Source organism: Pteronotus mesoamericanus, unplaced genomic scaffold, assembly GCF_021234165.1.
Source record: "Pteronotus mesoamericanus isolate MK-2021 breed Mesoamerican mustached bat unplaced genomic scaffold, CSHL_Meso_final scaffold_651, whole genome shotgun sequence".
Lineage (NCBI taxonomy): Eukaryota > Metazoa > Chordata > Mammalia > Chiroptera > Mormoopidae > Pteronotus > Pteronotus mesoamericanus.
The window spans coordinates 32,588,601-32,690,534 of NW_026555325.1; the positions used below are offsets into that span (position 1 = coordinate 32,588,601).

At 37.3% G+C, this 101,934-nt stretch overlaps 1 protein-coding gene and 1 pseudogene across 3 annotated transcripts; both read right to left on the reverse strand.

The window, feature by feature from the left end:
- Positions 1-1,923: 1,923 nt before the first annotated feature.
- On the reverse strand, positions 1,924-85,454 carry SLC25A12 (solute carrier family 25 member 12). Of its 3 annotated transcripts, XM_054562672.1 has the most exons (18): positions 85,310-85,454; positions 84,306-84,359; positions 67,528-67,670; positions 57,741-57,856; positions 49,543-49,682; positions 40,854-41,000; positions 38,682-38,820; positions 37,906-37,999; positions 34,518-34,602; positions 26,542-26,623; positions 24,554-24,712; positions 21,388-21,440; positions 21,063-21,143; positions 8,799-8,939; positions 6,938-7,076; positions 4,160-4,318; positions 3,953-4,043; positions 1,924-2,651 (listed from the first exon to the last, which is right to left on the reverse strand). In XM_054562672.1, exons 1-18 carry the CDS (start codon positions 85,319-85,321, stop codon positions 2,453-2,455), a joined length of 2,034 nt encoding a protein of 677 aa, XP_054418647.1. In that variant the 5' UTR covers positions 85,322-85,454; the 3' UTR covers positions 1,924-2,452. The 3 variants fall into 3 exon arrangements, with proteins under 3 accessions (XP_054418647.1, XP_054418646.1, XP_054418645.1); XM_054562671.1 differs by lacking the exons at positions 67,528-67,670; positions 84,306-84,359; positions 85,310-85,454 and adding an exon at positions 53,078-53,181 and having other exon boundaries at positions 57,741-57,818; XM_054562670.1 differs by lacking the exons at positions 57,741-57,856; positions 67,528-67,670; positions 84,306-84,359; positions 85,310-85,454 and adding an exon at positions 53,078-53,353.
- Positions 85,455-87,177: 1,723 nt separating this feature from the next.
- LOC129061673 (eukaryotic translation initiation factor 1-like) lies at positions 87,178-87,519 on the reverse strand (annotated as a pseudogene).
- Between the last annotated feature and the right edge of the window lie 14,415 nt (positions 87,520-101,934).

Sequence of the window (101,934 nt, forward strand, 5' to 3'; positions counted from 1 at the left end):
TCACTTTATGACTATTTGTTTAAAATATATATGTGCGTGTGTGTGTATGCATATATATGTGTTTAATATACTTTATATATTCCACAAGAAAACATATAAAGACCAGCAACTATGAAGATATTCAACCTCACCAGCAATTAGAAAAAAATTAAAATGACAGTAATCAACTATCATGATTTGACTAACATGTAAAAGATTGTTAATATCCATTTTTGCTGAGGTTGCAAAGAAACAGGCATTCTCATATACTGTTGGTAGGAAAGTATATTTTTAAAAGAATAACGTGGAAATATACAGAGTCCGGCACAAATAACACCCCTTTTTTATTACAAAATCTTTCATTACAAAATCATAGGCATGTAATTCTGTAACAACAATATCACATTCAAGCACACCATATGACATTTTAGGTGAAATGTTCCAATTAAAACTATAAATTATTACATCCACATTACACCCTACCAACCACACTCAAACAGGTCTTACTTCTGCCGGACCCTGTATATACGATATAAACCTATACATCTTGTGAATTACCAATTCCAATTTTAAATGTCTATCCTAATGAAATATTAGCACATGTATTCAAAATATGTGTACAAAGAGGTTTACCATTCACTACAGTATTGCTTGCAATAGTGAAAAAAATGAATAAATGTCAACAAGGAGTAATTTATGGAAAGTATTATAACTCATACAATGCAATGCTATGCAACTATTAGAAATTAGATAAGTCTTTGTGAGCTGACATGGAAAGATCTCAAAGGCATTAAATAAACAAAACTGAGTTAGAGAACAACACATACACAAATTTAAAAACAGTCCTGTTTTTAACATATAACTATGTACATATAAATATTTCTACGTATATATAGATGAAAAACAGACTACAAATTTACACTCAAACCTGTTAGCAGTGATACTCTGGAGCAGGGAGGGCACTTTTTCATCTTACTCTACAAACATACATATTATTATATGAATCTTTCGTAAGAACTTACCCGTGGACTAGTTGCATATTTTTAACAGGTGGTAACAGCAAAACATTGTCATTGCATTGTCATTTATTCCATTCCAATGAGAACTGAACACTTTGCTTTCAAAGCTAATTCTTGTGTTCCTGCAGGGCTCCGAGAGCCGGGCGATGCCTGGCGAGCGCTGCGCAGGCCCCTGAAAATACCTGCCTACAGTCCCATGGCCCAGCTCACTGGCGATAGCAATGATGTTTTCCCAAAGCTAAAGTAAATAAATTCTGATGCTACACATCAAATCACAACCATACCAAAGTGTAGATGTGGCTGTCAAGATGCATGTTGAGTTCTAAATTAGGAATCACACCCTTGGTGAGTGACTTTTGGAATAAGTAATTTGCATTTGGATTCATGAGGAAGAACCTAGACCCCACTAAATCACAAGATAGAGATTTTCTCCCCTCGTTCCACCATAGCCCTTTCTAAATCAAACTCTTTCCTGTAAAAGTGTAAGAGAGGGAAACCTGATCATGAGTTGTTTGGAATCAGCAGTGAATCAAAACAAAAGGCACTATCAGTATATTTACGAAGGAAAATTCAACTACATGCATACATTTTGGTGTGTATTTTATTTTTGATTGGAATCATATCCATATGAAGGAAAATTGCTAAATATCCTTTACTCTTTTGAAAGCTAGACCCTTGCCGTGCTGTGTCAGAGGAAGGCAAAACTAAGCCAGTAATGCTGGAGGCGTCCCTCTTTCCATACGCACGCTGACAGGAGAGGAGCTGTCTGGGAAAAGCCTTTTGATGGATGAACAGAGGAGGATCTACACACGTTAAATACAATTGAAACACATCAGCACACGCAAGCCATTAGCCTGGTCCTCTGGCATCCCGGGCATGCATCTTTTCCAAAGGATCTCTTATTCAGTGGTGTCAGCACTTGGTCTTGTTATACCTCTTTATCAGCAAATATCTTTTTATTCCAGAATGGAAAACAAGCTAGAAATTAAATACATCCAATACTGATGCTTCATTTCTCTAAGTCACCAATAAGAGAATAAATTTAATTGTAATACATTTATTTTCATGTAATTCTTAATAAAACACTTTCAAAACAGTCTGTACATTTCAGGCCACTAAGAACTGCATTACATTCTATAAATGTGATTTGTTGGGATGAGGTGCCAAGATGTCTCTGTACAAAGATGTACAATATGTACAGTCACTCACTCTAAGGGCAAGCTGTGCAAAGCAGTCTAGGACACTAATTCATGCCAAAGCTTAGAAAACATTTCAACACGTAAGACTAAAGCTTGAAACTGCGTTGTGTTTTTTTTTCTTTTTCCTGGGCAAATGATTATAAACAAATATATGTATATGTCATAGAGACTCCTCAGCCCAGCCAGCACCACGTGGCTGCCCTCCTAGGCCCCTCTCTTCAGGAGGCCAATTTGCCACACTCAACGGTCAGCTCATCACTGAGCTGCTACCACTGCCTTTGACTGAACCACAGGAACACTAGGAGATTTAAATTTGGGGAGATAAAGGCCAAACTTGTTTTCAATGCCAGCAAAAGTGGCTGTGGCGAGTCTGTATCCACCGATGTGATGGGGATTGGCAGGAGGAAGGTCTGCAATGCGTGACTTAGGTGTCGGTTCTGAGCCAGAGGGTTTGCTGTTGATGGGAAAAAACAAACAGTTAGTATGCTCAAGACTGATGAGGACGGCATGCGACTGAACATTTTTCGTCCGCCCTGTGCGCCACAAAGAAGGGTATAGTTTGTCCAACTATTTCCTTGTCATCTGTGCTACAGTCATGATTTATAGGGGCTTTGAAAGCAACACATTTACATTTGACTTAGAAGACAATGACCTCAATTTCAATGTTTATATACTTACATAAATAGATCCACAGAAATAGATCAGAAGAAAATACACTCAAATACTAACTTTCTGGGAAGCAGGATTGTGAATAATTTTTTGTATTTTGTACTTTCCTGTTTTCCAAATTTCCTATACTAGCATAAATTAATCAAAAATAGTTTACATTTTTCCTTTATTTTGATCATTTAAAAAGCTGACTTTTAAAACAGTAGAGTCATGAAGGTTATCACTAAAATTGTTTTAAAAAGAAATATAATTCTTTTATAGAATGTGAAAACGTAGAAAAGCCTGATATTAATGGTATGACTGCTCTTCATCCTTTGTATTAGTCCTTCTGTGTGGTTCAACAGCTAATTCTTAACTTGGCCTTTGAGCAGAAAAAGGGTTTATAGGTTTACAAGGTGAAACTTGGATGCAGGATTTGATTTTATGCCGACACGCTGGTAATTGCTTGCCCTGGGTATAGCCTTCCGCACCCAGCAGACTCAGCCAGTGCTCCCTCCTCTCTCCAGCGCAGGCTTTAAGCACAAAGCCTCAAGAGGCCCAATTTCTCGCCTAGCTCTCACCGGTGGTCATGTCCGTGGACATAAGCTCTCTTTGAACCTTTCTTGTTTTGCTATAAATGAGTTCTAAGAACATCTATTCCTATTCTAATAATAAATTATGGTGAATAATGAAATCTCAGAGATGTGAAGGGCTTGAGTCTTTGAAATAAAGCTCACAAGTGTATCTAATACAAATTTACATTACTTCTGGGGAAAAGGCCATATAATAAAGCCTAAATAATAGGAACCAAAACCCATGAAGCTCATGTGGCTCTCACTAAAGCAACTACCCTCATAACGTTATAATTTGCCGCTTGCTTTCATTTTCCCCAAGCAGCTGCTTCACACTGTGTATGTCGTCACCCTGTCAAGACCGCCATCCCTAACCCTGAAGCTTCTCAAGTCCCCGGCTTGACTTAAATGTACTGGTCCTGTCGGATTCTCTGTCCTGCCGTTTTCTAGGAGTCCCAAAACTGCCTCTGTAGGCTGAACAAAGCGTGTTTGGTTTGGTGCTTTCTTCACAAAGGTGTTAAACAGCTGCACTTACAGGCCTCCAAAATCAATGTAAAACCACCGCTGAAGAAGTTCATAGGTGACCAAGGTAACGCCAAACTGGGGAGAGGACCGGAACACTCGAGCTGCAAAAGAGGGACGGGAATGGAGGGCACTTAGCACCGCGACGCCTGTGGCAAAGGCGACCAGGGGAAACCGGAATTAACACCGGCCAGCGGTTCTACAGGGGCCTGGCGCCCACCTGCAGTCCCCTTCCAAAAGGCGGAGGGCCCTTCTTCCCGGAGTATCTTCCTGAAACAGTCGATGACACCGCTGTATGTCGTCTGGCCAGCACGGGCAGCCACTTGCAGTCTTGTCTTGATGACGTCCGCAGGGGTTACCAGAGAGGCCGCGGGCACACCTTTCAGGAGAAAGGCACATGTAATTCATCCAAAGTACCTTATGAAGGACAGAAATACTGCTAACATCTAACAACACAATTAGCAACTTCAACTGCTTTAACTCAAAGCCTCTCAAGGAGATCCCTGAGCACTAATGGGAAAAGGATATAAATGTCTAACAGTTGTTTCAGTGTGGTCAGGAGAAATTTTTTTTCCCTTCTGAATTAGGAAAATCATAGTATACTGCATGATCCCAAAGAACTGTGAGAGGGGAAACAAAGGCAGCAATATCACTAGGATCATTCCCAAGAGTTCTCCTTTAGGTTTCAAATATTTTACCTCCTTTTATTTCCTAATAAGATACAAGTATTTTCATGTATAATAAGCAATGAGGATAATGTCAAGTAATTGAGCTCCTAAAGGTTTCTGACATCAAATTGTAGTGTTTTATGCCAATTCTTGTCACCTTAATGTGTAAGGTGAATATCAATACTCATACCCACTCACCTGCTTGAGGGGCTAACTTGAGAGCTGACTGTGAGTCCTTTCTGACATGCTTGTATGAGAGAAGTCTTTATAACGGGAGCAAGGGAGGCCAGGCCGCCAGTTAAAGAGCAATACAGGACCTGATCGCGGAAAGGTCTTATCATCCGTTCCCTGTGTCCGAGTGCCCTGGGCTCATGTTGAGATTGATCAGCAGCAGGACACACGAGATGGGTGTCACTACCACACCTTTTACTTATAAAGCAAAACAAGGAACAAAGGAGTAAGATAACCTTCTTCGGGGTGAGAGAAACTCAGTTTGGACTGAATATCAGAGTCATCAGTGGGTGGATGCAGCTGGTGGACCTGAGGGGGTTCTGTTAGAGAGCAAAGAAAATACCTCCGCTCTGCATGGCTCTGTACCTTATCCAGAGGAACCTAAGTGAACTGCCTGCCTTTGGAATTGTTCTGGATTCTGACTATTGTCAGTGCCTGCCAGCAAACTTTACAGGTAAAAATTAGACAAATTCATCTCTCATTCTGAAAACTGACATCAAATGTCTGTGGGCAAGAAGACGGTGCTGACAGTTCCATGGAAATGTTTACTTGGTTCCATCACACACTGGCAAAATGCCTGTCCGCGATTAGGCTGTTCTTTGGCTGGTTTTTGTTTTTGTTTTGTTTTGTTTTGTTTTTGCTGCTGGTTGGAAAGCACAGAGGAAAGACTTGAGGGGAATGTGCCGGTCCCATTTAAAACTGGGAGTCTCGGGTGGGCACCACAAAGGGGGCTGGATGAGCGCCACGTGGCAAGGCTGAGCAGGTAGCTTTCCCGCCTTCTTCAAATGTGCATGCTGACGTTACAAACGCCAGCAGACAAGGGGTTTGCTGGACCCCAAATAAGGCTCAGTGCTCCCTGGGAGAATTTCTTAATCATCACATCCCTGTTTTCAAGGCCGAGGACAACAACATGGCCCACCCCAACTCCCTCAGAACCACGGGTTCCTGCCATACCCTGCACTGCAGGGAGCACCGGGGCGGTGCTGCCACATTTAGCCAGGGCATCAGCAGCGGATGGACCCGGGGAGAGCCCCACAGGCAGTGAGCTCCGGCAGTCAGAGCTGCTCGATCATTTGGGGACAATGTTTGCACTTGTGTTCACCCATCACATTTCTATCCCTGACCCCCTATAAGAAGGAAAAACACGTGCCCACCCTTCCCTCCCTCTGTCACTCCTAAGCGCCCATGCAGCCAGGGACACCCAGTCCCCGCTCCGCCACCAGTCAGCTCCTTCGCGGCTCCAGAGGAAGGCTGCACCCTGAGACCAGAAGAAAGCATCTTAGTACCTTCCTGCATTTTTTTAGGTCCCTCTTTTCAGAGGCATCTCTTCTGTGTCCAAACTGGTGTCTTAGACCAGATGAAGGTTTTCTTTGTTTCCATCTACATTTATTGATTGACATCCTATTATTACTACGCTGGCCACATAGGGAAGGCAGGGATGGACAGAAAGAAATCTCTGCCCTCAAGGAGCTCCCGGCCTAGTACAGAGGGCACAACTCACGCAAACGACCACCAAGAAAAGACAGAAAGTGTTAAGAGATGGAGGTGATTCCAGTCAGGCACAAGGTGGTCTGCTGGGAAGCACTGCTTACTTTGGCCTAAGGACGATGCAGGAAGACGAGAAACAGCTTCATGCTAAAAGCTCAGTTGTGAGCCAAATGGTATCAATTCCAAGATGCTAGAAAGGGCATGTGCATCAGCATGAGGGACAACAAAGCAACTGATTTGACAAAAAAACTTTTCCACCTTAATGCTTAGCTGGGCTGCACCCAAGGTTTCAGGGGCACAGGAGGCTAAGAAACACAGTAATGATGAAAGCCCAATTTAGATGGGCAGATCTAATTTGGCTCCAAGTTGCTAAGCTGCATTAAGCTGTTTATCCACATTATGCAAATGTAATTAACTCTCATCAGAATTACAGCACTTCCCACAAAGGAGAAAAAGCGATCCCATTTACACTAAGTCAGATACAAACAATAACCCTTCCAGAAACAAAGGGGGAACGTACACAGAGATTCTGTACTTCTTAAAGGGAACGGGTGGTGGGGCGGGGGGCAGGGCGGGCTTCTTTTGGCTTCAAAGCATAGAATGGTAGTTACCTGCCATGGCTCCAGCTGCAAGGAGATTTAAACCTCCCACACGTCCATTTTCATCAGCCAGAAGTAGTTTGCAATGAGCATAAACAGGAAAATAGATGGCAGAGAAGGGAATGTCTCGGAGGAAACACGCTTTGGCACCCTGTCACACAGTGAGGAAATAGAGCAAAACAGTTGTGTAAACAGGGTGCAAATGCCACAAGGCTGTGTCCCCCAATCTGCACTGTGGCTAACGTGGGAGGGAAGCAGGGAGGACAGGACTAGTGGGACATTGAGAAATACACACGGCTCAAAGCTTGAGAAAGGCTGGAGATCCTGGAGTCCTCGAGTTAGTTAACCGGGCAATGATGCCATCCTGATAGCTAAGAATTTTCTTGCATTTCCAGCATAGATACAGTTTCTAAGGTTAAAAAATTTTCATTTTCAAACTTCCAAGCCACTCAATCTGTTTGGCTTTGACAGGGGTGAGTGAGGGGGAATAGACTCGGAAACCCAATATATTAACAGCTTGATTCCAAAGCAACCGGCAAAGGCAGCCCAGAAACTAACAAATTACCAATTCAGTCCACATCAGCCAGAGGCCCTGAAGGGCCAGGTAAGATGCTATAGGCAGTGGGAAAGGAAGGGGAAAGAAAACCGCCAGTGTTCCCCATGTCCTAAATAGCAGAGGACTGGGGGGAATCCAGACAAAATATTTGAGCAGGAGGTTTCCATGGGAGTAAGAGCCACCGGGGGACAGTTTGTCTCAAGGACTGAAGTCATGAGTGCCATCTTCCTCAGTTTGGTCAGCAGCCCACACATCCCACGCCCAGGGCTTCACCCAGCCCCGTGAACAGTCCAGCTTTGGCACTTGTTTCCCTAATGGCTATTTTTAAGACATCTTAACATTAAAAACATTTTTTAAAAAAAAATTCCAGGGACTCTCTGAAGGGTGATACAAAGAGAAACAAGGTTAACAAAAGGGAATTTCAAAAGGACGGAAATTGGGGGTGCTAGGGAAGGAATGTGTACAAAACTGAAGAGAGGCATCACTGGTTTACTGGTCTCCTAAGAGCCCTGTAGCGATGTGAGTCTAATCTTCAGAATTTCTCATTTCTAATTTGCTGCTACAGTGAGGATCTATAAATAAATCAAATGCTGTGGAAACACAGTTGTCTATAGCGGATAAGTTTATGTATTCTCCCCTTACACCAGGCAAAAGAATGGAAAGAAAACTCTTCCTTGTTTAAGAAAAATAATAGCTTCTGCTCCATTACATCTGATCTGTAATAATGGGAATGAGTATACCTGCAGGGAAGGAATCTGTTGACTGGCATTTTGCTAAAGTACAATACACTCTATTTTTTTTAATGGAATTCATTATTGACAAATCCCACCACTTAACTTCTTAAAGATGCGAATCCTACCAAACTCTACTACTGTTTCACTGTGGTCAAATTATTAAGACAAAGAGAAGCTCCTACCGGGAAGATAACAATAGAGATAACTCAGGCTCAAAATAAACATAAGACTATCTAGAAGTCCTAAACCAGCCCGAAGAGAACACCAAAGAAACTTTCCCCCAACCTGTCATCAAATAAAAGGCTGTGGAGCCCGAAGCCAGTGGGTCTGCAGAGCCGGCCTCCCTGCTGGCAGCTTCAGACAAGTCTGAAGAGAACAGGAGAGCGTGTTTGTACATCCCACTGCCTCTAATAGGAGTGTCCTGATTTTTCCTTTTTGTTTGGGTTTCTCCTCTGGGAACTACCCTGCAGGACAAGATTGCTTTCCCATTTGCAGGTGAGACATCGGGTTTCCACATTCTTTCACATTTCTATTGAGTACAGAACAACATTTCTGTTGAGATAACCTGAGGGCATCGACCCACCTTATACAAACCAAAAAGCCCCAGGTCGCGGAGCACACTCAGGGCGCTGACCCGGGGTCCTGTTGTGATCTCTCCCGCTACCTGCAGGCGAATCTTGACTATCTCCAGCGGGTTGGTGAAGATGACCTGAGAGCCGCCAGCCTGCGGGCAGGGAGAAGGGACAGAAGCAGATTTCCAAATCAGAGCCCAACTGGCATTGTAAAGAAAGAGAATCCAGAAAAGCCTCCATATTGTACCACTTCACATCTCCCTCTTCACAGGGAAATGAGAGGACAACACTTTGGACAGTTCAAGGGATAGTCCCAAATTCTGCTGAGGCCCATCTATGTCTGGGTTTGTTTCTACTTGAAATGTCAAGAGTGTTTCTCAGACTAGTCTTTCCAGGGTCAACCCAGCCATATCCAAAATGGCAAAACTAATAAACTCATTTGGAAAACAAAAGTGAAGCCAGATGTGGCAGCAGGGAGCTCCCAACAAGAGGGAAAGGGATGTTTGGCGTCTTTTATGAGTTGGAGCTAAAATTCAGGTCTACAGTGGTTTCTTTCCTCTTCTTAGCAGGCATTTGCTTTATTTAGTGCAGCCATCTGCTCAAGCTTCCTTGGGCTGTAGAACAATTAACACAACTTTGGCCCTTGGAAGTGCCTGAAGTCAGAGGGGAAAGTCTCCTGTGGTTCAACTCCTAAAATGTATTATCCTGAGCAAAACTCTACACAGTAATGCCCACACAAAAGGAGAGACCTGAGAAAGACAATTTCAGTATCATTCCAACACAGAACCAGAAATTCTTTAAAGCAGAGTCAGGAAATGGAACATCTAGTTACCATGAGAACAACACAGGCAAATGAAAGCCACACTCCACACTGTCTAGTGGTTGCAGAAGGAAATTTGAATTTGGATAAAGAGTGTATTTGCATCTGAAATCCTTAACTAGTAGAGGAAAAAAGCAAAAAAAGAATGTTTAACAGATTACCAACTCCTTTTTTGGTTTCCGTAAGAAAGAAAGAATGCATGTATGTATATACACATGAATATATAAAAATAAATACATTTTTAAAAACATGAATGCATATATATCTCCACTTATGAAGTGAAGAAAGTCTCATTTGTACTGTTACATCTCACCTGTAGCTATTTACATTATATAACCATAACTGTATTTATAGGATCACAATTATATAACTTCACTGCAGTAGCATGTCACATGTGAAGCAGGAAACGTGTGCCTCATTGGGGCACTGTAATTCCACGGATATAGGAAGGCTACAAACAATAGACTTCCATGCAGCATTTGATGCCACTTGAGTATTCTACCTTCGCCCACATTCCCGTTCATGTTTCTAAATCCCACAGCCTTCCCAGACCTCCTTCTGAGGGGCAGCACTGAGTCCCAGCCCATTCTCCTAGCTGCCCTGGGGCCACGAACCCCCAGCTACTCCTGTTCAAACCCTGACCCTTTACTGCCATCAGCATCCACAACTGCCAACACTGACACAAGATTCCCTTTCTCTTCGTGGGAAGTTTCCTGGTTTCCCCGGAGCCCTAATTCCCTTTTCGCCCACCAAGTGTAGGGGTACGGCAATTTGCTGTCTCTCTCTGGGTTTTGTGCAACTCCCAAGTCCCACGATCCAGACCACTGGCACAGGTCCCCGAGTGGCTGACTGACCCAATTTTACAGGTGATTTGCCTGTGTTTCTCATTTTTTACTCTGTTGCACAACAGGCAGGAAGAACTATTCTAATGTTTCAATCTGAGCGAGCAAGGCTTTCAAAAGGATTGCTGGGAGAAAAATTATGTTAAAATGATAATCCAAATAATTGCTCCCGTAGCTGGTATTAAAGACCAAACCCACTGAAAAAGTTTGCTGCTTCCTTGAAATCTCTTATTTAAATAACGGTTGCAAAAGCTATCTTTGGGAAAATGTGCTTTACATTCTACACTAAAGCAGATTTAAAAAAATAATTAATAGAACCACAAATTTTGATTGTAATCCCTAAAATTAGCCATCACCAGACAATGTCAACCTGTGGGTCCCAATTGTTAAATATGGACATTATGTTTAAATAAAAATAAAGTTCTTTCATGTTTTTAATCATTAGTAAATTACAGCATCCCACAGAACAGTAGTACTCCAACCAGCATACCCCCCACCCCACAATTCCCTCCTCCCCTTCTTTTCTCATGGACACTTTTGGAAATAATTGCTAGTTTATTGAGATTTATATCCCTTCAACAACTCTTCAAATTTCTTTCTGAATGTACATGTAACAGGCTTTCTATAAGAACAGTACAATTAAAAGAAGAAAATGACTGCATTTTAAAACACAAACCTATTAACTGTCACACACTTTGAAGATCTGTTAGATCTTAGAACATATACTAAGTCCCAACAATGCACTGGACATAACCTCAAAACTAGGCTGATGTAGAGAGACGTAGTCGGAGAAGTGAGCACGCAGCAAGGCACACACCAGTTTGCCTCACCCCTATATACTTACTCTAATACAGCTGAAGGAGGAGAACTTCTAGCAATTGCGTAGTCTGTATGTCTTTTAAAAGTCAATATACATTTTTAAAAACATTACAGTAGGCCTAGGAATATGAAGACAAATACTATCCAGAAATACTGAATAATTTTAGAAAAAAATACAGATTGTGATTTGTCTTAAACTTTGAATACTGTGTAACTCTTAAGAGGAAACATATATGGCCAATATACGCTGTCCTTTATTTTTAAATCTGAGGTTGACCACTATCTCTAATATATTAAATTGAGGATGCGGGTAGGGGAAATAGAATCTTCAATTAATTCAATCACTCAGCTAAGAAATCTGGTAACATAGAACAAGGATTATGAGTTATTACATCCTTAACTGTGTTTCCCCTGTGAGAAACAAATACAAGAAAACATCATTTCTCCTCTATTTTATGACTATTGATTATAACTGATATCATTCATTTAATAACAGCTTTCACAAGGGAAAGAAAACACTGCTTATAGCACATACAACCAACGAATATAGAAAACTGCAGGAGTGTAAAGTTGTGAAATAAAAATATGGTAACTTTTCAATGGAAAAAAAGTACCTATATTTTTATAACTATGCTAATGTTTGCTATTTTTAAAAAACAACAAAATTAAACAAAAAAATTTAAATGCCCAATAAGAGTTAAGTAGAAGCAATTATATGCTCTTAAACAAAAAGATTGGGAGATTAGGTAATAAAATTATGCTAATGACATAAACAGAACATAAAATATTAGATACCCACTGATGACAAATACCTCAAAATGTACTGAAATTTATCAAAATCAGAATGGCTTACCGATGAAAACATTGGTTGTCTCCTGAAAAGAGGAATAAGTAGCTGGGAAAAATAATTTTCAAAGCATACCCCACTGTATCTTTTAAATTCTGAATTAAATGAATGTATTAACTACTCAAAAACAAAACAAACAAATAAAACTTCCCAAAAAATAATAAACAGACTAGTTCTTAGAAAAAATGGCTCCTTTTAAAGACTAGGTCCTCTCTCACACGTTCTTCCCTGTGGTAAATTTGGTTATTTATGTACTTTAAATGCATTTTTAAAAACTATCTGTGGATCCAAAACTTTAAAAAAGCTTATCTATGCCTTGGCGACTTTGAATAAAGCAGCAATGAACACTGGGGTGCATATATCTTGCAAATAAAGGTTTTTAAGGTTTTTGGCCTTGGCTGGTGTGGCTCAGTTGATTAAGCGCGAGCCTGCAAACCAAAAGGTCGCCAGTTTGCTTCTCAATCAGGGATCAGGGCACAGGCCTGGGTTGCCTGCCAGGTCCCCAGTTGGGGGTGCACGAGGGACAAACAATTGATGTTTCTCTTGGCACATCAATGTTTCTCTCCCTCTCCTTGTCCCTCCCTTCCCCTCTCTCTGAAAATAAATTTTAAAAAACTTAAAAAAAATTTTTTTTCTGGTAGATACCCAGAAGAGGAGTTGCTGGGTCATATAGAAGCTCTAGTCTTAATTTTTGAGGAACCTCCCTATTGTTTTCCACAGTGGCTGTACCAGTTTACCTTCCAACCAGCAGTGAATGAGGGTCCCAATAAATTTTTTTTAAAAAAAGCTTATCTATTTCTGTATATGTATATGAATATGAAAAAAATCTAACCAAATATCTAGTGATCCGAAATAATAGGCACCAAAGATACACAAAATTTCAAATTAAACCATGATGGTAACACAGCTGCAATGTCTTAAATAAACATTGTCTAATTTGATATCTTGTTGCTTCTGGTACTGATATTTACATTAGATAATATACCATTCTGCATAAAACCTTTGTTGAATTTTTTCACTCACCAAATCACCAAAATTAACTTTTAACTCTCTAGTTGCTAAATTTTCCTCTTCAAATCGCTGCTTATATTTTTAAGGAAAGGAAAGCATTAATATTAAAACTGACAGGTTCTTTTATTTTTTCGGTATTGAGTTGTCATTTCTTTGCTTAGAACTGAATTACAAATGACACAATAAAGGGAACAAATCTCATTTGAATGAGGGTTACCTATATACAACAGAAATGGAAAGAAAGTAAAAACTTCCATCTTATTTCGTGTCACATATTTTTTCTTTTTAATGACAAAGTAAACCAGCTAACACTGACAGCAAAGTTAGGAGGAAAAGAATGTAATATAGAGATGTCACCACACTGCAGATGTGCCGGAGGCCAGGAGCTGCACACGGGATTAGGCCTGTTCAACCCCCTGCCCTCACAATCCTACCCCGGGGCCGAGTCCTCAGAGACTGGGGACCTGGCCCCGCCTGGGCCAAGTCCCCTGTTTACTTTCTTCTTTGATCTGTTGTCTCCTATAGTTTGCAACTATTTCCCTCCATTACAAAGTCTTCCTTTGTAGAGACTGGTGAAAAGTCTAACTTCAATTTAAAGCCACACCAGCTCCTTGAACAGATGTACAAAATATGTGTATTTGAAATAACCAGAAACCTAATAAAAGTCATTTAGTTGTCACTAGGACTGACTCAAGAGGAAGAAGAATTGTCAGTGAGCCTGTATCACACACCATCAACCATAAGCATTTTTAGGCTTACAAAGCAATGAGAAATGCTATGGCTCTTTCTAAAATAGTCTCAGATAGTGACAGTTTACTAGAATAAACTGCAATTTTGCTCATTGCTTAGTGATGAGACATGCTAGGGTATTAGGATATGAAGAGCTAAAACTACCCATATCCCTAACTCGGGTAGAGGAGGAGCCTAAACTCCTATACATGTACCACAAGACATGATGACATAATACATGTGGACTTTCAACTTGTGTGTATATGCCTGTGTGTTCACATAAGTATTCAAGCATATAGCTGGGACCGCACTGATTCCAGGGGACCTGGAGAAACTATTTCCAAATAACTCTTCAGAGGTGTGCAAGCTCAGCTGGCTGAGGGAGGCACAGCACAGAGAGCTGGTTAGCTACAAATCTTGGCTCCCAAGATTGGTAAAAGCTCCCACTAACAAGTAGATTTCTTGCTGCACCTAATAGGGGTGGGTGTGTGCACAGCTCACTTACGCTGAAGGGAGGAAGCATGAAGAGAGTGGAAAGATTCTAGGTTTGGAAGGCTGTTAACCTATACTGTCGTTAACTTTGTAACCTTGGATAGGTTATAACCTTTCCATTCCGTGGTTTCCTAATATGACAACAGAGATCCCATCAAGTGCCCTATGTATCACAAAGCTCTTATGCACTAACTAACGTGAGAGCGCCATGCAGACTGAAAGCAAGATACCAGGGGAAGGGGTGTGTTCCTCAGGAGGCTAAGTTCAAACAGGGCTAAGGAAACACCTGCAACATGATGGATTTACATTGGCCCTTTGCTGAACCATAAATACATTCTGAGTTTTATTACTTCCGTCCATTCATAAGTATACATTCTCTAAAAAAGGTAATGTGATCAATCAGGTAAGTGCTCTGGTTAGAATTAACAAAATAAAAAAAGATACCAGAGAGATGTTTAGAAAATACATATAGGTTAGTCCATTTATACTTTTAAACTTTCTGCTCTGTTGACTTGAAAAGAGATTACAATTTTCCCACTTAATTTATGGAGATGTCTAACCACCACAGACACCATTAAGATAATTCAGAGACAAGTCACAGACTAAGAAAAATATTCAAAACACACATATTTGACAAAGTATTGTCACCATGATATATTAAAGAACTCCTAGAAGGCAATAAAATTAAAAATATGAATAACCTAATGAAAAATAGGAAGAAGACTTGAACAGGTACTTCACACACACACACACAATTATCTCCAATAAACACATAAAAGGATGCTCAGTATCTTAGGCTTCAGGGAAATGCAAATTAAATCCACAATAAGATATCATTTCATACCAATTAGAATGACTAAAATTAAAAACAACAACAACTAAGAATATGAAATGTGGGCGAGGATGTGGAATAACTGGAATACTTGTACACCACTGATGAGACTGTGGAACAGTCCATTCACTTCGAAGAACCAACTGGCAAATTACTTTCAAATTGAAAATATATCCACCCTATTCTACTCTAAGATATTCACCCAAGAAAAATGAAAGATCATGACTCTGGAAAACATTATGTTAAGCAAAATTATGGCAACAATGAAAGAATGCATTCTGTACGATTCCATTTCTATGAAATCTGAGAAGACACAGAACGAGTCATCATAATCAGAACAGTGTTTACCAGGGGAGGAGAGGAGGGTTTCACTAGAAAAAGGTATGAATTAGTTTTCTGGGATGAAATGTTCTATATCTTGTCTCAGGAGATGATTTCCTGGGTGTACACAGTTGTTAAACTCACCGAGCACCACACACTGAGTGCCCCAAATGAAGGCATTTTAATTGATGGGGAAAAAGAAACCTCACTGAGCTGCCTGACATGTAAGATCTGTTCATCTCTGGTATATTAATTGTACCTACATAAATTAACATATGTATATATTGATGTGAACTTTTATTTTACATATACCTTTATAATAATAATAAGGAAAGAAAAAAAAAAAGCTCCTGGAAAGTTGAATGGGCTCATCTAGATTTATTGTGATACATGGAGAAGGCTCTGATTTGATTCCCCAAGAGAGCATCATAGGATAAAAAGAGTTGGTCTTAAAATCAGAATATTTGGGCTCACATGAAACCTGTAGCAGGTATTAACTGCGTGACTGGGGTGAGAGAGTTAGACGCTCTGAGCTGCGGTTCTCCATCTGTCTATTTCATAGTGACAACAGTACATTTTAAAGTACTTTAAAAATTCTAAATTGACATTAAAGTATTATCCTTACCCACAGCAGATATCATAATTAAACACTCATTTATCTGTGAATATATATGTATTTATACATATAGAGAGAGAGACTTTCTAAGAGAAAAACAAAAACAACCTGATAAGAATGGCTTACCAATGAGAAAAAAGTTATTGGAAACCTATTTTACATACACACTAAACATAAAGCATCCATAACAGATACGTACTGAGTAACTGGACACACACATGTACACTCTTACCCCATTCCCACGTAGAGAAAGGCCAAGCAATTATTAAACCTAAAATGCAATTTATAGACTCTACAACAATACGCCAGCACATCTAAATTATGATAAATTCTGAACTAGTAAGTCTGTCTTGGGAAGGTTTTGATATAGATATAAAACAAGAGTTTGATTAATGCTCACAATGAAGATTCAAAATTTGAAAATGCACACTCTGTTTATACTTCTATTCCCAAAGGTTATATTATATTTCTAAAGTGAGAAGTTCCACTGTGATTACTGGCTGCCCTTAGAAACTGAGAGCTTCTTTTATTTGTAATCAGGAAGTCAGAGTGAACAAAACTTCCATTTGGTTTAAAAAAGCTTGTGTGTGTGCACACTCCTGCATGTGCATACACGTACATGTGCACAAGAGGGTATATATAAAAACATTAGAAGGAAATATACCAAATGTTGACAGTTAGAAATAAAATTGTCATTTAGTAAGATCTCTGGTCAAGGCAAAAGACCCCAAAAAATTAAAGTTAAAAAATGCTGTAAAAAATCAAAGACCTAAATGTAAGAGCTAAAACTACAAGTTTTAGAAGAAAACAGAGGTATAAATCTTCATGACCATAGATTAGGCAATAATTTCTTAGATGTAACATGAAAAGCTCAAATAACTTCATCAAAATCAAAGTCCAGCTCTTCAAAGGACAAGGTCAAGAAAGTGCAAAATACTGGCAAAAAAATGCATTTGATGTGGGACTCTAAATGTATAAAGAAATCTTGTAACTCAATAATAAAAGACAAACAACCCAATTAAAAATGGGCAAAGATTCTGCATATACTTCTCCAAAGTAAATAGACAAATGCAGAGAGATAAATGCCATATTCATGAAAAGATGTTCAACACTGTCAAGTCACTGGCTCACAATAAGGTACCACTTCACAGCCACTGGCTGACTACAACAAAAAGACAGATAACAACTAGTATTGGCAATGGTGTGGAAAAATCAGAACCCTCGTACATTGCTGGGAGGAATGTAACATGGCGCATCCACTTTGAAAAACAGTCTAGCAGTTCCTCAAAATACTAATTAGAGTTAACATAAGACCCACTAATTCTACTCCTAGGTATATACCCATAAGAAATAAAATATGTACATATAAAACTTTTTATGTGAATGTTCATAGGAGCATTATTCCTCATATCCAAAAAATAGAAATAACCCAAACATTCAACAACAGATGAACAGATAAACAAAATACGGTATATTATGATGAAATATTATTCAGCAAATAAAAGGCCTGAAGTACTTATACATACCAAAACATGGATGAACCTTGAAAACATGCTGAGTGAAAAAAGCCAGGCACAAAAATCCACATAGTGTATGCCTGCATTAATATGACATGCCCAGAGTCGGTGAATCTATAGAAAAAGTTTATTAGTAGTTGCCAAATGCTTGGCCGGGAGGTGAGAAGGGAAGATTGGAGGGCTATAGATAAAATGGCACCAGGTTTCTTTTGGGGGTGATAAAAATGTTTTAAAATTGATTGTGGTGATACTTGTATAACTGTGAATATCCTAAAAACTGCTGAATTATACACTTTCAATGGGGGAAGGTGTTATTTAAAAAATTTTCCTGAAATATAGCAGGCATTAAATGATTGAAAGAATGAATGAGTAACAGAATGAATGAATGGAAACATTTACCAAGTACGGATTTGGAGACAGAAGTGGATTGAATCTCAATTTTTCCATTTACTAAGTGCTGGATTTCACTGAGCTTTTAGCTTCCTCCACTTTAGCTGGGAATAATAATAATAATGAGATAATGCCTATGAAATGTTCAGCCCAGTGCAAGACACTCAAGAACTGGTAGCTATTATGATGAAATATAATCATAAGCATATATTCTTTGGTGATATGTACAAATGAGTAAATAACGATAAGGAATTCTACTTTCAAATTACCTCAATGGAATATGATTAAAGATTAACTTTTATCTAGTGAGAATGGTCAGGAAATACCCCTTTTCTATGAGATATAAACACATCCTCAGCCTGATTCCCTGCATAGGATAAAAGAAACCCTAAATTTTTCTCAGCCTTTACAGCTTGTTGAATGACAATGAATAAATGAAAAGAATGAATGAATGGAAACATACCAAATATGAATATGGATCTGGTGACAAAAGTGGTTTGAATCTCAGCTTTGCCATTTACTGAGGGCTGAATCTCAACTGAGGTTTTATTTTTTTCAACTCTAGTTAGGAATTATAATGAGGCAATGTCTATAAAATGTTTAGCCCCGTAGGAAAAATGCCTACTGTTCATTAGCAATGTTGCAGATTAGAACTACATTAAAAGCAAAAGCCAGTGTTAAAGATAGCAATAATATTTTAGTTGAGTGGTAGGTTCATGGATGCTCATTTTATTACTCATTATATCTATATACTGTGTACTCTGACATATAGCAAATATCACCTACATTAGAAAACAGCTCATAAAACAAACAGCAAAAAAAACATGTAATGCCTAAGGACTGGATATTTTTATCTCTTGGTCACGTCCTGACCTAGTCAATGCACACCATTTCTCCTTAATGGCAGCACACTCATTTTAATAGCACAACTTCCCTCCTACACATAGGGCACTTAACACCCGGGTCCTTCTGCTGGGAAAAAACCTGTAAAGACAATACAGACAGCTCAGTTCGAGCTATTTCTTCTGAATTGACCTACATTGGATTCACATTTAAAACCGAGTGATTTTTTAAAGAGCAGCAGCCCTCTTCTCACCTGACAGCATTCAGCCAACCCGCAGGACCCAGCTCCAGCCAGCAGGGGGGTTCTCCTGGTCGGGCCCGTGGGCAGCCACCCTCCCCAGGCTTCATATATCAGGACTGCGCACCAGGTTTCACTCAGCAAAGAGAATATGGCTATATTCCATAGTGCCTGATGTTCTATATGGAGACATTCATCGTTTTTGTTTAAGGCTTTATTTTCTGTTGAAATGCATGGACTTTTGGGAGAAGGAGATGATTAGGCTTTATCATTTGTAGTGTGATCGAATTCATAAGTAGAAACTCTGTAATTGCTTATTTTCTTTCCTCCCTGAATGAGGAGATTTAGAGGGGAGAGGGAAACAGAAAACGTTCAAAGGGAAGAAGTGCAGGCAAGCTAATCATTCTGCCTACAGTCCAACCAAACTATTTTTCATGCTGCCAATTTCTGCTAGACAATCCATCAAAGCTTCCAGAAATATGATTAAGGAAGAGATTTAGAGTGTCAGCACAACCCTCGAGGCGCCCCACACTGTAACAGAGATTCCCAACGTTCCAACAGAAACAGGGTCCATATCTAGGACAAACAAAAGAACTAAATATTTGATTATGGTTCAACCACTAAGGTCACGTGTCAGACATTGAAACAGGTCAGTTTCACGGGCAAAACCTCTGGACATTACAAATGGAAAGAGACATAATTAGCTACGCAGAATAGAGAATGATTTAGGAGATTTCTGGCGAATGTATCCATGTGCTGTGGCAAAACTGAGTTAGGAAACTTCATAACCAAATTGAAACTAAAACCACTGACAAAAAGAATACTTATGACTTGCAAAGTTTCCATCATTAGAAGAGAAGCAATCACAACATTAACTGGGGTAAAAGAAGACTAGAAACTTCAATCTTGGCGATCTGCCTAAGCAAAGGTCTTACCTTACGGCTATCATTTGTCTTTCATGAAAAAGAAAGTCAACCAAAGAGGTGAGTTTTATCTCTAGGAATGACTTGGGCATGCATGCAGATGCGCGCGCACACCCCCTACCCCCACCTCCGGAGACACCTCTTCCACAAGAACATTGGGTGCAGAAAGGTGAGGACCCAGGTATGTGCCAGGCTGACAAATCTCATCAAGGAGAATCCAGAGCAGCCTCTCTCTGACCCTCGAGGCATATTCTCTGAATTCAAAGCTACAAAGGTCAGCGACCTCATCACCTCAGGTTCCACGAGCAACTGAGGAGGGTTTAGCCAAGACTTTCAGCCGATTCAACTGGAAGTGATTAAGGGTTTCAGGGACAAAATGGACTAAATAAGTCTTAAACGAATCACCTATTACTAAATGTGAAATGAACACCACAAATAAAATTAGGTTAGCTGCAAACAGGTTTGAGAATTGGTCCAAATTCAACATCATGCTCACATTTTAAAGACAGAAACCTTTGTGCTCTAAGTAAATGGAATCTCAACCTCTGTGTTCTCAACTGTCAACAACTTCAACATAGTTACGGTTGTCTGCTATGTCCTCTGGTCCCTGAAGAAGGAAAATTGTCATTATACCACAGTGACTTACTCAGTCCTACACCTAAAATATAATGGCCCAATTAATCTGTCATCTCACACTTATTTTAAAGTTACAGTCAATATAAATGTATGGTAACTCTATCCACTACTACTCTTTACTGTGATATTACAAGAATCAGATTTAGAACTTTAAAAAGTATGCAAGGTAAAGTTTCAGGGGCTTCTAAGAGACTGAGCTGACAAAAATACTACCTGCTTTCTGCACTCAAAAGCAGTTAGATTACGTAATAAAATTTAAAAGTCATTCCATATGATCACTGAGAAAATCTGCTTAGAATCCCTTGAGTTAAGAGGAATATCGATCAGATAGTGCATCCAACGTGCAAGAAAGTTAAAGGAATACAGTTGCCATGAGAAATGCCCAGTATTCATACGTACACAACCTCCAGCAAGGACTTCTGCAAAAAATGGAATGGAGCCATCTCTTCTGGTGAATTTGTCCCGAACAAAATCATTAACCTAATTAGAAAGAGAACATCAGTTAACCAGAATTTCCTCTACTAACTAACATGTTATTGTTTTTTCACATCAGCAAAATATTGTCTCATGATAAAATTAAAAATTAGCAAGTGTCTACAGATGGCTACAAATTTAAAATTTTGCAATAGCCTTGAAAGTGTGTCAGTCTCAACAGCATCAGCTTTAATTTTGACTTAATGATAATCTAAACAAACAACACACATTTAATGAGAAAGAAACTTACAGTCAGTTTAATGGCCTTTTCTGGAGCAACCCCTATAAGCTGTGGGATCAGGCCTAGGTAAATGGAGAGAATTGTGAGCCACATAGATGTACCAGACATGCATAAACAAGCCCAACAAGAAATGGTTTTCTCCGTGTTATTTACGCATAAAACATTTCAGGGTTTTCATTAAAATGGGAAAAATGGATTATCCTGAAAACTCTGTATATGTAATATAATCATTATTTATGTCAAATATAATGTTATGCTTTCTTGAGGCTGTAAATCCTTTTCTTAAGCATGCTTCCTTTAAAGCCTAGTTATCTAACACTCCCAAAAAGTATGTGAGGAAGGAATAGAGCCCCTGGATCTTCTTTATACCTGGAACACTGCCAATGACTATGTAACAAAATTCCCTCCCTTTACAACCCACGGCATACCAACATACACAGACACTTCAGAGAAGTCAATACTGCATGCTTGGAAAAGCTCTGCAAAGTGTGCTGCTAAGTAGACGCAGACTTTGCCAAAAATGATGCTTCTATGGAATAGTATACAGTGGCTTGGTCATTACAGGATACTAACTCCCATAATTTTCTCTTTAGAGAAAACCAGAATTCAGTACTCATTTATTTAAAAGGAAGCCAAAACTGCATGGAAAAACAGTTTTATGTATCATTTAATGGGTATATTCTACAGGCAAAAGCACATGCTTATTGTATTCTTATTTACTGATATATGTCAAACTTAAGACATTTCAAAAGAATCCTCTTAAGGCAAAGGAAATTATTATTCTTAGAAAGTTAAATTTCCCAGGCTTGCTGCAAACTGGAAAAGAAAAATATATAAACAATTCAACATCTGTAGATATTCATAGGGCTCAGCTTTCTAAAGCACGCAGATTACCCAAATTGTTAGCATACATTTTTTGCACACATTTTTTAAAGATGCTAACAATAAACATTTTATATCCTTTAAATCACTCAGCCAAGGGGTAGTTATGGATGTGTTTGCAAGCTCACTGCTGATCTTAAGCCTACTTTGAGGACACTGCTGAGTGATTTTCTATGAGTTGAGAGCCAGCAAGTAATCATACATACAAGCTACTGTCAGTCAAACTGAATTATCAATGACAAACACAAATCCGCACACACCTTTAATGGATAGCAGGCTGACTTAAAAGAATAAATCAGCAGATGGCAGTCTTAACTTTCTAACCCTCATGATTATCAGGCCCTGTTACTTTTAGTCTAACTCCCATACAGCTATGTCAGCATGTGTATTTGTTTTACAACTAGCCTCAATAAGGTTCACGGAATTTTAATAAAGTACTGATTTATGTCATCTTATCATTGTTGCCTGCAAAGAAATTTAGGCTAATCTGTCAACAATTTTGTCAATCATCTGACAGAATAATGGACCAGTTCTAAGCAATATATGACAATCTCAATAATCATAGTGTTCACATACAGGATTCCTAAAACCTTCTCCCTAACAGAAGAGTTTCTCACTTAGAGGACTGATTTTATCAGCTCACATCCTGAACAAAGCTCACAATCCCCTGCCGCTTCCCCCTTATAACTTGCTATATCTGACTCATTTAATTAACATGACATCTCTCACAAATGAAATTTTCTGTAAGCATCCATCCATTGAGAAAACTAAATGTTCAGTATGTATCTAGGTTCCTTCTAATACAGGACCTTCTCTTTCTAACTATACCAAGGAGGAAGAAAGGTCATTATTCAAGAACAACAAAAAAAGATTGGAAATGTCAAAGAAAAAAACAATGTAAGTACCATTCAACCCTCAAATTCCCTATTAAATAAAATCTAGGTGTGTGGGTTTAATACAGCTTAAGACAGGCATTCACATGCACTGATCTGGATTCCAGGAAATGCACAACTCTTCCGTGGAATACTTGCTGTGCATCTAAAATTTACAGAGGCTAGAGTTTTGATTATTTGAACAAAATTAATTATATTCATTCTCAGGAACAGGGTATTTGAGCCTAGTTTGATTTCAAAATAACTCTCTTCTTTTATTCTATATATAATGCCAAAAGTGAACATGCTCATGACCCTCTCTTTCATATATAAGTGTATGAGGACGAGACTTTTCACTGAATGTCTCTACATAATGTTAACGAGAAGTGTTTTTTAACTCCTGTCCATGGGCACGAAGCTTTGTTCAGGCCCAGTCTTTCTTTCCAAGGACAAGGTTTTAAGCCAAGCAGTTAAACAGAGCTCAGAACGAGCTAGGGATTAATGAGACAGTGTGTGCAAACAAACAAGTACAGTAAATTGCATAAATGTCCTGGACTTAAGCATGTAGAGAATATTTTCAAAGAATTCCAAGTGGCGCCCAAAGGGATTAAAAAATTAATCTCCTTCCCGAAGGAAACCCTAAGTTCTAATATGAAAACATGTACATGAAAGTCATTCTCTCTCCAACAAGAACAAGTTCCTACAAAGCTGGCGGGGGTGGGGAGAATTCCTCATGGGGCTGCTGCCTCTAGGCCAACAGCACTGTGCTCAGCCTCGAGCTGATGGTAACATTTCCTGCAAAAGGAAACCTCTCTGCTTTCACTCAGTGCCTCTGAACTAAGGGAAGAAAAGGAGCAAGAATGAGACTTGGAGCCAAAAGGTTTTCTTTTCTTTTTTGTTAAACTTCAGATGACTCAGTGGGAAAAACTTATGAATGGTCTCCATGGAAGAGACAAAAACATTTGATATTTTCTTTTCATTGAAACAGGCGGATAGATGATAAACCTACCTTCAAGTGGCAGCCTGGCTTCTATTTCACAGAAAAGAGGTGTATTTCTCCTCTCTAATTCTTTGAAAGAAAAAGCTCTCTACTTCTTAGCCATCATCACTGCATTCCACCTGCAGACATATGCCTTAGTTTTTAAAAGCATGGCGGCCACAGATCCACAGTAGGACAAACACAGGTTTGGATTCCAAGAAATAAAAATAGCAGGAAGGAGAAATGAAGACCTTGTTTGCAGACAAATATTGCTAGTTACCGGCAAGAATGTAAAAAGGGAAATGAGCCATGAGAAAAGAAGAAGAGAAAAACAGCCGTAGTCTGATTGGGCAGGTTACACATTGGTTTTCAGAAGGGGTTAAAATCTGCTGCTGGCGAGATAAACATCACTAATTTCAGCAGTGGAGATTTGCTTACTCACCCCGGTAAAGTCCAAAGAAGCCCTCATAACGCAAGACTTTCTTAAAACAGTCAAAGCTGTTTTTGTACATCAGCTCCCCGACAACAGAGCCGGTGCCACGCTGGTTCTGCATGCGGGTCTTCACCAGATCTATAGGATAGACTGCAGTGGCTCCCACAGCTACAAATAAAACAATTTTCAGGCTTAAAAGAGAGCACAATCAAATGGAGAACCTATAAGGACAACAAATCTCATCTCAAAGAACTACAAAATAAAACACAATCTCCTATCTCACAAAAGAGACTTTGTTACGTTTCCTTCTCCCATACACAGCTGAACCATGAAAGGCTAGTAACCATTAGGATCTACACACAGATCTGCTTTAGAGAACCGTAGTGGGGTTTCAAGTCATCACCAACATTAGATAATCAACACTTGATTTTCTATAACATTAAACTATTATATGTAACAAGTTTTAAAAAAATAACATACTTCTTTATATTGTCCATTAAATGCTTACAAATTGGTTTGGCCAAAAAGTTCATTTGGTTTTTTTCCATAAGATGGCTCTAGCAGTTGTCTTTAATTTCATTTGAAATGATTTCATTAGAGTGTATTGTGACAGCTGTCATATCAGTGTGCATTAAAAAATAATTTATCAAAATTGGTGAATTTCAGTGTAGCCATTTTAATATCGAAGATGAAAGAAAATACACATTTTCAATAAATTATGCTTTATTATTTCAAGAAAGGTAAAAATAAAACTGAAATGCAAAAAAAAAAAAGATTCATGTTATGTATGGAGAGGGTGCTGTGACCAATCAAACATGTCAAAAGTGGTTTGCAACGTTTCATGCTGGAGATTTCTCACTGGACGATGCTCCATGGTTGGGTAGAAGTTGATAGCAGTCAAATCGAGACATTGAGAACAATCAACATTCTACCACACAGGAGATGGCTGACATACTCAAAATATCCAGGTCAATAAAGTTATTGGATAAAGTGAAAATGAAAAATGTGTCTTTTATTCTATGGAAAAAACCATATGGACTTTTTGGCCAACACAATTATACCAGTTATCCCTTAAAATGACTGTATATGTACACATAAGTGAATGTAATTTAAAATTTTAGTTTTCTAAAGCATTTTGGTAAGTTAATCTTAGTTACAAACCATAATATTGAAACCAAGTCTTTACATATCCCTATGTACAGAATTTGGTTTAGAAAAGAAAAGGCCAGGCTTTAGATTTCTCAGGGACTGAAAAATGTATAACATGAACTAGAGTGTTTTATTTTTCAGCTGCTGAAAACAAAAATATGCTTTGAAACTTCTACAACTGAGACTGAAGAGAGAAAAAAAGTTTCATTAGTTCAGTCTTGTTTTGAAAAATCGTAAGTATTTAATCACACCTGCTAGCTTCTTCTCAACAAAGCAATTTCAGATTTTACACTTTTTCTATTCAGAGACTTAAGAAGAAGAAAATCTCACATTTTGCACAGGAACAGGGAGAGGAGGTTCATTTTTAGCAAATAAGCTACAAATCCAGAGATTCTTCAACCAGTAAAAGGGAAGAGAAAAAAAATACAAGCAGAAAAGCAAAAGTGAATCAATTTGAGAAGCTGTTTTATTTCATAAAGTTCTGGGATTTGTACCTCAAATCTTGATTTCCTACCTGGCCTCGCCCCCAACACCATAAACAGTCTATTCTCCATTCCTTGTTACTGGCTTTAACCAGTATAATTAAGGTGAGTGCAGCACTGCATCCAAGACTTTCACATTATGACAGAGGTTTTGAACTAAAGACAGACTGCAGCCAGCGGGGCTACCGCCATGCTATGACAAGTCCTCTGATCACAGGTTAAAAAAAAAAATTTTAAATGCTTCAGAAAGCCCTGCAGCCTTGACCCGAGGGAACAATGAACTGCACCTCTGCTGATCTGTCCTGGACTCATGAGATAATATTACATGATCACAAGCTTGAAACAGCACACAGACATATCACTCACCTCCAGCAACTGAGCCCAGGGTGAATCTGTAAGCAGACTCGGCAATCTGGAGCCAGATAGGCCTGCCTAAACCATGAGATTGCTGTGAGGTAGAAGAAAACATGTAAAAAAAAAAAATTTGGAAATGCATACAGCAAACAGAAAAGCTACAACAGTTTTTTAAGGTTTTAAAATGTATACTTCTATTATTGGCATTGAAATACCATATTCAGTCAAACAGAGTAGGTTTTTTCCATTTTTTTTTTACAGCCTATTAATGCCTCATTTATCTGTTATCGGAGGAATGAATACATTATCATTTTACTGCAGTGAATACACATTTCAAGTGTAACATCTTTCCTTCTTTATATTAACTTAAAATTTCAAAGTATTTCTAAAATGTACAAAAATGATCTTGATTCATAGATTACAGAATACGGATCATATCTATCATCTCTAATGACTGGAGATCATCATATTCATATGTCCCCCAGTTACTGCATCAAGACCTAATGCAGCTGTCCGTGCTGTGCTCCCAGGCCCCACAGCGATTACCTCTTCTACCAACAGCTTCCTAGGCACTTTCGTCACCTCGCATCTGTTAGGGCCAGAGAAATCACATAACTAGGATTATATGTAAAGCAATGTCAGGGCTTCTCTTTTGGGATAAAGTGAAAACCTTTGTAACTACTATTTCTAGGGTTCAAAGCCTTACTTGTGGCTTTGCAGCTCAACCACTACAGTTAGTGCAGTATTTCTGACCTATTGACCATTTTCTCTCCTAGACCTTTGTATTCCCCAACTCTACCTAAACAAAGAAAACACCTAAGGAGCTTTAAAAAAATAACCCCCTGGGGCCTGGGGCTTGTATATTTTTAAAAGGTTTCAAATCGTTCTGCTGTGTAGCTAGGTTGAAAACCACTGTCCGAGACACATTAATGGTTCTAATATAAAATCTATGATGTTAATAAAGCAAAGGGGAAAATCCTACTGTGATTCAGAATGTTATTGTATAGGTATCCTACAGCATAAAGAATCTGAAGTAATTTGTCTACATTAGTGTTTTTTCTTTAATATTTTCACTATGAAACAGCAGTTATTAGTCTAAAATGAATAAAATACTTGCTTTATCGTAATGAAAACTTGAAAGATATTAACTAGAAATGAGCTTTTAAAAACAGAATAAAAAGTTGTTCATTAGAATAATTTAATGGAGAAGGAATCCATTCCTATAATCTAAAAGAAGGAAAAAAGCTAGTTTACTCTGATTCACTTTCATCGTACAATCTCTTCAAAGCTCAGTTAACAAAGCTAAATATGGCAAAGCCAGATACTCACAAACAATTTAGATGGCAGCCTATAGAAAGATTTCATCTGCCTTCTTGTTTTGTAAATTTTGCACCACAATAAGCACCACTTCTGTATAAATTTTTTTTATTGATTTTACTGATCAATTTTAGAGAGAGAGAGACACACACACATTGATTTGTTGTTCAGTGTTTATGCATTCACTCACTGGTTGCTTTTTGCATGTGCCCTGACTGGAGATTGAACCTACAACCTTGATGTACTGGGACACACTTTCAGCAACTGAGCTACCCAGCCAGGGCCATGCATCACTTCTATTTTAAACAAAGCATATGATATCTAAATATTTAATGTTTGATTGTGATCTCTGTTGGCAGAGGTCTTTTTTAAAGCTCATTATGGTGGCCATGGTGCTGTGGTTCAATAAATTCTATAATAAAAAAGAAAATAATGTTTGATGAAAAAGATGAAACCCTTAGAAAATCTGGCAAGTAATAAAATACCATTAAATCAAATAATATCACTACATATTTTATAAATCTCAACCATCGCAATAAATTGGCTTTATTAATCCAATTAAATAAAAGCATAATTTATTACATCCAAAGCTGAACTTAATTCAAGGAATAAACCATTATTTAAAAAGCAGAAAATTATACATAGTAGGACATAATCATATCTTGTAGGAAATACATTTTTTTCCTATCAAATAAGCCCAAGCAACTATCCATTATGTTTGATTTATATGCTGTAACAAAAGTGAACAATTAATAATTTGGGACTGATATTTTTATTCTAATTGGAATCTAATATGGGAAAGAGTAGAATATTTTAACAAAACCTTGAATATAAGCCTAACTTTGATTCATTCATAGAACAGCAAAAGAAGTGCCATCCAAAAAGATAATTACTTTTTGTCCTCTTTATCGCTATAATAATAATCTTAGACTGCTAAAAAGTACATTACCAAGCACTCAGGACCTATGACTACTGCAGCCTCAGGGGTCCAATGTTTTTCAATCCTCTGTAAATAAACTCCCTTGTGAGACCATAGGAGAATGCTGACACTCAGCAACTTCCTCCCACAGTGAGACCGCACGATACTATTTTGTCAGCTCACTGTACATACCGAGGTAAAATGGCCATACTATGGACAAGACAGGTGACTTGCCAAAGGTCTCACTGTGAGATGGGGTGTAAGCAGAGTAATGGTCACCCCACAGCATTCTCCATCATTCTTTACGTCAGCAGTTTCCAGCAACCGTTTCTGACTGAACACTCCTTCCAGGCAAAGATTTTAAGAACCTAATCCCAATATATGATTTCATTTATAAATTATATGCTTGTTCCACTATACTAAGTATACATATGTATTAATATATAATTGTTTATATATAATTACATATTCACTCATATTTATAAATTTAAGTAATACATATTATAAAATTGTATACATACTTCAAATATACAAAATAGAAATTATAAAAGAATGAGATGAAATGATTTTTAAAATTTTATTTTTCATTTATTAGTTCAAAACCTTTCAGTATCACTTTAAAGTATTATATTAACTGAATGTGCTTCAGTTAGTTTTTAAAACATTGACTAAACACAGTGAGGCTACCCAGATAATTCTAATACTGTTTCAAAGACAAAATAGTTAAAAACAGCCTGTATCTTCAAAGTAAAGATGACATTTAATATCACACATTCTGAAGAAATTCAATTTATAACATTGATTTAGATTTTAAAATATTTTAAAATTAATGTGATTGTCATACTACCTATTAAACATAATACATATTTTTAACTTCTAAAAACATGCACATAAAACTTTTTTTTCAAAATTGGAATTCTCAGTCACAAAACTGGGTGAAAATAAACCTCAATTTCATATATTATGAATTATTTTCAATCATATCTCCTCTCAAAAGAATATGTTGAATTAAAACCTCATAGAATAAAATGGCTATAATCTCAAATAAAAGTCAAGTAACCACTAATTCCCTTATACATATAAAAGGTTCCTCCTGTGTTCAACCACGTGTTTCCTTTATACTATCTTCCTTTAAAGGATGTTTATAAGCCCTACAAAATCCTATGAAAACTAAAGGATTATACTGTGCTTTAATTCTTAGCTATAAACATCTCTAACTATAAATACTCAAAAGCCTTTTGAAAGAAATGTTGCTTCCATCCTTATTAAATAGCACTTTTTTTTTTTTTTAACTATATAGTTGCTAAGGGCTTTTTTTTGGGCTCAGCTATCACTATAACTTATGGTTCACTTGTACTCAGGTATGTAAATTAATGTAATTAATGCTATGGATTTCGTGTCATGAATATTCATAAGTAGACTGACACTGTAGCTGTCATCCCTATTAATGACTGTGTATGGGATTTTTAGCATTTAGGTTGAAAGAAAATACTCAGCACTAAGAAGATTGCCTACTGTGAGCAAATGGGCCAAAGGAAAAAGCGCTCTTTCCCTTAAAGTTATGATTATGATCATGAAGGTGATATCTAACAAGGTTAATAGTTTTTCAAAGCAAAATAAGAGTGGAACATCTTAAAAAAAAGAGTTGAGCATCTTAAATGATTTTTAAACTGTCTCCTAAACATATGTATATAATAATAGGTAATGACTTGGGATCTCATTTGAAGAAGAAAAAGTTCTTTTGCTTTTGTTATTGAATGTATTCCCATCCTATAAATAAGAATTGGGTAAGACAAGATCGTGTCAGTTAACAAGTCAAGCAATGTGCCCAAACCAAGCTGCTTCATGTAGTATGCCAATCCAATAAACCGCCTTTTCCAAGTAGCACACCATTAATGGATAGAAGAAAAAGAAGGAAAATCTGTAGTCTTTTATAACAAGCACAGGAGGGGAAAGGCCAGATTTTATACCAACTAAAATATATGATTGGAATGGCAAAAATAAGGCTAGGGAAAAAAATAAAACAAAATTCTTTTGTCTGTAAATCACATCTATGAATTTAACACACCCATTGTGAAGTCAACATTCTTGGCCTTTCAAAACAAGATTAAAACCCAAAGACCAGCCTAGAAAATGGAGATAAATTACATATATACACACACATACATATTTTTTCTCCTCAATGCTAAACAATATCTACTTTTTTCTCATAGTTTTTAAATCTAATAATTTAAATGAGGTTAATGGCAAATAAATAACAAAAACTAATACATAAACCCAATTCCTTCATTTTGAGAGCAGACTTCCATTATGGTATAACTATCATGGGTAACGAAGGTAAGAAGTGCCAAGAAAAGGAACTAGTGCTCTGGCTGGCATGGCTCAGTGGATTGAGCGATGGCCTGAGAACCAAAAGGTCGCTGGTTGATTCCTGGTCAGGGCACACACCTGGGTTGCAGCCAGCCCCTCATTTGGGGGATGCAAGAGGCAACCAGTTGATGCTTCTCTCATGCATCAATGTTTCTTTCCCCTCATGCATCAATGTTTCTTTCCCTCTCTTTCTCCCTCCCTCCCCTCTCTCTAAAAATAAATAAATCTTTTTTTAAAGGAACTATTAAAGGGATTATAATGCTTTTCTCTGTACTCATCAATACAAAGTTCAAAGAGGGCCCATGAAACTGCAAAATACACAAAAGAGACGAAGTCCTGTGTCTAAGGAATGTTATACATGAAACAAAGAGATAAATCATTCTAATAATCTTTTGGCAGAACCCAGCCCAGCCTGTATTCCAAAAATTCTTTGTGTGAGTAGTCTGTAGTTTGAATATAATTTCCCATAAAAACTTTTTTAAAAAGTACCAAGCAGGTCCATTATAGATCATTTACCCCATAGATCACTAACTGATATAGTAAAGAAAATGAAGCTTGTTTAGCCATTCTCACATAGGGCCAAAATTAATCTTTAACCTGTTTAACCTCCAAAGTGATGTATGCTCCAAAAATGTCACATCCTCTTCTATCTGCAACCTACCTCCTTTTATTTAACTCACTTTCCCCAAATGAAAATTTCTACTTTTTCACTGGTCATCTTGATACCACAACATATTTACCCATTCTACTGTTAATGGATATTGGACAACTGTATCCAATTTTGTGACTGCAAATAATACTGCTATATACATTCTTGCATGTGTCTTTTAATCACACAGAAGTGAATACCAGATCCCAAAAATAGGAAAGGCCAGATGTTACAATGAATATAAGTAGGGACATTCATTTGAATCCCTCTTACGCAATCTTCGTAAGTCTATGTCTATAAAATTCTAAAAATTATGACTTCTATTTTTATTTTTATGAAGTGTTTTTCACTACTTTACAGGGGAAAATAGGTTTGAAATCTTCATTTTTATTTCTCTATTCTTAACCCTCAGCAACAAGACCACCCAATCTAGCTGACACGTGACAGGAAAAACAAATGCAGCTCTGAGGTTCTTCCTCTGGGGACGATGCAAGAACACCCAGACCTCCCTGCCTGCTCTGGAGAGTCCCCAACTGCTGTGCATCCCACTGGTTAGGGAAAAGGCAGGGCAGGCACTCCAGCACCACACTGGATGCCCATCAGGACCCAGGGAAAGGAGAGAACATGGCAATTTTTATCACTGTCCATTTGCTAAGTATATGACAAGAACTTGGAGGCCATCGTGTCAGCATAAAAGCATCAGCGCTGCCACTCAAGGCAGGCAAACCAGCCTCGAGTCCGTCCACAAGAAAATTTACACCAATAGCAGAATTACATCACCTTCCTAAGGACTAAGAAATATGAGGGAGGTAGAATTAGGGTGCCAAGATTACAAGAACAACTTTGTAATCTATGCCTTGTAGGAAAATTGCTAGGGGCAAGAGAGTCAGGTAAAATGAAAAGTAAAAGTAGCAGAAAGGCTGAGAAAGGAGGAAATGAGTTGGCATTTTTAAATTCATTACACAGTCTTTAATAAGCTAAGTGAAATATTCCACAATTATAAATATAAGGATACCCCCAGGGAAAGCTATAGTTATAGATGTGTAATACTGAAAAATAGCTCCTTTTGAAATGCAATTTTTCAAATTTTAAGAACAAATTTGTATAAACATACACTATAAAACAGAAAATTAAATTCAATAAGAGCTCCTTAATTTAAATATTTCAATGTCTCAAATTTTTAGTGATTTTATTAAAATTTATTATAAATCAATGAATTGGAATAAATCCATCTAGTTTTAAAGGATCTGAGAACATATACTAGAAATTAACTTTGACAGCAGCAGATAAGAATCTTTTACTAAAGAAGGTAAATTGCAATGCTTTACAGATATATTTTAATCTGCAGAAAGCTCTCTTACACACCAAGAAAAAAAGTATTAATATAAACTATAGATATACAAGCAATATTTTCCATTCTCAATTTACTTAGCAGACTATAAAAGTTCTTGTTTATTATATAAAGTTAAATCTGGCCATTCTAATTAATTTCTGAGGTAGAATCATCATTCCATGGAGTTTAAGCAAAAGTAAGATTTATTGATAATACCAAAACTTCCCAGAGTGACCACACTTATATGTCTTGATCTTTCACTAGCACATTTGGCTTCTCCACCAGAGTGGCAGCAATAAAGAAAAGATAGGCTGGGTTCTTCCTGTGGCATGCTCATTTGACATTTTTACTCTCGTTTCTTGTCTTCTGTCTTCTTCGCTCCTCTCCCCATGTCCTCCCCATATCTCCTAGCCTCACAGGGCATCGCAGTCTCATAAAGAATCATGAGGGACACACGACTCATGTCTATTAGAGTAGGGAAGTACCAGAAGGAGAAGCAATAGTTCTCCTAACCCTCACTCCACACACAAATCCATGCGACCATCACTACAACTGAGGCTTCTTCCTCCAACTACTATAGAAGTAGGGGTTTCCATTTAAAATAAGATTTCAAATATATATATATATTCCATTTCACTCTTCAAAGTAATATCATGGGGGTTTACTTACTAAGAGAGTATTTTTGAAATCAGAAATGGGACTGTATTAGCTTTATAGGACTCAGAAACTATTGATTTAACCATCCTTAACATGGAAAAAAAAACAAAACTAGTATTTTATGAAAAAATGTAACAGTCAACATTTACTTTCTAGTGCACTAATTAGAGAGTTTTCCTGTGGTACTGTTATAATCTATAAGGTATAATCCCAGTGAAAGATTAGAAAAATGTTTTATATTTTAAAAACCCTATAAATATCAGTTTAACAATACAAAGTGAACTTAACACTAATCTTTAAATGTGACTAGACAGCCCTGGCCTGGTAGCTCAGTTGGTTAGAGTGTCACCCCAATACACCAAGGTCACAGGTTCAATCCCCGGCCAGGGCTACATGGACCAATGGAACAAGAAAATTGATGTCTCTCTCTCTAATCAATGAATAAATGTGACTAAACAAATTAAAAGACTGCTAATTCCAGGGAGGCGGAGGGCAAGCCCATGTGTGTTTGCACTTTTGTTTTCCTTATGTTAATAAGCTAAAGACAAACCACAAACATAAAATGTAGTTACCCCATAAAAATACCTTCTGAGGAGGGGTAACAGGTTTATAAAGGTAATCTTTGAACTAAGTAGTCTCTTTCTGGAAAGCAGTTTTTAAATTCCATCATTCAGAAGCTCTAGGCTGTAATGTACATACTATTTGAGCATTTTTGAAGGTGATTCTCTTTCTGAGACTCCTACCTGTCTCTGAAGTTCTGCCAGGTTGTAAGGTAAGGCCCCCTCAGCCAACGGTGCTATTCTCTCAATATCTGCCAAAGTCAAGCGCCTTCAGGCAAAAATATGGGAAAGAAAGAACTGTTAGACACCAACAAACTCCTCATACTAAGATGATCTTTCTTCAGGAGAAAAAGGCTGAGGGTCGGGGGGAGTGGTGAAAGCGCTATGGTTTAAAAATAGTATTTCTCTATTCACATAGATCACAGTGAGAAAAAAGAACCTCAGACCCTGCTTGCCACAACAAAAAGCAAAAGACTGCAAAGAAATAATGTGGAGTATACAAATTTATTAAGACTCCAATGATAGATATTAAAAATAAATAATTTTTGCCAGAAGCAAAGTATAAATGTCAATAGTTCATACATACTAAATGTATTCTCTCAGTATACATACTTAATGCATAGGTACAAAGTATCTTGAGAAGCATAGACAGAAACCTGATCAATTCCGTTTGCTTTTATGGAAAGACACAGGGTAGAAGAGAGACTTTTTTTATGGCGTGCTTTTATTTATTTTTTATGTTTTTAGTAATTTTTATTTTTCAATTACAGTTGACATACAACATTGCATTAATTTCACTTGTACAGCCCAGTGATTAGAAATAACTTATTGAGTGATCATCCTGATAAATCTCATACTCACCTGACACCATACATAGTTAATAGAAAATTACTGACTATATTCCCTATGCTGTATTATACATCCCCATGACTATTCTGTAACTACTGATTTATATTTCTGAATCCCTTCACCTTTTCACCCATCTCCCCAAACTCCCTCCCATCTGGCAACCATCAAAATATTCTCTGTATCTATGAGTCTGTTTCTATTCTGCTTGTTCATTTATTTTTATTTTTAGATTCAATTATTGATAGATATGTATTTACTGCCATTTTATTGTTCATATTTTTATCTTTTCATTCTTTAACATTTCATTTAATACTGGTTTAGTGGTGATGAACTCCTGTAGCTTTTTCTTGTCTACGAAGTTCTTTACCCATTCTTCAATTTTAAATGAGAGCTTTGCTGGGTAATCTTGGTTGTAGGCCCTTGGTTTTCAAGACTTTGAATATATCTTGCCACTCCCTTTTAGCCTGCGAAGTTTCTGTTGAGAAATCAGCTGACAGTCTTAAGAGAACTCCCTTGTAGGTAACTAACACTTCTCTCTTGCTGCTTTTAAGATTTTCTGTGTCTTTAACCTTTACCATTTTAAATATGAAGTGTCTTGGTGTGGGCCTCTTTGGGTTCATTTTGTTTGGGACTCTGCACTTCCTTGACTTGTATGTCTATTTCCTTCACCAGATAAGGCAAGTTTTCTGTCATTATTTATTCAAATAGGTTTTCAATTTCTTCTCTTTTCCTTCTGCCATTCCCACGATGCAAATGTTGGTACACTTCAAGTTGCCCCAGAGGCTCCTTACACTGTTTTTATATTTTTGGATTCTTTTTTCTTTTTGCTGTTCTGATTGGGTGTTTTTTGCTTCCTTATATTCCAAATCGCTAATTTGGTTCTCTGCTTCACTCACTCTACTGCTGATTCTCCGTAAGTTATTCTTCATTTCAGTTAGTGTATCCTTCATTTCTGACTTGTCCTTTTTCATGCTGTTGAAGTTCCTTGAGCATCCTTATAACCATCGTTCTGAACTCTGTATCTGGTAGTTTGTTTGCCTCCATTTCATTTAGTTTTTTCCTGAAGATTTCTCCTGTTCTTTCATTTGGGACCTGTTTCTTTGTCTCCACATTTTGACTGCTTCTTCATGTTTGTTTCTATATATTAGGTAGAGCTGCTACATTTCCAAGACTTGGTAGGGTGGCCTTGTATAGTAGGTTTCCTATAGGGCCCAGTGGTGGAGCCTCCCTAACCACCCAATCTGGGTGCTGCAGGTGTTCATTGTTCTATTGCAGTTGGGCCTTGATTGCTGTTGGCAACACTGGGAGGGATTGACCCCCCGGGCCAACTGTCTGTGAGGACCAGCTGCCACTATAGCAGAGGAGCTGCTATACATGGGCTGACCCTATAGAGCAGAACTTGCTTCAGTGGGGCTTTGGTGCCCACTGAGTCCACCCCTTGAGTGTGTCACTCGTGGAGGTGGCATGGTTGAATCCGCGTGGTCTGAAGCTGTCCACCAGGTACACTGGCTCTGGGGTGTGGCGTGCTCTTTTAAACTCTTTCAATTTTGAAAGATGTGAATGCACTACTGTTTACAAAAAAAAATTACTTAAAAATAAGTACATTCTATGAACAAGCTAAAAGGTCACTTCAAATGTAATTTTGAGAAGCACTTTTTAAAAGCATTTATCATGTAGAAGGCACAAAATCTTTTATAAAAATGCGATTTCTAAATGAATGGGACATTGCCTGATATATTTGGTATCATCTCTAGCTCAGCAATTCATTAAATAGCATGAAGGCAGTGATTACCCAAGTACACTCAACTTCTATTAGTCCTCAGTTCTAAGGTTAAAACCCATCTTTCAGATATTCCTACATTTTACTAGAGGCAACTAAAAAAAAAATCTGATCACTTAATAGATAGTAAGTCCTCTCTCCCACAGGCCCTGCTGGGTGCCTAGAACAGCCAGTTCTTTTATTTATCTTATCTAAACAAGATAAATTTATTTATTTACTTATTTATCTAAAGATAAGAGTTTTTCTTTTGGATTTGCCTAAGACTGCAGATTAAATATTCTCTATGTACTTTGGGGGTTTTTAGTCTATAAAATAGAGGCATAAAACATCTGAACTTGTCTGTGATGGTAAGCATGATAATAATATCACAGGTATATTTTAAGAAAATGATACTCTCCCACACAAAATGGTATTTTACTGTTTAGCAAAAAGACCATTCAACAATGAACCCAAAAGATTGTAAGATTCCTGAACATGTACCTGTTTATTTTATAAATTTAGGTAAATTTCCATAAATCCCTCAAAATTCCTAACACCTCCAGAGTCCAGACTAAACCACTGTTTCCATCCCTCTCTTAACTTCTTCTCCCTTCTGTCCCCTTGTCTCTCATTTTTCTTTCTTCCTCCCTTTCTCAGTCATGCCCCTCAAGAACCCCTTACTTCCTTCCTTTACCTCACTCCTTCTACCTCTGCCCTCCCCTTCTCTCCCCTCCCTCTCTCTTCTCTTCCCCTTGTGTTCTCTCCCTTTTCCTCTCTCTGTCTCCCCCTACCTTTCACTTGTCTTCCTGTCTCTCCCTCCTGTTTCTCATATCTGTCTCTCTTTCTTGAAATTTATATACTGAATTAACTATTGTTAAAATAAACTGAAAGCACACCACTGCTTTACATGTTAAAAGAACTGTCCCGTTAATAAATATCATGAAGAATTATGGGAATAGTTACCCTGTAGCATTATATAAGTCTGCAAGCTGGTATAGGATATCAATTTCCAGTGGAGTGACTTGTCCATAGCGTATTGCACTCTGAGAAAATTCCTCTGGAAAGAAAAAAAAACGGTTATATCTAAAAAGATTCTTAATATACAACAAATTTCTACCTTAACCAACTATAACCTGCAAGCTCAAGACATTTCTGAATTATTTTTAAAATCTAAAATTGAATTTAAATACCCAAGTTCAACTATATAAGAATAACTATGAAATTCTGAGAGCTAGCAAAGGAAAATGTTATGATGATGAAACAGCAAAAACAGGTAAAGGTAAATTAACTTCAAAGATAAAACAATCTCTTTAGGATCTTCTTATCTTGTTTATTTGCTTTGGTCTTCAGAGTTACAAAATAAAAGAACTGGCTGTTTTCCAGTCACCTACGATAGCTTACTGCAATTCAGCAAAAGGAGTTTGGGCTTGCCCTTCTTTCTGTGGCAACTCCTTCCTAGTACAAACAAGCTGCTGCCACAGTGCCACTGACCTGTTTGACAGATTGGGCCAAGGTTCTTTTCAAAACTGTCAAAGCCACTTTTCCATTCCTGACCTCAGCATCCCATTAAATCCACCTGGATTTGTGGAGACCAAAATGGCCCACGTGAAGCATATACACATGGCAACACACTTTCTAGATCTGACTTCAGAGTGGTAAACTTACATCAACCTCATGCCCTAGATAAAGAAAAGTGAAAATGCTGAGATTCAAATCAATACATATTTTTTAAATCTTACCCTTTGTGACTTCAACATCTTTTCTTGTGCCAGCTAGAGTGCTATATATCTTACGAACAAGCTCCATGTTATTCAGTAAGGAGTTAAATGCATTGAAGTAGGAGAAGCTAACCTGATGTGAGATACTTCCTCCAGCTGCCTAGGAAATCACAACACAAAAAGTTAGAAAGCAAAGCACATGTTTATGGACACTATACTTTCCTCAAAGAATATCCAAAGGAGTCTTCATTATTAAAATGAGAAACAACCAGTCCATAAACACAAGATAAGTATTGTACTAAAACACTCAGTGCCTTTCATGCCCTCAGGGAGGTCTATGTAATTTAGGTTTTAAGGAAGAAAGCAACATCTGGAAGTTGGACTTCATGGTTCATCTACCTATAAGGTCAGAAATAACAAATATAATTATCACAGATCAAAAACAATAGTTATTTAAACAGGATTTTCAAGACCCTCAACCATGGAACTCTTGTTAGTTCTGGATAATCCAAACATCAATACTATAAGGAGCAATACTACATAAGAAGCATTTTTAAAACTTGCTTTTTTAAAAAAGACTATTTCACAATATCAACTTTCCTGGTCTTCTTTTAAGGCCATTGTTATAATTAAGATATTTAACAGTCAGAGCTGGGCTCTGCATCTGTATCATGAAAGATACAACTACCCAAAACTCCAAAAAATGTAGAGAAAGTCTAGGGAGGATTTATTCACCATAAATTATATCTTTAACGAAACAGCTCAAAAGGGTCTCTCATGCCAGGGAGGGACGGGGACAATGTGGCCTTCATTACCTCTGCAAGGTGAGGAGGTAATTTCTCCTCCTGCACACCACTTGGCCAAAAACTAAAAAGGGAATTTTTTTATAGTTTGCAAAAGCCTAATTTCTAAGTCAGGAGTCAAAGGAACCCATATGATTGAAAACATTCTCTATTAAAAACTCAAAGTAACTTATGGAAATACCAGTGTGACAACCTTAATCACAAAGCTTTGTAGCCGCCCCCAATGCCCTTCACACACATGCCTTAAACCCAAATATAGGTGATATTTGTATTAGCCTGAATTTGGATACCAGTGACCCAAAAGCAAATTATTTAATATAGTCCTCTGGGGACTGAAGTGGTGTGTGGTAAACTAAGGCTATAATGGATCTATCTAACCCAAATGAAAAGACTAAATGGGCTCCTTCATCATAAGGCATTCAATGAGTCCTCCGCTCTAGGACTGTCTTCTTTCCCTCCTTCCCTCACTCTCTCCCTTTCTTTCCTTCCTTCCTTTCATTTTTTGATTGGGGTATTAGGTGAGGGTAAAGGAGTGGGAGATGGGTGTCAAGGAGGTGAAATGTGTAGGAGAATGTGACATGCTCCATGTTCAAATTCACTGAAGAAAAAGAACAGAAGTTGATCTTTCTACCCCAGCCTACATCAGGGATAATGATCTTCAGCTGAAACAACAAAAGCACTCATTGGCTTCCCTCCATTAAAAACAAGCAGCAATCAAAAACTTATACAAAAGTACAAGGCAGGAACAAGACAACTGGGAGGCGAAGCAAGTTTCACCACTCTCTGTGAGGAAGTGGATGACATCAGTGTGCCGCTGGTCCAGATGATTACTTTATAGAGGTGAGCAGTTTTAACAGAACAAAAAACTGTCTGGTCCATGCAGCTTGAACATACAGGTAAAGGGGCAGTGAGGAGTGAGCCACTGAGGCTGGTGCCCACATATTCCCGCCACACCTTCTGCCATGGCCACGGCTATTAAAACAGAGCAGACGCCAATGATGATCCCTCTAGCAAAAGCACCCTGCAGGCAACAAGGGAAGGAGCCATTCTTCTAGCATGGCTTTGGGAGCCTGGGGGGATACAGAGACGTACTGCTCACTGGAAAAAGTAATGCGTACCCTTGTCTACAAATTCCCCTGTGCTCTGTTGTGGGATTCTGCAAATGGAAACAACCTAGAAATACACGAGAGCAAGATGGTGGCTCTGCTACGATCGGGGAGCAGCTATTCACCATCACTCCTACCTCCCTTACATGTACCTGTTTACCTTCTACCAACCAAGCATAAAGTTAGACTAGCTGAGAGTCAGGTGGGTCCAGGGAAGCAATCCAGGACCCAATGGTCCTAAAGGTTTACAGAAACAGAAAGCTGAAGTACTTGCTTTTACTTACTGAAACTAAGTTCTCCTCCACAAACGGAGTAAGCATGTGAGACCGAATGGTAACCATGATGTCACTGAAATCCAGACCAGAAATCATGCCGCTTTTGCTTTTGTCTTTCAGTGCAAAGGCTTGTCTTGCATGTTCCAATTGTAGCTCCTGGAGGGAAAAGTCAGATAGAGGGTGTTAGATTGGTTAAAGCACAACCTCAGTGTATGTTTTGGAAAGGAAGGACAGAGATCCTTTCGCTACATGCACTTACTAAGGAAATGAACAATGTACAGCTCTACATTTACAACACTTCTAACTTCTTTTAAAAAGCAAAATTTCCTGGAAATGTATTACATATTACTCCTCAGGAAGATGAACAAATCACAGGATGGCAATAAAGAAAATGGAAGAGGAAAAAAAATCATTCACTTTCATCACTAAAAACAGGTTGAGCATGTTTCCAGTGCTTTATTTTGGCCTTTAAAATAAGTAGTAATTTTAGTCTCTCGCCTGCTTGAAGGTATTCCTGTCATCCAAGAATACTTTTTTGAATGAAAAGTTTAGATTCATTTTAAGTTTTTCAGTTTTTAAATGTTGCAATTAAAGTCAGCCCCCTGTCCATCTCAAGAAACCATTTTTCAAACAATTTAAAAATGAATTTAGCAAGAAACTCTGGTAAATACAACACTTAGTACAGTTGACCACTGGACGACATGGGTTTGAACGGCACGGGTCCACTTATACACACATTTGTTCAATACATACACCGTCAGCTCTTTGTCTCCCCAGGTTTTGCACCCACGATTGCAACCAACCACAGATCTGTGGCTGGGAATTCACGGGAGTGGAGGGCGGATGGCACGCGTTGTTCCGTGCCATTTTATGTAAGGGACTGTGTGTGCTCAGATTTTTATATCCACAGGTGCTCTGGAACCAATCCTCCTCAGATACCAAGGGAAGACTAAAGCTTTTGGAAAGTCAAAAGCTCTATGTTGATTTTCAACTGGGTGAGGGTTGGCACTCTTAATTCCATATTGTTCAAGGGCAACTGTAGTTCTACCGTGAAACTTATGAATAACAAACTGCATGACTTATGTCAGCTATCACTCTACCTGGCTCTGGGCAGTTTTACTCATAAACTGTGAAACAATCCAGATCTCTGAACTTCTGAACTACTGGGCAGCCAAATTTTGTAATAAGTGATATCCATAAAAAGAGTAAAGCATGCCAGTAATACCCTAGGTACTATACAACAGTCAAAATTTCAACACTTCTGTCCTACGAGCCTGCTACATAATCAAAATTATTATCACAACATAATAATGATGCTGTTTAAAAAATGCCATTTTCACACTATTTGTAACTATGGAAAAAATATTTGTATCTAAGTATTAAAATATTTTTAGATCGCCCTGGCTGGTGTGGCTCAGTGGGCTGAGCACCAGTCTGCAAACCCAAAGGTCACAGGTTCAGTTCCCAGTCAGGGCACGTGCCTGGGTTGTGGGCCAGGTCTCCGATTGGGGGCAGGCTACTGATCAATGTATCTCTTACAGATTGATGCTTCTCTCCTTCTCTTCCTCCCTTCCCCTCCCCCTAAAAGTAAATAAATAAAATCTTTTAAAAAATAAAAGGTAAAATATCTTTAGATAAAATTAAATATTGCAATTTTCATTATCATTTATTTATGAAAGTCTACAAATAAATGCTACTTTACATTTTTCTGATATTTAAAATAGTTTTTGGTTGAAGTCTCACTATTTTACAAATTTAATATTTTCATATAATTAGATAGCTCAATAATTCAAAGATATTACTATTACCTTAGAAGGTGTTTATCTTATAATAATTCATTGTTATGTATTTGTTTTAGACATCTTTATGTGTATGATATCTAACAATAAAAGAAGTTTTAAAAATACTTTCTCTTAGGTTGACAGGCTAGTGACAAGTATGTAAGACCTACTAAATCTTTCAATAGTCTTAATTTTAAAAGAATTAAATAACATTGAGAAAAACATCAAAGTGTTTTAACATCCATCATCAAACATCTACATATTCAGAGTTTCTTGAAAATAGCAATAGAAGTGAAGAAACTAAAATTCAACATATGAAAGAGAAAGTATCAGATAAACAATCAGCATGATTTGACAGTCTTCTCTCCCCTCCTCTACTTTTTTTGGAAATTTTAACTTTATTAAGGTATAACTGACAAATAAAATTATAATTATTTAAAGTGTGTACTGTGATGATTTCATATATGTACACAATGTGAAAAGATTCTCACCAACTTAACACATCCATCATACATTTATTATTAACACATCCTCATGTATTTACTTTTTAATAAGAACACGAGTTCTACTCTCTAGGCAAAATTTAATTATACAATACAGTATATTATCAACCACAGTCATGTTATACACTAGACAGATCCTCAGACCTTGTCATATCTTACACCTGAAAGTTTGTACTTTTTCCAGCCTCTCCCTATTTTCCATCCCATGTCCCTGGAAACCACTTTTCTACTGTTTCTGTGTCCAACTTTGTTATTTTTAGATTCTACATATAAGTGATTCTACGCAGTATTTTTGTCTGTCTAGCTTATTTCACTTAGCATAAGGCCCTCAAAGTTCATCTACGTTGTTGCAAATGGCAGAATTTTCCTGTATTTCTAGGGTGAATAATATTCCTGTGTATCAGTGTGTGTGTATAAATTTTCCTTATCTATTCATTTGTCAATGCACTTAGGTGTCTATACCTTGGGTATTGTGATAATAATGCAATAAACATTGGAATACAGATATCTCTTTAAGAAAGGAATTTATTTCCTTTGGATATTTACACAGAAGTGGAACTGCTGGATCATATGGTGGTTCTATTTTTATTTTCTTGAGGAACCTCCATATTGTTTTCCATAGTGGTTCTACAAGTTTACATTCCCACCAACAGTGTACAAGTATCCCCTTTTCTCCCCATTCTCCCAACACTTGTTTTCTGGTTTGAGTAACCATATTAATGAGTGTGAGGTCATATCTCATCGTGGTTTTAATTTGCATTTCTCTGATAATTAGTAATGTTGAACAACTTATTATATACCTGCTGACCATTTGCGTGTCTTTGGAAAAATGTCAATTCAGGTTCCTTGACCATTTTTTAACTGGGTTATTTGGGGGTTTTTTGTGTGTTTTGCTACTGAGTGTTTGAGTTCCTTGTATATTTCAGATGTTAACTCCCTGTCAGATATGCACATGTCTTAGCTCTCCGAAATATCCAGTGCTAGCTGTGGACATGATTAAGACTTAGTAATGATACTCAGTACTAAAGAAAATGTGGGCCTTTATAAGTAACACCAAAGTAGAATCTTCATTATAATAGATTTTCCAGTTTTTATTAGGTGAACAGTTGAATTTTACGTATTTTAAAGATACAGTTTTGAAGTATCACAGATAAAACTATAGTGTATGGAACTGGCTTCCAAATGGTCCAGTAGGGGGCAGAATGTAAAGTATAGATAAAACAAGATGGGCCAACAGTTAATAAATGTTGAAGCTACTTGATGGGTATATGGGGTTGATGATCCTATTCTATGTTTAAAATATTTGAAATCTAAAGTTTTAAAAATTACAATTAACAACTTTGAAGTGAGAAGCAACACAAAGAAAGAAGAAGCCCTATACATAAAGCTCTCAGTTTATGTACTGGGTTGGCCAAAACGTCCATTGCGGTTTTTTTTTCTGTACAATGGCTCTAGTTGTGCTTAGTTGTCTTTAACTTCATTTGAAACAATTTAGTTAGATCGTATTGTGACAGCTGTCATAATAGCCTGCGTTTAAAAAACAACTTATCAAAACTGGTGAATTTCTGTGCAGCCATTTTAATATTGAAGATGGAGAAGATAAGCAAGATTTTCAGTGTATTATGCTGTATCATTTCAGGAAAGGTAAAAATGCAACTGAAACGCAAAAAAAAAAAAAATTGTGCAGTGTATGGAGAAGGTGCTGTGACTGACTGAATGTGTCAAAAGTGGTTTGCAAAGCTTTTTGGTACTACTGACATATTGGCCAAATAATTCTTTGCTGTGGGACTGTTTATACATTGGAAGATGTTTAGCAACACCCCTGACCTACGCACTAGATGTCAATTGAGGGAGATAACCAACATACTCAAAATATCCAAATCAACAAAGTTATTGGTAAAAATGAAAAATGTATCTTTTATTTTATGGAAACAAGGTAACAGACTTTTTGGCCAACCCAAAAGTATAATCAAAACATCAGGGTAAAATAGATATCAAAAATATCTTCAGTAAATGCAAAGGAACGAACAATGAGAGCAAGACATCTTTGGAAAAATCTTCAAAAACACTGGTTCATCTCTCAAATGTATAATATTTTCAACTTTTCAAGTTTGAGCTTTTTACAAGGTGAGTCAGGTAGGCACTAACAGTATAATTATTAGAACAAGCCCTGGGTTCTACAAATATGCACACCTAAAAAAAATCATAGTTTTCAAACTGTGATCACCTTAATGAAGAAAAGGAATACTCTGGACTTACAAAAGATAAAATAAGGATACTCTCAAAAGATTTTATCTAAAAAGATAGATAACCCATTAAATAAATGATAAAATAAGTCTGCTTCTGGGCTGAAAGGGTGAATAGGGGAACTGAGAGAAATGATAAAGAAAGGAAATTATGCTAAAGCCAAAGGTCTTATGCACTTGAAAATGTATCTCATATAGTTATGAGATGGAAATAGCAGCTTCAGAAATAGTGTGGCTTTGGATGAGACTTAACTAGTACATTTACCTCTGCTGTCTTTCAAAACTCCACTCTTCACAAAATCGCAGTAAAGGAACAAAAAATAAAACAAAAACTCAAGAATGAAGAGAATGGAAAAGGAAAAGACAGCAACTACATTTTTAAGATTAGAGAGCAGAAGGTCAAGTGACAGCTGACTTAGCAGAACCAAGAAAACTAGAAGCAGAGAAAGGCAAACAGTAATAATCTAATGTACATGACAGACTCACAAAAGATTCAGAAATTGACTGCATGAGTACCCCTGGATGTGACAGCGAGGGTAGAACTGAAAACAGGAGGCTTAGATGGGAGTCTGTTTAAAAGGCTGTTAATTACCTGACTCACTGCACTGTAGCTGGACCTCTGCATTTTCCCAACCTTGGCAAAAGACTAGAGGTTCACTGACTGCCGGAAAGTTTAACAGAGGATCTTTAGAATAGCGAAGACCAGGCATAGTTGAAAAGGGGTAAGTAAATGAAAACCCTTCTCCATACTGAATGCTGTCTTACTCAGCAGCCAGAATGTCAAAATCCAGACCTAATAATCCAGATGGGAGGCCAGATGATTATTCTGATTCCCCAATTCAAAAGAAAAGACCTGAACATACAGACATTAGAGGGTCCCCGACAAAACAGCCCTCCAGAGAAATTTACAGTAAGGTCCAGAGTTAATAAGTCCTACCACAAACCAAAAGCTTCCTGTAAGCCTCAATCTGAAATACAAGATGACGATCAAGGACCATGAGATATATGAGAAAAGCCACTAACATGAAAAAGAGAAAGCCAGACAAAGAGAAAGAAATTTGAAAAAACATCTGCAGGGAGAAGAAAATTTTAAAAAACAAAAACACAAAAAAACCCTGCCTTTAATATCTTCGGAGAAGTGAAAGAAATAGTATATCCACAAAAAAAGAATAGCATGCCATTTTTAAAAAAGAAATGCAAGTACTCAGAAAACGAAGTTTCTAAAAACCAGAAATATAATAAAAATTAAAAACTGATTAGAAGGTTCAGAAAGAAAATATGAAAGAAAGCTAAAGGATCATACACTTAATATATTTACTGTTTTAGAAAGGAAGAAAATAGGAAGCAGAAAATAAGAAAAGTAAAAAAGAATATTTCCAATAATTGAAGGACAAATATTTTCAAATTAAAAGAGCCCAATGAATGTTCAGCAAAATGAATAAACTCATGTCAAAGAATACCATTGTGAAATTTCAAAATACTGAAGAAAAAAGTCTGAAAACCCCTCAGAGTGGAACCCTGACCAGGTGTCTCAGTTGCCTGGAGTGTCATCCCCGATGTCTCTGTCTCTCTCTCTCTCTTTCCCCCTTCCTTTCCCTGTCTCTAAAACCAATAAATATATCCTCGGGCAAAGATTAAAAAAAAAAAAAAAAGGTTCCCCAGAGTAGGAAATAAAAATTCCAAAATGGAATCAAAAATAAGAATGCCACTGGAGCCCTGGCTAGTGTGGCTCAGTGGACTGACTGCTGGCCAGTGAACCAAAAGTCACCAGTTCAATTCCCAGTCAGGGCACATACTGGAGTTGCAGGCCAGATCCCTGGTTGGGGACCATTGATGTTTCTCTCCCTCTCTTCCTCCCTCCCTTCCCTTCTCCCTAAAAATAAATAAAATCTTTTAAAAAAAGAATGCCACTGGACTTCTCAGTGGCAAAACTGGAAGCCAAAAAACACAAGAGAAATGTTTTCAAAATTAAGGGGAAAATAAATTCCTACTTGAGCTCTAAACCCAGCCAAAATACATGTAATAATAGAGCACAGGTTTTTATATGAAAAATCACACAAAAAAATTACTTTCTTTTTTCAGATAGCTCCTGCAGAAAGTAATCCACCAAAAGGAAGAAATAAACCATAATACAAAACAGATGGAATCCAGCAAATGGAGATTCAACATAACAAAAAGGCAAATGGATTCCCCAGTGTGAAGATGAAGGGGTATCACAGACTGACAGCTATACATCAAGAACAAAGCCCAGCCTCTATCTATGAAGCAAAAAAATTACCATAGACTCAGCAACTGAGACCCTAGGAATATACTTAAAAGATCTGAAAATCGATACTCAAACAAAAACTTATATACCAATATTCATAGCAGCACTATTCACAATGGCCAAAAGGTGAGAAGGCACAGTGTTCATTGACTAATGAATAGACAGAAAAAAATATGGCATATCCGTACAATGGAATAGTATTCAGCCATAAAAATAAATGAAGTACTAATAAATGCTATAACATGGATAATCCTGAAAAAACATTATGCTAAATGAAAAAATAGCCAGACACAGAAAGTCATACTGTAATAATTAATTCTATCTATAGTTGACCCTTGAATATGTGGGGTTAGAGGCATACAATTATCCACATAATTTTTCACTCTCCCAAAACTTACCTCCTAATAGCCTACTGTTGACAAGAAGCCTTACCAATAACCAACAGTTAACACATATTTTGTATGTTACAAGTGTTATGTACTATATTCTTACAATAAAGCTACAGAAAAAGAAAGTGTCATTAAGAAAATCATAAGGAAGAGAATGCACATTTATAGTAGTATGTATTTACTGAAAAAAATCTGTGTGTAAATGGACATGTGCAGTTCAAAGCTGTGTTGTTCAAGGGTCAACTGTATGTGAAATATTCAGAGCAGGTGAACCCATAGAGACAGAAAGTAGACTGACGGTTCCCAAGGGTTGGGGAGAGACAGGACTAGGGAGTGGCAGCTTAACAGAACAAGGTTTTCTTCTGGGATGATGAAAAGATTTTAGAACTAGGGGTGGTGGTAGGTTGTACAATGCTGTGAATGTACCAAGTGCCACTAAATTGTGCACATTTATATGGTTAATTTTACGTTAAGTGAATTTTACCTCAATTTTTTAAAAAAAGAAAATCCCTAGAAAGGTCTAAGATGAAATTGATAGAATACCTACTGTGTTTTAAACATATTAAAATGAGATTTTAATAACTGAGGCAATCTTTGAGAATTAATTACATTACTATATAGAAAACTAAATAAACAAGAAAAACTAGAAACTCAAAGAAAAGTGATCATTTAGTCAGGGACAGTGTTTAACTACAGTAATTCAAATATGACATTGACCTAAGCAGGCTCATGAGATGAGGGTGGGAACAGAAAATTCCAAGTCTGTGTTAGAGAGAAAGAGGTGAAAAGAAGTGGTTACTAATTTTCCATAGTTCAAATTCAATCAAAAATACCTAAAAGTGAAAAATTAAAAAGTAGAGGTGCCAGTACAAGTTTATTATTTAAGGCTACAGAAGTAAGCACTAAAAGAAACAATGATAATTTATAGTCACCAGGATACGGAAGCAGCCCAAAAGTCCATCACAGATGAGTGGATAAAACAACTATGGAACATTTATACACCGGAACACTACTCAGTCTTAAAAGAAGAAAATTTTACCCTGTGCAACAGCATGGATGGACCTGGAGAATGTTATGCTGAGTGAACCAAGCCAGTAAGAGAAAGACAAATCCACATGATTTCATTCATATGGCAAATCTAATAAACAAGCTGAACTAACAAGCAAAATAGAGATACACTTATAGATAGAGAATAGGCTGACAGCGATGGGGAGTTAGGGGGTAGAGGGATTAAGCAAAAAGGAAAAAGGACTCATGGACATGGACAACAGTGGGGTGATTGGAGAGGGGAGGTGAGGCTAAGGGGGAGAAATGGTAACAGAAAACAAAAAAAATTAATTTAAAAAAAGGAAATGATAAAAGTTTTAAGAAGTTGCCTCTGGGAGTGGGAGATGAAAAATGGAGATAAAATGCCACAAAAGATTGCTTGTTTTTATAATAAACTTAGTAAAACTTAAAGGGAGGTGGAGGAGGAATGGTATATATTTACACCAATTATAAAAACTAAGCTCACCTGGAGAAACTGTGTGAATTCTGTGTAGTTAAGGTGCTTCTTCCGATTATGCCCAAAATGCAGTCGGATAAATTCACAGTCCCAGTTAAAAGGGATATGATGATGAATAATAGTCTGTCCAAAAATTTCTTTGACATTTTCTTAAAAGGGAAAACAAAAATAAATAAATTATACCTGGAATAAGTAGTTTAGTCCACTGCAATGTTCCTACAGAAAGAAATTGAGAAATTTTAAAAGTCAATATTATCTGATTCTATTAAGATTAGCTGCAAAAATTTTTGTGCCCAAAAACCCATGCACAGGAACACAACTGATACAAAATATAATTTTACACTTAAGATTGTGTACCATTACGTATAAGGCCATGAGATTCTTAATTTCTCTTGATATAATTTTGATTAGGAAGTGATTTGTATCTTGCACTATAAATGGCTGCTACTTTGCATTCCAGTATAAAATCAATAGTGTTTTCCCAGTTCCTCAAGGAGTCGAATTAAGCCCTTTATCAGAAGCATGAATACCTAAATTACAGTATAATGCAATATTTGTCATAGTAAGTATGGTTTGATTGAGGCTTGATTATTACATTCACACTAGACTGAATATGTCTATTGAAGATAGGTATAAGAAATACTACCAAAAGCATATCATTAGCTCAGCAGCAAGCACCTTATTAAAAGCTTCTGATATTGTCAAAAATATGGTCTTGACAAAAAGCTTCAAAATCCTCATAAAAACCATGATTATTAGTCTCAACTATTAAGATATTTTAAGATAAGTGAAATTAGTGATTCACTTTTAAATAGGTAAGGACTAAACACAGTATAGTAACTTTTAGATAAGAACCAGTCACACTGTGTAATATACAACCAAAACCCTCTGACAGCTTGTCTTCATGCACTAACCATGTCATTCACTTTCTTACACAGTTCTACAATTACTATAAAAGTCAGTTCACAAATGACTGGTACTTTAACAAGCACAGACTGGATAGACTAATTTAGAAGCTCATGCCAAAAAAAAAAAAATCATTAAAAAGTTAAGAAAGCAGAAAGCCTGTTTTACTGACGTCTTGAGAACAAAATTATTTTCAAATTGAAGCCAATTATGTTAGTAAAAGGGTTTTGCCATCAAGAGCTATCAATTATACTAGAGAATTAGTAAATACAAGTTTAATATTTTATTATCTCCAACTATGCTATTTTCTCTAATTTCTTCAAATTCTTTACATAAGATACAGATCTCATATTGTAAATGGTTTTAATGGATTCCCTTTGTTTTTAGATACCTTTTTTCCTTGATAAAAGTACTGCTATGGTGGGAGTGGGGAGGGCATGTGGTGTAAGAACCCTGAACTAGAAATCCTGCCAGTCTGGACTCAATGTACAGAACAGCTCTGAATAGGTCACAATCAGTAACTTGGAAGAAGGCATTGGATGTCACTGGGGAGATGGGATTCTCATCTTTGCTTTCAAATAGAATGCAGCATTTATTTCTTGTCTAAGTAGCAACAATATTTCAGAATTTGCAAATCATATCAAATTATTTTCACCTTCCATAAACACAAATTAAATATATGGGTTTTTGTTTCTAAAAACAAATAATTAACTCCATAGCAATTCATGGGATCCTGGCTTCTAACCAACACAAAGGATTACCCTTAAATCTATGTGAAACTTCACAATATAAAATATGTTAAAGTTTACAAGATAATTAAAATAATAAGAATTACAATAAAATATTTAGAGCTAAAAATATGGCAGATTAGCAAAAATTTTAGGATTCTGCAATTTAACTGGCTGCTTCTATTCCCAAATTAATTAATTTCTTATTTTTAAGGCCTAAAAAAGTGTGAAACTAAGGAAACATGAATAAATGGAAAGCAGAAAAATGTTTAATTACTACATATAAATATTAAAATTATTAAAGGGGATAAGTTATTTTATGATAATCTTTAAAGATCATAAGTCCCAAAACTCAACAATTTGATAACAAATGTACATATTGCTACCTAAGTAAGTTTTATATAACGGTGGAATAAAATTGAATTCCGTTTAAGTGATCAGAAGGTAGCAGAATCTCAAGTGTGAAACTATATCAAATAAAGTCAAAGATTCAGAAGCTTTCAAACTACAAAAACTTAACTATGAAAATTGCTTTCTACTATCACAAAAAAGGGATATTTATAAATCAAAATTACAATGTATAATTTATGTTTAGGAAAATAGCTCTCTAATAAAAACTTTAACTAAAATCCTATTTTATAAGCTTCCTAGGAACCTCTAAACAAGATCTTAGAATATCTTTGAAGCAAAAAAAATGATGGCCTGAATCATTCATAGTAATCCCCCCAAATATTGAAATGTCATTTTCCATAAGTATTTGTTTGAACTTTTCTTATTTCTCCTAAAGTGGACACTTAGCTCTGCGTATGGTTTCATTATGTCCATTATAATGTGCAGTGGTTTATGAACTACCCTTAGACACTCTGAATTAGTTTAGCCATGTCACAGGCTACAACTAGCTACTAGGATTAACAAAATTTCAAACCTACTTTGGCACCTCTTGATGTATCCCACTTCCCTTCTGTTACTATTTACACTACCAGCTGCCTAAGGCTAATTCAGGAAGCTTACAGACATAATCAGTATCGTTTTGAAGTCCGATTCTTAATTACTGCTTTACTTTTACCAGGATGTGATTAAAAAAAAAAAAAAAAAAAAAAAAAAAAAAAAGTTCCACAAAAGCTCCAGAACTGGAGAATTTATACTTGTGTGAGGCAATATCTCAAATAGCTGATGCTCTTCTTATCTTACCAGGTTTTGTCAGGCTCTACATGACATAAAAGGGAACGCCAATAATCTCATATGTACCCAGTATATCTAACTGATACTGCATAACAAGTTGTCCCCCCAGAGAGAATCCCGTCTTTCCAGTGGCAAACAAGGGTTTTTAGCTCTACATAGCACTTCTTGGAGTGCTATTTCAGCAGCCATAGTTCTGGCCTGGATGAAAGGGACCTGACAGTCGCATCTTATGGGCAGCAAGGTCATGATCTAGTGTTTTATACCAGGTTGGCATTGCTAAGGGAAATAGGAATCCATTCGTTTTCTGACATATAGAAAACCATAGACCACTTTTTCACTTCCTGCAGAGCATGGGCTTATGGAAAGAGATGGTTTCTAATTCCTTTGAAAAGGGAATTGGGGCCAGATACAAAAATAGCCTGTCATTATGTTCTCGTTGCTCAAAGGAGAGGAGTACAATAATTTGTCAGGAGGGCAGGTAATGGTGACAACCGTGATTAAGGAAAAATGTTCACAGACGTTAACATTAGTCAGTTTAGCTGTATCAGTCACTTATGATGATTGGACTAGATGAAATATACATTAAAGCATATAATCTGTGTAAATATGTCTTAACAGAGGTTTTAATTTTCCCCACTGTCTCCCCATCTCATCCACCCTTATCCCTCCCCTGGTCCTTATGGGAGCTTCCTACTGATCTTGTTCACCTTTCTGCAGTACAAAATTACCTCTGACCGGGGCTGGCACTCTTCTCCAAGACTGCCGCCATGCCTGTTCCATGAATGAGCCTGGAAGGAGCTGCTGTACCAACGGTGTGGCCAGAGAACTCCTCCTGTAGGTATACAAGCCATCAGCCCTGTGACACAGCCCACCTACCATCAGCCCAAAGACATCCTGATTCCAAGGATTTCAGCCCAGCAGGAGCCACTGCTTCCAACTTACAGGCTTGAGACCAAGCATTTTTATTGTCAGGGGGGAAAAAAGTCCTCAACAGCTGAGTTCACCTGCACAGTTCTTAAAGTGAAGTCAGAGAGGCTTTTAGAAGGACTCCCAACATGAACAATGAAATATCCTTGTGTATAACTGAACAAAAACAATGGCAAGACTTGTGGAAGTGAAGAGTTTTTCAGTGAAGGAAAACTTGGGTGGGGGGGAAGAGGAACAACTAAGAGACCAAAAAAGAAAACAAAGGAAAACAAACAGCAAAATAAAGATCAACAACAGGAACTTGTAGAGGAAGTCCCAATCCACACAGCATGTAGACTCAGTCCCAGACTTCTAGGTTCTGCTTCCAGGCGGATCATTAGTTTCCTGGTGACCTCCTCTGTTTTTCTGAGGGAAAGTATTTCTTTTAACACTTTACCTACCTCCAGAAGGGACTATGTACAATCAATCAATAGAGTAGTCACGATGCCAAATACATGTAAAGGTCCACTCCTCAGGAGAGATGGAGTTAAAGGGCATCTATTACTGTAGAAGCTAGATGCTTTAACCATCTATCACCAAATGATACAAAAACTAAAACAGCATGTCCTTTTTCTTTTTATCTCAAAATCAAATAGCCATTCTAACAGCTTTGAGTATTATTAACATGACCTTCTTTGTGATATCGGAAAGAAGTCTCAAAAATTCTTCCTGATTTAATTTGAATGCCCAGGTGAAGCTCTATTCTTACCAGATTAAACTGGATATTTATTAGCATTAGTATTTCATATTATTCCATGTCTACAGTATTGTTTCCATTGAGAGGGGGGACATTTTTCATATTGAGACTTCCATCTCCTGAACCTTTTAATAATAGCAGTGGTTCTGCCTAATTTATTCTTCCCTTTAGGGGGAAAGAGTCTATTTCAGAGGCACAAATGAAACACATCTTTATTTGCTGTACATACTGATAGTCAAAACTCAAAAGGAATCCTGCTTTTTGAGGCTCCTACAGCCAGAAGGTGAAGATGTGGCCTTGGAAAAGTTCACTTCGGAGAGTTCCCGCTCCTAGGCAAACACTTTGGAACACAATGTTGATGCAATTTTAGCAGAAGACTTAGCATGTATAAAATGTTTTATATTCATTTATTATTTAATAGAAGAGGAGTTTGGGTGATTGCTTTTATGAGTAATTTCATCATTATTAAAGCAATAGGCTTTTATTTTTTTTAATGTATGACAAAAGCATATCAGCTATTGACAATACAATGTAGTGCAACTGGTTATCTAAGTTACCTCAAGCTAATTCTATCAAGCAGAATATCCAGTACACTAGTGGGTAACAGTAAGACCAAGGCAAGCTTGCACTGCTTCTAGCGCACACCAGTCATGCAATGGCCTCTACAAGGCTCACGGCACCAGGCAGTATCAGATATACAAGCCATTAAGTAATTACCCACAGCATGCATTAGACGTTTTATTGAAGGAACATCAAAGAGGAAACGATTAACTAATAGTTTTATTCACTTGTTTCAAAAACTCCAGAACCCTCTCCTGAGTTTGTACATTCTGAAATGGATGACCAAGATCTCAATGTACATCCCCTCTCCCAGAGTAAAGTCATCTCTAACAATAATTAAAAAAAAAAAAAAAAACTTGTCCAGAACTCCAGAAAATGTTATTCAATATAGCTACTTATAGAAACACTTGAAAGATGCACACAAGTCTATAATTTGATGTGTATAAAAAGTATATCTTTAAAAAAAAGCATAGATGAGAACAATATATACAAGTACACAGATAACATCATCACCATAGTCCATGAGAGATACTGATGGTATAACAGTCTCTCCCCACTCCATTACACCTTGCATCCAATATTCTCTCCCACCTTTCTCTCCTGATGTGCACAAGAGAAAACTATTCTTTTAATAAGCTTCAAACTAGAAAACATAAGGCCATTTAGTGAAAAAAAATTTCAAGTTAGAATGGATCTAAAATTTCCTTTTACTTAAACATATGTCTATAAATGCATAAGCATAATTCATTTTATTAAGTGGGTACAAACATAAAACTGACCTTTATCACAGATCCAAAAACCCTATAAAAATAAACTCCAAGTTAATTATTTTCTTATGCTGAAATTCTATGGTCTTGTTAAATGGCATTTGTAACAGTTTCAATGCTTTTCCTCTTTTCTTAAGAATTTAAAATTAAACTTTCTCTTTTTCATTATGATTCTTTTCATTTTAATTAAGAACATTTGTCTAAGAATGGACCCTCAAAACTAGGCAGGCAGGGCAGGAAGGGGAAATGGTCAAAGTCCCGAGGAAATAGGTGAGCACCATCAAGAGAACCATCCCGCTGTCCAGGGACCCCAGGTACTGTGTTGAAAGGCAGTTCAGTTTTATCTTATTCTACAATTACCCCATCTCTAGATAATGGAGAAGAACGCAAGCTGGATCCTGGAGGGTTTGTATGTTCTTCAGTTCATACCAGGGGCTATAATAATGAAAACTGATTTGTTTTGCTTTCAATCCTAAATATATTTTCTTAAAATCCCAACTCATAAATCTTAGTCTAAAGGAAAAACAAAAGATTTGTAAAATCTAAACTTGGGATCTAATAACTACAAGCGTTCATTTGCATGAAATAGTAGGGTGGTGGAAACCGCTCAGCTACTTCCTACACTCATTTTAATATACTAATCAACAGTGACATGAGTCTCTACTGTTAGTCTGTTAGATGAACTGACTCCAGTGACTTATTTTTAAAAATTGAAATTGGGAAAAGCAACCAAACAGAGGAGACATAAAAAATCCATGATATCAAGATAGGACGTACAAAATAAATTACAATTTGTTTTTGGGAAATCTAATTCTTAAACAAGGGACACATGATAGAAACACAGGTATACTGTCACTAATATAGATATTTGTATCAAGCTATTTCCCAAGCATTTCTCCGTATTTGGAAGTGAGACATGTGTGACACCTATTGAAAATAGAAAATGCAGCATTATTAGTAATACGGGTTAATGTTGAAAGATGAGATACAACGATTGTATGTTTTAATGTATAAAATCTAATTTTGAGAAAAGCAACATCCTTTAGGAGGCAGAATGGTCAGGGATTGCTCCAAAGAAGCAATCCCTTGGAGAGTGCCAAGATGTGCACAGAAACCTAAAGCCTTCTGCATGGGTATTTGGGAAAATCTTCTCATACAAGAGACAGCTAGGTCAATGGGCAGAAGGAAGACATGATCAGTGCCAGGCTAGAGAAGCGCCCACTAAGATCGCAGCAAAGGCACGACTGGTCCTTCCAAATACCTGTGCATTCTCACCAGTCTTACCATGGCAGTGATGCTTCTTTCTTTGGGTTTAACTAAAAGAATTTTTTTTAGAACAAACTCTGGAGTGAATAATGACTTAGTGCCGTGGCTCAGGAAAAGCCTGACTTTCAAGAGTTTCACTACCACATTCCAAAGCCAAGTCACACCATAAATGGGGCTCTAGTTCCATTTTAGAAGGTGATAAAGTTCTGGAGATCTATCTCACAACAATGTGAATATACTCAACATGACTGAATGATACAGTTAAAAATAGTTAAGATGGCAAGTGTTATATCTTGTTATACTGGCTATATCTACACCCACAATAAAAAATTCCACATATTAAAAAAGGAAAGGGTGAAGGGCTCAAGGTCCTTGAAAACACTACATTGTTTTTATTAAAAAGGCTGTCACAGGAAAAGCTCACTGATACTTTTCCTAAACAAAAACTAATTTCTGCAAATAAGTGTCCTTAAAATATAATACATAACGACAAATAGAAATCCAAGTTTATAGCTTATAAGACATCGACAATGTGCTATTTACCTGCCTATCAAAGGATTTAAATCAATTTCTACATCCAACTCAGATGGCAACTGTAAAATCCTATCCTTGTTTCCGAAAACCAAAAATCTAAAATGGGGGTTCAGAGAATGCTAACTATTCTTGCCTTAGCTTCCTCCTTCAGTTCCACTCTCAGTGTTAAAATGACATAGCAGTGGTTTTCCAGACGCTACAGAGAAGCTCTGAACTCTCTACCCAGAAATCCTATGAAGAATGAGATAGTTACTCCATATTGTTTGTTCATAGTCTGTTTCATAAAGACTTTTGCTCAGGGTGGCCCAGAACAAGAAAATTTTACACCACCTATTTTAGGAATAGGAAAGTATCAGTGTTTCAATGAGTGGAAGTAATGGCATTCCTAGGTTCCTTAATTTTTGCAGTAGTCTAATGCCTAGAAGAAAATAAAACCATTTTAATTTTATCTGTATAAATCCTGTTAGGAGAGTAATGCTTCAGTTATTGACTAACTCCAAACTCAACAGCAATCTATCTGCAGTGACTAGATTTAGCAGTTACAGCTTGGACAAGCCTCACTAACTCCACAAATCACTTACAATCTTTTCTTTTCCTTACCAAATGTCACCTCTCCATTTCCACTTTTGTCAAACAATTGGAAAGCCACTATGAACATGGAATCTGGAGCACATAAAACAGATTCAAATGCCAAAAACTCTTGATAGGAGATCAACCTAGAATAAAATATAAAATGTTATTAGCTGGTAAAGAAATGGAAAAACATCAGGCACTTAATCTGACTTTACTGATGATCTGTAGCTCAGAGTAACCACATAATTGATGAAGAAAGTTTTTCTTTATAAAGGTATTCCAAATAATAAAGAAAGAAGGAATGAATAAAATTAGAATATCACCATTTTGTAAAGCCCTAACAAATTAATGGAAATGGGAAATAATCAATAGCCCCTAACATCATTCAAAGAAAGAGAACTAGACCAAAAATAATTAAGCTTGGATTTGGACAAGTCTGTAGATCAGTTTCTCAACCTTGGTGCTCAACAGTGGTATTTTAGGATGCATAATGCTTTGTGGTGGAGGCCTCCTGTGCATTTTAGCAGGTTTAGTGGCATACCTGGCCTCTACCTACCACAGGCGAACAGCAGCCTCCGTGTTGAGAATCACTGCTCTAGGTGTAATCAACAATTTATGAAAAACAAAAAGGACAAAGCCACATGTTGAACACTATTATGGAAACACAATAAGCAAAAATGTAGATTGTAGGAAAGTACGGAGTCAACATTCTGTGGTGGCAAAAAAGACTTTTAAATTATCTCAATTTTTATTCACTGATTTGAGAGAGAGACACACATCAATTTGCTGTTCCACTTATTTATGCACTCGTTCGTTGATTCTTCTATGTGACCTAACCAGAGGAGACAGAACATACAACCTTGGTGTATGGGGATGATGCTCCAACCAACTGAGCTACCTGGCCAGAGCTAAAAAAAACAGCTGGTAAAGAAGATATGGAGTAGAACATCATAAAAAATCTAAGTGGTATAGCAATTAATTATAAGATACAGATTTCATTTGGATTCTGATTCAAGCAAAGTAAATTTTTTTATAAGAAAATCAAGAAATTAAAATGCTGATATAACTCAAATACTTGATTATATTAAGAAGTTAATGTTAAGTGTTTTTGAGGAGGTTTTATTTTCCTTTTTTGATAATTTTTCTTTTACAGGCACATGTTATATTTGCTTCAAAATAATCTAGGAAGTGAAGGAATGACTGGAGGTATAAATGAAACAAATTTAATAATTTTAATAATTATTAAAAGTGAGTGACGAATTTATTGAATCACTACACTATTCTATTTTATGTATGTTTGAAATGTCAATAATAAAATTTTTAAAGGAAAATTCAAAACAAAAAGGGGGGAGATGAAAAATTATTGGGTCCTATAACACTCGGGGTTGTGAAATTAGCCAGTAGCCAAGGTTACAGTGAAAATGCCTTCAATGATCTCATGGAGCTGCCATTTGCTAGTTTAAGTCATCTTCCGGAGCAAGCTTACTGCAAAAATTCCATTCCATGTTGCTGTTATTGGTAAGTGACTAGTATCCAAGTAACAGCATTATAAAAATCTATGCACATACCCTATATCCTATCTAAAGGAATAGACCTAATCCTTAATGTGGCTTCTAGGCACACAGGATCTGACCTCTTCATACTTTCCCCTTGCTCTCTACACTTTAGCCCACTCATTCTCAGCAACTAGAACAAACCATGCTCCTTCCACTCAGGGCTATAACTCCGCAATTCATTTTCCTTGGAATGATCCCACCATCTCCAAATTTTTGCCCATTTAATTTATACCCAATCTTTACATAGCTCAGCTTAAATACCATTTCCTCAAGAGAACCAAATCAGAGTCTCCAGTTGACTTCACCTTCCCTTCACACCACAACAGTAGCCTCTTTTTAAAATAATCAAGATTTATGCATAATAAGGAAGCAAAAAACAACCAATGCAGAACAACAAGAAGACAAAAGAATTCAAAAAATGAAGACAGTATGAACAGCCTCTGGGACAACTGCAAGAGGTCCAACATTCACATCATAGGAGTGCCAGAAGAAGAAGAGAAAGAGCAAGAAATTGGAAATCTATCTGAAAAAATAGTGAAAGAAAACTTCCCTAATTTGGTGAAGGAAATAGACACACAAGTCCAAGAAGCACAGAGACCCAATTATGAGAGATGCAAAGAGGCCCATGCCAAGACACATCATAATTAAAAAGTCAAAGGTTAAAGATAAAGAGAGACTCTTCAAAGCAGCAAAAGAAGTTAGTTACCAGATGATTGCAAGATGGAAGAGGTGAGGGGACTAAGAAGTACAAACAGGAGGTTAGAGAATAACCATGGGGATATAAAATACAGTGTAGGAAATGGAGCAGCTAAACTTAAACACATGACCCATGGACAATGGTAGTGGCATTGCCTGAGGGAGTAGGGGGTATGGATGGAGGGGGGCAAAAGGGGAAAAATCAGGACAACTGTAATAGAATAATCAATAAAATATAATTTAAAATTTTTTTTTATAAAAAGAAGTAACACCTCAGGAAAAAAGATTTCTGCATAAAAGAGTCTTCTATTTCCTTTGCAGTGCAAAATCTCTTTAGTTTGCTATAATCCCACAGAATGGAGAACATATCTGCCAACACATCTGATGAGGGGTTAATACCCAAAACTTGTAAAGTACTTACAAAACTCAACCCCTAAAAAATAAACAACCCAATTTAAAAAATGGCCAAAGGACTTGAATGGACACTTCTTCAAAGAGGTCATACAGATGGCCAATAGACATATGAAAAGGTGCTCAAAGTCACTACTCATCAGGGAAATGCAAATTAAAACCACAATGAGATACCATCTCACACCTGTCAGAATGGTTATCATCAATAAATCAACAAACAAGTGCAGGTAAGGACATGGGGAAAGAGGAACCCTTTTGCACTGTTGGTGGGAATGCAAGCTAGTTCAGCCACTGTGGAAAGCAGTATGGAGATACCTCAAAAAATTAAAAATGGAACTGCCTTTGACCCAGCAATCCCACTCCTGGAAACATATCCCAGAACACTCCAAAAACACTAATTCAAAAGAACATAAGCATTCTTGTGTTCACTGTAGCGTTATTTACAATTGCCAAGATATGGAAGCAGCCCAAGGGTCCAACAATAGATGAGAGGATAAAACTATGGGAAATTTACACAATGGAATTCTACTCAGCCGTAAAAAAGAAGAAAATTTTACCTTCTACATTAATATGGATGGTCCTGGAAAACACTTTGCTATGTGAAATAACCAAGGCAGAAGAAGACAAGTACCCTATGATTTCACTCATATAAATGAACTGAACTAACAAGCAAAACAGAGACAGACTCATAGATGGAGAGCAGATAACAGCTAGCAGGGACAGGGTGGAGGGGGGACATGGTTAAAGGCTCAGGGACTGAGCAAAAAGGAAAAAGGACTCATGGTCATGGACAACAGTGTGGTGATTGCTGGAGGAAGGGAGGTATAAGGGGACTAAATGGTAATAAAAAATATAGTAAGGATTAAATAAAATTTAATAAAACATTTTTCTATATGCATGAGAATATTAAAGGAAAACACTTGTGAAAAAGTAAAAGAGAGGAAAACTATAGTTTTCTATATCATAGGAGAATAGAACCTCTTGATGAAATTCTGACTAGAGCTAAACATAGAAACTATGGTTCTAGAAGTTCCAGTTTCAAACAAGCAACTGTCTAAATATTTTAGATTAGATCATACAGTAATAGTCCCTGAGATCTGCATTTAGCACATAAACTCATTTTGCTTTTTATTATACAAGAACTTCAAAGTTTAAGCCAAAATGTCACAAATACTATTTGGCTAATGGCTTTACTTGTAGACAACCCATAATGCTATTTATACCATACAGCGCTCTTTTACATGGCTCTCCAGAGTAAGCACCTATATTAAAACTCTTCTGCTCATTTTACTATCTATTGGAGAAAGGAAGGGGCAAGAGGAAGAAGGAGGTCAGTATACAAAAAGGCATGATACTGACTTCTAGACCTGCTTTTCCACAAACTTAACTAAATCACTTAAACTTGTCAATACTATTTCTATTCATTCAGATTTGGTCTTGGGTGACTATAAACAATATTATGTGGTACCACTTCAAATTACATACCTATAGGACAGTGGAAAGAAAAATAGACTGAAAATTAAGAGAGCTAATTTTGTGTTATTGGGCAAGTCAATCAACTTCCCTGGGCCTAATTTTCCTTAAATGTTAAATGAGGATGGGCTGACTTAAACATTGCCAAACTCTTTGATGTTCTTGAATTAAAAGTATTAAAGATACTAAAAGTCCTAGCCAGAGCAATTAAGTAAGAAAAAGAAAGAAAGGGCATCTAAACTGGGAAAAAAGGAGTAAAAGTGGCACTTTTTGCAGATGACATGACTCTTTATATAGAAAACCCTAAAGATTCCACCAAAAAACTATGAGAAACAGTAAACAAATAAAGTTGCACGATATAAACTCAGTGCACAAAAAATCGACTGTATTCCTATATACTAACAATGAAATTTCAGAAAATTAAAAAAAATTGCTTTTGCAGTTGAAACAAAAAGAAAATGCCGAGATATAAACTTAACAAAAAATGTGAAGGAGCTATGTACTGAAAACCACAAAGCATTATCAGAAGAGATTTTAAAAGGCACAATGAAATGGAAAGATACTGCATGTTCACAGATGGGAATAATCGACATAGTTAAAATGTCCCTATTATCTAAAGCAATGTACAGATTTAATGTAACCTCCATCAAAATCCCAATGACATTTTTTAAAGAACAAAAAATCATCAGATTTGTATAGAACCAAAAAGACCCCAAACAGCCAAAGCAATCCTGAGAAAAAAAGAACAAGGCTAGAGGTATCACACGACCTGACTTGAAATTATACTTCAGAGCTATGATAATCAAAACACCATGGTACTAGCAGAAAGAGAGACACACAGACCAATGGAACAGAATTAAGAGCCCAGAAATAAAACCACATGTATATGGGCAAATAATTTTTGACAAAGAAGCCAAAAACACACAATGGATAAAAGAAAGCCTCTTCAATGAATAGTGCTGGGAAAACTGGAAAACCACGTGTAAAAGAATGAAACTAGACTACAGTTTGTCTCCATGTACAAAAATTCAAAGTGGATCAAATACATAAATATAAGATCTGAAACAATATATTATGCAGAAGAAAACATGGTTACTAAACTTATGGACCTTGGCCTTAGAGAAAATTTTATGATTTTGACCCCAAAGGCAAAGGAAGTGAAAGCAAAAATAAATGAATGGGACCATATCGAACTAAAAAGCTTCTGCACAGCAAAAGAAACCACCAACAAAACAAAGAGGCAAGCAACCAAATGGGTAAAGATATTTGCAGACAAGAGCTCCAACAAGAGGTTAACAAGCAAAATATAAAAAACTCCTAAAACTCAATACCAAGGAAACAATCCAATTAAAAAATGGGCAGAGGACCTGAACAGACATGTCTCCCAAAAGGACATACAAATAACCAACAGATGTGTGAAAAGATGCTCAACTTCACTAGCCATTAGGAAAATGCAAATCAAAACGACAATGAGATCCCACCTCCCACCTGCTAAAATGGCTGATATCAACAAGAAAAGTAATAACAACTGTTGGAGAAGTTGTAGCGAAAAAGGAACCCTCACTCACTGCTGGTGGGAATGTAAACTGGTACAGCCGCTATGGAAAACAGCATGGAAGTGCCTCAAAAGATTAAGAGTAGAGTTACCATGGAACCCAGCAATCCCTCTTCTGGGTCGCTATCTGAAAAACTTGAAAATATTTATTCACAAAGATATATACACCCCAATATTCACTGCAGCGTCTCACAGTTGCCAAGACACAGAGACAACCAAAGTGTCCTTCAATAGATGGTTGGATAAAGATGTGGTACATATATACAATGGACTACTACTCAGTCATATGAAAAGATGGAAATACTGCCATTTGCAACAACATGGATAGACCTTGAGAATATTATGCTAAGCAAAATAGGTCAGTGAGAAGCTAAGACCCACATGATTTCACTCATATGTGGAGTATAAAACTGAAACTCATAGACACAGACAACAGCATGATGGTACCAGACGGAAGGGGGTTGGGGACTAGAAAATGTTAAAGGGAGTCAAATATCTGGTGACAGAAGATGATCTGATTTTGGGTGGCAGGCACACAATGCAATGTACAAATCACATATCATGGAAATGTACATTTGAAACCTATATAATCTTATTAACTGTCACCCCAATAAATTTACTTAATTAAAAAATAAAATAATAAAGATATTTTAAAAACTTTAACAACGACTCTTAATCTTTTTGAAGTCATGGACCCTTTTGAAAACCTCGGATTTCTCCCCAGAAGAATGTAGATACAAATTCACTCATTTTGTATTGTATTTCAGCAAGTTTGGGAACTTACGAAGTTCATGAAGTTCATCAGCAGAAGGTTAAGAATCCCCATAGTTTTAGAAAATGCTACCTTTTTCTGCTTTTAGAAATTATCTACGTTTCACCCTGGCCAGTGTGGCTGAATTGGTTGGGTATCATCCCGCAAAACAAAAGGTCGCCAGTTTAATTCCCAATCCAGGCACAAGCCTAAACTGCAGTACGCATCCAGTTCAGGGCGCGTACAAGGCAACCAACAGATGTTTCTCGCTCATATCGATGTTTCTCTCCCTCTCCCTCTCCTTCTCCCTCCCTTCCTCTCTCTAAAAAAAAAAAAAAAAGAAAGAAAGAAAAAAAGCAATCATTTTATGTTTCATAATTTTACTTATTTTTATTATATAACAATGAATCAGATTTCCTACCCAATCTCAATCTAATTCATTCCAAAGAGAGAGAAACAGGAAGTTCAAGAAGCTTTTAAAATCTGAAATAGAACATATTTGCCTTTTAAAAAGAGAAACAGGTTGTTTTTTTTTAAGTAAACACTATTCAACATTATTACATTCTTTAGTAGCCAAAACCCACTTTTAATCTATTCTAGTCTGCCAACTTAAACCCTTGATTCCACCTGACCACACTTTTAACAACTCAACTGAGTCTGGGGGAACCACATGGATGAAGCTTCAAAAAACGATACACCACTGAGACGTGGTCACAGAAGAAAACAACTGAAAAGATATGGATACTCTGAAAACAGGACTCACACCAAATTAATAATAAATACTTGGATTGTTTCTAAAAGAGCTATATGTATATGCTACCTTTAATAATTTTGAAGAAGGAATTCTGATTAAATATAATTAATTTTCATATGCCTTACTGTTTGAGCACTATTAAGAGACCCAAAGCTAAATGATCCATAGTAACTTATCAGCTGATTTGACTTTTTGAGAGACTAGACACAAAATCTGTACAAGTTGCCCAATATCTGCCATCGATAAATTATATAAAATCCTTCCAAAATATAAAATACTCATAGTAAATTTTATGCATTGTGCTAGATTTTGCAGGACAATACAAATGAATACAATATTAACTCTGGACTCAAAGAACATAGATAACATTTCTCCTTGAATTATTACAATAGTTTCCTTAACAGATTTCACTGCATTCAAGTCTCATCCTACTCCAACCAACCATTTTTCTAAAATCTTATCATTTGTGATAATGGAAATAATGTTTAAAGATACCTGATTACCCAGTTTTTCAGTTTTTCATGCAAGCACTTCTACAGGCAGGAGAAAAAACCTGGGTCCTTGGAGGCCTAGACATGTATTGTATTAGCCAAAAAGTTCATTTGGTTTTTCCCATAAGATGGCTCTAGTAGCGCTTAGTGTCTTGAACTTTATTCAAAACAATTCTGTTAGATTGTATTGTGACAGCTGTCACGTCAACATGCGTTTAAAAAAAATAAAGTATCAAAATTGGTGAATTTTTGTGTAGCCATTTTAATATTGAAGATGGAAGAAAATACACTACATTTTCAGCATATAATGCTTTATTATTTCAAGAAAGGTAAAAACACCAAAAAAAAAAAGAAAAAAAGATTTGTACAATGTATAGAGAAGGTGTTATAACTGCCAAACATGTCAAAAGTGGTTTGCAAAGTTTTGTGCTGGAGACTTCTCACTAGACAATTCTCCACGGTCAGGTAAACTAGTTGAAGTCAATAGTGATCAAATTGAGACATTAATTGAGAATAATCAATGTTATACCAGGCAGGAAATAGCCGACATACTCAAAATATCCAAATCATAAAGTTATTGGTGCCGATGAAAAATGTGTCTTTTCTTTTATGGAAAACACTAAATGAACTTTTTGCCAACCCAATAGCTTGGAACTCACAAAGCAAAGCAAATGTTCTTTATAACTCATACAAATATTCCATTTGCTCCATAATACAGTCATCTGTGATTTTAATATAAAAATGGCATGCTTTTTCCCCTTAAATTGAGCAGACTGATACTCCAGTAAGATGCATCTTGCTATTTCTGTGACTTCACAATACACAGCCAGGCTAAAAATATCTCCATGACTGAGAGTCATGAGCCTACAGGATACAGTCAAAGCCTAGCACACAAGGTCTGCAGCTCCACTCCAGCCTGAACTCTGACAGCGACAAAGCAACATCATAACCATGCCAAAGTCCTTGTAACACATCCTCCCCACTCTCATTCTCCAAAACATACACACATGCCCATTGATGCTCCAAGTCACTGCTGCTCCCTTTCCTGGACTTCTCCTTCCTACCTGGCAGGTCCCCAGCAAGCTCTTCCATCCTGCCAGATTTCACTCATGCCTCGCCTCTCCTGTGATGCTGTCAGGACCACCCATCACTGCTTAAGAAAGCAGACTTAACTTTGCTTTCCTGGGTGTCCTTTGTACCTTTCATATACTTCTAGTGTAGCACCTTATCTCCAAAGTATTACTTTTTTGTTGTTGTTTACTCATTCTCTATCTCACTAGGCCATGAGCTCCTCATTAAGACCGGGAATCCCACCTCTGACCTGTGTGGGCTCAGTTGGTTGGTGTCCTTCCTCAGAGCTAAAGGTCACTGGTTTGATTCCCTGTCAGGGCATATGCCTAAGGTGCAGGTTCAGTCCCTGCACGTTAGGTCCGGGCACATAAGAGAGGCAACCAATCACTGTTTCTCTCTTGCATTGATGTTTTTCTCCCTCTCTTTCACCTTCTCTCCCCCTCTCTCTAAAAAATAAAATTTAAATTTAAATTAAAAAAAAAAGACAGGAAACTCCATTTTATTTATGTTTCTATTTCTAAGGCCCAAGAGTGCCTGGAAAATGGTGGTGGTTCAATTAATATTTGTCAAATAAATGAGTAGACAGAGAAATGAATAAATACCACTCTCTAAATTCCTCCCTGACTTATTTTTCTTTATAGCACTTATTACCTCCTAACATGTTATAATTTACTTTTAAATTTTGTTCATTTGTGCATAGTTTATTCACTTAGGTAATTCTAACACTTAGAACAATGCCTAAAATATAACAGTTAATAGTTATTCAATATTTATTGAATGAATGAATAAAAGGAATAAAAGGAACTTAGTTATCTGAAAACCATTCTGTTCAGATTATTATAAAAATGACTTTTCACATGTAAGTTTTTTTTAAAAAAAAAGAAATGGCAGTGTCCTTAATAATGGCAGTAAATAACACAGTTTTTATGAACACCTAAGAAAAATATGGTTTATTAATATTAAAATTCCAGATTATCATAGGTAAACATGGTTTTTCCACTTTTTAATTAGATATTGCAAAATATTAGTTTTCAAAAAAATATATAAAGGTCTTACCCATCCTTGGTTTGATCAGCTACTCCTGCCAAGAGCTGGATAATCTTCGGATTGCTATTTGGATCATTATACAGTCCAAGATAGCGCTGGACAAAATCTTCTGGGGTCATGTAATGTTCTCCATCGACCTCAGTACTGGCATACTAAAAAATAAATAATGTATACTTAAGAATTAAAATTATTCAATATCATTTTGTAGCAAACAAGTGTCTTATGAAAATGTAAACTAAAGGCCAGTATCAAAATCAAAATATGGATAATAAATGTAAAATTTTTCTCTGGATAGTGAAAAAACAAACACCAAGAGCATGATTTAAGAACACTGGTAAAGTACAGATGCTGACACATGTTATAAAAGTGATTTTCATTTTCATCATATGGCACATATATACTAATTACTAAAATTCTGCAGTACACCAAAAAATGTTTTTGGCAAATCTGACAAATAAAAAAAAGGTATAATCTTGATTAATCCACACTGGATAGCTATTGTGTTGCTGTTGTCATTTTTTTATTTGACAGTCTAAGGGAAAAGAGGTCAGTGCCTCTGACCAAATAGTCAGATATGCATATTTTAAAAATTCTTGCAGCATACTGGTTGAAAAATCGCTGTACTATAACATGGATCACCCTTGAAAACATTATAAGTTAAAGAAGCCAGTCACAAAAGGTCACGTACTGCATCCCATTTACATGAAATGTCCACAATAGGCAAATCCATAGTGACAGAAGGCAGGAGTAGTTACAAGGAGCTGGGAGGAGCAGGGACTGGAGAGTAACTGCTTTAACACGTACAAGGTTTCTCTTGGGGAGTGATGAAAATGTTCGGGAATTATACAGTGGTGATGGTTGCATAATATTGTAAATATACTAAAAACCCCAAAATATATACTTTTAAATGGTTAACATTGTGAATTTAACATTACGTGGCTTTTATCTCAATTAAAACATATGTATAAATGTAAGAAGAAATATCAGAAAGACGAAAAAAGGTGAAAGGGCAGTCAAGGTGATCAAGACCTGAAAGTGAAAAAACATCTGTAGCCGCCCAGAGGCTCCTGACTGAGGATGGGAAGGGAGGGATAACCTGCCAAACCGCCAAAGCGAAATGAATGAGAAAAGCATAATGAACAACACCTGCCACGACAGATACGCGTTCCCAATGCTAGTAACCCCCAAAAATGAAAATATCCCACCTTTTATGTTGATCATTTTTTAAACAAAATAAAATACCCACCTATCAAATATAATGCCTCATTCTTTTAAGGGTTTTATATACTGTGACATGACCAAACATGAAAGACCAAAGTGCTCCTCTTTGGATGGCAGCTGATCAATTTAGCTACTTAACTCAACTACCAAAGTAGTAACATCAGAAAATTTCCTAGAATTGAAGACTATGAGGGCTCACTAAGTGCCAAGCACAATAAATTAAACACACATTTCCGCCTAGGACTTGGCCCATCATCATAAAAAATTATAGAACATTAGCATAAAGAGAAAAATCCTAAAAGTTTTCAGAGGAAAGTAAGAACAGGTCAGATTAAAGGATTATGAATCATGGGCATCATGCTCAACAGAACACTGGAAGCTTGGAGACACTTAGTAAGGCCTTGAAAATTCTAAGAGAAATGACTTCCAACCAAGAATTCTAAATTGAACCAAACTTTCAGTCAATTGTAAGGGGAGGTTGAGAGCACTTTGAGATATCCACATTCTCAATACTTTTTTCTCCCTTCATGTGCTCTTTTCCCAGGAAGCTGTAGGAGAATTTGCTCCATCAAAAAGAGAACATGAACCAAGTAAGAGGAAGATGTGGGAATTAGGAAACAGACAATCCAACTCAGAATAATGGCCAAGAGAAATCCCAGGACAGCAATTGCGCTGCAGTCCTCTAGAGCGCCTAGTGCTGGAGGGGGCAGGCAGATGCCTCCAAGAAGCAAAGTCACTAGGGAAAATGAAATGTCAGGTTGTCCAAGGCATTTATTTGGCTATGTGGAAAATGACATTTGGAGAAATCTAAATCTTTGCTCAAATGTCACTTTCTCAATAAGACCTACTCTTATCACCCTATTTGGCCTTATAACCCACGCCTCTATCCGCATCCCAATCCCCTGCACGTCCCTCTGTTTTCCCCTTGGCACCTATCACCTCCTAACATACTATGCTATGTATTTTACTTATTTATTAGGTTTATTGTCTATCTCCCAATTAGAATGTGTCACAAAGAAGAAAAGTCTTTGTCTAATATGTTCACTGATATAGCCCAAGCACCAAGGATAATGACTGGCACGTAGCAGGCATTGAGTAAATATTTGTTAAATTAATGCATTAGCAATAGATACACAAATTGCTAAGTAAGTGAAGAGTTAGGTTATTTTTTTTTTTTACTTTATGGAAAAATAAATGATAAAAAAGTATTTTTGTTGTACAAAAATAGGAAATACAATACATGACAAACATCAATAGTAATACTGTAGATACCAAATATTAACTTAATAATGATTACAAATATAATGAGGGGAATGGAAGAAAAAGAATGGAGGAGGATATAGTATAAGGAAGTCCTCGGCTGCTATAATAGAAAGTTAATAATGTCTAGAAATACCAGTATGGAAATATAAAGGAAAATACCAAAATAAATAGCTAAAGAATTACAAGTAGTTGATCTGACAAAAAAAGATAGGGATGAGAAAGATCAAAGCAAAGGACTGTTGGTTTGCCTTTGGGTTAAAGTATTTCAAAAGTCCTCATTTGTGATCAGACCAAACCAAACCACAGGTCTTTCAACAAGGAGAGCATTAAATCAAAAATGTTTCCTTCACTGTGTTCTGAAATACACCACAGAGGCTATCACAGCAAATTCTGTATCAACCAACACAGGAAGCTAGCCCAAGGTAGACATGTTTTTTACTAGTTGGTGCTACCAGTAGCACCTAACAAACATCACCCTAAAATAAAGTCATGTTCTCTCTCCATGCTATAAAAGTCACTCCTGAAAGGGTCCTGGGTTTAGGTCCTGGCCCTACCACGAACTCACGGTGAGTTCTTCAACAACTTCATTTCTCCTCCTAGGCACCTAGATATATCACACATCTATAAAATGAATACTGAATAATTTTTGATGTTCCAAAAACAGTAGGTATGCTAACACAGGATAAAAAATATTAAACTGTATAATACTGATACTAATAGTAAATAGATTTTACCAATTCCTGTCAATTGTTTCTTCCTCTCGTTCTTCACTGTATGACATAATCTGGTAGTTTTACCATGACCACAAAACCCCCAGAATTTAGGACAGGCAGGAGTGGGGAAAGGCACAACATCAGGAAAACAACTGCCACTGGAAAGGGAGCAACACAAGGAAGTCTAAAAGTAGAATTTAGAGAAACAAATCAACCACAAACTAGAATATGAGTGCCAAACCACAGTATGAAAAATGAACTATGAGAACCAAAAAGGAGTGGTGCATTCTAAGTATTGGTAGGATGGGGTTGGGAAGAGGAAAGAAAGTAATGTTTACAAGAGGCCTTAAAAGTAAAATTCAGCCATGGACAGTGTGGCTCCGTTGGTTGGAGTATCTTCCCATAAACCAAAAAGTCGCAGGTTCATTCCTGGTCAGGGTATATGTGCAGATTGCGGGTTGGGTCCCAGTTGGGATGCATACAAGAGGCAACCAATCGATGTTTCTCTCCCTCTCCCTTTCGCTCTCTCTTTAAAACCAATAAGCATGTCCTCAGGTGAGGATTAAAGGGGAAAAAAGTAAAAATCAATTTAAACTGCAAGTGGACAGGATATTCCAGACTAAAAAATGAGAATCAACTGAATATAGAAATAATTTTTTTTCTTCTTTGAAAGTGGAAAGAAGTTAGTTGGAGAGAGAAACAAAGAGAGGGTATAATATACACAAAGAAATGTAGAAGGTGAAGCTGAAAAAACAGTTGAGACCAGATGATAGAAGACTAAATATTAAACTGAATAACTCTGAGCTTTATTCTGGGGGCCATGGGATACCACTAAAAATCTTAGGGGAGAGAAATTACCTGACCTTTGCTCTCCCACGTAGCAATGTGACAGATGGACTGGAGAAGAAACTGATTAGGGACAGGGAGGCCGAGTACTCTAGTGGCTAGTGCAAAGACCCAGGTGAAAGAGGTTGAGCCTGAATTAAGGCAGTGGGGAGTGCAAATTAAAAAGCAATTGAAAAAAAATTTTTAAAAGCAATGGGTACATTCATCCACTGCTAATGGATATGATTTTAATAGGGTTACACTCACACTATTCAAAACTCAAAAAAAAAATAATAATGCAGTGAAAAGTCTCCCTCCCACTCTATCCTAGGCACTCAATTCCTCCCTCCAGAGGCAATTCCTCGTATATTCTTCCAGAGATGTTCTACATATGAACAAATAAATTATATATACATGAGATACCTATATTATACATACACACAAATATGTGTGTATGAATATTCTTATCCATTTCTCTTTTTTACACAAATAGCATACTATTCACACCATTCCACACATCTTGCTTTTTTTCCAAATTCAGTCCTTTTGAAAAGTGATTTAGCAATATATGTACATCCACAAATATTCATATACCTCATATATAAAGAGTCATAAAAATGCTCACATCCTTTGACAAGGAATCCTGGGCATGACTCCTATGAAAAAAAATTTAAAAGGAAGAACAAAATACAAAATAAGAAAATACAAGAGATGGGGTATGGTGAATTGTGTTCTTTTTTCTCTCTATTCACAATTGTTTAAGTATTGCTTTCTTTCTTTAATTAGCAGATATAAATTTTCAAAAGAGAGCATATATGAAAACATTTGAGTTTGTATTAACAAAATTTGGCATCTAACCATCCTTTGGGGAGTGGGCACAGAGATGCTGAATATCTACTACCTAAGTTGGATTGGCAGGACGACCACCACTACACACACAGAACACATACATACATACATACATACATACACACACACACACACACATACACTGAAAATATACTGTACTTACTGAATCACCAAGATTTTACAATATTCTTGACTTTAAAACTATCAGGAAATAGAGCAGCCTTATTACCACAATCTATCAGGACACAGCAGCCAATAAGGAAAACAAATGCTGTGGCTGACATGTACTGGAAGAGGCTCTGCCCGTATCTGGGGTTATAAATGATACCAGAGAATCACTTACCCTGAGGCACTTCACTAGTGTTTTTCCCAGCTCGCCTAGTCTATTTTAACTTGATTTTAACTGAAAGATAAAGTGTATAGCTCAGAGGAGGAAAAAAAAAAAACCCAAATCTCATCCACAAGGAGTCGCTCACTTCTTGACTTCTGCAGGAGACAGTTAACTAATTAACTCATTAAAGTAGAGACAATTACTTGGCAATGTCAGTGAGCCTGCTGTCTGAACAGACAGAAAAGAAGAGGGAGTTTAGAACTGACACTAGAATCTACTCACAGTCAGTCAAGATGCTAAAACATTTTATGTATTATGCTAACAACAAAAAAAGCAGATACTGTAAAATGGGTAATATATTTAAACCAAAAGTATTTTTTAATACTTTGAAATAAGAATGACCCACTAATTTTAAACAACTTCATTACTGTTAATGCTTATTTTAATTGGGTAATAATGTGTTAAACAGATTTTTAAAAAGTAAACATGACCTATAGTAACACATAAGGCTAGAAATAAGAAAATGTTAAGCGGCCTCACTAAGACCGTCTCTTTCTGCTAATCAAAATGACTTTAGTGTTCGCACTAAAAAACAATAAAAAGTAATTTAAAACAAAGTTTTGAGTCTCCCAATGCTAAAAATTTAATATATCAAACAACTTAGTAGTCTCATAATATTATGTCCATTTCGGTCTTTTCATTTCAAAGGATGAACTAAAATGACTTTAAATTAACCAAATATTATATCCATATTCCAAACAACTTTAGAGTTACTCATTTGCCATTTCAAAGATGTCTCTTAAGCACTTGTAAATCCTTCTTGGGCAAAAAGTCAAGGACACTTGAAAGACATACACAAGATGTGGCTGACAGTATCTTAAAACAAACAAACAAACAAATAGGTAGTTTATTTCCTTAACTAAATTTTATCCAAACCCAACTCTAATATTTGAATGCAAAAGTCACACAGCTTTGATATTTCCAGAAATATTTAAATTTACATTGAGTATAGTTCACATGTGCTTGAAAAAGCCCTGACATTCTGAAGTTTAAGAAATAAAAAGGCTCTTACAGATTAGACTATTTACATATTTAATCCGAATTACTGCCTATAAAAGATGGCAGGGTTTCATACTTACACTGACCTACCTCTAGCTGCAAATGGAAAGGCCATGTTATCTAGAAATGTTTTGCCTTTCAAGCCAAGAGATCAACAGATCAAGGCCTCTTTTGCCTAAGTGGATAGTAGCAACCTTTGCCACTTACCAAATTTAACCTTAAGTGACCTTTGGGATACATGCTATCTACATCACAGGTTAACTATGAAACAAATTTTAGAAAAAATTTTATGCACCCCTCTGAATTTCCATTGAGTAAAAGGGGAAAAAAAGATTAACTCAAAATTCAATGACATGATTGAGTTAAAAACCCAGTCAGGGGAGTCCAAACTTTTGGCGTCTCTGGGCCACACTGGAAGAAGAGTTGTCTTGGGCCACACATTAGATACACAAACACTGACGAAAACTGATGAGCAAAAAAAAGGTTTTAAGTAAATTTACAATTTTGTGTTGGGCCGCATTCATAGACATCCTGGGCCAGATGCAGCCTGTAGGCCACACACAGGTTGGACACCCCTGGTCACAAATTACCTCCTTAAATAGTTTAAATTAAAAAAGAGACCCTTTGATGTTTTATATTTCTAAAAGATTTTTCAGAGATTATAAAGGAAAATTCTGATCTGCTGTGACTAGAAGGCTGATTACTTTTTAAAAATTATACAGTATACAAAATCAAGAATTTTCTTTTTATGTATACCAAAATCAAGGTAATGTATCTAGAAGCACTACTTTTTAAGCTAAACATATGCCAAAATCAAATCTTCCAGGTTATTTTGCTGAGTTTTACTTATGAAGCACCAACTACGTGCTACCTACTCCACCTGATACTAGGAATGCAGAGCTCTCAAACAGCCCAGAGACAATAGCATGATGGATACCTAAACCAGGGCCAGAAAATAGGTTCTAATCCCATATGCCATTAATTAATTAAGACTTCTTGAGCAAAACACTGAGCTTCTTCAACAGAAAACAGCAGTCTTGTTGTGAGGGGAAAGAATGAGATCTTGAACACCAAAGTACTTGTTATTATAAAGCATATATGCACATTGCAATGGTTATTCTAAAATGCTTAGAAACACAGAAGAACACAGAATCCCAGTTTCTCTCCTTGCTTTATTGAATTTTTTTGCTTTTGCTCAACCATGAAGGAGTTATTGTTCTAATTCTTCATTTTTCTCCAACGCAAGGTTTCCTTCCACAGTTCTTACGTTTACCAGGAGATCGGCCCTGACTGGTCTAGGCAGATTCATCTCTGCTTATACAAACAAGTAGGTGTAATATGAGGTCTATGGCTTTGTTCCAATGGAGATGAACTGACATTTTCAGATCTTAACATACTTTCAATTGCAGTAACTCAAATGACAATGTCACAAAGTTCAGTAATTTCAAATATTAAATTGAGCATTTCTCATACAGAAAAATGAGTTACATGAACAATGGAAGAGAAAGACATTTACCAAGAAAAAAGCTGAGCATATGAAGCTAATCCTTTTGCTGTTCTTCCCTATTACTGTTCTTACTCCTAATGGAAGCCAAATTTAGTCAGGAATGCATGCCCTTTCACTACAAAAGCACTCTGCATAATGAGCAAAGACCACAGTAGATCTGACACACAAACCCTGTTAAATGGTGCAATGTGGAATTCACCTTCTATCATAAATAATATCTTAATGAGAAAATATAATTTTAAACACATTTGGCCATATTAATTTTAACTTTTTTTTACATTATTTTTATTGTATTTTTCCCATTACCATTTATCCCCCCACTCCCTCTTCCACCTCCACCCACCCTTCCCTCCAATTTTAACAACTTTATTGAGCTGCATTAATTTTAAAAACAGACTTTAATTAGTGATGCAAAATTTTTCTGATATTTATCAAAATCAATTATACATCCATTGGGGAAAGGCAGTTTTATACATCTAATTTTAATTAGCACTTTCAGTTGCATATTTCGCATACACTAGAAACAAAACCTTCTATTTGATATTGCAAAGAAAATTCCTCAGATGTCTGCCTTTCTGACACAGATTGCTTCCATGAAATACTATGTGCTTATTTTTCTTTTTGCTTTAATATATGTATTTTTACTGTCCATTACAGCAAGTCCTACTGTACAATGTCCTGTACAAAAGCCAGCTACTAAATAATGCAATTCCTAACACAGTAGGGAGGTACAAGACCCTCGTTAATCACTGAAATCAATACTAAACTAGGCCTACCAAAACAATTTTCCCCTTAAAATGGCCGAAATCCTTGGAAATAAAATGACGACCCCAGAGAATTCAATAATTGGAACTAGAATGCTTCTTAGGGCAGATTAAGTTGAATAATTAATTTGCATTGTTCTTAAAATAAATATTTCAATCTCTTGGTGTAAGTAACCATGGGAACATACAAGGAGCATATAAATTTATAAGCCTGGGCAAATCATTCTTTGACAATCAAGGTACAGCTCCTAGGGAGGTAGAATGTTTTAATGTAGGTAAGTCTTAATTAAATACCAAGATTTTTACTATAAAAAAAGAAGGGTCTTTATCCTTGTAGGGAGTGGAAAATATTAAGAGGTTTAAGAGACAAATCAACCAAATACAATGTATGAATCTGGCTTGGATCCTAATTTTAATAAAGCAACTTAAAAAAAAATGAAACAGGAAATTTTCAATACTGAATGGAAATCCAAGTTATTAGAAATATTTTTAGGTGTGATCATTTTATTGTGGTTTGTTTTACTGGTTTTTCAGAGTCATCATCTTTTAGAGATACATGCTGAAGTATTTATGGATGCAGTGATATGTTTGGAAATTGCTTCAAAACAACCCAATGCAGCTGCAATACGGATGAAGCAAGATTAGCCATGATAGTTGGCTAAGCTGAGTAATGGGTATATGGCAATTCATTATGCTATTTTCTCTAAATTTGTGTGTTTAAAATTTTCAATAATGAAGTTTTTAAAGGCTACAGAACAATAATGAGATTATTCTATATGTACTAATAATAGTATGTTTAAAAAAAAAGAAAAAGCAAGTTTCTTCCATTTACGGTATAACATTGAACAAGTTGCTTAACCTTTCTGGTGCTCAGTTACCTCATTTATAAAATGGGAATACTAATAGTACTTAGAGAATTGTTCTGAGGATTAAATATGATTTGTATAAAACATTTAGACTAGTACCCGAGACAAAACAGTAATTCAGTAAGTAACCAATTACACTGTTTTAGAAGCCCAAAAATGACCATGACACTGGCTTCAGTGAATGATGCTTCAGAAACTTCAGCAGTACAGTAAGTCCTCACTTATCATCATCGATAGGTTCTTGGAACTACAGCAAAATGATGTATAAAGAAACCAATTTACCATAGGCTAATTAACGGAAAAAGAGTGAAGATTCTATGGCATCTCATCAGCATTGTAACGAGGAGTTGAGCACAATGATGTTATTCAAGGACCTGCTGTATAAAATATTTAAAAAAGAGCTGGAGAGAACAAGGAGATGATTTTTTTTAAAGGTTACACATAAAAAGTGAATTACAAGTTTCTCTTCAGGTCTTTGTTTTAGTATTTCAGAGTCTGCGGTTAGACTACTATTCCTTCTCTGATCCAGACTGGGCAATTGAAGGTTCAAGAGAAAACTGCATATAACTCACACAGTTTCTCAGGTATCTCATTATTAGACCATGGCTATATCCCATCTCAGAATCTATAAACTTGAGAGAAGCCATTTCCTCTTAAAATTGTATTTCTGAATGTATATATTTGTGAACATCTTCAGATGTATGTTTCAAAAATATGAGTAATTAACTGATTACATGTACACAGTCATAAACACATATTAATATGTTGTCACTTTATAGGTCCAGTAGTTACCTGGGGACTCAAATCCTATCCCCAAAAGTCCTCACCTTATCTTTGAAGGAAAGGAAGGGAACAAAGAACTAAGCTCTACTTGGTTCTCCCTGTATCAGGAACCATTTCCACATTATCACCTCATTATCTCACACAGGGATGCTAGGTGTAGTTATCCTTCTTAGACAAATAAGGGAGCAGGCTCCAAAAGTAATGTACACACACCTAAGGTCACATAGCAAAAAGAGAACAAATAAGGATCCAAATGCAGGTCTGACTACAAACCATGTAGGCTCTGCCTACACTCTGCTGCCTCCCAGATGAAAAGTCACCTGAGGCCCACCCAGCTCAAGGTATTCTAAGAACCCTATGGACAGGACGAAGCACAGGAATGTACTAAGAAAATTCACATTTCAATTTTACCTTTCTAAATGTGATCTACTTAACTATAAATTGAATCATTCTATTTCCAAAGTGAAAGACCTTCAGTGGTTTCCACCATGCCCTTAAAAAATCCAAACTCTTCTCCACGGTCTATAACCAACACCCTGCTCGATGTGGCTCCTTCAGCCTCATCTTTTTCTGGCCATTCACGCCCTCACTCACTGACGCTTCAGGCACTCCCTGCTGTTTGCTGAACATACCAAACCCTTATCCACATCTGGGCCTTTGTCCATGTGAGCCCTCTGCCTGGACTTCTCGCACCCCGCCATTTAGTCCTCGGCTCTAGTTTCACCTCCTCAGGGCCCTTCACTGACCACGCTCTTGAAAAATGATAGCCTTTTCCATCATTCGTTTTTTTGTTTTTTTTTATTGCACTGGTCACTATCTGTAGATTGCAGGGGGGTGGGGGGGGGCGGTGTACTTGTTAGTGTCTGTCTCACCGTTACCTAGAATGGGGAGGTCCTCCCTTTACTTAACTCCTCTCTCTTAGCTTTATAAGGGTAGAACCTAGCACAATACCTAGCCTGACACATAGTAGGCAAATAAAGGTGTATTGTTTGGTAGATCATAACATGGCATTTAATAACACTAATTTTCTCCTCTTTTCAGTTATTTTTCAATCATTCTAGTTGATTCAAGGATAAAGTCTCACTATGGTGCCAGTTTGCCCTTAATGCCTAATACTTTTTTAAAAAATGAAAACTCTATATAGCTTATGGCAAATATTTTATAAACTAATGATAAAGGTTAATTATTATATTCAATTCCTACATTTTGAAGAACTGATGAAAACAATCAGTGTGGTTAAAATACTCTAGATCCCCTTCTGTGCATCTAATACTGTGTTTATTCAACCCAATTTATGCTGGAAAGTCCTCCTTTAACTTTACGTTCTGAATTGCTAAATTGACTTTTTAAATTATTTACTTGCTCAAAATTTGATACATTGAGACTTTGTTTTTATTTTCTCTTAATTCTCCCCCAAACCAAGATAACAACTTAGTTTCAATACTTCCATATTTTTTCAATGCCCAAAATCATAGAAACATATATGTAAAAATCTATACACAACATGTGAAGTGACTTAGAAAATTAAAATCATGCTGTATATACTTCTTTAGAGTTTTCTTTTCTCACTTAATAGTGCATTGGAAATCCCTCTGAATCAGCTGGAATAGGTCTAATACATTCTTTTTAGTACCTGCATAGTTTAATTTTTCGACCACTTTCCTTTGATAGCATTTATTTTGTTCTGTCGCCCCACCCCTTTTCAGGAAGAATTGAGTCCTCCAACTAACAACCTTGTGTGTGTGTGTGTGTGTGTGTGTGTGTGTGTGTGTGTGTACATTTTCTTAGGAGTATTTTTACTTCTCTGGGATAAATATCCTAAGAGCAGGACTGTTTGTTCAAATGGTATTTTCTTTTTATTTTAAACAGTTGCCACATTGCTTTCCAAAAACTCTTTGTTTCCACAAATATTGTAAGAAAGCAATTTTTCCCTCCACATTTCGCCTCAGTGGATGCTATCATTTTTTACTACTACTTGTACTATAACTGTAATGTTATGGTAAACATCCCACACTCTTGAAAACATAGCCCTAATGCATATTCCAACAAAATGGAAGGGTCTCCTGCCTAAAGCCCTGTTTAATTTCCTTCTCAGACCCAGGTTACTGTCAAAAATAATACATAAACTAGTATTTATTAAATAAAAGGACATTTCTTTCAAATAAAAATGTTATAATAAATATCCTAAGAAAGGATCACTCTTTTGTTGCTTTATATTAGCAGCATCTTTGTGTACTTATTCTCTAATTCTAAGTATACAGAAGGAAAAAAAGCATTTTCATAATTTTATATGGGCTATGACCTTTACTATTACATTGGTGATAATGAGAAAAAGAATAGGCTTAAAATATTTGACTTCTACATAGCAGTACATTTTTGGTCTAGCATATATAGCGATGTGCGGTCTCAACATGTGTTGCTTTTACTATACAATACTTTCATAAATGTTCAACAGAAGAACGAAGAAGAGGGAAAAAAAGAGTTCTTAAAAGAGCATTCACTCAGAGCAGTTTTTGATAAACCTACTTTGCTACAAGACACAGACCAGATAAAGTTTTTATTTTGAAATTTGTCAGGCTTATAACAAACAGCCTGTGGCATTTCTGTTGTCCTCATCTCACCTCCCTCTTCATTGCTTCTATTGTCTTCTTTTTTGCTACTGTATACTTCTATGTAGCAAAACTGGGTCAATGATAGTGGGTGAGTGAGAGAGGTAAAAGAAGAAAGATAAATCAAGAAATGACCGTTGAGAGGGTAGTAATAGTAAAATCTTAGCTTGACGACTGGTTGTAAAATTATAGCACAGACTAACATATAAGAATTAACTTGTGCTCCAATTTTATAAACTTGGCAGGCAGATTCCTAGTGCCTATTATTTGTTCTCTTTTTTAAACTAACAGAAAATACAGATCACCAAAATTTGAGAAGCAATGAATACAGAAAAAAATATTTCCCCAGACTCAAAATAATATTCCTTTATTCTTTTTTAAAGAATATTTTATTTATTTATTTTCAGAGAGAGGGGTAGGGAGGGAGCAAGAGAGGGGGAGAAACATTAATGTGCAAGATCACATGCTCCCTAACCAGGGACCTGGCCTGCAACTCAGTCATGTGCCCTGACTGGGAATCGAACTGGTGGCCTTTCAGTTCGCAGGCCAGCGCTCAACCCACTGAACCACACCAACCAGGGCTAATGCTTTACTCTTTTAACTTGTATACAAAATTCCATTAAACATAGATATACCAGCACTTTCAAATAGGAATATATTGCTGTTTACAAACAAATGACTTTTGAGCCATACTATTTGTAAATTTAGACAGTGCTACAAATCTAAACTTTTTTTTAAAAAAAGAGCTTTCAACTGTATTCTAAAATTCAAAATTAAATCTTCTCTGTATTCTTTAAATGCTCAGAAGATCCTGAACTCAAGTGACCCTCAAATCCTACCAAAACCAAATTATTCTAATAACAGCATATAGTTTTTTACTATATTCTTTCTGTAAAACTCTACTTTAAACTCCCATGGGACCATTCTCCCTAGTTCTCATCCTCCTACTTCTCCCTTCAATTGCGGGTATCACTTACAAATCAGTTCTTATTCCCTGTCTTATTTTATATTTAATTCCTGTAATCACAAGGATTCATGTACCACCTATATGATTTGTATAGGTGGTCCAACCTGCCTTTACCTTACTGGGGCACATTTACTTAGCAATCACACTTACACTCCTCCCCCACCAAAATTCCCAAAATAGATGCTTTATCAATTAACATTTATCCTAAAAGTGCCAGATTCACTCCTCCTTCCTTTATTTTCACTTTTAATGCCAAATTCATCGTTTCATTCCTTACAAAGTCCCTGATATTGTCCTTTCCATTTGCCCAGCCACCAGCCTCTCCAGGTCATTTATCACCCACATGGATTATTTCAAAAGCCTCTTAACTGATCATCCTTCCTACTTCCAACCTCTCCACACTTTCTCCAACAAACACAAAGAGCTGCCAGAATTCACCACTTCAGTTTGCCACTCAGAAACCCACAGTGCCTCCCCACTGTTTCAAATCCAAACTCCTTGGCCAAATGTGAGAGGTAGTTACAGTGTACAGGCACTTTTTAAAAATCATCTAAGTCAACAGATTTTTTTTCTTTAACTTAACAAATATAGCTGCCATTAGCCCCTCACATACCTCTAGCTTTCAAAAATCATCTTGTTTTAAGATCCCGCAAATGGTATAATGTAAAGGTTGAAAGTACAGGTTCTGCAGTTTGATTTGAATCCAGCCTCTAACACCTATGAACTGAGTCACATTAATCAAGTCATTTAATACTTCATTTATTAACAGGACACTAACCCTACTTCCTAAGATTGTTATGAAAATTAATAATACCCTTAAGTACCAGGTCAATGTCCAAGAAACTGCAGAATGATCAATAAATGTTAGCCACTGTCACTACTGTTACACGGCCACTCTGATCTAGGCAAGTCAATTTGATTGCTCTACCAGAGGCTATGCATTTCCTTCACTATTCTTGACTCCCTCAACCACAAACTGTTAGAAATAGAATGGGTCTCAAAGAGGATTAAAGTCTTGGCTCAATGTTCCCCTTTGAATATTCAACTTGGTGTCTAGTACTAAACTAAAACAAGGGAGTACATGGCAGACAGAAAACAGTCCTTAGTAAATATTGGTTGGGTAAATATGTTAAATGTTGAAGAAATGAGTAGCTAATATGTACTTTTGTCTCCCATTATCTCTATACTAAGAACAAATCATATTTATCTAAAATAAAACTGTTTCTAAACAATTCCCTGTATAGTTTGAAGTATTCAACACAGGAATTGAAAAATAAAAATCTAGCAGGAAGGTGGAGACATGCATTTGAACAATAAAAAAGTAAAATAAAAAAATAAAAATGTAAAACTAAAAAAATAAAAATAAAAAATAAAAATCTAATATATTACTTGGTAACTATCCTCTAATTGATCAACTAACTATATATACTGTATCTTTCTCGTTGCTTTATACCTTCCTGAATGTATCTGTTTTCTCTGTTATCTATTAGTAATTTTTGGGTCAATGCTTATAAATTAGTGCTATATGTGTAGTTATGAATTCTACAATTTTCAATATAATAATAGTAAAACCATTATCAAAATAATGTATAAAAGGATAGGATTTAAAAGTTATCAAAAGCTAGCATTGCTCTCTCTTTTAAAACTAGAAGGACCTCAGTTTCTATTCCCTTAAGTCCTATTGTGTCTCGCATAAGATGAGACCCAGAAAGTCCAGATAATCAGCCTACAGGTACAACAACCAGGTCGACGCAGGACTGAGAATTGGACCCAGTGTTCCTGACACTTAGGTCAATGTTCTTTTCACTACATCACACATCATTTCAACTGACTTCTTCCATGCCTGCGTAATCTAGAAAACAAAATTAACTATATCACATGAACTCAGAAAACACCTGAATATAATTACATGACCTGGATTCTAACATATTCTTGGCTATTTTCAAGAACTTGTGTGAGGAATAAGGGTTTCGAACCATAAACAGAGCATTTCTATTACAATTACACATTTGTTCTGGAAATCATACTTCCCCTAAAATCATCTCTGTAGCCACCTCCCCAAAAATAGGTTAAGCAATCCATGTCACAGATAAAAATGTCATCTATTCCAGGCTCATCAGCCTATGTTAGAACCTGTTCCTAATATAGAATCATAGACTTTTGGAGTTGGAAGGAACCTTAAAGATCACCTCTCATTTTACAGAGAAAACTAATACCCAACAGGGACCTGCCCAAGGTCAAAATTTCTGTACAGGAACTCAAGTCCTAAATAAAAAGATTTCAAAAAAAATTTCAGAGAAAAACAATACTTAGTGGAACACCTTAGCTTGTCTTCCTTTACATCTGTTTCTTAAGTACAGCTTCCTGCACGGGGAACTTTTGAAATTTAAGAAAAGAAAGCAAAACAAAGAACTAAGCCAACTTCTTTTTTTTTTTTTTTAAGTTTACAGCCAAGCCACTGATCCATAAAACTTATCACAAGCTAAGGTGGATCCTGGCAAAAATCTCAGACGGTAATATTTTGTAACAGACAAAAGTGTACAGATATAATATTTTAAAAGGGAGAAAAGACATAAATTGACAAGTTATATTTTTATCTGTAAAAAATTACAGAGATAATTTTTACTAAGAGAATTGCTTATAACTAGGAAAACTTTAAAATCACGCAATTTACAAGAAAGAAAGAATTGTAATCACCATACCTATAATTACACAGAAACATCAATACATTTTGAAATTTTATTTTGGTCACAGCGATGAAGGGAAGCTGGAAATTCTTTTTAGTGTTCTTTTACATGTCCTAAGTCATGTTTAAAAATAATAATAATTTGAAGAAAATCTTTTATCAAACTTTAATAAAAACAAAAACTTTCATACAAGTCTTAAAATAAGAATTATAAGCTATATTATCTAGCCATGTTTTTAAGAATATATAAAAATAGACTATTCCTGCAGGTTAAGGCCTGAAAAAGTACTAGACTTACACCTTTATACCCCCAGTGAAAAAACACACTACGTAAACCAATTTACCTGTAGGAATATGTTTCTTAGCTCATGAGGATCACCTCGCTTGGTTGTCTGCACCTGTAAGGAAAGAAAAAAAAAAAGAAAAGAAAAAGCCAGTTAATGCTTCACTAGACACCACTTAATCACCTCAGATTAGAGTTCACAGATGTTAATAATCAATGCTCTTATCTTTTATAAGGGCATTTAGTTTAAAACAAACCAAAAGCACTAATACTGATAAGAACTGTCAAATTGGAGACCTGTGACTACGGGGCGGAAAGAAAAGTGTGAAGAGCCTAAAATAGAGAGCATTTACCACATAGATTGCATCCGGATTGGAATGGGAAGGCAGTGAGAATCTATTACTTTACCCCACATCCATTAGCAACACGGCAACCACCCACCTTCAAAATCAAGAGGCCAGCAAGAGTAGATCAACGAAGCTGAAACACCCAAATTAATCGCATGGCCTAGCAGCCTTTCCTACCCATGGAAAGCAATCCAGAATATAATTATTTCCGCGCCCCTCTCTTCCTCCACCCAACCTAAAATATGAAAGGCTGCTTACGTTTCCAAATACTTTCGCTATCCTGCCACCTGCAGCGCAAATGCCGAGCATTGCCTCCGGCCCCAATGAAGCCCCACATTGCTCAATTACGCCCTCCCCCACAGCAATACACAGATGCCTTAGGTACCCCGACTTTGCTTGCCACTTCCACTCCCTTTGCGATGCCCTCCAACTCCGAGTTTACAAACCCATGGATGTAGAGCAGAACACTACTCATCCCTCACCGACCCGTGGTCCTCACAAGCCCCTCCAACTCGCAATCCCGCCTCCTTCCCCTCCCCCAACCAGGCATCCTCTCCCTTCGGTCCAAGCCCCGCACAGCTCTACCACCCGCGGGCTGGAGCCCCAGGACATTCTAAGAACCAGGCAAAGAAGGAAATGGGAGGAAGTGAGGGGCTTCAGGCAGGGGCCCCAGAATGTCTCTCATGCAATAAAGACAGCAGCAGAGAGTTGGAGTCACCTTGACCGCCATGCTGTGCTCGGAAGCCGGGGACGAGCGAGGGAGCGAGCAAGGCCCAGCTGTCAGAGCGCGCGCGCGCCGCCTCCCCGGCCGCGCCCGCCCTCCCGCTCGCGGCGCCGCGCGCGTCCCTATGCAAATGAGTCGGGGACAGGAGGGGCGGGGAGGGGACAGGAGGGGCGGGGAGGGGGCCCGCGCGGGGTTCGGGGAAGGGAGCCGGCGCAGGAGCTGGGAGCAGATCTGGCCACCCGCCGCGCCGAGGAAGGGGGTGCGCCTCCCCTAGGGAAGACTCGAGTGCCAGTCTTGGGATGCCGACGTCGCGTGGTTGCTGACAGCTGAGTCGCCAGCAAGAAAGCCCCAGGTTAAGGCCCCTTAGTGGGTGTGGCTTTGGGCGCCGACTTAAGCCAAAGTCGTTGTACTCTGAGATTTAAAGGTAAATCTTGTGGCCTAGACTGAGCAAGATTTCGAAGGATCAAAGAACAAATCCCATTAATAATAATCAATGAATTAATGACAGCTAATGGCAAATAATAACATTTAAAAAGATTGGGAAGCACTTACTGTGGGGGAATAAGTAAGTAAACATAACTTGAGAAATATGCCACTAAATTGGCATGGGATGAGTATGCGTAATATGTTTGTGCTTCGTGTACTGTTATAAGCTTTATTAGACTCAGTCTATATTCCCAATCACCCAAATCCTTTGCGCAATGAGGTGCGGCACAAACGCAAATGGAGAAAAAATCCGTTTGTCTTGGACTGCTCTGGCACCGAATCCTGGCCCACCTTGCCCCTACATAAACATTTCCAGCCGTACTTAAGAAGTAGTAGTAGCTAGCCCTTGTACCAAAATAATGTCTCTACAACTGAGTCTTGCCATTATGACTATATTGAGCCACATAGTCATTCATTCAACAAACTTTTACTGGGCAGCTAGTCCACACTAGACAGTTCTGGTTGTAATGACAACATAAAGTCCTTCCCCTATAGAAGTTTACAGATGGTGAATGCTTCCACGCAATCCCTTCACTAAGTGTGTTTTTTTGTTTGTGTCTTTAAACCAAACATGCTCACTGTTTAAAAAAAAAAGTCTAACAACTCCAAGATTTATCTGAACCTCACTTAGCTCTGTAATCCTCCACCCTCTTTTACATTTCCAATGTTGAATCTCATACGCGGCTTCTTTTTCTCCAGTCTCACTAATCATATTTATGTTTAGTATCCAAGTTAATAGAAATGAGGAAAGAGGAGTGGCAAATGGCAATTGTTGATAAGAAATACTATGTTACTAGTACTCTTAAATGAGCTTTTCCGCTGCAGTTGATTTAACTGTCTACCACCATACATCTTTCTTCAATCTTTTCAAAGTTCTTTAACAATGTAATTGGACATAAGGAAGTAAAAATTCACATTTTGATCTATTAGCATCTTATGACCCTGATACTCTGCTCTTTCTTATTTCATGAAGTTTCTCTAAGTAGAAATCTCAAGATGTTTATTTTGTTACTTTACAAGGGAAGTATGTCTGTTCAGTGGCCCTGAGTTCTTTAGTTTGAATAAAATACTTAAGTGAAAGAAGGTATTTATTTATAATGAAAGGATTATATTCTATTGGAGCCCATTGTTATTGTGTTTTTTTAAGTTAAATGCCAATATAATAATTTATAACTCTTTAAGTTTCAAATGATATCATTTTTTGGGCCCTTTTCAGTTTATTGCATGAAGGAGTTACACTAGTTCAAGTTAAAAGCAGACCCCAAATGGCTACATTATACAAGCTGTGAGGTTTTTAAACTTGTGACAAGGGACAGTAGGGAAATTCTACTCACTGTGAGGAAATCTTCACTGAAGCTTCAGTGAGCCAAAAGCACCTAAAACACATGGATCTTCAGCTGGTCATCCTTAGCCAGTCCATTCTCTACAAGGAAATTGCACATGTTCTTTCACTGATCACCCTTTAGCTGAATTACTACTCCACATTCTGGATGCTCAATTACAGTACCAAGGCAGGCAAATTTCTTCTTAAATGCCTTCACTGATTTCTTTTTATTGTAATCATCAGCGATCCCTTGGACAGTAGTAAGGGTCTCCCTGCCATTTCTCTGTTGAATTCTTATATGGATATAATCCTCAGTGCCAGCAGGAAGCAGATCATCACCCTTACCTGCATCAGCAAAGGGGTTAAAAGAGTGGAGATTCTGGGTAGCGGCCATACGATGTGATTCCTTTTCCTCAGTGGAAATGGCCTGTGGATGGCTGTGGCGGCAGAAGGTGGGCAGGGGGACAGAACAACCAGGAAACGAAGGGGAGTCAGGGGGAAGGTTGCTGAGTCCTCAGCAGCTCAACAACTGGGGCCTCAAATGATATTTTTAAACAAAAAATAATTATAAAACTGTGGGTCAAGTTGAAAACTTGATAATTAAGATAGTCTATAAAGAATGACATTTCAGGGACTGTCAGTCAAGATGGCAGCGTATACAGACATGGCTAGCCTCTTCGCACAACCTCATCAGAATTGTAACTAAAATATATAATGATCGTTAACACAGAACTCTCGGAAATCAAGTTGAATGAAAGTCTGACAACTATGAAATCCAGTTGAATGGAAGTCTGACAACTACAGAATTAAAGAAACTCACATCCACCCTGGCTGGTGTGGATCAGTGGATTGGGCGCCAGCCTGCAAACCAAAGGGTCACCAGTTTGATTCCCAAGCAGGGAGCATGCCTCATTTGCAGGTCAGGCCCCCAGTAGGGGCGCTTGAGAGGTAACCATGACTTAATGTTTCTCTCCCTCTCTTCCTCCCTTCCCTCTCTAAAAATAAATCTTTAAAACACACACACACACATACACACATCCATTTAACTGGTAGAAGGAGCACAGACACAGAATGTGTTGGTCCACCCACATGTGGTAGATACAAATTTGGGAGGGTTATCTTTGGAGCAAGGAATACCAGCCCAGGGTTCTAGTGCCAGGACGATAAATCCCCCAAAATTCTGGCTGCAAAAACCAGCAGGGATTGAGTCCATGGAAGAAACTTCTGGAACCCCAAGGAGTTCCTCTTAAAGAACCCGCACACAGACCCACCTCCTCAGGCTCACTCCCTCTGAGCTCCAGCACCGGGGTAGCTGCTTGAAAGGCACCACTAGCATCAAGGGAGGAACTGGAGTGTCCGGCATCAAGGAAGGAAGGGGGCCATTGTCCTTTCTCTAAACCCTGCCCCCACAGAGCCCGCAAGCTGGTGCCATATCTGAGACTCCATCAACCTGGCTAACACTGTTTGACCCACCTTGGAGATCCCCAGAGACTCCACCCCACCCCACTTACAGCCCCACCCAAGCTGCTTTTCCATATGAATGCCTGGTCTTGGCTCATTCTTCACAACTTCCTAAATCCTCTCAAACAAGCAACAGCTGGCCTCAGTGAACCCCAGGCCCTGCACTAGCAGCAGCCAGCCTAGATCCACAGCTTGGCGTCACCTGGGAATCTCCAAGCCCAGCACAAGTAGCAGCCGGGTCAGATTGCTTTATAGCCCAGGCAGGGTACCCAGGCAAAACACAGGTGGGGGCTGACCTGGGCCTGCACCACCTGGGAAACCCCAGGGCCAGCGCACCCAGTGGCCGGCTACGGACCACGGTGGAGCACCGCCACACAGCCCCCACACAGCTGATCCTCCACAGAGGGTGGAGGTTGGTGGCCAGTGGTCAGAGCCCGTTCTTGCAGCTAGCTGGCTGGCCTGGGTAAATCCCTCCCACTGATCTGCCAACAGCACCCAAGGCTCAACTGCAAGAGGAGGGTGTACTCAGCCCCCACCAAAGGCACATCTGGAATACCCAGCTTGGGTGATAGGGGAGGTGTGCCACTGGACCCTATAGGACACCTACTTCATTAGGCCATGCTCCCAAGACACAGAGTCGAAGCAGCTCTATCTGCTACGTAGAGACAAACACGGGGAGGCTGCCAAAACGAGGGGGCAAAAAAACATGGCCCAGATGAAAGAAAGGATCAAAACTCCAGAAAAAGAGCTAAATGAAATGGAGAAGAGCAATCTGTCAGATGCAGAGTTCAAAACACTGGTTATATGGAGGCTCAAGGAACTTAGCGAGGACCTCAGCAGCATAAAAGACTCAGTCAGCCACGCAGGATACACTAATTGAAAGACAGAACAATTTACAGGGAAACAACAGCAGAGTGGATGAAGCTGAGAATCAAAGCAATGATTTGGAACATAAGGAACCAAACAAAATAAAATAAAAACCCAATCAGAACAAGAAGAAGAAAAGGGAATCCAAAGCAATGAGCATAGTGTAAGCAGCCTCCGGAACAACTTCAAGAGGTCCAATACTCGCATCATACGTGTGCCAGAAGGAGAAGAGAAACGGCAAGAAATTGGAAATCTATTTGAAAAAACAGTGAAAGCAAACAAACTTCCCTAACGTGGTGAAAGAATTAGACATGCAATTCCAGGAAGCACAGGGAGACCCAAACAAGATGTGTGCAAGAGGCCCACGCCAAGACACATTGTATTCAAAATACTGAAGGTTAGAGATAAAGAGAGAATCTTAAAAGCAGCAAGAGAAATTATTTGCCTTCAGCGGAGTTCCCATAAGACTGTCAGCTGATTTCTCAAAAGAAACTTTGCAGGCCAGAACAGGTTGGGAAGAAATATTCAAAGTCATGAAAAGCAGGGGCCTACAGCCAACATTGCTCTACCCGGCAAAGCTATTATTTAGAATCACAGGGCAGACAAAGAGCTTCCCAGACAAGAAAAAAACTAAAGGAGTTCATCATCACCAAACCATTATTATGTTAAATGTGAAATATTTAAGAAAGGAAGATCAAAACTACAAATAATAAAATGGCAAAAAATATGTATCTGTCAACAATTGAATCTAAAAAACAAACTGAGCAAACAAGAAGTACCGAGACAGAATCATGGATATGGAGAATGTTTTGGTGGTTGCCAGATGGGAGAGGTGTGGGAGAGAATGGGTAAAGAGGTGAGGGGATTAAAAGGTACAAATAGGTAGTTAGAGAATAGCCATGGGGATGTAAAGTACAGTATAGGAAATGGAGTAGCCAAAGAACTTATACGCATGACTCACGGACATGAATGATGGTAGGGAGATTACCTCAGAGAGTGGGTGGTGCTGGTTAGAGGGGAGCAAATGGGGAAAAATCAAGACAACTGTAATAGCATAATTAATAAAATATAATTTTAAAAAATTACATTTCAAAAAGCAAAATTGGAAGCTAAAGGCTAAGAGAGTAATTGAAAATGTATTTTCATAAATAGTCACATTTAGAATTGGTTTCATAAAAGGCTCAGTGCATAGCTTCACATAGTTCATGGAATTGTTGCCCAAGAAAATCTTATATTACACCCAGATGCAAAACTGAAATATGAGCTTACTAGACAAACCACACAAACATGTCTTCAACTCCTGGGCAACTTACACCATATTAATTCAAAACCAGCCAAGCATTTTGTGCCTGAAAGTCAGAAAGTTATACTAATGCCTAGTGCCCTAATAAACTAAAATGTAATTATTAAGACAAGAGGCAATTTCCAGTGAGCCTGTTCTGCCACTACTCCTGGACGGCATTCAATAGTTAATAACACACGATTTCTGTTTATATTCTAGCCTCCTTTGATTATTTTGCTGACATGAGTACAGTTGTATTTCTGGTTTTAAATATTGCACAGCACTTATGGATATCACCTTGCAAGAAGTAAATCAAGGTGATATACCAACACTTAATAGAGCATTAGGCTATCACTGACTAATTAAACCAGGAATGGTGCTCTTCCTAGGTTAAAGGTACACATGTCATCACTATCATGAGAAATAAGCCAGATTTTATGCTCCCGTCAAGATGAAGCTCACTTAAAATATTTGAAATAAATAGCATGATCTGACCTTGCTACACACACACACAGAGGATATATGGTTTTGGCCTATACCTAGATATATAAAATGGCTCTCCGTATTTTACTAAAATATTGCAAAACTTACAAATATTATAAGCAGTGCATTTAACTCCTCCGTCACTAAGAGTCTGTATGGGGAAATGGAAGGCATTAGGTTGGGGAAGAATATGAAGGATTAAGTGTCCAAGGTTGAGCAAATTATGTTCTAGCTGGTAGACTGACCTGGAAATCAAATCAGAAATTATTATTTCAACCCAAGCCACTTGTAGTTAGACACTAGGAAAAAAATGACATGTTTATAGATTCTTAGACTGTAAAAGTATTATGCTCTCTGTATGACATTTGCTCTAATTGAAATAAATTCTCATCTTGGTGAAAGGATGGGGTATCAAAAATCTGATGAAATAGTTGTACTCCTGCTATTACGTCTTCCTAAACTGCTCTTCCCCAGAATCTGACTCCAAGTCTTTTTAAAAACTGTATTGATCGTTGTTCAGTTACACTTGTCTCCATTTTCCCCCCATTACTCTCCCCTGCTCTACCCACCCGCCACCCTCCACATTCAATCTCCCCCTCCCACCTCATTGTCCATGTCCATGGGTCCTTTATACACGTTCCTCGACTTGACTCTTCCCCTTCTTTCCCCGTTATCCCTCTTTCCCCACCCCTCCGGTCACTGTCAGTTTGTTCTTTATTTCCATGCCTCTGGTTCTATTTTGCTTGGTTGTTTGTTTTGCTGATTAGGTTCCACTTATAGGTGAGATCATATGGTATTTGTCTATCACCCCCTGGCTTATTTCACTTTGCATGATACCCTCCAGTTCCATCCATGCTGTCATAAAAGGTAGGAGCTCCTTCTTTCTTTGTGCTGCATAGTATTCCATTGTGTAAATGTACCACAGTTTTTTGATCTATTCATTTACTAATGGACTCTAAGTCTTTTAAATTACGCAATGAGAATAACAGTGATCTTATTTTTGAGCCACAGTCTTCTTTATTCCCTGTAGAGGCATTAACAGCCAGTTTTCTTTTCAATGGATTTTGGAGGAAATTCATGAAATGAGCTGCTCTAGATGTTTAAGGCTGGGAGTGCCTTATCAGTATACTAGTCATGTAAAAGCTAGTATTTAGTGGGAAATCTTATGAGCAAATGGAGAATTGAACTGTATGAACTTTAATGCTTCTTTTAATACTCTAATGTAATGATTTGGAACGAGACAGATTTTATTTAATAAACGTTAATTGAGTGCCTTGTATGTGTACTAAACTCACTGTTGCAGCTATATGAAATATAAGAAAAAAAAATAGCATGAGTCCCAAAGTATGGAGAATATTTTACTGCAGCAGCTGCTACAGTTCATTTTTTTTTAATGAATAAAACTGAAGGGATGATACCAAACTTTTGCGTGTGCCAAAGGCCAAGGCAGCATTAGGCCTTGGGATAAATATAACTTTGTGGTTTGTCACATATTCCCATTCCAACCAAAAATATATAGCTGGGAGACCAAACATCCTGCTGAGTCCCTCAGTCACCCATAAAAACCCTGAGGGTTTACTTGGATCTGGGCTTTGCCTCCCTTCTACTCAGAGGTCAATAAAGAATGATGCTTTGAATCCGATCCAAAGTAGAGAAAAATTTTCTTTACTATTCTGAAACAGAATAAAGCTAGACAATTTACACTACCTGGCTTCAAGGTTTACTATAAAGTTAAAGAAATCAATACAGCAGGTCCTCAAATAATGTTACTTTGTTCAACATCATTTGTTATAATGTTGGTGAGGAAAACAAATCAATTCCCCGGCCAGGGCCACAGGTTCTCACCATGTCTGTGGGGTTTTTCTCTGAGGACTTTGGTTTCCTCCCACGTCCCAAAGGTGTGCACAACAGAGGAACTGGTGTGTCTAACTTGTCCGAGTCTGCGTGAGTGTGGGCATAGGGGAGTGTACCCTGCGATGGAAGGGTGTGCAGTCCAGAGTGGGTCCCTGCCTTGTGGCCTGAGCTGCCACCGGGATAGGCTCCTGGCCACCTGAAACCTTGAACTGAGATAAGCAGCTTGGAAAAGTAATGATCTTACTTCTTTTTATTCAACTTTCTTAAATGTATGTATAGCTCACATTTATTTCATTTTTTTTCTTTTAAAAAAAGATTTTATTTATTTTTAAAGAGAAGAAGGGAAGGAGAGAGGGAAACATCAATGTGTGGTTGCCTCTTGCGCGCCCCCTGCTGGGGACCTGGCACACAACCCAAGAATGTGCCCTGACTGGGAATCAAACCCACGAGCCTTTGGTTTGTGGTCTGGCAGCCAATCCACTGAGCTACACCAGCCAGAGCTGGTATTTCAGTGTTTAATATGAGAAGTATTTTGGGTCTTTATTTAGAAGATTGGTGATGTTTTTGTGACTAGAAATAGGCTGTAGGAACTTAATTCATTTATATTATGGTAAAACTGGTTTCACCATACATTGTTTCACTTAAAGTTGCAGTTTCTAAGAACCTATCTATGATGTTAATTGAAGAGCTACTTTGCAATGTAGTACTGTCTGGCATAAGGACTGATAAATAGATAAATGGAACAGGAAAAATTTACACAGAATCAAATGTATAAACTTTATACATACAGAATGGAGATCTGAGAAATAGATACAAAATTATAAAGTCATTTGATTTCTAACAAATATGGCAATCAATTCAATGGGACAAGAAGTCTTTTCATCAAATGACACAGAAGTAGATATCCATGAAGGAAAACAAACTTCAACCTCTACCTCAAAACATACACTAAAATTAATTTGAGATGACTCATAGACTTAAAAGCAAAAGATAAAATCATAAAGCTTTTAGTAGAACACATAAAAGAATATCTTTTTGATTCAAAGGTAAAGTTTTTTAGTCAGGACATCTAAAGCAATAAACATAAATCAAGAAATTGGTAAACTAGATTTAATTAAAATTACAAATTTCTACCCATCAAAAGACAGCATTAAGAAAATGAATAAGTAAGCCACAATCTGGAAGAAAAATTTGTAAAACGTATATATGACAAAGACCTGTTATCCAGGACATAAAGAACTCCTAAAAGTCATTAATAAATAAACAACCTAGTTTAAAAATGGGCTAAAGACTTCAACAAACACTCACAAAAGAAGGTATACAAACAGCCAATAAGCACATGAAAAACTGCACATCATCAGTCATCAGGGAAATGCAAATTAAATCACAGTAGAAAGATAGCACTACACATTCACTAGAATGGCTAAAATTAAAAAGATTGATGACACCAGAAGCTGGCAAGGATGTGAAGCAAGTAGAGCTCTCATGCACTGCAGTATGAGTATAAAATGGCATAATCACTTCAGGAAAAGATGTAGCAGGTTCTTATAAAATTAAACATACACCTACACTATGACCTAGAAATTCTACCTTTTGGTATTTAACTGAGAGAAATAAAAATATATGTTGATAAAATTATTTGTACAAGAATGTTCATAGCCACTTTTTTCATAAAAGCCCAAAACTGGAAATAAGCCAGCTGTTGATCATTAGGAAAATGAATAAATCAACTATGGTATACTTACCAAGTGCAATACTATTCAGCAATTAAAAAAACAAACAAACTATTAATCAACACAACATGAATGAGTTTTAAAAGAATCATACTAAGTGAAAGAAGCCTTACATGCAATCCCAGAGTACAAAAGAGCATATATTGTATGATTCCATTTATGTAAAGTTCTGAGAAAAACAAAACAAAATTAATATATGGTGAAAAATAAAATAAAAAACCATGGATGCTGGAAGAGAGAAAGTGACTAGAAGGAAGCATGAGGGAACTATCTAGAGTGATGATAACAGTCTATGTCTTGTTAGGTAGGGGTTTAGGTTACAGGCATAACCTAAATACACAGGTGCACAGTCCCCAAAATGTGCACTTAGGGAATGTGCACTTAAAGTTTATACATTTAATTTTGTGTAAATTTTTCCTCAAAACAACAACAAAAAAGACCTGTGAAAAATATTGAACTCTAGCTAATGGCATGAGGTATTTATGAGAAAGTATTTGAATTTACTCTGAAATGTATAAAAGAAATAAGAAAGATTGGTGGATGAATAGAGAGATGAATGGATAGGTAAATAACGTGATACCTAACTGGGGAATATTTGGGAATTCACTGTAAAAATTCTTTCAACTTTTCTATACCTTTGAAATTTTTCATAATACAACATTGGGGAAAATTGTGCTCGGTCTTTGTTACTGAAGATTTTTATCCAGGTATGTAATTCTGTTGTTTGAGTGGAAATTGTGTAAACAGGACTGTTTCTTAAATGCTGATATACTTGTGTGCATTGTTAGGGAGTAGGGAAAAGAAAATGAGACTGCTTGACTAATAATATATGTCTATTATGAGCAGGGGAATCTGAAAACTACATTGCACTGTTACAAAAAACAAATGTTTTCCTTAACATTGATTCAGACAGTATGTTTATGTGTATATTTGTGTCTGGTCTAATAGTTACCCACAGGAAAAGGGGAGGAAGGACATGAAAGTATATTTACATAACATACTGACAGAAATTTAGAAGGTACCAGACTAAGAATCTGTAGCCTACCTTGGAACTCTCATGCCGAAGTTCACCAAGGGTGCAAATCTAGAGTGAGAAACTCAAGAGTTTGGTGTAAAATGGGTCATTGTGTCCTTGGATTGCCCCATTGGAGAAAGGAGAACTAATCATATAATGGAATCAACCCCAGTGAGTGGGGAATTTTCAAAAAGGAGAGGGCAGGTTTGTCACAGGAGACCTAAAGAAAGGACTCTTAAAGCAGGAGAGGGCCACAAACCTCAAGACTCAGAAGCTAGGAACTAGGTATCACCATAAAGAAACTCTGAAAATTACTATCAAGGAGTCAAGTAATATTGATCAGTATCAAACTGTACTCATCGGAAGAATAATCAGGAAGTTAAAGTTAGAAAGTTCTAAAGAAACAGTATGAAAAAGCTAGACCTTGAGGAGAGTTAGACATCTAGGAGGTCTAGTGTGCAGAAGAAGGAAGAAAAGAAGGAAGAAAAGTAGGCAGAACTGTGAAACAATTGATGTTCTTTTAATTGGGAGAAGACAGAAGCTGAGAACACAGAAGGAACTTAACCAATGAGAGTTAAAGGTTTCAAAGTTGTACTCTGTGTATTCCATTCCCAGTAGCCCTGACAATGGGATACTACCATAAAGGGAAACTAGATGAAAATGAAATAAACAGAAGTTAAGAGTTGAGTCATAAGAGGTCTTCACCATGGCATAAGGCCTTTCTACCACAAAAGATGCCACAAAGGATACAAACAAATGTTTACATAAAAAAAGAATTAACTGTAGCCTGCACTTTTAAGGAAGCTTCTGGGTAATGCTGACCTGCTGCTTCTTCCCTGACTCTGGTCAAGCCAGCATAGGGGAAAAAATACGGCATAACAGGAATATATGGTCTTGCCTACATTGTCTCTCACTATCACTGCTTGGAAAGAAGCCCAGAAACAATCATTGTTTGTTCACCTGCTCTTCTATCACCCTGGATGGATAGGTTTACCTGGACAGTTCAGGATGGGAATAAGGCATAAAATAGGGAGTCAGCAATTATACTTCCTTTAATCCTCCCCAAACTTTCAGTAAAGCATTACATATGAACAAGTTTTGTGTTGACAGTGTGGAAGAAAATTAAAGTGCAGTAAGTGTAGTTTTCCGCATATCACCTCTTCTCTGAGATCCATTTCACAGTCGAAGCAACATTATTTCAGCAAAGACAGCAAGCTCAGAGTTCTAGGTGGTAACAGCAGCTAAGTGTAACCCATGGCATAACTGAATGGTAATGAAGGGCATGGATACAGAGAAACAACAGCTCAGTGGCAGATGAGACAAAGCCCCCCTTGCATAAACATACAAGAGAAACTTGAAGGGATGGCAGGGCATTTCATCAGAGAGAATTCTATATGGTTATAAAGTTCTAATCCATTTCTTAGACATAGTATTGCCTTATGTGATATCTATAAGGAAGAAATATGAAGGGAACATTATTATCCTTCTCTATAAATGTATTACAATGTATTGGGAAGGCAAAACACAAGTAAAACCATTAATTAACAATGCATATGCTCAATTGTGTGGTAGATTTATGCAATACAGGTTTAGAAAGAGAAAAAAATCAACTCCAGCTGAATTATATACAGCAGGTTGTACAGAAATTGTAATTCATCAGTTGAATTCACCACTTCTCTGTGTTCCTTCCAGAGTATGTCTTATTTTCCTATCCTTTCTCCTTCATCTATACTCTAAGTTCTAACACTTACCTCAACGCCTGAGATTAGCTATGTAGGTACTAATTAAATTTTTAATGATTATTCCTAGCTGACCACTCTACCACTAGCCATTAGTCCTCTTATATTTCTTAGGTGAAGACCAGTACCATTGCTTTACTTGCTCAAGTCAGAGAGCCAGAGAGCTAGGTATCGGCCTACTCCTTACCCTTCACATCCAAATATCCACCCAGTCCTGTGTTTTCCATTCCCCTTAGTGGTTTTTAAATCTCTCCTGTTGATTATAACAGCCTTCATCATGTCTCCTAATTGCTCTCCAAGCCTCCAGTTCCCCACTTTCTGCCTCCTGTCACTACCCTCAAATGCACTCTCCACAGTGCCGTCAAGTGTTCTAACTAAAGGAGAAATTAAGTTTGGTCATTTCCCCATCACTCATTGGCTCTCTTTTGACCTTCAACAGAAAATCCAAACTCCTCAGTATGGTGAAGAGTAGAAGCTTCCTGATCTGGTCCCCTCCACTTAACTTATGTCTTACTACTACTATACTTGTTCCTTTAATCACAAGGGTTTTAAAATTTTATTTTATTTTTCCATAATCACAAAGATTTTTGAACATTTATGCTATTTCCTTTGCTGGGAATATTTTATTCCACATTTATTCCAATTTTCCTATCCTCTAAGATATAGCTCAAGAATCTCCTCCTCCAGAAAATAATCCTTAACCCTCTTTCTCCATCTGAGGGGGCCCTCCCGCACCCTATGCATGGGATTTATCACACTGTATTGTAATTAACTCCTTGATTATTGTTTCTTCCACTGGTGGCTTTCAAACTTTACTGACCCAGACCTATATAGTAAAAAGTATATTTTTATCACAACCTCAGTACACATTGACATAAAAATTTCATTAAGAAATATTGAACTCTACTGCATACAGTACTCTCTGGTATTTATTATTCTGTACTATTCTATTTATTTATTTATTTTTTCTAATTCTGGTCTAAACATATTGAATTGGTTTTTTGGCCAATAGTTTAAAAATACTGCAATAGACTGTGAATTCACATAGATTCTCAAGCATGGTAGATGTTCAGTATAAGTAATTAAGAAAAAGATGAAACAACAATCTCAGTACCCCTAGCAATTGACACAGGACTAGGCATGTAGCAGTGGTCCATAAAAATGATTGAGAAAGAACAAACACACTTTTAGGGCAGACCATCTTCGTGAATCACCTCTCCCCATCACTTCCCTTTTTAAGAACATGAGTTTCTTACAAAACATTAAAATAAGATGAAAACATAGCCATGTAAGCACAGATATACTAACAGGCAAAACTGGAGATGGGACTTTAAAAAGTGTTGAGTTTGAAGGGTATAACGAGTAGAGAGGTAGGATTGCTAAAGGCCAATTAGATCTTCCCAAAAAGGCCTAATGCGGTAAATTCACCAGGGTCCAGGAACTGGGCTTTCAGTTCTACAGGTCAGAAATCATCTTGTAAGTGTTCCAAAGGTCACTTAAGCTAACCAAGTTCACAAAATACTGATTAAGAGTTATTAATATTTATTATTGAGTACTGGTAAGGTATCAGACAACATTCTAAGCACTTCATATAAATCTATTCTCAAACAACCTTGAAAAGCAGGGTTATCCCATGTTATCTCCATTTCAAAGACGAGAAAATGTTAGACTGAGACATTAAGCAACTTTCCTAAAGTCATACAGCTAATAAATACTAATTAAAGGTTAGTAAAAGGATTGTAATAAAATGTTAAAACACTCTGAGAAAGAACAATAGAAAGAAAGCAAGAGAAAATGTTGAAATACAGAAAACTCATCCAGGGGCATGATAATTGACTACTAGGAGTTCAGAGAAAAATAGACATTTAAAACGATGGGGAAGAAATTAACAGAGAAATAAATGAGAGAATTTTCCAAATCCAAAAGTTGAATTTTGAGCTTCAGAGTGTCCTCTTTCTATCCAGAACAATGAATGAAAAAGATTCAATATAAAGGCACATTATTAAATATCAGAACATTGGAAATGAAAAGAGAATAATATCCTGTAGCCAGAAAACATAGATCTATGAACCAAGAGGAGGAGGTGAAAATGGCCCATTTCAAGGGCTCCCTGAAGAAATTTTTTCCTCCCTTCCTCACAACCTTGGGCTCAGGATTTTGAGGTCCTGTATCCAAGGGAGGAATGATCCCACCAGGCAACACCACCAAGGTTCAGATGAATTAGAAACTGAGACTTCCCCCTGGCCATTTGGGGCTCTTCAAACTGTAGAATTAAAGGCAGAAAAGGGTCACCACAGACATGTGGTGGTAAATCTCAACCATCAAGGGGAAATTAGTTTGCAGCTCTGAAATGAGACAGAGATAATTATGTCTGAAGCCTGATCAAGGCAACTCAATAAAGATAAGTTGATAGTGGACTCAAGTCATTTGGGAATTAAGGTTTCAGCACTGCACTAGATAAAGAATTACACCCAGTCAAGGTGCTTACAGGGATCAGGGAACATGCAATGAAAGGTTGAAAAAGAAAGTTATGATGACCAATTTAGGATTCATGGTCACCTACAGAAAGGGGTTCATTAATGGCTAAACTTTATATTATTCTCACTCCCCACCATGCCCCCACCTTACTTGAAGAGCACTGGCATTTGCTAACATTTTATTTTTTTTTCTTAAAGACTTTATTTATTTACTTTTAGAGAGAAGGGAAGGGGAGGAGAACGAGAGGAAGAGAAACACCCATCAGTGGCCTCTCACAAGCCCCCAACCAGGGACTTGGTCTGCAACTCAGGCATGTGCCCTGACTAGTAATTGAACTGGCATCCTCTCAGTTTGCCAGACGATGCTCAATCCACTGAGCCACACTAGTGCTGGGAACTGTCCCTTCTGGTTTCAGGAACTGCAGCTTTGCCGACAGGCGATAAGGCCTCAAGGCAGGAGCTGAACAAGGAGGCTTTGGGAAAATAGGCCACTGAGGAGGCAAAACCTGTCCCCCTGGCAGGGGCGCAGCCCCTGCCTCCCTCATTTCACTCTGCTTGGCCCTGGAGGATGGCTGGTCAGTCAATGACGGGTAAGACCCCTTGATGGCAGGGGCAACCAAAGGCAGGTACAGTTGCATAGGGGCCATCAGGGAAGGATTTGGGGGACACGGAGAAGGGACAAAAGACCCTCACCCTTTGGCTTTGTCATGGCCAGAGTCCTCATTCTATCTGAAAGAAATTTCCTTATCTCTTGGCTGTTCTGCTCCACCTGCCTGGCTCAGGCTTGAAACAATACTAGAGGCAGGTACAGCTCGAAACTGGATTGGGCCTTTCTGGGGGGAAATCAGGCCTAGAAGTAAATTACACACCTTGAAGCATGCTTTGTTTTTCCTTCAAAGCTATGAAAACCAGCTCACGCTGGGAAGAAAATTTACATTATTCATAGATCCTGACCCTAAACCATTTGGCGCTCTTATGTTTACTCACCTCAGACCCATGCAAATCAGTGTGTTCCTGCCCTTTGTCTTCCTCAAACATCACCTATTCTCTGTAAACATTAACATACTGATGTAATGAGATTACCTGTACTCTCCTACTACCTATCCTCCACTGATAACCCTTTCAATAAAAGCCATTGCGCACAGGGCCTAGGGTATTCTCCAATAGAGAGAATCACCACCCCCTTTCCCTGGCAGACCAAGGAAGTGTCTGGAATGACTTATTTTATTTCTCCTTCTGTGGCAACCCGGAGCAGCTCTGCTGGACACAGTCTGCCTCTACCTCACACCAGTCAGGGTGGAATTAGTTAACATTTTAAATTTCATCACTCTTTGATGATATGCTAGCTAATAGGACTATGTATGCCCATTGTATTGGGGACATTGATTGCCACACAAAAGCTTGCCATACATGAATTTCTTATAGGCGAAGTGACATCAGGAAGATATTGGGGTTTGAATTGCTTTTGCAATGTTCTACCTATAAGTGAAGCCTACTAACATAGGAGACAACAGTAGAAAGTATCCAGAATTTCTCTGTCAGGGAATTAGTACAATGTGGAGGCCCCTTTCAGCCAAGAAATTAAGAATTAAGAGTCAGTGAGAGCATCGATGGCAGTCAATGTCAGCTGAAGAAGCAGAGATGACCAAAACAGAGAGTAGTAAAGTAGCAAGATTCTCCTCTCCTCTATTCCTACTTTTATCTCCCAACACTGGAAGAGTTAGCCTTCAAAAGGAAAGAGGAAAAAATATCCCAGAACAAGACACTCTCCCCCGCCTAATTTTTAGGGGCTTGGAGAGGGAGAATGAGCAAAAACTTGACTATACTCTCTTCCTCATTTAAGATCCCTGTGGCTTAAAGTCTAGGGAGCAAGGGAGGAAGTCTTAAAACACCAAAGT

Coding starts and splice junctions, on each gene's coding strand:
- SLC25A12 (XM_054562672.1), bottom strand. Junction 38,821..40,853: donor TGGAGGAGAACTTAGTTTCA/GTAAGTAAAAGC, acceptor GTGATTTCCTAG/GCAGCTGGAGGAAGTATCTC. Junction 8,940..21,062: donor AAGTCCTTGCTGGAGGTTGT/GTACGTATGAAT, acceptor CCCTGCCCGCAG/GCTGGCGGCTCTCAGGTCAT.